This window comes from Saccopteryx leptura, chromosome 2, assembly GCF_036850995.1.
Source record: "Saccopteryx leptura isolate mSacLep1 chromosome 2, mSacLep1_pri_phased_curated, whole genome shotgun sequence".
Classification (NCBI taxonomy): Eukaryota; Metazoa; Chordata; class Mammalia; order Chiroptera; family Emballonuridae; genus Saccopteryx; species Saccopteryx leptura.
In genome coordinates, this window is record NC_089504.1 from 360,298,278 (window position 1) to 360,428,694 (window position 130,417).

The 130,417-nt window shown below is 50.6% G+C and overlaps 2 protein-coding genes across 2 annotated transcripts in view; both read right to left on the reverse strand.

Moving 5' to 3' along the window:
• Positions 1-1,383, reverse strand: part of GAS7 (growth arrest specific 7) — a 220,422-nt gene extending 219,039 nt beyond the window's left edge. The window contains exon 1 of the mRNA XM_066364871.1: positions 853-1,383. Coding sequence (XP_066220968.1) covers positions 853-1,035 — 183 coding nt within the window. The 5' untranslated portion in view covers positions 1,036-1,383. The remainder of the gene's footprint in view (positions 1-852) is intronic.
• A 61,419-nt stretch (positions 1,384-62,802) lies between these two features.
• On the reverse strand, positions 62,803-118,020 carry LOC136392597 (myosin-13). The gene is made up of 39 exons (XM_066364881.1): positions 117,817-118,020; positions 108,919-109,062; positions 108,376-108,532; positions 107,360-107,387; positions 107,157-107,268; positions 106,076-106,168; positions 101,765-101,828; positions 101,575-101,673; positions 101,352-101,455; positions 98,799-98,937; positions 95,658-95,776; positions 94,806-94,955; positions 94,510-94,680; positions 93,859-94,168; positions 91,546-91,619; positions 91,345-91,432; positions 90,292-90,409; positions 89,820-89,943; positions 88,383-88,519; positions 86,535-86,790; positions 84,802-85,044; positions 82,518-82,694; positions 80,131-80,276; positions 79,941-80,031; positions 77,627-78,016; positions 76,079-76,205; positions 75,304-75,422; positions 74,031-74,227; positions 73,481-73,664; positions 72,530-72,695; positions 71,830-71,954; positions 70,438-70,746; positions 70,154-70,357; positions 68,637-68,762; positions 68,164-68,334; positions 65,876-65,980; positions 65,682-65,777; positions 63,648-63,782; positions 62,803-62,862 (listed from the first exon to the last, which is right to left on the reverse strand). Exons 1-39 carry the CDS (start codon positions 118,018-118,020, stop codon positions 62,848-62,850), a joined length of 5,817 nt encoding a protein of 1,938 aa, XP_066220978.1. The 3' UTR covers positions 62,803-62,847.
• Positions 118,021-130,417: the final 12,397 nt, after the last annotated feature.

Consider the following 130,417-nt stretch of genomic DNA (forward strand, 5'->3'; position numbering starts at 1 on the left):
ACGGTTCTGTATACATACACCACTCCTTTAATGTTGACGACAGTGCTCGGGTCAGGCAGCCTTTGACTAAAGGAGGTGTCCTGTAGGTCACCCCCACCTTGGCTCCTCAGGCCTTTACAAACTTCGGATCCCACTGTGACCATGAGCTCAGCCATCAGAGGACAGAAAAGCCCCCCAACTGTCACCCAGACAATAAACAAACAGCCACTGGGCTCAACAGGTCCCCTGTAGCGCTGGGGCCAGGCCAGAACCCGGGAACGAGCCCCTTTCAGGTTCTGAGGGGAGGGGGTGCCGGCTGGGGGCTGAGGCACCCCCAGTCAAGCCTGCTGACCGGGTTCGGGCTGGTGGCCAGCCAGGCTCAGCTGACCAGCAAGTGGGCAGCCCCGAGGCGGTAAGGACGTGCACGGGTCGGCAGGCTCCGGGCTCCAGGGTGGAGACCCGGGGCTCCGGGGCCGACTCGGTGACACTTTCCGACCCGCGAGTCTCCATGCATCTCCCGCGGACCGCCGGACCAGCAGCCCTTCGCCGGCCCCTACCGCTGCCGGAGCGCTCCCGCCCGCTCCAGAACTTGTACAGGCAACAAGTTCTCGCTTCCTCAGGGCGCCACGGTGTGCCGGGAGGCCCGGCACGGGGGCGCTCCGGGGGCGATCCCGGCGCTGCACACGCCCCAAGGGGCGCCCGCTGCCTCCGCCGCCCCCAGGAGCGCGGCACCACGGGTCCCACGCGCAGCGGCTGCCCCCGGGGCGCCCGTCGGACAGGGCGGCTCCGGCATCCGCGGTGCGGGCAACAGGTCTGCGAGCGCGCCGAGCACCGGAGCCCGGGATCGCCCAGCCCCCGGCCCTCACCCCTTACCTCCAGCAACTGCACGTAGCTCGCTGGGAACCAACCGCGGAGCCCGTCCTCCTTCTCGCCTTCCCACCAGCCGCCGTCCGGGACCTGCAGCAGCGTGATCAGCTCGCCGGCGGCAAAGCGCAGCCCCTGGCCGTGCCGCTCCCCGGAGAAAGGGTACAGGGTCCGGCAGCGGGCGCCGGACATGGCCTTGGCGCCCGGGCTCACAGTGCAGCCTGCATCCCTGCCGAGCCCCGCGGGCTGGGCAGTGGCTCCGCGGGGTCCCAGGCGCCCGGAGCTCCGGGCTCCCGCGCTCTGGGCGCGCGCCGTCTCGGGGGTGCGCGGGGGTCCCCAGCCAGGCAGGGAAGGCGCGCTCGGCGCAGGGACGCGGAGACTCGCTGGTTTCAGAGTGCAAGCAGCGACGCCCCCGGGCCGGGCAGCTCGCAGATCCCAGCTCTAAGCGGGGGGGCGGGGCTCAGGGGGAGGAGACCGAGGCGCCGCGGGCTCGGGAGGCAACTTCCCGGGGACGCGCACCGCGGGCTGCCGCCGCCAGAGCCAGCCCAAGCCCGGGTCGCCTTGGCACGCGGAAATGCGCAGTTGCCTGGAGAGGTGGGATCCTGAGCATCACCCTCCGCAGGGCTTCGCGGCAAGGGAGTGGCTCGGCTACGTGGAGAGGGGTTGGCGGCTGGGTGGCCAAGCGGAGGCTTTCTCCGCCGCGAGGGGGGCGGGGCGCGGGCTGAACCAGAGCGGCCACGCCCGCTGAGGGCCGGGCGCTCGCCCGCCAAGGGGGCAGGTCACTGGGGTGGGGTCTCCCGGTTCACACCCCCGACACCGAAGGCCGCTGGAACAGGAACGCCCCTCTGTGCCTGTTTTGCACATGTGGTGGCGGTGGCGGTGGGCGCCCCCTCCGAGGTGCCCGTAGGAAAATGTGTTTGTGACTGTCACTGTAGTGGTAGAAACTGGGGTTGAACTTGACTCTCCGGAAACTGAACAATGGGTGCAAGACAGGTTTGAAGTGTGGTGTCTGAGCCGTGAAGCCAGCCGGGTGGCAGTGTGCTAGGAGGAGGCACCGCGGGGAGGCGACGGGATTGGAGTTGGTAGAATTAGAAACAGGCCCATGAGGATAAAGGAAAAAGGGAAAGGTGAGAGGACCAGCCCCCGGGGCACCTTGCAGTTTTGCAGGCAAAGGGGTTGTCCCAGGGTTCCAATTCTCCTGACATGCTGATGAGCCACACTCATTGACTCAGTCCAGAAACACTCGTGGGAGGCTGCCACGTTCCAGATACCAGAGATCATTTGGCCAAGTCCTGGCTCTCCAGGGACCAGTGGACCTGGGTGCTGGTCAAAGCTGATCTTAAACTGAGGGTATAGAAGTAAAAGAAAGATGGGTTTGTTAGCCTACTCCACAGAAAAACTTAAAGTCGATTTTCTCGATTGTAAATAGCTCGACCTTCTTTGTATACTGTTAACTGCCTACCCTTACATCCTGCTCGAAAACCTTCCATGGCTCCCTATTGCCCATTAAGTAGAGACTTCTCAGCCTGTGCATTGCAGGCCCTGAGCAATACCTTCTCGATGTTATCTCTCACTGTGTTTGCCTAGATGCACTTTATAAGTATCACTCAGCCTGGGCTGTGATAGCCTTCATCCTGCACATCTTGCTATGCTTTTTATCAGTGGTTCTCAATCCTGGCTATACATTAGAATCACCTGGGAAACTTTAAAATATGCCTATGCCCAGGCCTACCCTAGCTTGGAGAGTCACTGGGCAGCCATATTCTGTAGCTAAGCCATGTCACCTGAGCAGCCTCAGTCCGGCCTCTGATCATGGGCAAGTTGACAAATTCAGATTGTTTAGAATACTCTCCATCGATTGCAAATTCACCAGCTCTTGCTTGGCTAGAGACATCAGGAATGAATTCTTGACCGCAGCCACTACTGAGAGTCCCTTAATGCAGAGCAGCAAACTGTGTTACAGAAAACAGTCACTAAAAGACCTAAGCCCTGGCCGGTTGGCTCAGTGGTAGAGCGTCGGCCTGGCGTGCAAGGGGTCCCGGGTTCGATTCCCAGCCAGGGCACACAGGAGAAGCGCCCATCTGCTTCTCCACCCCTCTCCCTCTCCTTCCTCTCTGTCTCTCTCTTCCCCTCCCGCAGCGAGGCTCCATTGGAGCAAAGATGGCCCGGGCGCTGGGGATGGCTCCTTGGCCTCTGCCCCAGGCGCTAGAGTGGCTCTGGTCGCAACAGAGTGACCCCCGGAGGGGCAGAGCATCGCCCCCCAGTGGGCAGAGCGTCGCCCCTTGGTGGGCGTGCCGGGTGGATCCCGGTCAGGCGCATGCGGGAGTCTGTCTGACTGTCTCTCCCCGTTTCCAGCTTCGAAAAAATACAAAAAAAAAAAAAAAAAAAAAAAAAAAAACCCAAAAAAACCTAATCACGGGCTCAAAAGGGCTACACTTTCTTGTATCAGGGGACTAGGTGACTGCTAAGAGGCTGACTTCAGGTTTCAAATCTACTGATACGGCCCAGGCTCAAGTTAGAGAGCCGGTCCAAAGCTTTCTTTCCACCCAGAACCCTCCAAGATGCCTGGGATCCAGTTTGGACTCGAGAAATCTCAGCCTCTATGGTACCCCATGCATTTCAGCTCTACGTCACTCCCCCCCCCCCAACAGCTCTGCAGCACCCAAACTCATCATGGCTGTCAGTTTTTTCCAATTGTTGCATTTCATTCCTGTAATCGCATCGTATGAGCTGGTGTGGTTATTGTCCCCCTTTCCAGGTCACAGGTACGAAAACGGAGCTCTGAGGGTACGATTTGCTTTGCACACCATCATGTGGCTGGTCCACAGTAGAACCAGGCTTTGAACTCCGATCTGGCTAATTGTGTGCCAAGCGCTGCTTCCTCCAGCCCATCTTGCCCGTGCCAGGAAACTGTCTCCCTCGTAGCTCATCCACAAATAGTGTCTTAAGAAAGTTCATCCTGGTAGGAGTTAAATTGGACTAGCAGTCGGTAGAACTTCTGTGCCTGATCTCATCAACGGAGCAACCTCAGATAAATCTCCTGACACCTTTGGGGCGACTTCTCTGTCTGTGATTGGAGACCGAATCCAACAGTTGGACTATGAGCCTTGAGAACGTTCAATGTGTAGGCTTTGTACCCCTAGTGTCCGATCCTCACTTTGGCCACTTTCTAACCATGGGCCCTTGGGCAATTTACTTACCCTGTCTGAGCCCGTTTCCCTCGTCTTTAGAAGATAATAATAGTAATACTTACATCAGAGAGTTATTAAGAGGATTGAGTGAGTAAACTGTTTAAAGCAATGCCAGGCACATTCAGACTCAAATCTTAGCAATACTATTGTCTGTCTAGTCCAAAGGCCCTATTATTTATTATCTAAGGCTTCTTTTTGAGCGAAGGTTCCCAGTGTAACAATAGAAGTGGAAACTCTTACATCTTTGGAATGCCAGAAATGTTAAAGGAACACATTCAGGGTTTCTGTTTTCTCACAAGATCAAGGAAAGACGAGTGGCTCTCTTATCTACTTTCCCCTCTGCCTTCCTCCTCCCTGGTCTTCTGTTACTATCTGGAACTTTTATTTGAATGTTTAATGATTTAACATCTTTGATAACTTAGTCTTATTTTACTGATTAGACTCTTAATAACTCAGGGGAGGAATAGCATTTTTTTTTCCCCCTCTGATTTTCACCTATCCCTCTTCAAGATTGATGATAAATCTTGTAACAAGCAGGCATTCTGTTCTTCCTGAATTCATTTTGCATAGATTGTCAGGGCCCCTGTTCATATTCCAAATTTCCATATTGCCAGGCTACTGTCTAAACACATGTGTGAGAACACCAGATTAGACTGTAAACTCCTAAGCAGGCTCCAGCCTCTTCCTCTTAGCTTGCTCTCGACACTGTGCATTCGGTAACTATGTGCTGGCAGATGTTTCTGTTCCGGCCAAGACAGCCTTATGTGCTTTTCCATCACCAGCCTCTGGATGGCGCAGAAATATGAGGGTTTCAGTTTCTTAAAAAGTAGAACATAAACTTGCCAAATGACGCAGCAATTCCCTCCCAGGTATCTACCTAAGAGAAATGGAAACACATGGCTACACAGAAACGTATAGCGACTGTTCACAGCAACACGGTTTATAATAGCCAAAAAGTGGAAAGCGTCCAAAGACCCATCAGCTGGTGATTATAGACAAGATGTGGTATCCCCGCCCGTGCAATGGAAGATTCACTCAGCTGTAGAAAGGAAGGGGGTCCTGACACATGCTGGGGGGGGGGGATGAACTTCAAAGACGTGACATTCAGAGAGAGAAGCCAGGCACAAAAGCCTACATGGTATGTGATTGCATTTATATAATATATCCAGAAAAGGCGAATCTATAAGGAGACAGTAAATAAATTAGCAATCGCCCTGGGCTGGAGTTGGTAATAGAGCGTAAATAAATGGGCATAAGCTTTCTTTTTGGGGTGGTGACAATGTTCTAAAATTAGATTGTGGTAATGATTGCACAACTCAGGAAATCACTGAACTGTGCGCTTACAACAAGTACATTTTGGGTATGTAAATTATACTTCAATTAAGCGACTAACGCAAACCAAAAAAAAATAAACAAAAGAAATATGAAGACCTTATTCATTCAACAAGGGTGTTTCTCCCCAATGTGTATGCTCGTTCATTCTACAGCTACCTGAGGAGCTATTAAGCACATGCTATAAAGTGGACAGTGTGGCCCTGGCTGGGTAGCTCAGTTGGTTAGAGCATTGCCTCAATACACCAAGGTTTCAGGTTTGAGCCCCGGTCAGGGCACATACAAGAATCAACCACTGAATGCATAAATAAGTGGAACAACAAATCGATGTTTCTCTCTCTCTTTCTCTCAAATCAATTTTAAAAATTTAATGGAATAAATAACATAAAATGGGCAACATTCTGAGCCTGGAGATAGGTAAAAATGGCAGCACCTAAGTAGAATTTCCATAGAGCCGTAAGAAAAAGATGGATGACACCATAGGAAAAGGGCAAAAGACTTGAACAGGCATTTCACAAAAGATGATATCCAAATGGCCAATACATTTAAAAAGTAACTTCATTAATCAGCATGAAAGGCAATCACAGCCATAAGGAGTTTACAGTGTATGCCCACGAGGCGGTATTATTAATAGAAAATGCCCCCCACTGGTGAGGATGTGATGCACCCAGAGCTCTCCCAGGCCGCTGGTGGAGTCCTCTGAGAAATGTGACGGTCAGCATAGCTGAACGGAGCATCCTCCGTGACTCCTCAGTCCCCCCCAGAGCTACAGTGCCACCGAGCCGTGTGTGCCTGATCTCTGAAGGACATCGACCATGTTCACAGCGGCACTGTTCCTAACAGCCCCAAACTGAGAATGGCTCAGGTATCCATGGGAGAGGGGAGAAGTAACGAGATAACCGGGGACAGTGCCACACGTTGCGAATGAACAAACTCCTGCTGCCGATGGGTGAATCCCACATTTGTAACGTTGAGCCGAAGAAGCCAAACTCTCAAGAGCACGAATACTATATACAATAGCATGGCTCTGTTTCCATGGAACTCCTAGAAGTCAGGAGAGTGGTTCTTTGGGGAAAGGGTAGTGAGGGCCTTGCAGGGTGTCTGGGGTGCTGGTTGTAATCTACTTCTTGATCTCGGTGCTAGTGACACAGGACTGTGCTCCAGGCTCTATACTTGGTTGTACACTTACTTCTCTGTATGGATGTGATATTTTCATACAGAAAATAATAGTCTCTGAAGAACATATAATCTGGATTCTAGAGATATTCTCCAAGCTTTTTTTTTTTTTTTAATTGATTTTAGCCAGAGAAGAAGGGGGAGAGATAAGCAGACAGGAACATTGATCTGTTTGTGTATGTGCCCTGACCGGGGATCGAACTGGCAACCTCTGCGCTTCTGGCCCATGCTCTAACAAATGAAGCTATCTGGCCAGGGCTCTAAGCTCTTTTGACTGTGCACTTCTACCAGTAAAACTCCTAAGTATATGTATTTCTATTATTACATCAATTAAATACATGAACAGATAAAACAGTAGCTTATAATACATGAAATTAAATGGATTATGTTAAAACATAGATTATATACAAATAGAAATTTAAAATGTAGTGGATGTTTTTGCCCTTCTTGGGAATCAAGTGACCCTGAGAGTCAGCTTCAGAGAGACAGAGGGAAGGAACAGAACGTTAGTGGACTGGAAATAAGCATTCTGGAATCGTGACCTTGGAGAAGATAAACGGACCCCGCTGTCCCCCTGGAGTCTTGGAGAAAGCTGGCACTGGGGGTCTTGTAAGCAAGAAAAAGTACCCACTCCCTTCCCCATTCTCTCTGGAGTCTGAGCCAGAGGTCCAACTCAGTAGTTTCCGGCATTGAAGTGTGTATGAGAATCACCCGAGGAGCGTGTTGAAAACGATGCCTGCTCCTGGGCCTCACTCACCTCCAGAGGTTCTGGTAGAATGGGGCTGGGATGGGACCCGGGAAGCTGCGTTTTAAACAAACGCCCTGGGTTACTCTGCGGGGAGTGCTCAGACTGCACTTCGAGAAACACCGTGCTAGAGCAGATAGACCATCCTGAACACCAAGGTCGTCCTACGGTTCCGTAAACTCACCGTGTGATCAGGGACCGTCAGAGTTGACAAGGAAGTAGGGTTTGCATGAGCATCCCGTTAGGTCAGGCACATCGCCATTGGAGAAGATGCCGGGGTGGGGGGCGGGTAGAAGCAGAGTAGAGGCGCACAGAGCCCGTAAAGGATACAGGAGGAAACGAGGGTGGGGAATGGGACGGCCGGCATAGAAGAAGGAAAAGGCTGTGGGATAGAAGAGGGAAGAGCCGGGCGGGAGAGCAGAGAGGGTGGGAGGGAAGAGACAGGCGAGCCCATCTTTCCCCAGCTGATCCCTGGTCCTCCCGCGCACGCAGGCACGCAGGCGCTGTCCAGGCAGAGGGGCCCCGGGCCCAACCCTGCCTCCCTGGTGAAACCTAGAGGTCTCATTTGCCAAAAGAGCATGAAGGGAAGAAAAAGGGAGAGGGGAAGGGAAAAGACAAGGAAAGCCTCAGAGAAGTGAAATGAGTTGTGGGACCAAAAATAACATTTAGAAACCGTATTCTCCCTGGTCCCGCTGAGTGGGTGTCGAGTGGGTGTCGAACGGAGTGTTTGTCCCCTTCCCACTGGTTCCCAGCTGCGGCCGAGGAGTCTGGAAAGGGGATTGCCCGCTGGGAGTAAATCACAACAAAATATCCTCCGAGGAGCCAAGCAGAGACATGCGAAGCCACATTAAAGATAGAGAAATTCTCCAGGGCCAGCCCCCACCTCCAACTCGCCGGCCACTGTTAGCGTCTCTGAAGCCTGGACAAACGCACAGTGGGCGGGGCTCCCCGGCAGCTGAGGAAAGACCTGTCAGGGGTTTTGAGAACTGCGGCTCCTCCTGGGCTCTGCTGTTATTGAGGTTCACGTGCAAACACACACACACACACACACACACACACACACACACACACACACGGTTACTTTTTGATCAGTATCTCATCCTGCTTTTTTTGCCCCAAAGAGAAGCCACGTTCTAATTTCTTTCCCCAATTAATGTGGCTGAAGCTGGGGTTTTCATTTTGTTGGTGATGCTCCTCTTATCAAAGTACTTACTCAAATCCCTACGGACTCTATTTTTTTAGGGAAAGGAAGGGAGATAGTGAGGCAGACTCCCACATGCACCCCGACTGGGATCCACCTGGCAACCCCTGTGTAGGGCCGTATGGCCAGTGGTCACGGCCACCATCATAGCCACCTGGCCCATGCAAGTTCGCATTAGATTCGGACAGACAGTAATGAAACAATGGAGCCACGAAATGGTGGGCCATTAGCTTTAATCCTAGCTTGCACCCAGCGGGCAAGAAATATACACAGTGGGAAAGCACTTCCCTTTCCATTCAGGGCTCCCAAAGCCACTGACTTATCCAAGTTTCCTAGAATCAAAGGTTTCTACCTCACCAGCCTTATTCACCTCTGTTCCCATCTCCTTCTCTCTGCATGAACACTGCACGAACTGACTTCTCCTTCAGCACTCCACCATCTTGGCTGCTTCTCCTGGCCTCCTCCACGTGGCTTTTCTCTGCTCTCTCCTCTAATGCTAATCTTAGGAACTGAGAGAGAGCAAGCTCCTGGTCTGCCCCATTTTATAGTGTAGAAATCAAAACCTTTAATCCAATATACAAACAAGGAAGTCTCTGATACAAAGTCACTTAGGGTGGGAAAGGCTTTAGTGTTAAAACCAAGCCTTAGGGTATAACAATTCTGCCTGCTTACAGCCTATCCCCCATACCCAATGCAAACTATAAGCAAGCAAACCTATATATCATATTTATAAACTTATTTGACCAACAGGGGCCAGTGTTTGAATCAATCAAGCTACTTTTAGCAACTTAGGCTGACACTGGACCAACTGAGCTATGCTCGAACCAATCAAACCAATGGCTGTGAGAGGGGAAGAGGGAGAGAAAAGGGAGAAACAGATGGTTGCTTCTCCTGTGTGCCCTGAATGGGAATCGAACCCAGGAAGTCCATATACTGGGCAGATGCTCTATCCACTGAGCCACTGGCCAGGGCCCGTGGGGACTTTTTAGCTTTGGGAAAATGCTTGCATATGAACTGGCTGCTGGTTGTTGATTTTCTCCTGCAAAAAGGGGCAGGCCAAGGAAAACTATCAAGGATGGCACGTTCCTTGCTCAGAACAAACTCTCGTCACAAGTCTTCATTCTTTTAAAAGACTAAAAATAAATTTGAAATTAATCACAACAGAAAAGGAACAGTCTTTTCGATGATTATAATTAGCTCTCTGTTTATTAACGAAGACTCAAATTACAGGTTCGTTCGCGTCCTCAATTGTTGCTTACTAATCACACGCCTGGGACAAGTGGTTCCCCTCCGCCTCCTCATCCTCAGAACGGGGTCCGTGACACCTGTTCCACAAGACTGTGGACAGGATCACCGGCGGCCGTCTGGGGAGTGTTCTCGGTCAGGGGCCCAGCTCCATCCAACGCGCACAGGGCTGGGTTCAGACCGGAAAGGAGAGAACTCACTCTGGGTAGTTGAGAAGCCAAAGAGTGGAGTGTGGAAACGGCCAGGCGTGGTTTCCCAAGGAGGTGGAGGTGATGCTTATTTACTCTCTAGACTAATAAAAATTCCTTCCAGGGCCTCTGTAACAACTTCAGTGAGGAAATAAAACAGGTGAGGAAGTTGAACGTGGGCAGGTTTACATTCCTCCTGACGCACCCAATGGGATCGCTGTCCGACAGAGGAGGCTTCCCTTCCTGTCGTCAGAAGAAGGTCAGGGCCTGAGACGCACGGACTACTACTCCACAGGATCTGGGAGACGCCCAGACCGGGCAGAAGGTGCTTCATGAGAACCTTGTACCAAGTTGCTCGTGCCAGCAAGCTCTTCACGACAGGGGTCCTCTCCGCGTTTCCACTGTTGGCAATGACGCTACAGGCCTGTCCAGACACTTCAAGAATCCAGAAGTCAGCAAAAGAAAATGTGAACAAGCAGAGCAAAGAAAGTATACCAGCTTGCTCATTGCTGAAGCTGCCCAGCTTATAATGAAGGTTCATTATCCTCTTCTCGCTACTGTCTTAATGGGTTTTGTCAGAATAAATAAATAAAAGAAGCCACTTTAACACGGAGCGGGATCTGCCACCTCAGAGGCACTGCTTTGCACATTTCCTACCTCAAATTTGTGGAATGTTAAAACGGTAAAACAACCTTTGGACTGAGCCCAAAGAAACACTGTGCCCCCAAAGAACTGTTTGGGGAGATAACGAGAAAGCAGATGCTATGCCCACCGGAACTGGAAATTAAAGACATTTCTTAGAATTCGTGTCACTGTGGTACCTGCACCTCTATAAATGCCTTTCTTCTCTGGGTGTAGGCTGTTCCCTCCCTTTCTCACAAACACGTGTCGTCTTTGTCTCCTAATTAGAACATCATCTGGGCTTCTGCCTGAATAATAATAATAAAAAGGAAGAGCTCACTAGTCTTTGATCTCAAATAAACGCTTGCTGCCTCTCACTTTGAAAGGCCTTTCATTTTCCACAGTTTGAAATTCCCCATAATAGAAACATGGAGGTATAAGCACCTGAGCCTTCTCTGTCCACCGAACTCTTCAGAGAGTCCCTCGGAAGCCATAGAGCCTATTCATTCTCAGTGTTCAAAGGATTCTAGAGAAGCAGCTTTTCCAATCCAGTTTTTCGGTCCGTGGCATAGGGAACAAGGTACCTTGACAGCAGGAGGAAGTGGTTGATGACAGTTTGACACTGGGTTCTGGAGGAGGGTGGAGGGATCAGGGAGAATCACTAAAAAAGACTCAAGGAGATAAAAAAGTACCTTAGCCCAGAGCCATTTTGCACTCATCAAGAGCTCCTAAGATATGGGGAGTGAACGGTCATTAACATACGGAGCTGAGTAGGTAAAATTCAAACTCAGCTTAAACACCAGCTTCCTAGGGAGAGCTTCCGGTCCTCCTCTGTGCCCTGGGAACACAGCTGTCTGTCTTACTCAGGGGTCCCCAAACTACGGCCCGCGGGCCACATGCGGCCCCCTGAGGCCATTTATCCGGCCCCCGCTGCACTTCCAGAAGGGGCACCTCTTTCATTGGTGGTCAGTGAGAGGAGCACATTGACCATCTCATTAGCCAAGAGCAGGCCCATAGTTCCCATTGAAATACTGGTCAGTTTCTTGATTTAAATTTACTTGTTTTTTATTTTAAATATTGTATTTGTTCCCGTTTTGTTTTTTTACTTTAAAATAAGATATGTGCAGTGTGCATAGGGATTTGTTCATAGTTTTTTTTATAGTTCGGCCCTCCAACGGTCTGAGGGACAGTGAACTGGCCCCCTGTGTAAAAAGTTTGGGGACCCCTGGTCTTACTGATCTTCAGGGCCCATTGGAAAAGCCAGAGTGGGCAACGTGTTGAAAGGGGGCTTGGGAACTATAAAACATTCTCAAACGTGAAGTATTGTGAGCATGGCAATGACCCTGAGTCCTTCCATTTTAAAAGTCAAGGCACCGTGTAACAGTTTTTAGAATGATCTTTGCCCAGGATGTGTGGCTCAGTGGATGGAACATCCCCCCCACCCCACCCTGCACATGCTGAGTTCACGGGTTCAATCCCCCATCAGGGCACATACGAGAAACAACTAATGAGTGTACAATGACATGGAATAACTAGGTGGATCAATGAGTTGATGCTTTCCTCTCTCTCTTTCTCTCTCTCTCTCTCTCTCTCTCATTCCACCCTTCTTTCTTTCCCCTTCCTTCTCTCTATTTCTCACTCTCAAATCAACGGGGGGGAAATCTATAGAATGATCTTTGTCTTAGTTCCTTCTGGCTGCCGTAGCAGAATCCTGTAGACTGGGTGGCTCAGAAACAGAAGTGTATTTCTCACAGTTCTGAAGGCTAAGGTCCAACCAAGGTCAAGGTGCTAGCAGATTTGGTATCTGGTGAGGACCCGCTTCCTGGTTCGTAGATGGCTGCCTTCTCTCTCTGTTTTCACAATGACAGTGGGGACAAGGGAGCTCTGTGGAGTACCTTTATCAGGGCACTAATCCCAATTGTGAGGGCTGTACCCTCAGGACCTAATCACCTCCAAAAGGCGACACCTCCTAGTAGGGTCAGCATAGGGCATTAGCTTTCAGCATATGCATGTGCGAGGGACGCATTCAGTCTGCGCCATCTTCACCCACAGACGCTAAAGGACTTTAACTTATCGCGAGTGTTTGCAAGTAAAAGGAACAGTTTTGATTAGGGAGTCAATTCATTGATGTGGAACAACTCACTTCCTAACAAAAATTAAATGAGGCGGCTGTTTGCATTAGTCACTTGGGGGAAAAGGAACGGAGGGGGAAGAGGGAGGAGGTTACCCTCTCTGTATAAATCTTGACATCGTTTCATTAGCTCCAATGAGTTCATATTACTTCTGCAATCTAAGTCTTAAAAAATATGAATAAAGAAAATTAGACACTCATAAGAAACAAGCGAATAGTGACATAGGTTTTCGACCTGTGGCCCTTCACCAGGGTCGCTGAGGAATCTCGACGTTTCGCCCACGGTGAGTTCCATCTTCCAGCATTGCTCTTTCTGTAGCTGTTCCCAAAGGGACTGGACCTGCTGGCCTGCTAAGCAGGGTGTCAGGTGTCAAAGCTCCGGACAAAAGGCTGTGTCTGTTAACTTGTTGGGCAATGCAGGTCTCCGCGGGTCACAGGATGAGATCAAGCTGAACGCCAGGAAGATAACTCCAGCAAGTGCTATACTAACATGCATATCACATTCGGGTATCCCTGTGGGGCTACTTAGGACCTTGAACTCTGACTCCCCTCCCTTGTGCCTATCTCGGTGACAATTTTACAAAGTCTCTTGAAACAGTTGTCTCCTAATGAGCTGGTCTTAGATTGAATCATACAAAAAATAACAATGCCAGATCCTTTTTCACTTACACCAGGGGTCCCCAAACTATGGCCCGCGGGCCGCATGTGGCCCCCTGAGGCCATTTATCCGGCCCCCACCGCACTTCCAGAAGGGGCACCTCTTTCACTGGTGGTCAGTGAGAGGAGCATAGTTCCCATTGAAATACTGGTCAGTTTGTTGATTTAAATTTACTTGTTCTTTATTTTAAATATTGTATTTGTTCCTGTTTTGTTTTTTTTACTTTAAAATAAGATATGTGCAGTGTGCATAGGAATTTATTCATAGTTTTTTTTTTTATAGTCCGGTCCTCCAACAGTCTGAGGGACAGTGAACTGGCCCCCTGTGTAAAAAGTTTGGGGACCCCTGACTTACACAATAATAAAATTTAACTGCACAGTTTCAATGCAACAGCCCCCATCTGGACGGACTCCCGGGTAAAGGGAGGCATATGGAAGCTTCTATTTCATCCCCTTTCTTCCGCCTTCCTAATTGGCCATCCACTCTACAACACTGTGCCTTATGTGATGGTGGCTTTGGGATATGAAACGCCAGCAGCTCACCCAGCTCACTGGGAGCTTGTGACAAATTCAGACAGCGGGGAGGGGGCAGCTCAGGAGGCCTGGGGTGTGTGCGTCCTTCCGTTCCCGTTCCCCGGGCGGCTCACAGGCACAGCCCTGGCCGAGACCCATGACGCGCTTCCCGCCCTTTGCTAGACATGAGCATCACCTGGAGTTGTAAGAGCTCCCGATGGCCAGGCTGTACTGGACCCGTTCAATCAGAATGTCTGGGAGCGGCAGCCAGTCAGCAGCAGTTTTTAAAGACTTCCAAATAATGCCAACGTGCAGCCAAGTTTGGGAACCACTGACAGTTCAGTGGGAACGATGAAGTTTGCTGAGCTTGGTTTGCAGAGGCTGGCGTCGCCTGCCACTCAGCAGGGATCACCGCAGCGGGGAGTAAAAGTCGCATAGGGAGAGTCACGATCTGCCCGTGGGGCGGTTCCCAGCAGGCCCTGGGTCAGCCTGGCCCGGTTCCTGGTGCCAGGCTCGCTGGTCTTGCCCTTCAGTCTGCCTGCCTCTCGAGATGGGACACCCGCCCAGCCTTCTGCTTCCTGGGCCGCCTCGCCTTCGATGCCCACTCTGGGAGGGGCACACACTTGGGAACAGCTTCCCCTGCCTGGGAGTGCAGCCCAGGGAGTGCGTTGCCATGACAATCGCGGCCTACTGTACCCCGGCCTCCTCTGCCCCTGCAAGAAAAACCCTGTGGAAAATCAGAATTTCCAGGGCTTTTCAAACCGCCGGGGCTTCTCCGCAGGAAGGGGAGGTGGCAGACTTTCGGCCCCCTCCCCCTGTGCTTTGGAGAGACGGGCCAAAGGAGAGGACAGAGCCTCGAAACAAAGCCCGGGAACTTCCCGTCTGGCGGGATCCATAAATACATCTGCAGTCTCAGCGCCACGATCATCCATCGTCATTGTTGTCATGATGTTTGTCGAGAGGAAAATGACTGGGGACGTCTGAAGGAGAAAGAACTATTTCTTCATGGGGAGGAGGAAGGCAGAAATGGAGACAAAGGGGAGGATGTGTGGGGGACATCCCAGAGGGTGATCCTGGGAGGGGGGACCGCAACTGAGGAGAGCGGGGCTGAGGTTAAAGGGCCGCCTGGCGCGGGGGGTGGGCAGCCCGCTGGGGGGGCAGGGCACTCAGCCAAGAGGGAGAGAGGGCTCTGGGAAGAGGAGGCCGATGAAGAAGAGTCAACTCGTCACCCACTGTTCCGCAACAAACTGCTGCCAAACGCAGGGGCTTAAAGCAACAATAAGTATGGACGACCACCGTTTCCGTGGGTCGGAAATTCCAGCAGCTGAGCTGGGTGCCGCCGGCGTGGAGTCTCTCCTGAGGCGACAGTCAAGGAAGGCGTCAGCGGGGGCTGCATCATCTGAAGGCTCGACTGGGGCTGGAGGAGCCACTTCCAAGGTGGCGCACGCGCGTGGCTGGTGTGCTCGTGGCGGCTGTTGGCAGGAGGTCTCAGTTCCTCCACACGTGGAGCCTCTCCGAGGGCTGCTTGAGTGTCCTCGTGACGTGGCAGCTGGCTTCCCCCGGAGGGGGTGGTCTAAGAGCCCGCAGGACAGAGCGGCGGTATCTTCTCTGACAGAGCTTCAGAAGCTGCTCGTCGTGTTTCTCCGTCTTCCTGGTTGCAGCGCCAGCCCTATGCAGCAGGTCTGGGAGGGACCATACAAGCGTGTGAATAGCAGGAGTTGGAGGTCGTTGGAGCCCATCTTGGAAGCTGGCTGCAACAAGCAGGATGTTGCCAAGTGTGGTTGTGCGGGTTAACACCTGCACAGGAAACCCAGCAGACTGGGCAAGTGGAGGCTGCCCTAACCCAGGCTGAACTCTGAGAGGCTGGCCATGCCCCGGCCAAGGCAGGCAGACACGCCATTTTGTAATAAACCCATCTGGAAGAGGTATGTGCACTATTCCCACAAAGCTTCAGCTTGTGCCTCAGCCTCAGTTTATCAGGATACTTTTAATGATAAGTAATAGAAAATCCAACTTAAAAAAAGAAAGAATAGGCCCTGGCCAGTTGGCTCAGTGGTAGAGTGTCGGCCTGGTGTGCAGGAGTCCCGGGTTCGATTCCTGGCCAGGGCACACAGGAGAAGCGCCCATCTGCTTCTCTACCCCCCCCTCCTTCCTCTCTGTCTCTCTCTTCCTCTTCTGCAGCCAAGGTCCATTGGAGCAAAAGTTGGCCCAGGTGCTGAGGATGGCTCTGTGGCCTCTGCCTCAGGTGCTAGAATGGCTCTGGTTGCAACAGAGCAACACCCCAGATGGGCAGAGCATCACCCTCTGGTGGGCATGCCGGGTGGATCCCGGTCGGGCACATGCGGGAGTCTGTCTGACTGCCTCCCCATTTCCAGCTTCAGAAAAATAAAAAAGAAAAATAAAAAAAAGAAAAAGAAAAAGAAAGAAAGAATAATGCATTGATTCATATAACTCAAGGGTGCAGGGATGTGAAGCTTCAGGCATGGATGAATCCAGGGTTTCAAACAATGCACTGACCCCTCTCTCTACCTGAACTCTGCTTTCTTCTGATTTAATGTGACTCTGTGTCAACTGGTTTCTCTAAGGCTCTCTCATCACCGTGGCGCCAGTGACCGCAGGTGTACTGACTCAGGTTCAGCCCAGGCATGGAGACTCTTTCTTCCAGCATTTGCAATACAAATTCGGAGCCGGAATCTCTTTGACCCCTCCCTTAGACATTCACTGTGTCTGCAGAGACGGGAAGTGCGGGTCGCCGTGGTCTGCAATACACGGCCACTCCTAGAAACGAAGGGGGCGGCTCTGCTCCACCCAGCAATTTTGAAGAAGTTTTCCCAAAGGGAAGTCCCGCAGACTGGTGTCAGAAAAAGGAAGAACAATGCTGGGAAGGGACGAAATCACAGCAGCCTGGCACAGCCCCGACTGAACGTTTGGCAGACTTTAGAGCAGGGGTCCCCAAACTTTTTACACAGGGGGCCAGTTCACTGTCCCTCAGACTGTTGGAGGGCCGGACTATAAAAAAAAACTATGAACAAATCCCTATGCACACTGCACATATCTTATTTTAAAGTAAAAAAACAAAACGGGAACAAATACAATATTTAAAATAAAGAACAAGTAAATTTAAATCAACAAACTGACCAGTATTTCAATGGGAACTATGCTCCTCTCACTGACCACCAATGAAAGAGGTGCCCCTTCCGGAAGTGCAGCGGGGGCCAGATAAATGGCCTCAGGGGCCGCATGCTGCCCACGGGCTGTAGTTTGGGGACCCCTGCTTTAGAGGGAAGGGATTCCTTCCGGAGCCTGGGGGGATGCTGGCCATTGGAGGACGGGCCGGACCAGTGCAGGAGCGTGGAGGGCACGTGACTTAAGTGCGGTCAGAGGCCCTGGTTTTCTCCGGATTTGACAGGTGGAGCCTCTCAGATCATAGGCTTGTGATCCAAACTATACTCCTTTTGGAATTAAAAAATAGAATTTTTGTTATCAAATTACTTTTCTCAACAGGAGAGGCAATGTATAAACTAGAAGAGAGAATCTATTCTTTGATCAGTCTTTCTTCCCCCAACAATAGGGCTGTGTGCTATGGCGCCTTGTGAAGGAAAGAAAGGTAAAGAAGTGAGGAGATAGATGTGCAAATCACCTATATTTGGCTCCTTTTAGAATTTAACCATCAGTGCTCACTGCTGGCCAGTAGCGACTCCCAGGCTTGAGCAGGACTCGACCCCGACTCTCCTTTTGTTGCGGGAAACCTCTCAGGCTGCGCCCATTTCAACTGTTCCAACTTCAGGGATGAAAGTTCGCTGCTTTGCTCATTCTCCCTCTTGAAGACACAGAAGCTTATGGACAATCATCACAGTCTTCTCCAGCTGGGGGTCCGATCAGTTTTACCACCTCATTATCTGTCAGTATTATCAATTCTTGCACAGCAGTTCCTGCTTGACCCTCCGTCTTGCATCCCTTTGTTGTGAGGCAGGGAAAAGAGAGAGAGAAACACGGAGACCTACGATTCTGGATCAGGCTGGCAAAACAAGACTTCTGTTAGCCAGATCCTGCCACCTGATCCAGCTCCCTGCTTGTGCACTCTATGCCTCCTTCCTCCTTCTCCTTTTCTTTTCTTTTTTTTTAATGAGAGGAGGTTAGACAGACAGACAGACTCCTGCATGCTCCACAACCAGGATCCACCCTGTCGCCCCCATCTGAGGCTGATGTTCTGCCCATCTGGGGCCAATGCTCACAACCCAGTCATTTTTAGTGCCTGAGGAGGAACTGCTCCAGAGCCATTCTCAGTGCCTGGGGCCAATGCACTCAAACCAATAGAGCCATGGCTACAGGAGGGAAAGGGGGGGAGGGGAGGTGTGGAGAAGCAGATGTGCTCTGACTAGGAATTGAACCCAGGACATCCATATGCTGGGCTGATGCTCTACCACTGAGCAAACTGGCCAGGGTCTCCCTCCTTCCCTTCTAAGGGTCCTTATTTGTATGCTAGCAACTCTACCAGGATGACGGGAGATTCTGCTAAGTTCTGCATTTTAAAATCTAGCTCTGTGAAAATTTGCAGGAGAAATGGCTTCTATTTTTAAAAGGGGCTGATTCTTTCTTCTTTTCTGATCATTTTCGAGTGAAATTTGAACTTGACAGAGCAGTTTTGAAAGCCCAGCTGCACCATGGGTTCTTCCTCGGTGGAGCGGAGCTGGGTCAAGTGTTTCACAAAGTGACGGCACATCCACCGGCGGTCGGGTGGTTTGTTGGATAATCATAGAGACACAGGGATGCACATTTAAAATAAGTGGAATATTTTTATGGATATCCAACTTGTGTTTTCCTGACTATTAGAGCCAGCAAGCACAGATGAGAGCAGATCACTATGTTAGCTCAGAATCAATTTAAAGAGAAGTGTTGGTAAAGAATGACCTTATTGGTATGCAGAGGGGGCAGAAGCCAGGAAGGGACTCTTGGTCTCCTGTGGCTGCTGGAACAAGTCACTACAGGCGTGGTGGCTGACAAAAACGCACATTTATCCGCTTACACTCGTGATCAGAAGTTGGAAATCCATTTCCCTGGGCTGAAGTCGGGCTGGTGGGACCACGCCTCTTCCGAGGGCTGTGGCAGCATGTTGGTCCCCTGCCTGTTAGCTTCTCTAGTGACTGTCTGTATCCCCCAGCTTATGGCCAGGTCACTGCGATCTCTGCACACCTGGTCACATTGCGTCTTCCTCTTCCGTGTGGAGTAAAAATCTCCCTCTGCACCTCTTATAGGGATACACGTGCTGGCATTTAGGGACCACCAAAATAACTTCCCATCTCAAGATTCTTCATTGAATCACATCAGGGGAGACTTTTGTTTGTTTCGCCAAACAATGTAACATATTCACAAGGACCAGGGATTAGGATGTGCGTATCTTTGGAGATATCTTTTTTTAGTGAGGGAGGGGGCGGTATGATCCAGCTTTTCACAGTAGCCAAGGGAGTTGGGAAAGCACAGAGCAGGGGAAGAGTGCCCAGTGTTCACCTGCTGCTGTTGCCTGGATTTTGCTCTCAGTTCCCACCTCCCTCCCTCTCACTGAAGACACCAGGGGAGTGGGTTGTGCAGGGGGCGGGACGATTGTCTGCAGGCTTCTGCTGCTTTGAAGAAGAATACTTGTGGGAGTAACCCTAAATGCATTCATTCACTGTAACCTGAGATTCCTTTTATTATTATTATTGATTTTTTTTTTTTTTAGAGAGAGAGAGAGAGAGTGAGAAGGGAGACATTGATTTGTTGTTCCATTGATTTATGCATTCAATGGTTGATTCTTGTATGTGCCTTGACAGGGGATCGAACCCACAACCTTGACACATGAGGATGACTCTCCAATCAACTGAGCTACCCAGCCAGGGTGAGCTTCTTGAATACAGATTGATTCGCTGGTACCTAAGTCAGCAATAGACAGCCACCTTAGGAAACTGGATTTTAAATTGCCCCGGGGTTCCAATAAGCCGTGCTTTACTCCACATACACAGATTGCTACCTTGGGAGCTCATCGACAGGTTGCACCGTATTTATTTAAATGGTTTTTGAAATGTTCATCATTGAAATGTTAATAAACAAAGTAATTATTTCTGATTTTTAAACAGGTCCCTTTGACTCAAGGGGATGGATAGTGTTCATGATTTCGGGAGGAAGCATGGCATCTGTCAGTAGACTCATGTGCTTTCCTTATGAAGTTTCTGAAGACATTTTTCCTTATTGCATAATCAGTAAATTAGAAATGGGATTAATGCGTTTCAGGGAAAGGGCGCTGTAGCCACTGCTCGCTCCACCTGATTAGTGCATTCGCCGCCAGCGCTTTCTCCTGGGAGCCTTTTCTGGAAGGAGGGTTTATCATGGAGCTCACGGAACTCGGCGAGCTGAGTTATAAACCGTGCCAGTGAGGCAGGGGGAGAGAGGGCACTGTATCTCCATCCGCGTGGGCAGAGCAGGCCTGCGCCCCGCCCCCGTGCCCACCGCCCACGGCCGCGCATCTGCGCCTGCCTCTCTGCGGCGGGGCCGGTGGCACCAGCGCACGACGTCTCCTTCCGCCCAACAGCGGACAAGAGCAGACAGACCAACGGAGCCAGAAAGCCCTGGAAGAGAGGCATGCTGGCCTGCAGCTGCTGCGGAGAGGAAGCCAGAGGAGTATTTGTTTAGCTTTTTTTCCTTTTTTTCAGAGCAAAGTCCTTATAACCTTGGCAGGGAAGATTGTTCCAAGTGACCCCCCAAAGGCGTGGCCTGACAACCTATTTTTTGGACATTGGTCCTCTTAGGACTCACGGGGCTCAATAAGAAATGTCGGATGCACACTAACCGACCGCCATGCTTTTCACACTCAGCCCCGGCTTCCTGATTCAATTCCCCAGTAGGGTCCTTCCCCTCAATCGAGTCCTCTTCAATAAAAGATGCCTGTGTTGTGAGAGAAGGTAGGAGGGCTTCGTTCTCGCAGTGAGGTCTGGTATCAGACGCAGCACAGACCTGCCCAGGTGGACAGAGGGTGAAGTCACGGAGAGGCCGGGGTCATCGGTTTCCGAAAGACAAGGTTCCGATCAGAGACGCAGGGGAGGGACACCGTGCTGGTTTTATTTACAGGACCTTTCTCTACTGACCGATAGAAGCAATAAAGAAAGGTGGCAAAACATAAAACTAAAAAAATAAAAAATAAAGCTTAAACATGACTCTAAAGAGCCCTCTGGTCCTGCAGGTCTGATGCGTGTATGATCCGCTCATCCATTCCTTGTGGATGGAGCCGTGGGGTGGACAGGAAGTGGGCTCCGGCACTCTACACCCCTGGTTTGAGTCAAACCCCACCACTCACAGCTGTGTGGCCTTGGGTTTGTCCCTTCTTTGGGTCTCTCACCCTCGTCTACAGAAATGGAGATGACACCTCCCTCATGAGACAGAAAGACACTGGGGCAGGCTCCCAAGTCCAGCTGTTCTTGACAAGCGGCTCATCTCCAGATGTTGGTTCACGGGGCAGATAGTCAACCCTCCGCCCCAGTGTGTGTGTATCAAAGCTTTCAGCCATAATTCCAGCTTGAGCCTTCCCGTCCCTTCCTCCCACCTCTGGTCTCGTCTTGCCTCTCGGCTTTGCTTTTTTGCAGGTGGACAAATGCCCAGGCACACCTGAGTACCCAGGGTTGGCGAGGAAGGAATCAAACCAGAGGAGCCAGAAAAATTCCTCCACAGGAGAAATCCCGAGACGTCTGAAGCAACCTGGTCCCATGGCCCCAAGAACCTGAGACCACTTTGCTTGTCACGCCAGATGTGCCTCCCCTTCGCACCTGCAGCCATTTCTTTCCTCCCTAGGGGTGGAGAGTGACCCGGTGGGATCCGAGGGGAGGAAGCCATGAGCTCCCCCTCGTGGCCGCCACCGGCATGTCAACAGGGGCCTGGGGGGCTGTTGCGGTCCCAGTCTCTCCTCCACTCTTTCACCACCTTCTCAGGGCCTTGTCCTCGCCGGGCCTGTGTTCACAGCCTGGCCACACTGCTCCTTCCGTGAGGCTAGAAACCATAAATTAGAGATCCATGGCACTAATTTATTTGGGCAGTGTCATAGTAAAAAAAACATTTTTGACGTGTCGACACTTAAACGTCAGACTGGATGTCAAAATCCAGCTGTGTGATTTCTCTTGTAAAGTTAGAGACTCTGGCAACACTGGGCTTGGGCTCCTGCGTAGCAGCTGTCGGTCAAGGCAGTTTATGTAACAGGCGACAACCCCTGCCCGCGTGGGCTTCCGGTCTAGTGAGAGCAGGGAGAAACAGCAGCCTGGTCGGGTCCATTATGACGCCTGTGGAGGCAGGGAGATCGGACCACGCAGGGCGACAGGCAACTTAAAGGACGTGGGCTTCTACTCAGACTAAATAGGACACCCCTGGAGCTTTTTATTTCTTAAATTATTTATTGAATTTTAGAGAGAGAGAGAGGAAGGAGAGAGACAAAGTCAGAAAGAGAGAGAGAAAAACATTGATTTTGTTGTTCGTCTCATTCATACCATCATTGGTTGAGTCTTGCATGTGTTCTGACCGGGGCGCAAACCTGAACCTGCAACCTCTGCATGTGTGAGTGATGCTCCAGCCAACTTACCTACTTGGCCAGGGTAGGGCTTTTTCTTTCTTTTCCTTCCTTCCTTCCTTCCTTCCTTCCTTCCTTCCTTCCTTCCTTCCTTCCTTCCTTCCTTCCTTCCTTTCTTCCTTCTTCTCTTCCTCCCTTCCTTTCTTTTTTTTTTTTTTGTGTGTGTTTTTCTGAAGTTGGAAACGGGGAGGCAGTCAGACTCCCGCATGCGCCCGACCGGGATCCACCCGGCATGCCCACCAGGGGGCGATGCTCTGCCCATCCAGGGTGTCGCTCTGTTGCAACCAGAGCCATTCTAGCGCCTGAGGCAGAGGCCACAGAGCCATCCCCAGTGCCCAGGCCAACTTTGCTCCAATGGAGCCTTGGCTGCGGGAGGGGGAAGAGAGAGAGAGGAAGTAGAGGAGGAGGGGTGGAGAAGCAGATGGGCCCTTCTCCTGTGTGCCCTGGCCGGGAATCGAACCTGGGACTCCTGCATGCCAGGCCGACGCTCTACCACTGAGCCAACCAGCCAGGGCTTCCTTTCTTTTTTTGAGGACGCTAGGGTCACGGCCTTATTTACATTTGGCTAGATGGTCCCCGCTGCTGTGTAGGCTGACTGTAGGGCCTGAGGACAGAGCAGGGGGTCCCATTCAGAGGCCGATGTTATAATTCAGGTGGGAGGTGAGAGCACCCTGGACTAGGGTGGTGTTTAATTGAGGAGATTGGAAGTGGTTGGTACCGTAGAGAATTTAAGTCCCCCGACTGTGCACAGAAACATCTTACTTCCCCATACCTCGCAAGCTGTCACTGAGGCAGAAGGTCCCTGGTGGCAGCCCCATGTGAGGTAGCCTGGGCCGTTCTCCACCTGAACTGATGGATCTCCCTCAACTTCTCTGCAGAGGGCTAACCCCACCCCCATTCTCTGTGGGCAGCCCCCGTTTCTACCGTCTCAGGGGGCCACTCACCAGAACCCAAGAGAATACCAGCTCTGTGTCTCCGTGTGACTAACAGAACAGCTGACAGTCCTTCAGTCCTGCTGAGGACTCTGGGATTTTCCCTACGCCATTCTCTTTCCCTCTAAGACTTCTCCGCCCTCCTGGCTGGCTGTTTCACAGCTTAGACGTCGCTCTCTCCGGAGAGCTTCCCTGACCCAGAGTCTCGTGCTGGGCATGCTTCGCCCAATCAGGAGGAGGCTCCAGACGCACCTGCCACAGGCCTGGGCCTGGGGTACAAACTGCAGGCAGGCATCAGTCTCAGGGCCGGGCAGGCGTAGGGGTGGCTCGGAGACACCTCCTTAATTCTGCACGCTAGGTTCTCCCCTCCCCTCACCCCAGGGTGGACCTGGCTGTGGTTCAACATGTGGACACAGTGAGCGAGGGGCCCCCTCCCGGCCCCGTATGTCCCTGAATTCGTTGCCAGAATGTGCCGGTGAGAGGCGCTGGCGTGAGATTTGGAAGAGAAAATAGAAGCAGACATAGATAACTAATGTCACTGGACTCATCCCACAGTGGCGTTCCTCATTCCCAAGTGACTTCCAGAGCTGGCCCACGTGGGCTCTGCCCGGTGCTGGAGACGTTGGCGAGACCATCCCCTGTGGTCCCGCGTGTGGGCATTTCCCAAAGCGACGTTCCCTCAGTGCTTGTGTCACAACTTACCCCGGCGTTGTTCCTCTGACCGTTCAGTGACGCCGCCTCTACAGACGATGGGATCCACGCGGGCAGCGGTCTCGCCTCCTCTGCGTCCTGGGCCTGACGCAGTGCCTGGCGCTTGTGGGCTCACTGAGCAATTTGCAAAGTGAGTGAATAGCAACAGCCTGGATGAGTAGTTTGTCGCATGGAATTGCACGAAGCAGTTGGCAGCCATGGAGCACTTACAGTAACGGACGTCAGCTCAGCGGCAGACCTGCTGGGCAGGTGAAAAACAGTCACTGGGCGGATACGAAGGGCTAGGCACTGTGAAGGCACCGTCTCCAACGTGGTCTTCACCATCTCTCCCATCTCAGCAGCTCCTGTTACCATGTTAACCCTGACACTCCTTTCATCAAAGGTGGGTCTGTGTCCCCTTCTCGTGAACTTAGGCGGGATTCGTGTCTGCCCTGAACAATAGAGGACAGCAGAACGGGGACAACCGACCACATAGCCGCCTCTGTCTGCAAATCTTGCTTCTGAAGTTATCGGATATAAGCAGGGCCATTGCCCCGAGGCCGCCATGCTGTGAGGAAGGCCAAAGTCCCCGGCGTAGAGAGGCAGGCCCTGAGACTCTGGGCAGCGAGGGGCTCCTGGAAGCCAGCTCCCAGCTAGCTACTCCTGCCCGTCCGATTGCACCTGCATCAGACCACGGCCAGCACCGCCCAGCTGAGACCGTCCCGAATTCCTGACCCACAGAAAGGGTGAGAGATAATGAAATGACAGCTTTTATTTCGCGCCTCTGAATATTAGAGTGATTTGTTACATAGCAAAAGGTTACTAGAAAAGCTCTTGACTTCAAGGAACTTAAAAATCAAGTTGTGGCCCTGGCTGGTTGGCTCAGTGGTAGAGCGTCCAGGCCAGGACACACAGGAGAAGGGCTCCTCTGCTTCACCACCTCTCCCCCTCCCACTTCTCTCTCTTTCTCTCTTTTCTCCCCTTCCTGCAGCCATAGCTCAATTAGAACAAGTTGGCCCCAGGTGCTAAGGATAGCTCCATGGCCTCCAGGCACTAAAAAATGACTCTGGTTGCAACAGAGCAATAGCCCCTAGTGGGCTTGCTGGGTGGAACCTGGTTGGGGCTTATGCAGGAGTCTGTCTCTGCTTCCCCTTCTCTCACTAAAAAAATTTAAAAATAAATAAAAAATAAATAAAATAAAAGCAACTTGTAGGCCCTGGCCTGTTGGCTCAGTGATAGAGTTTCGTCCGGCGTGTGGAAGTCCCAGGTTCGATTCCCTGCCAGGGCACACAGGAGAAGTGCCCATCTTCTTCTCCACCCCTCCCCCTCTCCTTCCTCTCTGTCTCTCTCTTCCCCTCCCACAGCCAAGGCTCCATTGGAGCAAAGTTGGCTGGGCGCTGAGGATGGCTCCATGGCCTCTGTCTCAGGTGCTAGAATGGCTTCAGTTGCAACGGAGCAATGCCCCAGATGGGCATCGTCTCCTGGTGGGCATGCCAGGTGGATCCCGTTGGGCGCATGAGGGAGTCTGTCTCTCTGCCTCCCCGCTTCTAACTTCAGAAAAAAAAAAAGTCAACTTGTAAAGCCATGAATGAGTGAACTTACCAAGTTTATTAGACAGCACCCACAGTCTCTGGGTAACAAAGGTCCGACTGTCCCTCTCTTCTCCATTCCTATACTTGCCTCCATCCTCTGCCCATGAACTTGATTGGTCCTCCAAATTCTTGATTTCAACATCATATGTCTGCAATCCACCGCAGGGCTGACATTTTCCCAAACTCTCCACCTGCTAGAGGCCTAAATCCACAAGCTACCTGGTCCCCCCAGACCTCACTTTGAATATATTGCAGAGAGCAGAGTCAAGGATGTTTAGACCACAAATCCCTGGTCCCGGCTCCTGGTTCTCAGCAACCATTATTATCACATAAATTTTCCAACAAGAGACATATTCGCATAATTAGACCAAAGACATTACAGACCTTCAGACACACGCAGAGAGGGCAGGGCTGGGAGAAGGGTACTATTCATCAAACCCTCATCATAAATTCAAGGCGAAGGCTTGAAAAGATACAGAACGTGGCCACTTCCCAAATGCAGCAGCTGGACCTCTCCCTGAAATCCTGAAATCACTGCGGCTCAACCCAACATCTGGGAGAGAATAAAAAATCACCAAGATTTAAAAAGAGCAGACACTGCGCAACTGCCGAGTGAAGTGTGGATGGGGAACGTAAATTCTCCGAGAGCCTGAAGACAGAAATACACACGGGCACGTGGGTCCTGGACTGTGAGTTCCACCCAGCTGTCAGCACCCTTCTTTCTCATGATGGCTAATATTTAGTTAGCAAGTACACTTTCTAAGCAATGAACATAATTGTGTTCAGGTTGATGTGGAGCTGAATTAGGGTTACCAAATTTTTACTTATTCAACACTGTCCATGGACTAGCACATCCAAAGGATGGTGCCGGCGCTTAGAAACGGGGCTAGAGAACATTCGGAAGGACGTGGCGTTTAGATTTGGGAGACCTGGGTGTAAGTCCTGACTCTTCCGTTTAGTAGTGGTGTCAAGTTGGCATTGGTTAACCTTTTAAAACACGTGAAAAGAAAAAAAAAAAAAAACTGTACGTAGGAATAAAACCTGCCTCATGGAGTTTTTATGAGGATTAAGTCAGGTACCATAGCTTCCAAACTCCTGCCACGTTGCTTTCAACTTCTTCACCTGTGAAATTGGAACAGTGCTCTGTCTCAAGGTTGTCTGATGTCGAATGGATTCCTTTGCTGACGGTGTTATTTAAGATACTTTTAAGGCACATAAAATAATTTTGGTTGGAAGTCACAGAACGTGAGGTGCATAGCTGCTTTAAAATAAAAGGTACTAAAGTGTCCTAGTTAAAGAGAAAGCAAGTGGAAGGTCTAGGTCAGACCCATGGTATCAATATCGGTGGTACCAAGGCATCGCATCTAAGGCTCTGCACTTCATGGTGGCAAGATGGCTGCTTCAGCTCCAAGCACCACATCTTTATATCAAAACACCCAGAACATGAAAAGGGAGAAAGCTTTTGTCATATCCCTCTTGTCAAGGAAGAAACATTTCTTAGACACGTCCCACAAATGTCCTTTTATATATTCGTGGCCAGAACTGGCCCATGGCTGTCTCTTGCTGAGTGGGAGTCTGGAGAAATGAATTTTTAGCATTTCTGGAAGCTAACATGGGAAACAAGGAAGAAAGGAGAGAAGAGTGATTCGGGCCTGGAAACACAGTGGACCCGCTGTTGTGATGTATCTGAGGCTGTGCGCTGCCATAGGCCCCTCGGCCGTGACACTCACTGAGTGCCTACTGCATGGGAGCCCTCACTTTAAGTGTTTTACGGGTGATCACCTCATCCCATCTGCTCAACAACCCTAGGAGGAGGGACTACTGTGATCCTTGTTTTATCGATGTGGAAATTGCAGCACAGAGAAGTTAATAAACTTGTCCAAGGCTACGCAGCTAGTGAATGCTGGGACCAAGGTGTTTGGTCTGAGTCACAGCAGATTGAGGCTTCACCTGAGGACAAAACCAGGATGCTGAGCTCACCCCTGATATCTTGCAGCTTGTCCTGACTCTCCCCTCAAGTTCCAGTGGGTTGGAGTTGTCCTGCGGTTGTTCAAATATCTCCCTTTATTTTCCTGTCTTAGTGAAGAACAGGTTCGTGAAGCAGTACCACACAGTAACGAGAGCTTTTACATTGTCTAGAATTCAGATGTTCAAACTGGGGGGGTCGTTGGGGGAGGGGAGAGGCCTCAGGATCAGATTCAAACGACTGTGAGGTCAGCGACTCAGACTCATCCTAGGATTAACTTGTGTCCTTCACTTTACATGGGAGCTGAGAAATGATCTCAGCTGGGCTTTCGCTCTGCCCAGGAGAGCCCTGTGAACTGGGTTTACAGGCCACCAGCAGGAAGGACCTCAACGCAGACTAGGGGCCCCGGCGGAGAGAGTTTGCGCCTGTCCTGGGGAGCTGGGCTTTGCCACAGGCCGGAGGGGACTGGGTGCAGCACGTCGGTGCTCCCCTGAGGAAGAAGGTCATGGGCAAACCATAAAATGCATCTCTATCTCTGCGTGACCCCAGGCCAGGGAGCGGCACTGTGAGGAGAAGCAGCTCTTTCCTAAACCCACCTTCAGGGTCCCAGGGCCGTGGTCCAGGGCAGCCCTGAGCAGAGCTGACTGGGGCGGCACCTCGGGTGGGGGCAGGGCTGCTGGGACAGCCGGCGTCTCCTGGAGCCCGGGAGAGACAAAGGCGTCCCACCAGCTGTGGACACAGCCGTTCCTTTGACTTCCTTTGGGGTGCCAGCCTGCGTGGGCTCCACCCTGCCCTCTGCAGACTTACTGACAGATGGAGGGAAATGAGACCCGGTGTGCTAAGTTCTGTGACGGGGGAACGAAGCAGATAAATGCAAGTTCGTTTTACTAGTCTGTCTATTTTTAAAACAGATGCATTGAGGTATAATTTACATACCATTACATTCACCCATTTACACTGTACAGAGCCATGATTTTTAGTATTCTTACACAATGGAGTCACCGTCGCCACCATCTCAATTCAGAACATTTTTTTTATCAACACCTAAAGAAATCCCCTATCCAATTAGCAGCCACTCCCCTTCCCACTTCTTCCCAGCACCTGGCAACCGGTCATTTCAATTCTGTCTCTATAGACTCACCTATGCTGGACATTTCATATAAGTGGAAGCCTACAATATGTGGTCTTTCGTGACTGGCTCCTTCTTTTTTTTTTTTTATTATTCATTTTAGAGAGTAGGGAGAGAGACCGAGAGAGAGAGAAAGAGAGAGAGAGAGAGAGAAGGGGGGAGGAGCAGAAAGCACAAACTCCCATATATGCCTTAACCAGACAAATCCAGGATTTTGAAACGGTGACCTCAGCGTTCCAGGTCAACACTTTATCCACTGCGTCACCACAGATCAGGCGTGACTGGCTTCTTTCACTTAATCAGACGTGTTCTAAATCCATCCATGATGCATCATATATGAGTACTTTATTTTTTATTGTTGAAGAATATTCCTTTATGTGGATATATGTAGCATAGCTTGTCTATCCATTTACCTGCTGACGGGACCCTGGGTTTGCTTCTACCTTTTGGCTATTGTGAATAACGCTTCTGTGAACAGGGGTGTCCAAGTATCTGCTGGAGTCTCTGCTTCCAGTTCTATTAGACATACACCTAAGAGTGGAATTGCTGGATCGTATGGAAATTCTATGTTTAGCATTTTGAAGACCTGCCAAGCTGGTTCCCACAGCAGCTGCACCGTTTAACGTTTCCCACCAGCAACGCACACGGGTTCCAATTCTTCTGCATCCGTGTGAACACTTGTTATTTTTGAACCTAGCCGTCCTGGTGGGTGTGAAGTGGTATCTGACTCTGGTTTTGATTTGCATTTCCCTGATGGCTAGTGATGAGGAGCCCCTTTTCACGTGCTTATTGGCCATTTGTGTATCTTCTTTTGGGAAGTGTCTTTTCAAATCCTTTGCCCATTTTTAAATTGGGTTTTAAGAAATACTTTTAATTGAGTCATAATACTTCTTTATATGCTCTGGATATAAGTCATGTATGAGGAAAATGATTTGTAAATTTTCCCCCAACTGTGGGCTGACTTTTCACTTTCTTGAGAGTATTGTTTGAAGCACAAAAGTTTTTCATTTTGATTAAGTCTAATTTTTTTTTTCCTATTAGTTATGTTTTTGTGTGTGTTATCTACGAACCAGGATCCTGCTGTCTGTGTCAACATTCCCATGTGTGGCCTCCATCCTCAGGATTGTGTTGTGGTCACAAGGTTGTCGCTGGACACCAACCAACACCTCTGCATTCTGAGCAGGAATAGTAATAATATCATTAAAAAAATGGTAAAAAAAAAAAAAAAAAAGGGGGAGTCATTCCTCTTTAAGTAACTTTCTTTGAAACACTTGGGGTTACAACTCACTGGTATTTTCTATGATAGGGAGGCTGAGCACGTTAACATTCCGGTCAATCTAAGGGTCCTGCCAATAAATGAGGAACGTGGGCTTCAAGTAGCCAAAGCATCGGGCTGTGGTGGAGAGTGCGGCTGCCCACCCAGCGTTCATGCTTTAGGGTTATGGGTGGGATCGTGAGCCTAGTATTGCCACAGCTTCCAAGTGTTAGAGGCTTGAATTCTACATTTTAGACGTCCCCTCCAGATTTCTCCGCGTTGGCCGCCGATCAGTAAAATCATGTAACCTTGCCCGGGCCAAGCACAGTTTGTCTGTGGCCTATATCCCACCCCGGTGCTGCTCGTGGGCGACCTCGGCCTTCAGGTGAACATCAGAGCCCTTTAGACACCCGAAGGGCAAGGTGACGGTGTTACCGTCCCTCCTCCGAGGGGCGCAGAGCCTGCAGGCGGGGAGGGAAGTCACGAGAAAGATGGTTTTAGCTCAGCTTGAGGAAGAACTCCATCCGCAGAGCTGTGGAAAGCAGAAGGAGCCGCGTGGGGAGGGAGGAAGTTTCCTGTCACTGAAGGTGTCTCCGCAGATGCTGGGGAACTGTTTGGCAAGGACTTCTAAGGTCTCCCCAGCACCAGGAGTCTCTGAGACTGCAGGAGCAATGCCATGCTGACCGCTGCCGCTGGGACGGCTGGCCCAAGGGAGACTCTGTTGAAGGGAGACCCCGTAGGCAGGGAGAGGAAGGCGAGGGCTGTGCATGAGGATTGTTAGGGAGCTCGCTGCCCGCCAGCTGCCGGGTCCCTCTCCCCATCTCCCAGGGACAAAGCAGTGGGAACATGGGCTATGCCCTCGCCATCATGATGACCTCTGTTAAGTTAAGCTTGTAGGGACAGTAAAGATTTACTTCCTGACTATTCACAAGTATGATTTGATGTCTTTCTACTTATGGCTTAAGAGTGCACACCAGATATGGGACTTTTCTTAATGGAGGCTGATTTAGCTCATTCGAGTTATTTATCTGGCCTTTCAAGGTGGGCTTCATGGACATGGGCCCTGGCAGGTGCACAAGGACCTGCTCTCAGAGGGCTCCCTCACTTGGTTGAATGCTCTTTCGCCATCTTCTGAAAGTTCTTAATCATGTTTGAACACGGAGTCCCACGATTTTATTGAGTACTGGGCCCTGCAGATTATGTAAGTGGCTGGTTCCTAACCTGTATTACTGAGACTGTATTCAATGTCTAGTATGTGCCAGACATTGAGGACACAGAGCTGTACCCAACGAGCTGGTAGCCTGACCGGGGCAGGGAGGTGGGCGGGGCTGAGGGAGAAGCAACTCCTACTGCTAAGTAGCGCACTAAGTGTTTGCAAGGGGACAGCTCACTCAGACAGTGAGATTAGGGGACAGAGAAAGCTCTTCGGAGGAAACAAGGTCTGACCTCCAATTGTCTTTTGAGATTTATTCTCCCATTACAAAGAACTTTAGAAGACACATCGCTGCTTAAATAGTGGTTACACATCCCAGCAACCCCGCATGAAGCTGCGATCACGTGACTAAGTGGTGGCCAATAGAATGAGTGGGTCACTTCTGAGTCTGGGCTTCAGAACACCCCCACGTGCGTGTTCTCCTTCCATCAGCTGGGACCTGCATTTGGTGGCCACCCAGCTTCCATCATACAGGTGACCACAGGGACCTGGAGGCTGCAGAGCAGTGATGGGGAAGAGGCTGAGTTTCCAAATAACCGCTAGAGCAGAACTTCCCAGGCATCTGGACTGCTTATCTCAGAATTATTAGGTGAGCAAAAAATATAAAAAGCCCTGGCCGGTTGGCTTGGCCCTGGCCGGTTGGCTCAGCGGTACAGTGTTGGCCTGGCGTGCGGGGGACCCGGGTTCAATTCCCGGCCAGGGCACATAGGAGAAGCACCCATTTGCTTCTCCACCCCCCACTCCCACCCCTCCTTCCTCTCTGTCTCTCTCTTCCCCTCCCGCAGCCGAGGTTCCATTGGAGCAAGGATGGCCCGGGTGCTGGGGACGGCTCCTTGGCCTCTGCCTCAGGCGCTGGAGTGGCTCTGGTCGCGGTGGAGCGATGCCCCGGAGGGGCAGGGCATCGCCCCCGGTGGGCAGAGCGTCGCCCCTGGTGGGCATGCTGGGTGGATCCTGGTCGGGCACATGCGGGAGTCTGTCTGACTGTCTCTCCCCGTTTCCAGCTTCAGAAAAATACAAAAAAAAAAAAAAAAAAAAAGCTATAGTCTTTAAGCGGCTGCATTCTGGGATGCCCTTGGGAGCCTACTCTACCCATACAATGAGTAAAGAGAAGTCAGCCTGTGACGAAAGGGAGGAAAGACAGGCTCCAAAGCACCCAGAGGGAGAGAGGGTGATGCAGTCAGGGAACGGGAGGAGTTCAGGACGCCTGGAGCGGTGGCCATGGGAGGGAGAGGTGTCTCGGACAGCTCAGGCTGCTGCCACAAAGTACCTTAGACTGGTGGCTTATTCAACAGGCACCTGCCCCACGTTTCTGGAGGATGGGAAGTTCAACATCAGGGTTTCTGGTGAGGGCTCCCTCCCTGGGATGACCACATTGTCACTGTGTCCTCTCGTGGGAGAGAGAGAGGAAGTTCTGGCCTCTCTTCCACTTCTTCTAAGGACATTAATCCCATCACGGGGGCCCATGACTTCATTTAACCCTAATCACCTTCCAAAGGCCCCACTTCTGAAAGTAATCTCATTGGGAATTAGAGCTTCAACATATTCATGGGGGGGGGGGCACACAAATATTCAGTCCATAGCAGGTGAGAAGAAGGAAGGCCGGCCACATCGTGGGCCTTGCATGACAGGCAGGGAGCTTGGATGTCATCCTGTGGGCTCTGGGGAACCACGCTGGGCAGTGACATGATCAGATTAGCTTTCTTGGTTTGTCAGCTTGAGTTGCAACCTGCAAATTTTTGTTGTTGTTGTTATTGTACCTTTTTTTATTTTAATTTATTGTGTTTACATAGATTCTAGTGTCCCCCCCGAAGGCACCTCCCTCCCCCGTGTTCCCCACAACATCCCCCTTGCCCCCCACCCCACAACGCCCTCGCCCCTGCAACCTGCAATTTTTTTTTAAATTTATGAAGTATTTCCAAAGACTAGCCAGTAATACAATGAGCACTCACATACCCACGATCTAGCTCGATAGATACATGGCAAAGTCCTTGGTATTTATTCCTTTCTAGACTGCATTTTAGCTTAGTTTTTTTTAATTTTTATTATATTTAAGATATTATTTTTAATATCTTAATAGAATTTATTAGGGTGACACTGGCATGAAAATTATACAGGTTTCAGGTGCACAGTTCTACAACACATCTTCTGTACACCATATTGTGTGTTCATGCCCCCAAGTCAAGTCTCTGTCCATCACCATTATCCCCCCATAACCTCCTCCACCCCCCATAACCCCCACAATCACCACAATGTTGTTCACGTCCATGAGGGGTTTTTTTCTTAGCGAGCAACAGAAAGAGAGAGAGGGACAGACAGGGACAGACAAACAAAAAGGGGGAGGGATGAGAAGTATCAACTTATAGTTGTGGCACTTCAGTTGTTCATTGATTGCTTCCTCATATGTGACTTGACCAGGAAGTTCCAGACAAGCCAGTGACCCCTTGCTCAAGTCAGCGACCTTTGGGTTCAAGCCAGCGACCATGGGGTCGTGTCTATGATTCCACACTCAAGCTGGTGAGCCTGTGCTCAAGCTGGTGAGCCTGTGCTCAAACCAGCAACCTTGGGGTTTCAAACCTGGGTCCTCAGCACCCCAGGTCAATGCTCTATCTACTGCACCATCACCTAGTCAGGCTCATGTTTTTTTCTCTCTTTTTTGTCCCTTTTTTCTGAATCCCTCCAGCCCCCTTACTCAGTCCTCCAACCCCCTCCACCCCAGCTGTCAGCCTGCTCTCTATCTATGAGTCTGCCTTTATTTTGCCTGTGAGTTCATTTAGTTCATTAGATTGCATCTCTAAGTAAAGTCAGATGGGGGAGGTACCTTTTTTTAGGGTGATCAAGCAAAGGCCTCTCTGATAAGATGACATTTGCGATGAGGCCTGAAGGAAGGAAGACTAGAACCTTGGAAACATCGGATGCAAAGGGTGTGAAGCTATTTTTAAAGCCACTTGGATAGGGCAAGAATAGAAAGAAGACATGGATTATTGAACACCTAGTATATCCTAAGCACCGTACAAGGTAGGTACTGTGGTGTACACATATCGAAGAACAAGCAACATCAAAGAACACCTGTGCATTTCCAGAATGAGGGGACTGCTTCCTGAGACCAGATGTGGCACTCTTAGAGGGAGAGTGATTCTGGAGCGCAGACACGAGGTACATGGAATAAGTGCACGGAATACCCGCCATTGTTTACTTTGGTTCATGTGCAGATAAAATGGTGCAGTCAGAAGAAACCTGAGTTATGTCCCTGGAAGGTTTTCAGGTTCTGAGAAGGACCTTGAAAGATTTGAAGATGCAGGTGGTATTCCCTCTTCTCATCTGGCGAACGGCTGTGACATTGGAAGGGAAAGGAGAGGATACTGAGGGTAAAGAGCTGGTGATGTTGATGGTATTGAAGAGGATTTTCATTTCCTGGGCAAGAGCTCAAGATACTAGAATATGATGCTCCTGGCAAAGAACAGAGACCACCACCACGAGACCACCACCACGAGACCACCACCACGAGACCACCACAACAAGACCACCACAACGAGACCACCACAACGACAGGGAAGAATGCGTTTGCCAGGTGGTCTCCCACCGGTGTCAAAGGGCATCAGAAAGATTGGTATGGGATGCAGAGTGGACAGCTGTTGTTTTTGTCTGCTCAGTGCCATTCGCTGTCTGGTTTTAATAGTCTCTTTATCTTTGAAGGGAGGCCATTCATCTTTTGCTCATAGTCTATCTGACCAAAGAGCATTGATGTCATCCTTTGGCTTCAGAACATGTCTATCAAAATCGCAGTGACTGGTTCAGAAGTGGCCACATTAGCCAGTCTGGACCCAATGAGAATTGGGTCTAGGATTTTGTTCAAGTGGCTGGGAAAGAGGTCTGCTTTCTTTCTCCACTAGTGGCTGAGTGGTAGACGATAAGTTTCGAGCTGCTGAATGTCACCCTGCCTTAATGGGACTGAGAATGAAGTCAACGTAGCAGAAATCTGAGCTGAATGAGGAGAGAAAGATTTCTGAAAGCCTTAGAGCGCCTGGGCTTAGCATGTCTAAATGTTAACTTTACCTCTTGGACTGTTAGTCACGTGAACCAATGTCTTCCCTCCCCCCTCCCTCCATCTTGCCATCACCGTGGTTTAACGTAATTTCAGTTGACTTACCACCACTGATAGTTGAAGAGAAAATGAAAAAAAAAACAAAAAAACAAAAAAACCCAACACAAACTACCTTTGTGATCTAGAAAGGAAGAAGATAATAGAGACTGTGCCATTGCCCTTGGTTAAAAAATAAAGACAAATGGACAGAACCTTATTTATGGCCTTACAGATCTACCTCCTAGTGCAAAGGGTATAAGACTAGGTAAGGCAAGGTTTTCATGTTACCAAAAGAGGAAAACTATAATTTCATAAGTATCACTGCTCCCTGGAGGAGATTCATAGATGGAACGTGACCACAGGAAGATACATGTTGTTTAAAGACGCCAATCTGAAGAAAGGGAAGATCATGTGGCGCCCTTTGCTAAGGTCTGTTCATCAGCGGATCGTGGGAAGTTCTTGGGTCAGGAATAAGGAAGAGAATTCCAGAAATGAGACTGCACGCCAGAAGAGGTTTGCTTAATACATCTCAGAAAAGCAACAAAACTGGGTTTTTAAGGGGGATTCCACTTATGCGAGTGTTAACTGGAATTCTCCTTTCGCTAAAGTTTAGAACATCTGACAAACTATCAACTTACTTTGTTAACATTGCAAAGTAGCAATGAAAAAAAAAACCTGTTCCTTTATTTTTTAAAAATTATTTCCTTCCTCGAATAGAAAAGAAAGACAGTACTTTTGTGGAAAGCCGGATGAGACGGTGGTGCCAGGCGCAAGCGGACGTAGAATCTGTGCCTGGAGTCTCACTCATTTACTTCACAATTTTAATTGAGCACCCCCCCATCTACGTTCCAACAAGCGGTCTGCTGAATTTTTACAATTTCTTTTTTATTCCCTAAAAATCTGCCCTATTTACACTCAGCGGTGGAAAAACTGAAGTTAACACAACCTTGTAAATATAATGTGTCTGGCCACTTCCAGTTTAAAATAGTTTCACTTTGAGGAAATGCTTCATCTCATTCAGATATTGTTGTTTTCTATCCGTGTCTGGTTCAGACCCTGCCCCGGGTTTGGGAAACAGAAGATAACCTTGTCTGTTGGTTCTCCTCTCCTTCCTCCTCGCAGCTCCTTGTGCCTGCTCCACGGGCCCCCTTGTGGAAAGTGGACACAGAGGACCTCGCCTTTCTCTGCCAAGGTCTCTGTGTCCATCTGTAGCTGTGCACTTGGCTGGACTTACCTATGTGGATTTCCAGGTAGGATTCAGCTGTGATGCCAAGCTTGGTACGTTGGTGATGGCCCCGGGCAGGGTGTCTCTGTCCAAGGTCCTGGGCTGGTTGGAGCCTCCACGGCCGGAGGTCAAGCTTTCAGAGCCTCAGTCACTTCCATGTCAGCAGGACTCTTAGTCCACTGGGACGGCTCTCCTGGGTCAGCTTACCTTTCCCCAGAATGGTGGGACCTTCTTGGGTCTCCTAGGAAATCCCACAGGATGAGTCATCACCCCTCTGTGCCCAGGGGTGCCGCTCCATAATGGCTTTCATAGCACCTGCTGGGCCCTTCTGTGAAAAGTCAAACTGCCAATAAGTAACTCCAGAAAATAAGGGAGTACACACCTCATGTTCTATCTTATAGGCATTTCCTTGGAATCCCCCAGTTTGGGGGAAACAGATCAAGAGCTTCCATAAAGCATGGGAAAGGGGAAATGGTTAAAGATACAATTACTTTCTTTTTTTTTTTTTTTTTTTTTGGTATTTTTCCGAAGCTGGAAACGGGGAGAGACAGTCAGACAGACTCCCGCATGCGTCCGACCGGGATCCACCCGGCACACCCACCAGGGGGCGACGCTCTGCCCACCAGGGGGCGATGCTCTGCCCCTCCGGGGCGTCGCTCTGTTGCGACCAGAGCCACTCTAGCGCCTGGGGCAGAGGCCAAGGAGTCATCCCCAGCGCCCGGGCCATCTTTGCTCCAATGGAGCCTTGGCTGCGGGAGGGGAAGAGAGAGACAGAGAGGAAGGAGGGGGTGGGGGGGTGGAGAAGCAGATGGGCGCTTCTCCTGTGTGCCCTGGCCGGGAATCGAACCCGGGACTTCTGCACGCCAGGCCAACACTCTACCACTGAGCCAACCGGCCAGGGCTGAAGATACAATTACTTTCTAAGGAACTCTGTTCGCTCTCAAAGATGTCTTCTTGTTCCCTTTCGTCCCCGTGCCCTTTTTCCTTACCTCCTCCTGGTGCTAAAAGCCATAATCCAGTTTAGAAAAGCATGTAAGTTATCTGTGGCTGCAGATCAAATTACCCCAGACCTTCATAGCTTAAAACAAACTATTATTATCTCACGCCATTTCTGAGGGTCTGGAGTCAAGGTGTGACCTCACCGAGAGGTTCTGGCTCAAGGTCTCTCGTGTGTTTCCATTGGGATCTCAGCTGGGGCTCCATCATCTGCAGATCTGACCAGGGCTGGTGGAGCCACGTCCTGGACGGTGCACCCACACGCCCGTTGGCAAGAGGCTTTGCTGCATGGACCTCTTCATAGGGCTGCCCGCAACATGGCATCTGGCTTTCCCCAGCACAACGAGCCGGAAGAAGAAGAACGACAGAGATGGGCGTGTCTTTCATAACTTAATCTCAGAAGTGACGTACCCTCTCTTCCGGCACATTATGTGAGTCTCACACACCAGCTCTTATGAAATGTGGGAAGGGAGCTACGTAAGGGCAAGAGTAGCAGGGGGTTGATGGAAGCTGGTGGCCGCAATGAGGTTCATGGTTCATGCATTGTGAGGCTCAGGCCATGAATCAAGTTCTTTAACTTAGCATTTAGCCTCATTGCCTTCATCACGAGTGAATTTTTCCAGAAAGACCCAGCAAGTATCTTTGCTCCAATTAACCCTTGATACACCTACTCATAATATTACATTTTGTTTTTGTTACACAAGTAACATGTATATATTAGTTGTAGAATAGGAAAAAATATATAGACAAGCAAAACAAGGAGATAAAAATCATCTTTTAGTGTCATTCAAAAGTTAAGTGCTAACATTATGGGTTTACAGAATTTTCTTCTGTACGTATGATTACTTTTACATCTATTATGCGTCAGCAATTCTACTTCCAAGAATTCACTTAAGAAAATACTCAAGATCGTGAGTAAAGAGTTAGCTACAATGAATTTAATCCAACACACTATCCAATAATCTCGATGTTGTTTTACATTTGCTAGGATTTCCGACTTAGAAATCTTTTTTCATGATGGTTTCTGGTTCCAGGGTTTCAAATCCTCATCTTACATCCCATAAATTAATCTTTAAGCATTTGGATTAAAAAATAAAACTTGTTTCTGCTTTTTTTTGGCATTAAAACAAGAAAAGATAGTTATGGCCATTGTATCATTTATTTTCCTTCTTCATCTTGTTTCTTCGTCTTTTTCTTTGAATTTTGGAAGAATTTTTCAAATTGATCCCTGCTCCTAAATCTTCATTTTTTAAATTTTAAAAATGCTTTCCAATGTTTAATTAAATAATTAAAGCTTGTGAAATCGTATTCATAACACATAGGTAAGAAATCAAGCAAGATCAGTATCTTAGAAGCTGCCTCCTCCTCCCTGTTCACCACGATCCTGAAGTTTGTGGTTCCTTTTCCTTAAGTTTCTTGATGGTCCTACAGCAAGCCACGTAGTCTTATATAATGCATTTGTCTCGTTATGCAATTTTTCCCCTTATGTGAATGCAGTCAAGTTGTATATGGTCTCCTGTGAATTGCTTCCCATCCCTCCCTGACGTTATGTTTGTGAAATTCATTCAGATCGATGGGTGGGGCTGCAATGACTCTTCACTGTGCTGTAGTATTTCATTGTGTGAAGGCATCACATTGCATTCCGCCCTTGGACAGTGGGAAGTTTCTGGATTCTCATCCTCACAAGCAATGCACTGTGAACATTCTAGCAGCTGTCATCCAGTGCAGACACACAAAGATTTCTCTAGAGCAGGATCACACAGGGATCTTTGGAAATGACTTATGGGTGTCTCACACCCCCCAAAAGATTCTGATGCAATTGATGCAGGGACTGATGTGGGCACTTGGTCTTTAGAAAACAGGTCATTCTAATGGTTCAACAACGTTTGGGACCATTGTCCTAGAGTATGTAGATGTATGTGTGTCTTTAATTGTACTAGATATTGTTGAATTGTTTCCCTTGAAGAATGTGCAAGAGTTCCAGTTGTTTATTGCTTCAGAACGTCACCAGAATATGGTATTGTCTGATTCAATTCTTTTTGTAACGTATATTCTGTTGTTGTGAAGGGAGTTGTAAATTTCAATCTGCTTTTGCTTTTAGTTCCCATACCCTCTCCTTTATCACTCTGTAACGCCACCTTTATTTATCTCAGCTGTTGCTTTTCCTCCTGGGTCTGGTGTTTGTTTTTTATATGATTTTATATTTTAGAAAAGTCATGTCTTCTTGTACTTCATGATAGATGCAGAAATGTTTCCAGGCATCTTCCTAGGGGTCCCGCAACGGGCGCTTATCAGTGGTTTGCTCTCTTTCCAGGGCTTCTAATCATACATCTGTTTCCCCCCTTCTGCCTGTTTTCATAGACTTCATGCTGGTTTTGTTCTCTTAATTTGCTCTTGAACGAAATATGATCTGAGGCTTGTCAACAGGTAGAAGGCAAATTGCCTGTGGTCTCACAGGGTCAGGGTTCTATGTCCTTCCTTGTCTCCAGCTGAGTTGAGGCTTCATAAGCCTGGATCCTGGTCCACTTCCTCGACTAAAACCGGCTGGCACTTGGGATTCTGCTGCTCTGTGAGGTGGCATCTTGCTCCCATGACAGGCTTTGAGGAGGGGTCAGATTTAGCTGATTCAATACCAGGTCTGCCTGAATTAACGGCAGGGCAGGGGATATCACAGTATCTGTGGCCTTTTCTGAAACACAGAGATCATAGTGATGTCTGAGAATTAGTTGCACAGCTAGGGCTTAGCATAATGCCCGACAGATGGCTAACACTTAAGAAGTGGTAGCTGCCATCATGATTATTTTATTATGGGTCTATCATTCGTACGCTGTATGTTTGTGTGTGTATATTAGGGACATGTAGTAATATTACAGTTTGCCCCACTGAAATGGAAGCTATAAGGAAGGTAGGGATTTTTGTTAAACCCTCAGTCGGTAGAACAGCCCCTGACAGTTGGTGGACGTACGAGAACTTTTTGTTGGATGGATAAATTGTTGAGAATTTAGAGAAGCTGTGGTGGAAATTGCTCACCACGTGCCATTTTGAATCAGAAGCTGGCAGTGTTATTTACAATAGCAAACAATTCGAATCAACCTTCGTGCCAAATAGCAGGTGTTGGTTCCATTAGTTACAGTACATAGCTGAAATGCTGTATCCCTGTTGCAACTCATATTGCTACTTTTCCAAATTTTCCAATAAAAAATTAGTAATGTGCATTGTTGTGACTACGTATAAGTGTACTACGTGTATAAAAATGCAGAGGAATTACACGCTTGTTATTTTGGGGGCCGGAGGGGGATGAGAGTGGAGCTTTAACTGTATTTGAGACATCTTATTGCCTCAAAATAAGCAAAAGGTATGAGACTAACACCTGTTTTATCTTGGTAGTGGGTACACAGATGCAAAGAGAATATTAGCAATACTGACCCACTGACACACCCTGAGTATTGACCGGCCAGAACAGACACTACAGTGCTGGGGTCCCATCCCTCCGTGCCAGCCATCACCTTATTAGTTGCTAGATTGTGGGTGAGTCCTTGAGAAGGACCAGCTGAGAGGTCAGCTGCCCATGGAGCTGTAGGTGGATGTGTAGATGATGCCCTTTCAGGCTGCAGACATACCTAGCCCATTGCCACGGGCTCTTGAGAGCTTGAGACCCAGCTCTTGAGAGCTCGAGTCTCAGCAAGGTAGTCTGTCATTTGAATGAGAACATAGCAGGGACATTAGTCAGATTTGCAGGTGAAGCAAAACCAGAATGAATGAGTAATTCCATGCTTGACTGAATCTCAAAACTCAGTCTCTCATAAGTGACCCTCTAGAGTCAAGACTGAGTCTCTAACGTAATAAGCTGAAGAGGTGGAAAATACATGCTAAAGCCAATTAAATGAAATTAAGGAAGTATGACTGCAGTGTTTCATTTAGTTAAAAATCAATCACTGCTGTAGGGTGAGAGGCACCTGCCTAGGTAAGCTCTCACTCATTCCAGGTGTCTTAAACCATTTTGTAATCTGCCATTGAAAGAATAAGTTGGTTTCTGGAGGGTAATTTGTGATAGATAATTAAAAGCCTCACAAGGAAACATAACTTTTGACCTAGCAATGTGATGTCTAGGAATTATTAAGAAATCATCATATATATTAACTGAAATAAGTCAGACAGAGAAAGACAAATACTGTTTGATCTCACATATGTGTGGAATCTTAAAAAGCCAAACTCAGAGAAACAGAGAGCAGAGTAGTGCTCCCAGGGCTGGAAGGTGGGGAAAGTGGGGAGATATTATTTAAAGGGTACAAACCTCCAGTCATAAGAATAACAAGTTTGGGGAATCATAGTGATTAGCACTAGCAGCTAATAATAATACTGTATTACATACCTCAAAGTTGCTAAGAGAATAGGTCTTAAATGTCCCCACCATAAAAAAAGAAATGGTGTAACGTGACATGATGGAAGTGTTAGCTGATGTCATGATGGTAATCCTTTTGCGATACGTAAATTTACCACAGGCAGCCAACCAAACGGGAGACGATATTTACAAAAAACAGCTTTGATAAGGGGTTAATGTCCAAAACTATATAAAGAACTCACAAAGTTCAGCAACAAACAAGCAAACAATCTAATTAAAAAATGGGGAGAGGACCTGAACAGACACTTCTTCCAAGAAGACATACACATGCTCAATCTCACTAGCTATGCGGCAAATGCCAATCAAAACTACAATGAGATACCACCTCATTCCTGTTAGACTGGCTGTTCTCAACAAGATAGGTAACAACAGGTTTGGGGGAGGCTGTGGAGAAAAAGGAACCCTCATTCACGGCTGGTGGGAATGTAAACTGGTACAGCCATTATGGAAGACAGCATGGTGGTTCCTCAAAAAAAAGCAAAAAACAAAAAAGAAAAACAGAACTACCATATGACCCAGCAATCCCTCTACTAAGTATCTACCCCCTAAACTCAGAAACATTGGTATGTAAAGACACATGCACCCCAGGTTCATCGCAGCATTATTCACAGGGGACAGGACATGGGAACAACCAAAGTGTCCCTCGATGGAGGATTGGATAAAGAAGAGGTAGTATATATCATATATACAATGAAATACTACTCAGCTGTAAGAAATGATGACATATTGCCATTGGTGACAACATGGATGGACCCTGAGAACATTATAGCAAATGAAATAAGTATCAGAAAAAGCTAAGAACTCCATGGTTTCACACAGAGGTGGGATATAGAACTGAGACTCATAGACAGATAAAACTGAAGTGGTTACCGGGGGAGAGAGTTGGGGGAAAGGGAGTCAAGAGGGACAAATACACGGTGACAGAAAATGATTTGACTTTGGGTGATGGGTACACAACAGAATCAACAGTTCAAATGCTATAAAAACGTTTACCTAAAACCTATGTACTCTTATTGATCAATGTCACCCCATTAAATTTAATTTTCTAAATAAAATTATTAAAAAAATTAATTTAGTTGACAATACACTTAATATAATCCAATAATATTGCTGCTAAAAATGTGACCATTTATTTAATTAGGGAGGAGGTTGAGAGAAAAAATGAGCCCACTTTAACTTTCCTGCTCTTCCAGAGAACATATTTTAAGGATTCAGAGGGCCCATGAAGTTGATTGATTGAGAAATTACGTTTTACAAGCAGCTGTTGAGATATCACAGCTATTTATCCCATCACATAGATGACTAAAAGAAAGCATATTGCCATCAAATGTTTGAGTCCATCAGAAAACAGGTGTTCTAGGCAACAGGAAAGATGTAGAAGTCAGTTACACGAAAGAAGCAACGAGTTTGCTATACGGAAGCACTTTCTAACAACTAAGGATTGCTACTCATGCCATAATGAGTTAGGTCAGTTGGGGTTCTTTGGTGGCAAACAATGGACTCAGACTCCACTAACCATAAGCAAGAAAAGAATTACTGGAGGTTTTGAGGAATCTCAGAGATAAGGCTGCCATTGCAAAACTGCAAGAAGCAGATGTCTGGGATCCTAACTAGAAGGAACAACTCAACAGGATGCTGCTGTTGGAATAAATCACACCTCCTTCCTTTGAAAGGTTTCGGCACCGCGTCACCCAAGATTTTAAAGTTGGTGGCGTGAGAGTTGGATGAACCTGGCTTGGCCAAGGGGAGGCAGGACACACTTACTGACAGTCCTTCTAAGATCTCATACAATGGACAAGAGGTCACTGGAGAGAGAGCAAGAAAGAGAGAGAGAGAGAGGAGAGAGAGATTCTTTCATAAGAAGAAAGAATCAATTCTAGGGACGAAAACAACCAGTGCCAACACTGCATTCTACTGGGCCAACCCTTTGCTCCATCACTGAAAGACTTTTAGCAGAAGCAGAATGGCCAATGACTGATGACTATCTGCTTAGGCTGCTGTTGGGGGTGGGGAGAAGTAGATCCTGACATGGGATCGGGGTAGGGGCTGTGGACTAAATGAGTTCTGTGGTCCCTCAGTCACCCAGTCAGCCCAATATTCTATCTCCAAGTCCTACAAAGGGTGTTTTGCAGCAGCCAGGAGCAATTTTCATCCAAGAGCGCCAAGGATGTACGTCTTAAAGCTCCTCGGGGCCCTTCGCCATCCGATGTTTTCCTTACCCATCCATTAAGCAAACCTTTCATGAACCCCTCTATTTTGTTATACTCTGCCTCTTCTGGGTACTTAATTAGGTCCGTCAGTTTATGAAACCCAAAAGCCCATTACCATGTAAATGAGTACTTAGTCTGTTTCTTAGTCCCTAGAATTCTGCTGCTAAGCTAAGCATTCACAGATGTCCTCTCTCATCACGTTCTGGGGATTGGTGAACAAGTCTATGTTTGTCCCTTAAAACTCCTTTTGTTTTAAAAACAAAATAGTGGGCAATTTAAAAAACCATTGCTCTGCTGCTCACTCCGTCCACCCCAGGTTGGTCGTCCCGTAGAAGGACCTTCTACGGGAAGGAGGGGAGCCAATGACTATGAACTGGAGGGACTGCATGTTTCCTTCACGTGGGAGAGATTTCCTTCCTCCCGATCAGAGCATCGTGTAGTTAGAACACAACTTGGGTGGCCGGAAAGACACTGAGAGCAGGGAGCGGAAGAAGGAGAGGGACCAGGACGAAGCCCCATGGCATGGGAGGCATCGGGCTGGGCACTTGTGTCGTCAGGACTCCACGTTATAATCACAGAAAATTACTGGGGTAGATTAGAGGAGGAAAAAGAAATTGAGGCTATTAGGGAGTCTACAGAATTCTCAGAAAGAGGAGATATCCAGACGGAGCGAATAGGCAGCAAGAAAAATGAGGCTGGGCAGTCAGGGAGCAACAAAAAGCCTGACACGGGATCATTCACCCAGCTGGCTCTGCCGACCCCTCTGGCCGGGACCTTGGACACCAAGGCTGGCATGACGGACACTTGCTCCTTAGGGCCACCTCACTTCTCTTTCCTAGCTTCAGTGCCCCTAGCCACCCTCCTTGGAAGCCTAGGAGCGTGTGCGTCTGCCTGCCGAGTCTGAGTCACCAGCTCACCAGCGGGGTCCGAGCTCCACGGGAGGCCGGGGGAGGAGAACCAGGGTTTCCTACCTCACCGCCTACAGCAGGATGCTTCCTCTCGTTTCGGCAGTGAACAAGTACCAAAAACTTGACATTAGCACTTGACATATTTCCCTAATCTAATTCTCTTCACAACCCCGTGAGCAGGGACTCCCTCCACCTTATAGCAGGGTAAGTTAAGGTTCGGTAATTGGACTAAGGTCAAGCAGTGAGTAAGTGGACCCGGGTCTCCTTCCTGGTCTATTACAGCATGATGTCTCTGGTATGTCAGGCGCTAAATCGAGCCCTTGACACCGCAACCCTATGAGCTGGGCCTCGTTACACCCTTTTCACAAACGAGGTGATAGAGGTTCACTTAAGGTTCTTAGCTCATAAGTGATGGGAAGCAGGTGTGATATCCGAGCCTGTCCTCCAACGATACGCTGTACTGATTTGTATTTTTCTGAAGTGAGAAGAGGGGAAGCAGAGAGACAGAATCTCGCATACGCCCGACCAGGATCCACCCGGCACGCCCACCAGGGGGCGATGCTCTGCCCATCTGGGGCGTTGCTTCATTGCAATGGGAGCCATCCTCAGTGCCTGGGGCCAACTTTGCTGCAATGGAGCCTTGGCTGTGGGAGGGGAAGAGAGAGACAGAAAGGAGAGGGGGAGGGATGGAGAAGCAGATGGGCGCTTCTCCTGTGTGTCCTGGCCGGGAATCAAACCTGAGACTTCCACAGGCCAGGTTGATGCTCTACCGCTGAGTCAACCGGCCAGGGCCTGTACTGATTCCGGGGGAAAGGGGGAAGGAGTGTGGGTCCTTCTTCCTCATAGTTCCCGCCTTTGCAGGCAGGCAGGCCTTGGGCGGGCATGCCAAGTCACCAGCCAGCCACCCATCTCCAACAGCAAGACCCTGCCCGTGCTGTCACCTAAGAGGAACAGCTTGGAGCCTTCTCAGCTCCTGGTTTCTCACTCTCCATATGGTGAGTAGTGGCCAAGTTCTTCTTTGCATGCAAGATGGATCTTCGATTTCTCCTCCTCCTTCGTGCCCACAGCCACATCTCCGGGCCAATTTGATTACTTGATGCCAGTAAGCTTGCACGATCTTCTCACTGCCTGTCAGCAGCCTTCCCCTTGAGCCTGTCTGCACGCCTACAGCCCGGGGCTTCGTGGTAGCTGCCATGGCTGAACCTGCCAATATCCCTCCATCTTAGATGATCACTCTAAGCCAGCCACGGCAAACGCCCCTATCCTCTGACGGGGCCATGTGACCCAATGAGACGGAAAGGGTTATCAGCTGGGAAGATGCTTCCGGACTTGATCATGCCTGAATGTCTTCCTGGAACGGCTTATTTGCAACCATCCCAATAATAAAGCAATCCGTGTTTGCAGAATGGAGACCTGGAAAAAGCATGGGTCTTTTGGAGGATAATTATATGGTGCCTGCAGCCTGCCTACTCCTGAATTTCCAGTTAGGCATGATAATAAATGTCCTTATTATTTAATCCAGTTTTAATTGGGTTTCTCTTATTTGCAGTGCAAAGCATTGTCACTGATAGTCGTTTAGCTGAAATACAAATCTAATCATCTCCCTCCTCTGTGGTTTTGCGTTGCCTTTGGAATCGAGTCTGCATTCTTCACACAGGGTTTCACAAGATCTTTGAGCTGCATCAACCATCCTCCTTCCTCTTCCCCAAACTCACCCTGCACGTCTGTGCTGTTTCTTCCCTAGAAGGTTCTTCTCCGCTTTCTCCATCGACTGGACTTCTGTCCACCTTTCAGGATCAGCTCTAGTGACAACTCTTCTTTCACGTCATTCCTAAGCATCCGGGCAAGTGAAGGAGTTCCTTAAAGGTCTCTGAGCGCTTTGTGTCTGCGTTATGGTGGCTTCTGCAGCCTCATACACAATTACAGGCTCTCACATATCCGCTTCTTCGCTAAAATAAGAGCTCCTTAAAGGAGGCAGGGACTATCACTTCATAGCCCTGCGACCTTGCAGGGGACCTAATCACTCTGTAAGTATCAATACTAATGAAATATTTATTGAGCCTATTCTTGTTCATTCGGACTGTGGGCAACCTAGCATATGGCTATTCCTTTTATTTATGTTTATTAAAACTGAGGCAGTGTTATAATGAATAATAATGTCTTTAGGACTTTGCGGTTTAAGAAGCTCTTTAATACGCATCATCTCGGTTAATCCTCACAGTGTTCCTATAACCAATATTATCCCCACTTTGCAGACTGGGGATACAACGCCCACAATCAAAGGATGTTTGTTAAATGCCTACAATTTGCATAATAATGTTATATGAAAGGCTAGCTGGGAGGGAAGCTGCAAAGAAGTAAAAACCATAATTGCTCTCCTCACAAAGTTTACAATTTATTTGGGGAGATCAGGAATAAGGCAGACTATTTCACTCTCAAGAGACAAGAGCAAAGTGCTACAACAGTAAAGTGATGTTAAGGGTGGTCATTTATTACATAATAAAAGAGGGATACAAAACCTAAGTACCAGTGATAATTAAGGTGGATGATAGTGTTGTGGGTTTACCGCTGAGGTCCATGAAAGTTCTTCCCAAAGAGAGTTAAACCTGGAATATCAGGGTCTGTGAGATGTCACACAGTGGAGAAGGGAGAGAGGCGAAAGGTGAAGTCTTCGCTTCACTTTGAAAGTGCATCTCCCCTAGGCAAGGAGGGAGAGAGTGGAGCGGGAGCCCCAGGAGAGGAGTGAGTGTTGGAGAGGCTGATGGATGGAAGGAAAGGAGAGAGGGAGGGAGGGAGGGAGGGAGGAAGGAAGAGAGGGAGGGACGGAGGGAGGGAGAGAGGGAGGGACGGAGGGAGGGAGAGAGGGAGAGAGGGAGGGAGAGAGGGAGGGAGAGAAGGAGGAAGAGAGGGAGGAGGGTAGGGAGGGAGAAAGAGAGGGAGGGGGGAGGGACGGAGGGAGGGAGGGAGGGAGGGAGGGAGGGGGGAGGGACGGAGGGAGGGAGGGAGGGAGGGAGGGAGGGAAGGAGGAAGGAAGGAAGGAAGAAAGGAAGGAAGGGAGGGAGGAAAGGAGAGAGGGAGGGAGGGAGGAAAGGAGAGAGGGAGGGAGGAAGGGAGGGAGAGGGAGGAGGAAGGAAGGAAGGAAGAAAGGAAGAAAGGAAGGAAAGGGAGGGAGGAAAGGAGGGAGGGAGGAAGGGAGGAAGGAAAGAAGGAAAATGAAAAGGGGATAGACCTTCCCACATAGTGTTGCTGTTAAAATACCACCCGTGAGTCCAGCTGACGAAGAAAGAACTGTAGCAGGAAATTTCACAAAACTGACCATGCTGAGGTCAACCTTCCATGAAAGGAGGAACGGAAGAGGGGAGAGCAAAGCAGAAAGGAGCGATGGGGGTCTGAGGAGCTTGTGCCCAAGCTGCGGGGAGAGAGGAGAGTGTACATGAAAAGCCATACACCACTATCAGGGCAGCAAGAGCCGGTGGTAATGAGTGGGACTCTTACAGGTGCCTGAAATAGACTGGCAGTGATTGTACCGGTGAAGGCTTAGAGAGGCTTTGTTCTTCTGTTGGTTAAGGAATGTCATTGTGGTCTGTAGGAACGAAGGAAGTGCGTGCGTGTGTGTGTGTGTGTGTGTGTGTGTGTGTGTGTGTGAGAGAGAGAGAGAGAGAGAGAGAGAGAGAGAGAGAGAGAGAGAGAGTGAGAGAATGAGGGGTTGGGAGGCATTCTCTAATCCCGAATGCAGAATGACTGTCAAGTATCTATTCTGTTCCTGTCCCTGCCTGATGAAGCCAGGCCTGGGTAGGAAGGTAGAGATGTCATATGTGCCTGCACTACAGTGCATTACTTTCTAGGAGCCCACGTAACCCTGCTGGGTCAGCAGTGGGGCACCGGGTGCTTTGGGGGTCCCAGAGCCTACCAGGTGGGGGCATGGATGCGACAGGGAGGAGCAGGGACTGACTGTAGCCCTGATAATCTGTCCCAAAGGCCTGTGGGTCAGACAGAGAACTAGTGAACTGGGACCCCAGCTACCCTGAGGGGCCTCCAAACTCTGAGTGGTCCTACGTTCTGGCTCAGGTGAAGTCTGGGGGGTACAGAGACACCCGGTTGGGGTCTCCCACCTGTCTTGCCGATCCCTGCACTTAGAGGGGCCAGTGTAACGAGGTGCTGAAGGGTGCGGGCCCCACAGTCACCTTCACGGCCAATCCAGGCTCCCTCCCTTGGCACGGGGTGGCGTAGGGCGAGTTCTCACCTCTATTTCTGCACCTACAAAGCCGGCAGACACAGTAGTATCTTTCTCATGGGGTACTAGGGGAGGTGAAATGCTTCAAAGGCATGGAGAACATAGTAAACACTTAATGAGTATAAACAGCAGTTTCTGTATTATTATTATTACCCTTGGGGCTGTTTGGCAAAGAAAGAGCACACACTCTCTGGAATATAGCATGTCCCTTTGTTCCTCAGTTTCAAGGGCGACTGAAATTCTCTAGGACAGGATGCCATCTAAGGACAAACCTTAAAAGGAGGTCCCAGCCCTCTCAGCTGTCACTTCCTTCCTCCTCTGTCCTGGGTGGTAGTAGTTAGCCCCGCAGGGTGGTGGATCCCTGGGTTAATAGGTGGCAGGAGGTGTTCCTGGACATAAACACGTCCCATCTGTCACTCGTCTCCAGAACTCTGAGCGCTGAGTGACATTGGTTGGGTGACTGCACCCCCCCCCCCTTGCAAGGATGCACTTTACTCTAAGGAGACCCGGGCAGCATCCCCTTTCTCTGCTCCTGCCACTGCTTGGTCTCTCCCTGGTGCTGCAGAGGACCCGGGGGTGGGGGGTGAGGTGGCTGTGGGTGGGGATTGAATTGCATCACATTTAAAAACCATAGCTTGGCAGCTTTTGTGAGATGCCAGGGGTCTTGAGAAGGACACGGATGCTAAAGAGGAAAAAACAAAAGGAAATATTCTGGGAATTCCCAGTGTGTTCTTGGCACTGGCAGGAATCTCACTGCACTAGGAAGTTTCTGTACCCACACCCCCTCTACCCACCCGCCGCCTTGCGAACACTTTCTGAATGTTGCCGGCCGGAGCGTGGGGCTGGTTTTAGCCCGAAACAAGCCATGCTTCCCTTGGGACCCACCTCAGTAGATACTGTTTGTAGAACAGGGGAGCTCAAGCGGGGAGCTCAGCGTGTAGCTGGATCTCTCCGCTGTGTGTTGGAGCCAGAGCCCTTCGGGGAACGGGGACTCCACTGTGGGCTCTGGCCTTGGCCTTGTTCTCCTGGCTATTCCTTGGCTTTGCCTGCCATTCACTGGAGACGCTTAACAGGACAGCGATGGTAGCTCCCTCTTGACATGCTGAGAGGACTGAATGAGTGTATGTACACAAAACCGACCTAGAACCAGTGTCTAACACATGTAAGCACTTATTAAGTATTAGCTATTTTCTGTAGCACACTAGTTTTTAAAAGTAAACTGCCTCTTTAAAAAAATGAACAAACACATTCATCCTGGTGCCCATGAGTCTCTTTTGGAAGAATACATCTTTCTACCATGTTTCTTTTCTTCAAAAATGCCTTGATCTTTTGCATTTTCTTATAATATTTAGAATTAACTTGTTAACTTCTGCAGAGAAAAGAGAGAGAGAGAGAGAGAGAGTTGGGAAGGACAGAGTACTGAAAAAAATTAAAAGGTTGTAGAAGTTTTTAGCTTAGATTGTATTGAAATAATGAATCAATTTGGGAGGAATTGATACCTTTTACTATTGAGTCTTATGATCAATAAACATCATATATCATTGTCTTAGATATTTTTAAAAAGCTCTAATGATAGCCTGGCCAAATAGAGTGTCCGTCTGAAACACAGAGGTCCCAGGTTTGAAACCCCAAGGTCATCGGCTGGAGAGCAGGGTTGGCAGCTTGAACACAGGATCTCTGACATGATCCCAAGGTTGCTGGCTTGAGCAAGGGGTCACTGTCTTGGCTTGAGCCCCCCTATGCCCTTAAGGCATGTATGAGAAGCAATCAATGAACAACTAAAGTGAAGCAACTATGAGCTGATGCTTCTCATCTCCCTCCTCACCTCCCCTTCCTGTCTCTCTCTCTCTCTCTCTCTCAAAAATCTCCTTTATCTGTTTATGCAGAGTATTGATTTTCTAATGTTAAAGCAATTTTACAGTCTTGCAGTAAACCCAGCCTTGATCAAGATATCATATCTTTCTTATACTCTATATTGCTAGATTCAGTTTCCTAATAACATTTTTGGAATTTTTTTGATTTATGTTCTAGTTCCCGGTTAAGATTGACCTAGAATTTATTTTTGATATCCAAGTTACCCTGGCCTCATAAAATGAGCTGGGGAGAGGGGTATTGTAAAGCTAGTAGCCACGGCCACCATCTCAGCCACCTGGCCAGTGCAGGTTCGCATTAGATTCGGACAGTCGGTAATGAAACAACGGAGCCAAGAACTGGTGGGCCATTAGCTTTAATCCTAGCTTGCACCCGGTGGGCAAGTAAAAACACACACTGGGCTCCAAAACCCACTCATTCAGTGCTCACAAAGCTACTGACTTATCCGAGTTTCCTAGAATCAAAGGTTTCTAGCTCACCAGACTTATTCACCTCTGTTCCCCATCTCCTTCCTTCTCCCTGCACAAACTCTGCACAAACTGGTTTCTCCTTCAGCACTCCGCCATCTTGGCTGCTTCTCCTGGCCTCCTCCTCGTGGCCTTTCTCTGCTCTCCTACAGCATGGGCTCCTCCTAGAACATAATCACTCTTCTCCCGGAACAACGTGATCTCTCTTCCTTTTAAAACCTTTTGGCGCGAAAGCCCTTCCCCAACATACATTAATATAATCACACCCATCCCAAGCAATCACCTGGGCGATGGGCTTCCATGTGGGCAGCGCCATCTGTGAGCATAATATATTTTATCTGCCCAACAGGTACACTTTCTGTTTCTGTTTGTTTTTCTGGAGGAGTTTGGGTACGTGTGGAATCATTTCTTCCCGAAATGTGTCACTGCCACGAGCGTCTACAGCCAAGGACCACGGGGTCCTGACTTGAGCGTCGCACAAGCGTCTTCACCACGCGGTGTGTCCCCAGAGGCTCAGAGCAGGCCTCCTGGATTCACGAACCCTCGGGCACGTCCTCTCGGGGCTCTGAGCCTCACGGTGCTGGAAGCCGTGGGCACACCGTAGGCGACTTACGCCAGTCTTTCCCCAAGCTGAGTGGAAGATCATCTTTGCAAGCTGTGGGATACGTGATGGTTGTGGGAGGTGCCCTGTGAGGTGGCTTTCTCGGGGTGGGGAGGGGATGGAGGCTGATAGGACGACCCAGTGCAGCAGCTAAAGTGACTTTGGCGACCAAGCGACTCATCAGAGCGGTTAGCTAGAAGGAGAGCCAGCACGGAGTGTGGATGAGGAGCAGCTGTCCTGTCCCCTCCCCCAGGGGCTCCCTCCCCGCTTCCCTCCTCCCCGTTGGCTGGCAGAGACCTTTTCAGCATTTTCTACAGATGGGCAAACCTCACCCGTGTGTTTGGGCGGACAGGGTGTGGCAGTGCAGGGAGGCTGGTCAGGGCCCATTCCAGGAGAGGAAGTGAGGAATGGTTTCCTCTTCCCCTTTCCTGTACTGTGTGTGCCCTGGGGCTGCCCGCCTCACAGGGGTGGGGCCGGCTGAGGCTGTGCTTGGAGGAGAACGGAAGGAGGGGTCTCCCTTCCTCTCCAGCGCCCTGGCCACGGCCGGCCCTTCAGGGGTTCAAGTCCTGTGCCAGTGGGTTTCAGACGTTTTGTTCTCCAGATCCCTCTAGACTTTAATTTATTCATTTTAGGGGGGGGGGGAGGAGCAGGAAGTATCAACTCCCATATGTGCCTTGACCAGACAAGTGCAGGGTTTCGAACCGGCGACCTCAGTGTTCCAGGTTGACGCTTTATCCACTGCGCCACCCAGGTCAGGCAGATCCCTCTAGACTTTAATTTATTCATTTTAGGGGGGGGGGGGGAGGAGCAGGAAGTATCAACTCCCATATGTGCCTTGACCAGACAAGTGCAGGGTTTCGAACCGGCGACCTCAGTGTTCCAGGTCGACGCTTTATCCACTGCGCCACCCAGGTCAGGCAGATCCCTCTAGACTTTAAAAAGTCATTGAGGACCCCAGAGGACTTTTGTTGACTGCATTAGAAATAAACCTGAACAATTTCAAAATATTTAAGTTATTAAAATCAATAATTAATCTACTAACCTGTACATAATGTACTTTGAAAATAGCTATTTTCTAAAATAAAAAAGAATTAATGAGAGGAGTAGCATTATTTTACAATTTTGCAATCCCCTTTCATTTCTGGTTCAAAAGAGTTGATTTTCATGTCTGCTTCTGCAGTAAATCAAACACCCTGGAGGTGGGGCTCGGCGGTGTTCGCTTTAACAAGCCTTTCCTGGTGATTCTGAGACACACGAACGTTTGAGGACCTTGGATCTAGAACACAGCATCGCAAACTGTGGTGAAGCGTTTTCCCCTTCAAGCCAGGTGGACCCCCTGGGCATGACTAGTACCCACCTCTCACTGCATGCCGGACTCACGACACTCAGTTCTGCAACACTGAAGATGTGCCCTGTTAGCGGGATGTATGGGTCCACTGACCATGAACCTGGGTTCCCAGCGGTGTCAAACTGCTTCAAAAGCTTCCAAACACTTTTCATTTCTGGACTTATTTCATAGGAGACCGTTAACACACAGTTTCAGAGGCAGGCGCTGGTCCCTGGACCACAGAGGAAGTACAGTTGCTCCAGATCTTTTTTTTTTTTTTGTATTTTTCTGAAGCTGGAAACGGGGAGAGACAGTCAGACAGACTCCCGCACGCGCCCGACCGGGATCCACCCGGCACGCCCACCAGGGGCGACGCTCTGCCCACCAGGGGGCGATGCTCTGCCCCTTCGGGGCGTCGCTCTGCCGCTACCAGAGCCACTCTAGTGCCTGAGGCAGAGGCCAAGGAGCCATCCCCAGCGCCCGGGCCATCCTTGCTCCAATGGAGCCTTAGCTGCGGGAAAGGAAGAGAGAGACAGAGAGGAAGGAGAGGGGGAGGGGTGGAGAAGCAGATGAGCGCCTCTCCTGTGTGCCCTGGCCGGGAATCGAACACGGGACTTCTGCACGCCAGGCTGACGCTCTACCACTGAGCCAACCGGCCAGGGCCTGTTGCTCCAGATCTTTGCATCTCAAGTGTAATGTGCTCACAAGTCACCTGCAGGTCTTGTCCAGGTGCACGTGTGGATTCACAGTGTTGGGGAAGGACCTGAGACCCCACCCAGGACGCCCTGCCCCTGATGTGCGTGTAGAATAATAGCATGGAGGACAGACAGCACACTGTTTCCTTTCTCTTGAGTGTTTACCTAAGTACTTGGAGCCAGCAGTCGTATTCCTATTCCCAGGCTTCTTCTCAAAGCTAACTACGCCGCCCCCCCCCCCCGGGCTCTTTAGGCAGTGATGTTTCCACCCCCCGCCCCCCACCCCAGCCGGCCCTTGTGCTCACTGTCCACTCCCGGGGCCCAGCCCACAACTTCTCTCCTCTCCTCATCCCCTTCCGCTTCCCCTCTGCCGTGCTGAGCTCTTTCTTTCAGTATTTCCTGAGCTGGCTCCTACCCCCAGGGGATTTTCGGATCGCTCATGCTTCTGGGAAACTGTTTAGTTGAAGGAAGGAAGTCACCCCAGAGCGGGACAGTGCCCTGTGTGTCTGCCCAACCTGGACTCACGCCCTGGTGAGGCTCCTGACCTCTCCCATCGCCCCTCTCCAAACACTCCCGCCCTCCTATCCGGAGTCACCGCAGTTCAACCCCGGTAATCTGGGCTTTCCTATCTCTAACGTCCCTTAAAGCCCCCCCCCCCCGGGAGTTTCGGGGGCTGGGAGGGTGGCACAGGGCAGAGAGGAGTCCATCCTCGGACGGAAAGAAGGGTTTCTCTGAGCAGGCCAGGATGACGTAGCTTTGGTGACACAGCTGGCACTTTGGAGACACTCTTCATGAGGACCCCCACCCCCACCCCTAGCACCCCAAAGCCTCCTCTTCCGCTCCTCAGGACTGCCCAGCGCCCACCGCACTGCCCCGGAGCCAGCCTTCAGCCCAGGCTGTATTTCAGAAGGTCCTCGAGAGACGCATTTGCTGGGAAGCGGCGGACTCGAGCACTCTTATTACACCTCAACTTCGCAGCAAGGCGTCATCTATCAACTTAGTGAATGGCTGGCTCAGCCCCGAGGACATAAAACTCAGTGGTAGATAACTTTGAAAAATTATACAGAGCTTTACAGGGAAATGAACAGTCAGAGAGATTAGAACCTCCATTTCATTACCGGGCTCGTGGGCTCCTCTGGCACAGCCATACATTTTTGCGCGGCTGAGATCAGTCCGCGTGCGTGAGCTCGAGCTTCTTTCCTCGGACTTCTTCCTACCGCCAGCACCTGAACGCCGCATCTCGATGGAGGCGGACGTTGTCTGTGCTTTTGCCTCTAGACGTTTACACCACCCACCAAGTCTACCAGTCCTTCAAGGAACCTTTGACGGCACGGTGATCGCAAGCTCGGCCCCGTCACTTACGAGCTGTGTGACATTTGGCAAATTCTTAACCTCTCTGAGCCACACCTGTCACCTGAGAATAACACATAGACCTTACAGCAGAAGGCATTTTGTGAGAATTAAATGAGATGATCATGTAAAGTTCTTAAAACAGCCTCAAGCACGTAAGACGGACTCCATTGACATTGGCTGCTATTACTATAGGTATTAACATGAGGCATTCGGGCAAGCCTCTTATTACTAAGCAGTTTTGATTATTTAAAAATGATTTTATTATCAAAATTTTGTAATGAACATTGATTCTTTCCAGAATCCTCTAGGGACTTCCTTTTCTGTGCCAGAGGATTCAAAGACGGTAGAGACAGTGGCCCTGGGTGGGGTGGGAAGGGCCGCGGCAGCACAGAAAGCAGGAATGAATGGTTGCAATAATTGTAGGGCTTGGACAGAAAGCGGTGTGTGTTTGCAGAGGGGTGGGAGAGATCGAGGGGGCAGGGGAGAACCAGAGGCCACTCGGAGGAGCGCTGGGCATTGGAGATGCCCTTGGAACACCCCTGAGAGGGAGGCAGGGCTCAGAACAGACAGCTCCTGGTCTGTCACAGGCCGTCGGTCAGTTCCCTGGGCAGTGAGTGGGCGACGAGTCTGCTTGTTCCTCAGAAGCAGCAACCCCCACCCCCACCCCCGGGTCCAGACCCCAGCACTGTCCTGGGATGGCTGTCCCTGGGTGTTCTGTCTGGCCGCACCTAGAGCTCTTCTTCCTCTGAGCCACGGTCTCTCTCTGCTCCTGTCAGCAGCGGGGAAGCTCTGCGTGGAATTTGGGTCAGAGTTGGGGGAGGAAATTATGTTACATTATGAGAAGTGAAACACTTGAGAAGCCTTGAAGGACAAGGGGTGTCTGCTGGGTCTGAGTGCCCGCTGACTTAGCAACGAGGGAGGCAAACGATCCCACGCGTATCCTATATCTTAGATTCTTTTACTTACTGTGTTGTCTCTTTGGTAGGAAAGAAACAGGTGAGGAGAAGCACAGAGAAGAATCATTCCTAGGTTTTCCACTTTGGGCCACGGGGCTTACAGACATTATATGGACTGGTTCACTCTCTGACCTTGTGTGAAGGCATGGCTAGCCCCCAGCCTCGTTCCAGAGCGAGCAGCTGACTCAGCAAGCCCATACAACGTGCTGAGGAGCCCTGGCCGTGAGCGGTTGGCACTCCCACCCCCTATTACCCCTCCCCCTTCCCCGTTCTTCTGGGAAGAGGAACTTGACCTAGTGGGAGGAAGGGGAAATAGCCCCCCTAACTCTCAGTCTAGGGAGTTTGGGTAGAGCTGGCCCCCCATGACTCAGACCTGGTATGCTAAATGTCCTGCCACCTCCAGACCAGGGCCCTGACCCTCCGGGCGGCCGGAGCCAATGAAAACCAGTGTGGGAGCTTTTGCTGCAACTCCTGGGAAAAGAAACCCTTTGCTGAGGCTGCGTGCCTAAGACTTTAAAATACGGGATACCAGGCGTCTGCTCTATCATTCCAAAGGGGCGGAATGGAATTCCCGGGGATGAAGCTAATTTAGAGGTGGAAAGAAGGAGAGAAACAAATCATCTGAAAACCTGGGTCAAACCACAGATCCGTGGGTCCAGCCAGCCCTTTGAATTTTTATTGGGGTGAACCAATAAATCACCTTTGATGCCTTGAGCGTGGCGACTGACTTTCTGTTCCAGCTCAATGAGCTCCGAGGGCCAGGGACTAGCCGTGGAGTTGGGGACTTAGACGACACTTGCCTCCCCATCCTCTCTGCTTGCCTGCACTCTGCAGGACGTAAATCCTCACCGCCCGGAAAAGTCCCCTCAACTCGTTGAATGAACCACCCTCGTAAGACCGGTGGGAGGTTTAGGGGGTGGCTGGGCCCTGCATGCCCCCCAAACTGTGTGTACAGATTGCAGATTGGTTTTTATTTGGATTTCATTGGTTCCACTTACTGGAGTGCTGGTGAATGTTTAACAAGCAAACAAATAAAAAGCCCTGTTCAGGAGTGTTTGCCAATTTCTGTGGTGTGAATATTTCCGCCACGGCGGTTTCAGGTTGCCAACGTGACATCACAGAAGGCGGAGGGGGACGAGGCGCGAGCACCCCGTTAGGTGGCATTTCCAGCCCACAGATTTATCCGCTGTAAATAACCTTAAGAGCATAGCTCATCACAAAATGTCGTCGATAATTAGAAACTTCTGAGTTTTGAATTTTTATAACCTTTGTTTTTAATATAATTCATCTCGTTGTATGTTTGGATAATTTAGCTTGTAATAATGTCTGTACATGAAAAACCGGCTCATGAAAAACTTTAAAAAGTGATCATTGGCTCTTCTGAGCTGGAGCGAGCTCACCGCCAATGCCACGTAGGCCCCAGAGGAAAGGCCTGCTTCTTCGCAGGTTCAAGAACAAGAGCACGGACGCTGGTTTAAATAAAGTAAGGAAACTGGAAGTGATTCTAAAAGCTTGATTTGGGGGAAGGCTTGTGCCAGATGGAAATGTCCAATGAAACCGAATGCATCATTAACTGTCTGCATGGGACTCATGACCCGAAGATGTCCCCAGGCTGCCGTGGGGTAGGGAGCGTTCTCACTTTGCATGGCCAGCTGGTCCTGTCTCGTAGGAAGGACACGGAGAAGCAGAAACAGAGACACGAGGGCTCCAGCAGGAAGCAGACAGCACACCCTGATTGGCATGGTGGGAGGAGCGTTAGAGGAAGAGGCTCTGTCCACAGGTGTGGGCAGGTGTAGGAACCACAGAGATACTGCAGCAGTCCGGGCCCCGTACCTCAGGGCTCCGTTGCCTTCCCTCGGCCTGGAGGTGCACACAGAGGGGGAGGGAACCGGTCACTGGAGATGGGGAAGTGGGGACACCTGACAGGAAATGGGACCGTTGACTGCCCGGATGGACACAAGGAATACGCACTCTTGACCTCACTTCCCTCCCCTCTGCTGCCCCAGCTCCCCATTGGCTGAGTCCAACTAAGAAGCCGGAGGTCGAGGAAGTCCACTGGGTAAGTCCTGGGCCACTGGAAAAAGGTAAAAGGAGTCTGAAGGGTCAGACAACACAGGTCTTAATCTTGGGTGTCTCGCTGTGGCGTGGACACCCTGTTCTTAATTTATTTTATTTTATTCATTCTTTTTAGAGAGGAGAGAGAGAGAGAGGAGACAGAGACAGAGAGAGAGAAGGGGGCAGGAGCTGGAAGCATCAACTCCCATATGTGCCTTGGCCAGGCAAGCCCAGGGTTTTGAACCAGAGACCTCAGCATTTCCAGGTCGACGCTTTATCCACTGCGCCACCACAGGTCAGAGGACACCCTGTTCTTGGTCTTTGTCTTGGGTGTTCTAGACCTGCCACGTGTCACCTTCACCCCAGAGACACTCCGGTCTGGTCACCTGCTCCAGCCGGTGGGACACGTTTTTGGAGGTACACTGCCTTCCCTTCTAGCCTGCTGGAAGTGCTGGCACCGGGAGGATGAGGTCTGGGAGCAGGTCCTCGGCCATGGTTCCACCCTCCAGTGTCAGAACCATTGCCAGGGACTGCGCTCTCTCTCTCTGTCTGCCTGGCCAGGCCCAGCCCTCCTTCTCGAGATCCTGCAGGGTCCTCTTCTGTGGAAACTCTGTGGAGAGCCCTGGCCTGGGAGCCAGAAGCCCCGGGTGTCTCGTTCTGATCACATCCGGACGGGTTACCTGACCCTACCACTGATCTGCAAAGCCAGAAGTCTTGGCCAGGCGATCATGGTTTCCAGGGATCACTCTCGAGTAATTTCAGGACTTTGGGAGAGTCATCTCTAGGCCACCTGCGTAATGGAAAGCCTGTCTTTCCACAGCCAGGAGGGGGCAGCAAAGCTCTGTTTTTGCAGAGGCCTGCGGGTCAGACTCGGCTCTACTCCTCAAGGCCCCAGGGCTCCAAGTTCAGGCGTGCTGGCTGGCTCGGTAGGCTGCATGCTGAATGAGAATACCAACAGCAACATCAACATTCCTGTTCTGATCCCTATGGTTAGTAAAAAACTCACAACGCCACCTCCAGTTTGGGCGTGCTGTGTCCTTGGGGAGACCTGCAGAGGCATCTTTCAGCAACACCATTGTTGACGGGAGGGTGCGGCGTGTCAGCCCCGTGCTGAGGCTGAGAGACACCCTGGGCTGTACCCCCAGGTCTCCTGGCAGGTATGATGGGCCAGGACAGAAACCCAAGCCTGGGTCCTGTGCTCGCTCTGTCTCGCTGTTGACATGTCCCCTCTATTTCTCCTTTTATTCTAAAGGGAACAGGGGGACCCAACCGAACAGCCCAAGGGCTTGGATTGGGTTTCCGGGTGTCGGCAGGAGTCAGAAGTGCAATTCTGGGGAAGAACTGTCAGCACAGGACCCTCGTGTTCCTTCCCAGCTCTTCCTCCCGGTTCTCAGACAACTGGAAGGAATCTTTACTGTCGGGACATGTTGGTGTTTGGGTATGAAAGATTAATGCTCATTCATTCACCTCTCCATTCAGTAATCGGGATTCGGATGTAGAATAGGACATTGTCATATACTAGGAAAGATATAGGAATGTTCTTTCTCCCAGGGACGTGCGTCTGAAAGCACCCACTACCCACCCCCAGGGACGCGTGTGTCTGAGAGCACCCACTACCCACCCCCAGGGACGTGTGTCTGAGAGCACCCACTACCCACCCCCAGGGACGTGTGTCTGAGAGCACCCACTACCCACCCCCAGGGACGTGCGTCTGAGAGCACCCACTACCCACCCCCAGGGACGCGTGTGTCTGAGAGCACCCACTACCCACCCCCAGGGACGTGCGTCTGAGAGCACCCACTACCCACCCCCAGGGACGCGTGTGTCTGAGAGCACCCACTACCCACCCCCAGGGACGTGTGTCTGAGAGCACCCACTACCCACCCCCAGGGACGCGTGTGTCTGAGAGCACCCACTACCCACCCCCAGGAACACGTGTGTCTGAGAGCACCCACTACCCACCCCCAGGGACGTGTGTCTGAGAGCACCCACTACCCACCCCCAGGGACGCGTGTGTCTGAGAGCACCCACTACCCACCCCCAGGGACGTGTGTCTGAGAGCACCCACTACCCACCCCCAGGGACGTGTGTCTGAGAGCACCCACTACCCACCCCCAGGGACGTGTGTGTCTGAGAGCACCCACTACCCACCCCCAGGGACACGTGTGTGTCTGAGAGCACCCACTACCCACCCCCAGGGACACGTGTGTGTCTGAGAGCACCCACTACCCACCCCCAGGGACGCGTGTCTGAGAGCACCCACTACCCACCCCCAGGGACGCGTGTCTGAGAGCACCCACTACCCACCCCCAGGGATGTGTGTGTCTGAGAGCACCCACTACCCACCCCCAGGGACACGTGTCTGAGAGCACCCACTACCCACCCCCAGGGACGTGTGTGTCTGAGAGCACCCACTACCCACCCCCAGGGACGTGTGTGTCTGAGAGCACCCACTACCCACCCCCAGGGACACGTGTCTGAGAGCACCCACTACCCACCCCCAGGGACACGTGTCTGAGAGCACCCACTACCCACCCCCCAGGGACGTGCGTCTGAGAGCACCCACTACCCACCCCCAGGGACGTGCGTCTGAGAGCACCCACTACCCACCCCCAGGGACGTGTGTGTCTCAGAGCACCCACTACCCACCCCCAGGGACACGTGTCTCAGAGCACCCACTACCCACCCCCAGGGACACGTGTCTGAGAGCACCCACTACCCACCCCCAGGGACACGTGTCTGAGAGCACCCACTACCCACCCCCAGGGACGTGTGTGTCTGAGAGCACCCACTACCCACCCCCAGGGACACGTGTCTGAGAGCACCCACTACCCACCCCTAGGGACGTGTGTCTGAGAGCACCCACTACCCACCCCCAGGGACGTGTGTCTGAGAGCACCCACTACCCACCCCCAGGGATGTGTGTGTCTGAGAGCACCCACTACCCATCCCCAGGGACGCGTGTGTCTGAGAGCACCCACTACCCACCCCCAGGGACGTGTGTGTCTGAGAGCACCCACTACCCACCCCCAGGGACGTGTGTGTCTGAGAGCACCCACTACCCACCCCCAGGGACACGTGTCTGAGAGCACCCACTACCCACCCCCAGGGACACGTGTCTGATAGCACCCACTACCTACCCCCAGGGACACGTGTCTGAGAGCACCCACTACCCACCCCCAGGGACACGTGTCTCAGAGCACCCACTACCCACCCCCAGGGACGTGTGTGTCTGAGAGCACCCACTACCTACCCCCAGGGACGTGCGTCTGAGAGCACCCACTACCCACCCCCAGGGACGTGTGTCTGAGAGCACCCACTACCCACCCCCAGGGACGTGTGTCTGAGAGCACCCACTACCCACCCCCAGGGACGCGCGTCTGAGAGCACCCACTACCCCCCCCCCCAGGGACGTGTGTGTCTGAGAGCACCCACTACCCACCCCCAGGGACGTGTGTCTGAGAGCACCCACTACCCACCCCCAGGGACGTGTGTCTGAGAGCACCCACTACCCACCCCCAGGGACACGTGTCTCAGAGCACCCACTACCCACCCCCAGGGATGTGTGTCTGAGAGCACCCACTACCCACCCCCAGGGACGTGTGTCTGAGAGCACCCACTACCCACCCCCAGGGATGTGTGTCTGAGAGCACCCACTACCCACCCCCAGGGACACGTGTCTCAGAGCACCCAGTGCCCCCAGACGTCATGGGCGTGATGGGGGTCGGAGAGGAGAGCAGGCATGGTCCTTAGAGGGCGGGGTGGGAAGCAGACGTGCTTGGCGGAAAGAGCTCTACCTTGGAGTCTGGATCTTTGGGTCAGTCTGCACCCTGCCCTGGACAGCTATAGTCAGAGTCCTTAGTTGAGCTGGACCCAGATCCCCTAGCTGTAAATTTGGGGAGAAAACGGGGAACTGAGCCGAAAGAATCGTGACTCCCTAGGAAGGAGACATGCTCGAGTTATCAGAAAAGAGTCTCCACGTTTCCGTGCCATGGACACTGGTGACGTACCCGGCAGGGGCTGGCCTTCAACCCTCCCACTCGGAGCAGGGACACTCCCTGCCCACCCCTTACTTTCTTTATATGAACAAGAGATCAGGCAAGGATCTAAACACTAACTCCCCCCCCCCCCAGAAGAGGAATGAGCCGTGATAATGAACACAGGAGAACCGAGTGTCCGAGGCGTTAGGAGAATTTATTTCTCACAATGTCTTCCTTCCACTCTCCCAGAGGTGCCCATGGTAACGGGCGACAGGAGGGCCTCATTCTTCCATCTTCTGTGGAGAAAGAAAAATGCACCCAGGATGGGAGTCAAAGGAAAGCAAGGCCCAGTGTCATCTTCAAGTGGGGCAGCTGGGAAAGACGGAACTCCAGAAGAATATCCAGCAATGGTATTATAGCCACGAAGCCGCCAAGGCCCCGGAGAAGGGGTACAGCCCTGGAAGGAAGGGGCCTGTGGCGCAGTGGATCGAGCATCACACTGGGACGCGGAGGACCCAGGTTCTAAACCCTGAGGTCGCTGGCTTGAGCGTGGGCTCATCTGGTTTGAGCAAAGCTCACCAGCTTGAAGCCCAAGGTTGCTGGCTTGAGCCCAAGGTCGCTGGCTTGAGCAAGGGGTCACTTGTTCCTCTGTAGCCCCCCAGTCAAGGCACATATGAGAAAGCAATCAATGAACAACTAAGGGGCCGCAACAGAGAATTGATGCTTCTCATCTCTCTCCCTTCCTGTCTGTCTGTCCCTCTCTCTGACTCTCTGTCTATGTCCCCCCCCCAAAAAAAAAACAAGAAAAAAAGAAAAGAAAAAGAAAAAGAAGGGGCTTCCTGGGCAAGGCCTGCTACAGCTGGGAGGGGTGGGCAGGGTAAGACGTGTGGCTGCTGGCCCCACGGGGCTTCCTTCCTCTGATCCTGGAACCACGGGGTTCTGGGTGAAGTAGGGGTGTCTGTGAGTGAGTGACCAGCAGCAGGGAAGAGGCACCCACAGAGACCCTCCGAATTCTCCCCAGTACACCCATGGTCCTGGGGCTCAGGATCTCCGGGGGGGGGGGGGAGAAGGCGGTTCTCACCTGGCCCCCAACTTCGCGGCTTTTGGCCCGCAGCTTGTTGACCTGGGACTCAGCGATGTCGGCCCGCTCCTCCGCCTCCTCCAGCTCGTGCTGGACCCTCCGGCAGCGGGACAGCTGCGTGTTGGCCTGCTCCTCCTGACAGAAGACGGAGGGGGGGGGAGTTTGAGGGAGCCCCTTACTCCGGCTCCGAGGCCCCAGGCCCCTACAGGCCCCTGGGGAACTGGGGAACGAGGAGGACTAGGGTCTCGGATTCACTGGTGGCAGGGGAGAGAAAGCCGAGCTCTTCAGGGGTGAGGATGCAGCACGCAGCCCTGTTTCCCCACACCCCGCTTTAGGGCCGTCTCCCCCTCTGGAGCTCTTAGAAAGAGACCCGAGTCCAGAGTCGTCCCAAGGCGGCCGGGGGGGGGGGGGTCAGAGGCCATGGCCACAGTCCCCCTTGCCCTGTCCTTGCTCCCAGCATCATCTGCCTCTGGCCAATTCCTGCTCTTCCAGCATGGGTCAAGGGTCCCCGACAAAGGTAACCTTCCGGACACCCTCCGGCCAGCCAGCCCTGCGGCCGCTACACTAATGCAGTGGCACCAATCTGTGTCACCAGTTCAGATGCCTCCCTGCCATCAAGAGGGAGCCAACCCCAGGGCACATAGGAGAAGCGCCCATTTGCTTCTCCACCCCTCCGCCGCGCTTTCCTCTCTGTCTCTCTCTTCCCCTCCCGCAGCCAAGGCTCCATTGGAGCAAAGATGGCCCGGGTGCTGGGCATGGCTCTGTGGCCTCTGCCTCAGGCGCTAGAGTGGCTCTGGTCGCAATATGGCGACGCCCAGGATGGGCAGAGCATCGCCCCCTGGTGGGCAGAGCACCGCCCCTGGTGGGCGTGCCGCGTGGATCCCGGTCGGGCGCATGCGGGAGTCTGTCTGTCTGTCTCTCCCTGTTTCCAGCTTCAGAAAAATGGAAAAAAAAAAAAAAAAAGAGGGAGCCAGCCAGCCTGCTGGGCAGGAGGTGAAAAGGACAAGGAGAGAAGCCGGATGTTACGTCATTTAGGACGTGGGTCCCTCAGATTCGGTTCCTCCGAACGCTAGTCCTGTGGGACGCTCTGCTACATTGCAGAACGCCTGCTCCACTTGGAAGAGTCCATTACATACAGCTACAAAGTCTGAGCAATCTTAGAAGTGAAGCAGCCAGTCCAACTTTGTTCAACTCAGCATTTCCTCCTCTATTTTTCAAAATTTTTATTGACTTTATTGGAATGACACTGGTTAATAAAATCACACGGGTTTCTGGTCCACAATTGTATAATATATCATCTGTGTATTGCATAATGCGTTCCCCACCCTTAGCCAAGTCTCCCTCCATCACCATCCATCCCCCTTCCCCCTCGACCTCCCCTCCTTTCCCAGCGGCAATCTGTTTCCTATAAAAGAGAACACCCCTCCTCCCTCCCCCCTCCAGCCTCAGCTTCCTGCTAGTCACCCCCCCAGATCCAGTGTCCCCAGAAGATAGTTCGGAAACCCCGTGGTCAGCCCGTTCCATTCCTCCCCTGTTGGTTTTCCCTGTTTGACCAAGCAAGGGCAGATCGAAGAGTAGAGAGTGGAGTAGTGGGCATTAAGGAGGGCTGGAAGGATGAGAGGACGGACGAGGACTCCGGGGAGGGGGCGAAGGGACAAGGAAGTGGGGGAGTTGGATGACGTGAACCAGGAGTAGATGTCCAAAGCCAGGTCACAGTCGGGGTGGGCTGGTGGGGCAGGCCACAGTGGTCTGGGAGGTGGGGAGAAGAGAGGCCGTGGGTGGGCTAAGGTGCTCTGGGATGGGGGGGGGTGAAATAGTGTGAGGAGGGCTGGGTCACACGGGGTGAGGGCAGGCCACCGAGGAGGGGGCCGAGGGCCAGGATTGTGCATCACAGACCAGGGGAGGGAGGAGTACAGGGCTCCCTGCTTTTGCAGCCTCTGGGAAAGCTTAGACCTCGGGCTCCGTGGCCTACAGGAAACAGGAACACCCTCCCCCTTCCCCAGGGCGGGGCATGCCGAGACCTCCCCTACTTACAGCCTCCTCCGCCTGCCTCTTGTACGCCTTCACCTTGGCCTGCAGCTTGTCCACCAGGTCCTGGAGCCTGAGGACGTTCTTGCGGTCCTCCTCGGCCTGCAACAGAGCATCCATGCCGTCCGTGCCGGCGGCCCCAGACCCGCCGCCGCTCCCAGCAGCAGAGTGCTCGCTCGGGCCCTGGGACCTCGATCTACCTGGTAAGTCATCTCCTTGACTCTGCGCTCGTACTTGTGGGCCCCCTTCAGGGCTTCGGCCCCCCTCTTCTGCTCGGCGTCCAGCTCGTTCTCCAGCTCCCTCACCTGCGTGTGGCCGAGAGAGCACAGGGGTCAAGCCCTGTCCCCCAGGCTTCCCGGGGGCTCCTGTGTCTGTCACTCCAGGGCGGACTCAAGATCCTCCGATTCTTTGGCAAAAGCGTCTCCTCCGAGGACAACGCCGGAACCACATTTAATCCACAGGGCCACCCCTGGCGCAGGAGGCGGTTTTGTGCAAATGAGAACAAGACACCCTTTTCGGTCAGCGGTGGCCGCAGGGGCACACGGCTTGGCTGCCAGGTCCGGCTCTGCGAAGATGCTGCTTCCTCTGGGGCTGTGCAGCTCGGCGAGAACAGGGCTGCATGCACCCCAGCTCGCCCCGCGGGGTAACCTGCATGGCTGCTCGTGCTGGGCCTGCTTCCCGATTGAGGAAGACAGGCAGGGTCACGGAGAGAGCCAGTGCCACGAGCGGCCCAGGGCGTGCTCAGGGTCCAGGCCTGGCTGAGTGGTCCGGGGCCAAGCAGCTGCCCTCACTGGGAATGAGTTTTCGTGGAGATTGGGATTCCTGCCCAAGCTACCTCCAATGTGGGCTTACATCAGAAAAAGGTGTGGAAGTATTTTTTTTTTTAATGATAAAGTGCTACACCGTCGTTCGTTTTGTAGCTGTTTCCACCTTTCCTGAAGTCTTGATGGCAGAGGACAGCCATTAGGAACTCAGGTCACCAATGGTGTCCCCAGCTACATAATCCAGAGGGAGCCGAGAAGTGGGGGGTAGCGGCAGCCATTGGGAACCACTGGGGCCACCACAGACCAGTGGCAGCTCTGAGCTTGCAGAATGGCCAGGTCAACTCTGAAATCTACCGGTGGGACAGGTGCACTCTGGGCGCTGTTCCAAACTAGGTCCCTACCCCTCACCCCCGACTCCAGGAGTCCCGGGGAGCTGTCCTCTCTCCGGGGCTACAAACATTATTTCCCCGGGGTGCTTTCCAGGCCTCTGTCAGGTGTAGGAAACCAAGATAACCCGGCAGCTGGACGACTCGGAAGGTTCCTCGCCAGGTGAGGGGAGGCTGGCCGAGGGCTCCCTGCTGACCCAGGTCTCAAAGGCTCAGGGGGTGGCGAGAGATTCTGTCCCACCCTAGAGGGAGGGAGGTATCCATGCACGAGAAGGACGGGCCTAAGCTCATTTTAATAGAACAGGACAGGGAATAATTAAGCATTTAATGATTTTTTGGAAGCACTATCTTCCCTGGTGTTTACTTTTGTTACTTAGACCTTCTACCTTTTCACCAAAAATAATCCTTCCCCATCTAAAGCGTGCCAGTGCGGGTGCACGGCCTCGGGAGGCCGGCGTGAAGAGCGGCTGTGTTTGGGTCTTTCCTGCGGGAGACGTGGGTTCCTTCTCTTTGTCACCTCTTCCCCCTCCTCCTCTCTCCCTCCCACACTCTTTCCTTTCCTCTCCCCTGGGGACAACAGAGGCATTCTGACAACCTCCTCCGCACAGCCCTTCTTCAAAATGCTAACTGGTAGCGGAGCCCGTTCTAAAGACAAATCACATGCCCCACCGCAGTCCTACAGGGGAGAGTGAGGCAAAGGAGAGACGCAGGGAACAGTCGGCAAAGGGAGAGCACAAGGACGACCTATACTCCCCGTGGAGGAAAAGGCAGGGCTCTCCCCCGGGGGGCGCTGGCGTCCTGGTGCGCTGGCCGGGAGGGAGCGTGGGTCACCCCCAGCTAGGATGCGGTGAGGAACACACCAGAAGCGCAGGCAGCGTTCAGAGATTAGGAAGTCAGGGAAGGGAACCAGACCCAGAAGTGGGAGATGAAGGAGGGAGACTCCAGATTTTACAGAGGATGGGTGGGCCGCCGTTTATCAAAGCAGAGGTTGGTCCAAAATTCCAATTCCGCTCACACGTGTAATTTTATGATTGTAATGTACACTCCCCGTCTCACCCATTTATGTAGATCTGAAACTATATATAAAACCAGAATGTGAGCATGTAAAACTGGCATGACACTACAGTTATTGAGGCATAAGCATTCTAACGTGGGTTCGTGCCTGCTGGGGTGTAGGGACCAGTGGAAAAGTAACGGGTGGGAGATCTGGCCCCCAGGGAGTTTCGCGGTCTGTTGAGTGAGTGACCACTTTCCCAGCCTGGACATCCAGGCTGTGGTTCTGCCCGGGGCAGCTGGACGGGGTGCGCTCTGAGAGGGAGTCCTCTCCAGCCACCCTACCCGGTTCTCCAGTTTCTGGATCTGCTTCCTCCCGCCCTTCAGGGCCAGCTGCTCCGCCTCGTCCAGACGGTGCTGCAGGTCCTTCACCGTCTGCTCCAGGTTCTTCTTCATCCGCTCCAGGTGGGCGCTGGTGTCCTGCTCCTTCTTCAGCTCCTCGGCCATCATGGCCGCCTGGTCAAGTTCACAGGAGACGGCAGTGGGCCATGCGCCCACCGCACCCCTCCCGGAGCGTCGAGAGGTGCTGCTGGGCGGGCACTGCCCCCGCTGGCCTACGGCTCCCTCACTCAGCCACCACCCAGGGTGCACGGCACTCCTCCCCACCTTGTCCCCGCTCATCCCGGCTCTCCAGAGAGCCACCACGGACTGACTCAGGTCTTAAGAGGATGAAAGCTACTCGTCATGCCCAGGCTTAGAAGCCCCGTTTCTCATCTCCCAACAGCCTCTCTGAAGAGAACAAAGGAGACCGAGCTCACCTCCGTGATGGCCTTCTTGGCCTTCTCCTCCGCATTTCTGGATTCCTGGATGGAGTTCTCCACCTCTGCCTGGCACTGCGCTATGTCGGCTTCCAGTTTCCTCTTGAGATTGATCAGGCTTGTGTTCTAGAAGACAAAGTTAGATACCAGGAGGCTGGGTTACGTTTGGACACTTAAAACAATTGGCAAGGAGAGAGTTGGGTGGGCTGAGGAAAGAAACCACGATCATGTTCCATTTCTTGTTTGTTACATGGGGATGAACCTAGCAGAAAGTCCTGGAGACCCAGGGATTGCGTAGCAAACAACCGCATAAATGATCAAGAGAGACTTTCCAATATTCGAGGAAGAATAGCTCAAAAAAAAAAAAAAAAAAAAAAAGAAAAGAAAAGAAAAGAAAAGAAAAGAAAAAGGTGTTGTAATAAGGAAATGATTTGTAGGCATGACTATATAAAATTAAAAATAATTCTGATGGTCAAAATATACCACAAATGGAATTGCAAAAGTGGGGGCAAACTGGAACACATTTGCAATGGATATTACCGAGAAAAATTCTCTTCCTTAACATGTAAGACAAGTCAATAGAAAAAAAGGGCAAAAAGTACAAATCGGTAAGACACAACAGAAGAAATCCAAGTGGCAAAAATATATGATGAAATGTTCTGACTCATTAGTAATCAAAAAAAAATTTTTTTTAAAAAGAGATATTTTCAAAAATAAAATTGGTAAAATTTAAAATATAATACCTAGGGTCTTTGGGAATTTACAGGAAAGAGCGTTCATATAGTTTCCCAATGGCCAATAAAAACTGGGAGCACTTACTTAAAGATCACTTTATGACACATTACAATGTCCTTCCTGTCTGCACCATGAGGTTTTCCTTCTAGGAATTTATTTACTTCTGGGAATATTAGGAAAATAATAATAATGGATACATGTGAAAACTTAGTTAAAAAGGAGTTTGTCATATCAGTTTTTCTAACAGCAAAATTTTTTGGGGGAGGGAACAATCTAAAACTATTCAACCATTAAAAACTGGTTAAATAAAAATGCTCTAATACACAACTATCACAGATTACTTTCCTGCCATTAAAACTAGTCATTTGAAGACCATCTAAAGATGTAGAACTATGTTCATGACCCACTGTTAAATGAAGATAAGTTGCAAAAAGTTTGGTCCCATTTTTACAAAAAAAAAAACCCCCACATAATATTTACGTATATAGACAAGGGCTTAGAATGAAAGGTCTCAAAATGTTAACGATATGGTTGGTATTTTTCTTCTTGTTGTGTGCTTGTCGTCTCTACTTTTTAATAAGAAGGAATTTTTTAAAGCCTTCATAAACAACAAACGTAGTTATTTTGAAAGACAGCCCTCACTTGCCACCACGACTGCTTCAGCGCAGTGTCTCCTGGGAAGCCGTCTCCAGCGCCTTTACGCAATAGAGCATCCATCCTTGTTCTGACTTCCCCGCAACATGCGTGACCCCCCGCCCCCTGCGGAGGGAGCGCGGATGCACCTGTGCGTGCAGCAGCTGCACCCGGTCGCTGGCGTCCAGCAGCTCCTGCTCCGACAGCCTGCGGGTACGCTCTGTCTGCTCCAGGGCCACCTTCATCTCCTCCAGCTCCTCCAGCAGGAGGCCGTTCCTGCGCTCTGTGATGGCCAGCTGCTCCTTGAGGTCCTCATTGCTCCGCAGGGTGTCGTCCAGTTGCAGCTGGGAGTCCTGTCGGGGAAACCGGGAGTGAAGTCAGCGCCAGGGCCGGCGGAGGGCCCATCCAGGCCCGCCAGGGACCACGCGGTCACCTTGAGCTGGCCCTGGACTCCGCGTAGGTGTTTCTGGGTTTCTGCCAGCTGGCGGTTGGCGTGGCCCAGCTGAATCTCCAGCTCATTGAGGTCGCCTTCCATCTTCTTCTTGAGGCGCAGGGCGTCATTGCGGCTCCGGACCTCGGCGTCCAGCACGCTCTGCACGGCCTCTGCCGCGCGCTGGCCGTTCCTCTTCAGCTGCTCGATCTCTTCGTCCTTCTCCGTGACCTTGCGCTCAAGCTCGGACTTGACCTGGCTCAGCTCCAGTTGGACGCGCAAAATCTTGCTCTCTTCGTGCTCCAGCGAACCCTGACAGAAGCAAGGGGGTGATTACAAGTGCTTTCCTGGGTTCTTTCTCTCTCTCTCTCTCTTTCTTTCTTCCTTTCTTTTCTTTCTTTCTTCCTTTGTTTTCTTTCTTTCTTTCTAGCATGAGAGTGACAGACAAGAAGGGAATGAGATGAGAAGCATCAACTCATTGTTGTGTCACCTTTAGTTGTTCATTGACTGCTTATCATACATGCCTTAACTGGGGGCCTCCAGCTGAGCCAGTGACCCCTTGTTCAAGCCAGCGACCATGGTGTCATGTCTATGATCCCACGCTCACGCTGGTTGAGCCTACGCTCAATCCGGTGACCTTGGGGTCTCGAACCTGGGTCCTCTGTGTCCCAGCCCAATGCTCTATCCACTGCACCACCACCTGGTCAGGCTTCAGTGGGTCTTTTCATCCCCATCAGGATCAAGTGGGAATGATAATAATACCCCTTTTACAGGTGAATAGAACTACACCCAAAGAGGTCAAATGATTCGCTCCCAAATGTCCTTACTAGCAATGAAACTGGGACTAAAACTTTGTTATCGACAGGTCTTGAGGGGGACAGAGCGTCTTTTTGAATCAGTGAGCATTTTATTGAGTGTGTATATTTTAACAAGGCCTTAAGTCAGGAGCCAATCTAGTCTCTCAAATGACGGGGCAGTTGCTCTCGCATTAGTTATCCAGCGTGACGCAAATTTTCATAGACACATCTCCATCACCTGCCCCCTACTGGCCACAGCTGAACACGGCACAATTTCCATTGCACAGGATTCCCGGTACCCAAAGATGATCACGTGTGATCCTAAGACAAAACCAAGGGATTCGGAGAGAGCTTTCAAGACATTTGGTGAATAAGTTCTTGCTTTTCGAGAGGAAAAACTGAGGAAATCACAAGTAAATTTATTTTCAAAAGGGGAAGACGCTGAACTAGAAGACATGGGGAGAGGAAGCAGCAGAGCCTGCTGTTTCCCCTGGGCGCCATCGTTCTTCCGGGCGGGGTCTCCCACGGGGGAGCTGGTCCCCCCCCCCCCGGGGCCGCCCTCCTCCTGAGCTTCCCTGGTCACATCCTGGACACTTGCCTCTACCTCCTCCAGGGCAGCCTGGAGGTCTGACTTTTCTTGCTCCGCTTGCTTCTTGGTCTTCTCCACCTCCTGAAGGTTCTTGCCTGTCTCTGCCATCTGCTCGGTTAGGTCAGAGATCTCTTCTGCAAAAGGACAGGCTGGGTTTCGGCTGTGGCCACGGGCTCTGTGTGACAGTGTCAGGCAGCGGAGGGATTGACTGGCGGTTCATTGGCAACATTTAGACTGGAGGAGTCCGCGAGGCACAGGTGGGTTGCCTCACCAGCACTGTGCTTAGCGAGCAGTGACAAGACCATCGCATGCCCTGAAACTTCTCAAACTCAACACGACGGTCCAGAGGACCAGAGAAGACAATTGTAGGGAAAATGCTTAGAGAATCAGAGTCTTTCAGGACTTTTGGGTGTGGTCTAATTTTGTAGAAAAAATGTTTGAGGTCCTAAGACTTAGTGACATGCCCAAGGACACAAAGCCACATAGAGACGGAATTCGGGGAAATGATCTCTGACAGTCAACTTAGCAACCCTCCGTGCCCTCTGCTCTTGAGTCTGTGATGTTGCTACTACTGTGCCTTCCATTAGGAGGAGGGCTCAGGCCTCGGGGTTCCGAGTGGAGGTGAAGACGTGGCGGGGCAGTGGGCAGGAGGAGGTGTGGGCAGGAGAGAAGGGGGGTGTTCCACACCTGTGCTGGGGAGGCGGCTCACCTTGCAGATTCTTATTCTCCCGCCTCAGGGTCTCCAGCTGATCCACCACCTCCTCGTAGGCATTCTGCATCTTGAAGATTTCAGTGCTGAGTGACCGGGACTCTTTCTGAGCGGCTTCTAACTCTGCTTGGCTCTCATCCAGCTTTTGCTTCCACTCTGCAAGGACCTAGGAGATGAGCAAGGGACACATGGGAAGGAGAAAGGGCCAGGGGACCAAGGCTTTATCCTTCCATCCTTAGGACTAGAGAAACAGGGGCCACCATTCCAGGTCAGGGACCCCCACACTCTGATGTCCCTACAATGATCCATTGTACAGTATTCTTTTCTATTCTTTTAAATTATTAATTGAGAAGCAGGGAGGGCAGAGACAGACTCCCACATGCACCCTGACCAAGATCCACCCAGCAAGCCCATTAGGGAGTGATGCTCTGCCCAGCTGGGGCCAGTGCTCTGTTGCTCAGCAAACGAGCTATTTTAACACCTGAGGTGAGGCCATGGAGCCACCCTCAGCACCCGGAGCCAACTTGCTCAAACCATTCAAGCCATGGCTGTGGGAGGAGGAGAGAGAAAGAGAGAAGAGAGAAAGAGGGGGGGCAGGGAAATGGGTGGAGAAGCAGATAGTTGCTTCTCCTGTGTGCCCTGACCAGGAATCAAAGCCAGGACATCCACATGCCAGGTCAACACTCTACCACTGAGCCGACCAACCAGGGCTCACTGTATAGTACTCTTAAAGGTGTTTGCACCTCCAGGTAAACCAAAGTCGCTTTAACTAAAAGTACAGTTCCTTTGGAGGGACTGTCACAGAAAGAGAGACACTGCAGATCCCTGAACCTCCCCGACCTGGGATGTTATGCTCTGACCGACGGCTGCCAGACCGTGTGCCCTCTGGCACGGGCGGGCAGGGAGGGCTGCCACTCTCAGCAGTGCCACCGTCAGGTGTTAGGGAAAGACCTTGTCGAAGTTCCTCTGCTTCTTGTCCAGGGTGGCGCAGGCGGCGTTGGCGCGCTCCAGACCCAGCATCAGGTCCTCCACTTCCCCCTGGAGCCGCTGCTTGGTCTTCTCCAAGGACGCGCACTTGGAGCTCACGGCCTCCGTGTTCTCCTCGGCCTCCTGCAGCCTCTGGGCCAGCTTCTTCCTGAGAGAACCAGACTCTGTTTCCTGGGCAGGGGCGGGCTGCCTCAGAAGTGTCACGTCAGAAGAGAAACAAGAGGTCTCTACGGAGACTGGAACTTGAGAAGCCCAAGATCTAGCGTTTGATGCGTGGAGAGGATTTAAGTAATATCGGGAGAATCCTCCAGCGCTTAGTGGCAAAGCTTGGTCACCAAAGAGGCACTGAGGGAACTGGGTGGAGTGGGCGGTACCCCACGGGAGGACAGGAGCACCCTACGTGAAGGCTTAAGAAAAACCGCAGGTCTGGAAGGGAGGTGCTCCAGGACGAATTCTCCGTTCCCTGACAGGGGCCTTAGGGTCCCCTTCCCTGCTGCAACCCGGGGGCCCCTACTTGGCCTCCTCCAGCTCCTCCGTGCGCTGGATGGCGTCCGTCTCGTACTTGGTCCTCCACTGGGCAACCTCGCTGTTGGCCTTGGACAGCGCCCTCTGCAGCTCGGCCTTGGCTTCCTGCTCCTCCTCATACTGTTCCCGCAGCAGGTCACAGTCGTGGCGGGAGGACTGCAGGGCGTGGGCCAGCGCGTTCTTGGCCTGGGGAAGGACAGTGGTGACAAACTGCAAACATATTTGGCTGTTCTCCACGTGGAGGCGTTTGCATTTCAACCAGCACTTCCCGGGTAGAAGCATTCCCGTGCTGCCTTTGCCAACTTGGCTGGAATGCGATCACCTGCCTTACTTATGTAAGTTTAAAAAAGTTGGTTCCTTTATGATACGTAACTATACCTAAAAAGTACACTAGTACGCTCTAGTAAATGGAACACCATTAGTATTTGCCATAATCGGAAGGTAGCCAAAAGAATAAATGCAACAGATCCTGTCTGGGTAGCTCAGTTGGTCAGAGTGTCACCTCAATACACTGAGGTTACAGGTTCGATCCCTGGTCAGGGCACATACAAAATCAGCCAATGAGTGCATAGATAAGTGGGACAGCAACAACAAAAAATCAATCTCTCTCTCTTTCTCTCTTCCCTTTCCCCTCTCTCTCTCTCTCAAGTCAATCAATCAATACAAGTTAAAAATTAGAAAATAAGTGCAACAGAAATAAAGCAACGTCATCAAAAACGATGTCATTGTCTTCTAACTACAGAGACTTTCCCGTGTGGCTCGGTGCCTGAGGCTTAATAAGGTGCCCATATGTCTTAATAAGGAAGATAAGCAGGCGCGAAGGCGAGAGCACCACAGTGAGCCTGCCTTCTTACACACAGTGTGACAGGAAGAAAGACGCAGGCGTGTCAAGGGGCCGGGGGTGTGTGTCTGGGCAGTGCCACACAACGCACAGAGGCAGAGATGGTCACGCTGGGGCAGTGATGGACAGGGGGTGTCCCTGATGGGGAAGGGGGTTTATCAGACCACCCTGTGCGGGACAGAGGGACCCAGAGGCTGGAGCACACTGTAAGAGTTTTCCAGCTCCGAGGACAGAGAGCGGATGCCAAGGTCTCGGAACCTCAAAGACCCGGCTCCCATTACGGTACCGGTACCGGTACTGCAACGCAGAGAGGAGCAGCTTCCGCTCTTGTGAGGCAACACCGCCTCCAGGCAGCCTGCGGCCTCTCAGCTTCTAAGGTCTGGTCAGACACCTCGGCCACGACAGGAAGGGGTGTCCTTACCTTGGTTTCTTCTTCCAGTTGCCTCTTTACCTCCTCGAGCTGCTGGCTGAGGGCCTGCCTGCCTTTGGTCAGCTGAGAAACCAGAGCCTCCTTCTCTTCCACCTGGTGGCTCAGCTCCCCTAACAAACGCAGGCAAGCGGTGCTGTGTCTGCAGAGCGGCCCCTCCCGCACGCCCCCCCCCGCCCCCCCCTCCCGCACCCCCCCCTCCCGCACCCCCCCCCGCCCGCAGCCCCCCGCACCCCGGACTGCGGCCCCACCCTCCCCCCTCCCCCGCCCCCGCCCCCGGACTGCGGCCCCTCCCTCCCCCCTCCCCCGCCCCCGGACTGCGGCCCCTCCCTCCCCCACCCCCGCCCCCGCCCCCGGACTGCGGCCCCTCCCTCCCACCTCCCCCACCCCCGCCCCCGGACTGCGGCCCCCCCCTCCCCCCTCCCCCCCTCCCCCCTCCCCCACCCCGCCCCCGGACTGCGGCCCCTCCCTCCCCCCTCCCCCGCCCCCGGACTGCGGCCCCTCCCTCCCCCCCTCCCCCACCCCCGCCCCCGGACTGCGGCCCCTCCCTCCCACCTCCCCCACCCCCGCCCCCGGACTGCGGCCCCCCCCTCCCCCCCTCCCCCCTCCCCCCCTCCCCCGCCCCCCGGACTGCGGCCCCTCCCTCCCCCCTCCCTCCCCCCTCCCCCACCCCCGCCCCCGGACTGCGGCCCCTCCCTCCCCCCTCCCCCCCTCCTCCCCTCCCTCCCCCGCCCCCGCCCCCGGACTGCGGCCCCTGGCCGGTTCTCACCATTCTGGGTCTGCAGTCTCGCCTTCTGCATGTTCAGATCATGGATCAACTGCGTCTGCTGGTCATCCTTGGCTTTGATTTCATTAAACTGGTCTTCCACAGTCCGGCACATTCTTTCCATGTTACTCTTTGGAAGGGAGGAGGGATGGAGGAGGGAGTACATAGGGATGAACTTCTTAAGGGAAAGGGGAAAAAAACCAAGACAGGCAGAAACGTTGCAGCGGCGAAAACAATCAGCAGCATGAACAGGCGGTGCGAACCCGGAGGCTCAGTGAGGACAAGAGGCACCCTGGAGACCACAGTGGCTCTCTGACCACCGCCGCCGTTCTCTGGCCGTATCTGCATTCCTCTCCTCCGCAGACACCCTGTCCTTCCTTCCGGGCAACCCTCTTCAGGGGGTCCGCAGCCCCACATCGCCTCTTCCAGCCCGGCCGGCTGGCCAGCGGCCCCAAGGGCAGCTCTGAGCTCCCTGCACAAAAGCAGCGCTTGACTCTAGGAGCGCCAAGTTACTCCCCAAGGAAACCGTGCTTTGTGGCCGTACACAGAGGCCAGTTCACCGGGAAGCCGGTGCGGTTTAGGCTTCGTGCCTCATCTGCACGGCCCCCAGCAGCAGGGAGCTGTCCATGCCAGGCAGGAGGGAAAGCCAATCACAAGCAAGCGTCTCCGGGTAGGCGTTTCTGACCAATGGCTTAAAGGGAAAGCCAATCACAAGCAAGCGTCTCCGGTAGGCGTTTCTGACCAATGGCTTAAAGGGAAAGCCAATCACAAGCAAGCGTCTCCGGGTAGGCGTTTCTGACCAATGGCTTAAAGGGAAAGCCAATCACAAGCAAGCGTCTCCGGGTAGGCGTTTCTGACCAATGGCTTAAAAGGAAAGCCAATCACAAGCAAGCGTCTCCGGTAGGCGTTTCTGACCAATGGCTTAAAGGGAAAGCCAATCACAAGCAAGCGTCTCCGGTAGGCGTTTCTGACCAATGGCTTAAAGAGATCTGAGAAAAGACTCGGACCTTAGTCTCCAAGGTGCAGGGGATTAGTGACTTATTTTTCTCATTCTAAACAAATATTGACGGTCATGCTTAATTCTGTACTCCTCATCTATGTATATTTTCTTCAAAAGCCCCGCCCCTCCCGAGTTTTATGCACTCCGAGTGCCGTGAAACCTGGGTCCACCATGGGTGGGTCACCTGCGTAACCGCACATTGGCCCTGCTTGGCAGAGACGGATATCGTGGGCCAAAAAGGTGGCGTGTGGATAACCACATCTACCAAGGCCCTTTGGTGCGATCCACCCACGGGGTTGACTCTAGAAAATGCCAGAAGGATTGGAGACTTTGAAAAATTCTGGAAGGATGATGAGACCTTGAGTATAGCAGGCTTTTGGATCCAGCTTGACTGACTTGAATTAATCTGGAGAATTGGGATTGGGAGCAGGCAGAGTGGGGGGAGGGGTTTGGATTAGAACATGCAGTGAGTTTGGGGCATCGAACGATCCATGCCGACTCAGCAGGGGAAGATGGTGGCCTCCCATCCGCCAAGAGCAGGGGGTCGGTACCTTGGACTTGGAGACGGTCTCCACGTTGCTGGCCAGGTCGTCGATCTCCATCTTCAGCTCGCTCTTCTCCTTCTCCAGCTTCTGCTTGACCCTCTGCAGGTTGTCGATCTGCTCCCCGAGCTCGGCCACGCTGTCCGCGTGCTTCTTCCGGAGGGCGGCCGCCGTGGCCTCGTGCTGCAGGGTGGCCTCCTCCAGGTCCCGGCGCATTTTCTGGAACTCGGCCTCCCGCTTCTTGTTCATCTCGATCTGGGCAGAGGTTGCCCCGCCGGCTTCCTCCAGCCGCTCGCTGATCTCCTCCAGCTCCCGGGACAGGTCGGAGCGCTGCTTCTCGGCTTTGGCCCGGGAGGCGCGCTCCGCCTCGATCTCCTCCTCCAGCTCCTCCGTGCGGGCCTGAAAGGGTCTCTGTGTCAGTGTGTTGCGGGGGCAGCAGCCCACGTGGGGAGGGTCGGAAGGGGAGGAGAGAGGGTGGGCACCAATAGACTAAAGAATACATGAGAAGATTGAATGAATGAAACAGTTTGGCAACAATCCACATGTCCATCAGCAGGGAGAGGGTCGGGTCCACTGTGGTGGAGCCGGGGGCTCTCGAGGAGTCCACCGAGCAGCTAGCCCGTATCTGCCGTGGACAGCTCTGCCGGACAAATCGCGACAAGAAGGGAACAGGTCGCAGAACGACAGTCTCAGTATGGCAACATTTTAATGTAGATTCTATGTGCATGTTTTATATATCAATATATATTTATCTATAACTACATGTATTTTAATGTTTATTTCTTTATATTTTATATGTGTGTGTGTGTGTATATATATATAAATATATATCAATATATACCAAATAAAAGGAAAACCCTCCCAGTTTCTGTAGGATATTGTGGCAGCATATGTGCATGCGCAGATGATGACTTAACACCCTGTATACAGCAGAACAGCCCACGGCCATGCCAGTCGAGATGTGGACGGTACAGAGGAAAGTTCAGTGTGTTCTATGGCTCGCTAAATTAGAATCTGTGACCAAAGTGCAAAGTGAATATCGGCGCGTTTATAACAAAGCGCCACCACATAGGAATAACATTACTCGGTAGGATAAGCAGTTGAAAGAAACCGGCAGTTTGGTGGAGAAACACCGTTCTGGTAGGCCATCAGTCAGTGACGAGTCTGTAGAGGCTATACGGGATAGCTACCTAAGGAGCCCTAAAAAATCTGTGCGTGAGCCTGACCAGGTGGTGGTGCAGTGGATAGAGTGTCGAACTGGGATGCGGAAGACCCAGGTTCGAGACCCTGAGGTCGCCAGCTTGAGCCCAGCTCATCTGGTTTGAGCAAAAAGTTCACCAGCTTGAGCCCAAGGTTGCTGGCTCGAGCAACAGGTTACTCGGTCTGCTGAAGGCCCGTGGTCAAGGCACATATTAGAAAGCAATCAATGAACAACTAAGGTGCCACAAAGAAAAACTGATGACTGATGCTTCTCATCTCTCTGCGTTCCTGTCTGTCTGTCCCTATCTATCCCTCTCTCTGTCTCTAAATAAATAAATAAATAAATAAATAAAATCTTTAAAAAAAAAATCTGTGCGTGAGCCCACATCTAACTGCACTGAATAGGTATGAAACTGGGAGAGTTTTCCTTTTATTTGGTGCAGATTTCACATTTTTATCATCTTTTGTTGCTTTCCTGTGACTGGTCAAAAGTGCACCATGACTTTACGAACACACTGTATGTGTGTGTGTGTGTGTGTGTGTGTGTATAAACATATACGTGTGTAAAATTAGGGGACATTTCAAAATGAATATGAAGCGATAAAATGTCCCCTAATTTTTGTGAGCAGTATATAATATCTTATATATTGTGGGAAGAGGGGGTCTTACATGTACGTGATTTCATTGCCAAACATACAGAAGGACGCACATCCAACTGAAGGTGGCCTTGACTTCTTAGGGGTGGTGACCAAAGCACCCTTATCAATAATATTCAGCCTTATTGGTAATCTGTTCATGGTTTCCAAGGAAATCTATCTATGTGTTACTTAGAAAACTAAGATATTAATTTTAAAAAATAAAGGGAAGGACAAGACATTCTCTTCAGCTCCAGGGCAAGAAGAAGAGAAGCAGCTAAAACAACAAAGGGGAAGCCAGGCCGGGTAGCTCAGTTGATCTGAGAGTTGTCCTCATACTCCAAGATTGCAGGCACGTACAAGAATCAACCAATGAATGCATAAATAAGTAGAACAACAAAGTGATGTTTCTCCCCCCCTCTCCTTCTCTAAACAGTAATAAATGTTAAAGAGGCGGAGCAAGGCACAGGGCTTTCCCCTCAGCCCACCTGCAGCTCTTTAATCTTCTTCTGTAACTGCAGACTGTGAACTTGTTCGTCGTCAATTTTGGTTTGTAACTGACTGATTTCGAACTCCTTCCTGCAGACAGAGAGAGATGTGTTGAAAGGGACATGACATACAAGCCTCTCAAAAGAGGACATGGGCTCTCGGGCTCAGACTCGGGAACGAAACAGCCACTTTTTCAGCTTCTCCTCCAGCTGCTGCCGGTCGTTCTCCAGGTCCATCACGGACTCCTGGGACAGCTTCAGGTCCCCTTCCAGCTTCCGCTTCGCCCGCTCCAGGTCGGCCCGCAGTTTCTTCTCCTGCTCCAGGCAGCCCTCCAGCTGGCGAGACATGGTGGGGGGAGGGGAAGGGAGGGGGTTGAGATCCTGCGAGGAGAGCGAGCTGGCCCCTTCGACCGGTGCCACCGCACACGTGCTTGTGACTGCCCCCAGGCTCCCTGAGGGGGGGGCACGACCCTGGTCCAGGAGGGAGCGGGTTTCCTCCTGCCTCCTGCCTCCTGCCTCCTCCCTCCTGCCTCCTGCCTCCTCCCTCCTCCCTCCTCCCTCCTCCCTGCCCCCTTCTCGGCAAAGGCAGCCCCGGAGTGCTGGCACCACCTTCAGGGACTCCGGGTTGCCCCTTTCAGCCGATTCCCACATGCCTGGTCCCGGGCCAGGCTCCCCGCAGAAACAGTTGCCCAGAGGGTCATGCTCTGGCGCGGACTGGGACAAACAGGACTTCCAGGGACGGGCACAGCCACAGCGGTGCCCAGGAAGGTCTACACTGCACACCGTCTCTCCGTGTCCCACTTACACCGAGCAGCTGTGGGGAGCCTTAGGCAAAGAAGGGGAGGGGCGGGGGGCAGGAGTACACCTTCTCTGTCCTTAGGGAAATTAAGGACATCTGGCAAAGTTCTAGCCACAATGGGGAACAAAAGCTGAAGACTTTGAACCTAGTTCTTATCTTAGGAACAAAATGGAGCATGAGGGAGAGAACTGATCGTTTTCATGGTCATGGACTGAACTCATGTTTGGCAATGTTAGTACAAGACTGAAGCTTTTGGAACCCAAGAGACCTAGAAATGGGGGCCAGTGATGACAATGATGATGGTGAGGGTGATGGTGAGGGTGACGATGATGATGATGATGGTGAGGGTGATGGTGATGATGATGATGATGATGATGATGATGAGGGTGATGGTGAGGGTGATGATGGTGATGGTGATGGTGAGGGTGATGATGGTGATGATGATGATGTGATGATGTGATGATGATGGTGATGATGGTGATGGTGATAATGGTGGTGATGATGATGTGATGATGATGATGATGGTGGTGATGATGGTGATGATGATGATGGTGAGGGTGATGGTGAGGGTGATGATGATGATGATGGTGAGGGTGATTATGGTGATGATGATGTGATGATGGTGATGGTGATGATGATGATGATGATGGTGATGGTGTGGATGATGGTGATGATGGTAATGATGATGATGATGGTGATGATGATGATGGTGAGGGGGATGATAATGGTGAGGGTGATGGAGAGGGTGATGATGATGATGATGATGATGAGGGTGATGGTGATTATGATGGTGATGATGATGATGGTGAGGGTGATGGTGATGATGATGATGATGATGGTGAGGGTGATGGTGAGGGTGATGATGATGATGAGGGTGATGGTGAGGGTGATGATGATGATGATGAGGGTGATGGTGATGATGGTGATGGTGATGGTGAGGGTGATGATGGTGATGTGATGATGGTGATGGTGATGATGATGATGATGGTGAGGGTGATGGTGATGATGATGATGATGATGGTGAGGGTGATGGTGATAATGGTGATGATAATGTGATGATGATGATGATGATGAGGGTGATGGTGATGGTGATAATGGTGATGGTGATGATGATGATGATGATGGTGATGTGATGATGATGATGGTGATGATGATGATGATGATGAGGGTGATGGTGAGGGTGATGATGGTGATGGTGAGGGTGATGATGGTGATGTGATGATGTGATGATGATGATGGTGATGATGATGATGTGATGATGATGATGGTGAGGGTGATGGTGAGGGTGATGATGATGGTGAGGGTGATGATGGTGATGATGATGGTGATGGTGATGATAATGGTGAGGGTGATGGAGAGGGTGATGATGATGATGATGATGGTGAGGGTGATGGTGATTATGATGGTGATGATGATGATGGTGAGGGTGATGGTGATGATGATGATGATGATGGTGAGGGTGATGGTGATGATGGTGATGAGGGTGATGGTATCAGCAGCTAATGGTTTACCAACACTCTGTATCTACGTGCTGAGCTTTCCACGGAAACACTCGAGGTCAAGCTAGTGGTACCATTTCACAAGGAGGACACCGAGGCTCCGCAGTGTAAATGGCTTGCTTAGCATCCCAGCTGCGTCTGGAGAGGGCTGAGCCCACAGGCCAGTGATTCTGATTCCAGGGTCTGAACGCTCACCCACCGCCTCCCGTTCGGACCCTGTCTTTACCCAGCCCCCCTGCAAGCAACGCTGGCGAGAGCCTCCCCGTGAAGCACCCTCACATCATCTGCTTGCTGCTCCAGCTTGACGTTTGTTTTGATGAGGCCATTGACTTTGTCTTCCTCGACTTGGAGATCGTCCAGGGTTTGCTGATGGGCGTCCTGCAGAAGTCTCTTCTCCTTGCTCAGTTTGGAAATGTTTTCTTCGAGGCCTGTCATTTCTTCCGAAAGGTTCTTCACCTAAGGAAATAGCAACACTAACTGAGTGTTCAAACAATGAAACCAGGAGCTTCCAGCAAAGGCTATTGATTCTTTTATTGAAGGACGTTTGTCAGATGTTGTCCTTTTATGGAAGGACACTGTTGAATGTAAATAGGCTACCTCTGAAAGGTAACACATGAACCTGCTGTAATCAGAGCACATGCCCGGGGCTGGTGTATTATTAGGCTGGCTTACTGGGGTTTAGAATGAGGCAGGAAGGGGAAGGAGAAGCCTGAGGTGCCCTCAGGAAAATTCACGATAGGGGTCCTGTGCTGTCAGGACACAGGACAAGGGCAAAAACATGGAGCTTCGAAGCATGAAATTGAACTTTCCCCCTGTGCAACTTTCAGATCAGAGGCCGCTAACTCCTGACCCCAAGGCCGAATCTGGCACCAACCTCTTTCTTTATTCTTCATAATGGTTTACAACTTTTGAATAAGTTATCAACATTGACAAAGTTGAGGTTTCACCCAAAATCTGGATATCTGGCTTCTTACAGAAAGGAGGAAACCCTGGCAATGCCAAGTTCCCATCCCCACCTGGGGATGCAGCAGCTGGCTGGAGCTCTCCAGTTTGCCACAGTCTCTACCCTTCCCTATTGTCTCTTTCCACTTCTCCCAATTGTCCACCCAACACTGACTGAGTCATCTCACACCTGGACAGTCTCATCCTCTGTTCTACCTAATTGGCAACCATTGATGAAGGGAATCGTGTGTTGTGCTCTTCATTTATTTTTGGAAAATAATTACTATTTTGTGCGCATGAAACTTTAGTCTACTTATGGTATCATGGCCGTGTCTTTCGTTGTCCGACCTTTCCTCCACTCCGCACTTGTCCTTTTACAGCCTTCCTGTTGCCCCCTGTGCACAAGCCTGCTGCCCCGAGAGCTGTGCAGCACCCCCCCGTGTGTGTCCTCCATACCTCACCCCTCCTTCCCCTGCTGGACCCTGATACAGCCTCCATCTCTCCCTCACCACAGGCAGTGCTGCCACGAGCAGCCCCGTCCGCACCCCTGGGTGGACTGGGTGGAAAACGCCCCGGGCCACACACCGAGGAGCAGAAGCACGGGGTTGAAGGATACTTGGGTTCCTACTTTGACCAAGTCTTTCCTTTGATGGAGATGGCTTTCCTGAAGGCTGCCTCAGTCTAGACGCTGCCAAGTAACACAGGAGGGTCCTTGCGTCCCCACCACCTCCCTGCCAGTCCTTGCCATCTCCCTCATTCTCTGCCTGGCCCCTGTGGGCACTCTTGTTCGCCCTTCCCGTGTCAAGAACAGAGATGACTGGCACTGAAGGTCTCCAGCTCTGTGGAGGAGGTGCTGCGGCTGGAAGTCTGTGGTCGGACCGGCCGGGCAGTAGGAGGCTGGACAAAGCCCGCAGAGCCGAGAACAAGGCGGAGGACGGAACGCGCGGGGACCGAACGCCTCGCCCACTCGCGCCTGCCCCTCCCTTCCAGGGACTGTGGGGCACAGGGGGGCCCTGCCCGCCTGTCTCCTCCTGACAGGGACTGTGGGGCACAGGGGGGCCCTGCCCGCCTGCCCCTCCCTTCCAGGGACTGTGGGGCACAGGGGGGCCCTGCCCGCCTGTCTCCTCCTGACAGGGACTGTGGGGCACAGGGGGCCCTGCCCGCCTGCCCCTCCCTTCCAGGGACTGTGGGGCACAGGGGGGCCCTGCCCGCCTGTCTCCTCCCTTCCAGGGACTGTGGGGCACAGGGGGGCCCTGCCCGCCTGTCCCCTCCCTTCCAGGGACTGTGGGGCACAGGGGGGCCCTGCCCGCCTGTCTCCTCCCTTCCAGGGACTGTGGGGCACAGGGGGGCCCTGCCCGCCTGTCTCCTCCCTTCCAGGGACTGTGGGGCACAGGGGGGCCCTGCCCGCCTGTCCCCTCCTGACAGGGACTGTGGGGCACAGGGGGGCCCTGCCCGCCTGTCTCCTCCTGACAGGGACTGTGGGGCACAGGGGGGCCCTGCCCGCCTGTCTCCTCCTGACAGGGACTGTGGGGCACAGGGGGCCCTGCCCGCCTGTCTCCTCCTGACAGGGAGGGAGTCGGGCTCATACAGGAACGCGAGGGGCCCCCGGGGGTCTGCCCACCTTGTTCTCCGTGGCGTGCTTCTCCTTCTCGACTTTGGTCAGGGTCAGCTCCAGGTCGTCAATGTCCCTTTTGAGAGAAGAGCACTTATCCTCCAGGTTCCTCTTCTTCGCCACCAGCTCGGCGTTGAGCTCCTCCTCCTCCTCCAGCCGCTCAGTCAGCTCCTTGACTTTCGCCTCCAGCTGGATCTTGCATTTGATGAGCCCCTCACACCGCTCCTCCGCGTCCAGCAGGTTTTCTGTTTCCTGAAACGAGCGAGAGCCTCGTGTCTGGATCAGCCTGCAGGCAAACCCCAGAAGGGAAGGACCGTACCGTCCAAAAGCCCGTTAACTGGACCCGAGGCATGGGGCACACTCACACACACGCGCACACACACGTGCACATACAGACACGCACACAGATTATCCACATCCTTTTTTTTTTTTTTTAAACCACTAAGGGCATCATCCACATAATAAAAATTCACTTAAACAATTTCAAGCGAAGGCATTCGTGAAGGCAATAAAGCCTCTGGAAATCGGCCAGTTCTGGGCGCCCGCATGAACATCTCACCGTCTCACGCTTCGTATCGCCACCAGCTAGAAAGTGACTCATCTCCCCTATGTTATCACAAGCTAACTGATAGTTTCAGGACGTCACTGCCTTGTAACTCTCAACAGAACAGGGCTGCCTACATCCCCTCCGCCAGGCTCCCTCCAGCTGCAGAACAGGAAATCCGAAGGAGGCAGGAAGACGTGATCAAATAAGGACTGAATGCCTGCCCCAGAACACTCCGTAATGCGTCTGCAGGGCCGGGCAAGATGAGTTCTCACACTTCCCTGGGCTATAGCTTCTCACGCACGAGAATATCGTACAGACTGAACCCACCTTCAAGGTCATACATGAACAGGGACTGGCAAGAGCGGGTGTCTGTGTGTACTGAACACATGCTAGGCACTTTACATGTATGGGCTCATTCAGTCTTCCAGCCGCCCCTATGGGGGGGTACCGTTACTGTGCCCATTCTACAGATAAGACACTGAGGCACAAAGAGGATGAGTGTTCTTCTTGCCCAAGAACTCACATGGCGACCGAAGGAAGGACCTTTGATCTAAATCTGGCGGTCTGGTTCTAAAACTGGCGCTCTTGCCCGCTGCGCTAGAGAATGCACTCCTGATAACCGCCTTGTACTGACGGGGAACGTGAAAAAGGGAGGGGGGAGAAATCGCTTTTCGCATAAGGCACAAACAAGGCCCAGGTATCTGGGAGTTTAAAAAGGCGCAAATGATAGACGCCTTAATTCTGTGAAATGATACATTTACACGGTCAGAGTGTAATAGATATATGGCCTTGTTTCCGCTTTTTCCTTGAAAATGCGTTTCTTTAAAGCATTTTTTGGGCTGTGGCCATATTCTCAAAAAGCATGTATAGAAAATTACTTTTTTACTTTGAATGATTTAATTTTAGAGTTTTGTTTGTATGTATAAACATTTAAAATACCTGGCACGTTCCTGATAGCTTTTGTGAAGATGGCACATGCCCACAGCAGAACAGGTCTAACGCCACCACGAAAGACGGGGAGAGGTCAGGCGAGCAGAAACGCACGAAGGTGCTTTCCAGCCTACTCCGCTTCTGCCAGCGGGGTGCTGCAATACTGCGTAAGACCACTGGGTGGCACCAGCGCCCCTCGAATAGACACCTGATGGGGGCCTCAAAGCTGCTCCTCCTTTTCCATTCTGAACCAGGAGGTACGTACCGATTGGACCTGCAACTGGAGGTCATTCTTTTCCTGCAGTAAGGACACCATCTTCTCCTCCAGCTCCTTCCGGCGAGCCTCAGACCTGGCCAGTTCCTCTTTGGCCCTCTCAAAGTCCTCCTTCATGGTGGCCATCTCCTTCTCTGCCTCCGCGCTCTTGAGCAGGGGCTTGATCTTGAAGAACAGGTTCATCCAGGGCCAGTGCTTGACGTTCATGAACGAACGGATGTTGTACTGGATGCAGAAGAGGGCCTCCCTGTGCATCAGTGAGGACTGGGATTAACCAACCGCCAGCAAGGTCCCGTCTCCGCCCCCATGGTTCCCTGTGGATGGAGCCCAGGACCTGCACCGTTCCCGGCTGAGGTGGGAAGAAGGTGGAACCAAGCCGTCAGATGCTGGGGACATCAGAGTCGGTTCTGCTGATGGGGCGAAGGGAGCAGTACATGCAAAAGTTGGGAGGCGAGAGGGGGCACGGGCTGTTTGTGGGCCTCCTGTTCGCTGGCTCCCGCCTCCCACCCTCCAGAAAGTACCCGGCCTATGCAGGTCAGCGCCTTCCGATGACCAACGCAGCGAGCATCTTTCTGTCCTTATTCTTTCGTCTCTCTCTTCCACATTTGAATTGTTCACTCTCACCTCTCTGAAACTCCCCTCTGCCTTTGATTTCGTGATGAAACAGCTTTCCTGTTTCCTAGTATTTTGCCGTTATAAGATCCCTCCTTACGCTTAAGTGTGGGTGTGCACCCAGGACTCATCTCCCAGACTCCTGCCCTCGTCCAATGGATCTGTTTTTCCCTTTTTGACCAGAGCCGACATCCCGGGGACACCTGCAATGTCCCCTCCCCGTCATCCCCCACAGCTTCCTGTCACGTGGCTCAGAAACACGTAGCTGAGAAGCGGACTTCTTTCCTTTCAGCTGTACGGGTCTGTGGGGCACTTTCCCTTTCTGCACTGGGTTCCGTTGGCCTCCCCGCGCCGGCTGTCCGCGAGACGTTTCTGACTAACACGTTTCGGTAGGCCATATGGCAGCGCTAATGTTAGAGCGACACAGGGTCTCGGGGTGTCTGGGAGAACCGGCTTCCACCCAAACTCCCCTCTCCCCGAAATTCCCACACACACCCAGCCATCTGCGCTGCTAGTCCTGCTGCTGAAATGGGGAGGTGATAAGACTCCTACCTGCCTTCAATCCGTCCTCTCTTCTCTTACCCACCATTTCCTAGTTTAGGTCCTTGTCATCTATTATTTGGGCTTCTGTCACAGTCTGGCCGTGGTCTCCCCTGTCCCCTCAGTTCTGCTGCCCTGTAGCTAGCTGCCAGAGTGACCTCCCTGGGCTGCCAACCGGAACCTCTCACCTGTCTCCTCACACAGCTTCTATTGCTCCCCACCGACCGGAGGACCCAGTATGGGCTCATGAACCAGGACACCTTCATCCTTGTGACACACCCTGCTTCAAACACCGTGACCTGCTTGTCGGTCGCCCTGCCCAGCCGCACTCTCTCAGGCCATGCAGAGCTGACTTCGGAAACTTCTCTCATCGGATTGGTCCCTTCATGCCAACCCCAGTCCCCAACCCAACGTCCTGGATATAACTCTGACATTGTACTGATCTCACAGGCATCAGAATCAGCCGTGCCCATGTCCCCCTCCCACTCATTGTGAGCTCCTGGTCGGGCAGCGTTTCTTTCTGTATCCCGGTGCCAGGCTGAGACCCTGGCACGGAGCTCCTGCTCAGTGAGTGTTGGAGAAGCGGATGGACGTGGTCCACTGACATCCCGAGACTAAGCGCAGGGGACAGTACTCGGCCTGCAAGTGGGGAGGGCGGGGCAAGGCGGAGGTGAGACCCTGCGTCACCTCCTCTCCGTCATCTTCTTGAACTCCACCCGCATCAGGTGTCCCCGGCACAGGGCCTGTGTGCGCGTCATCAGGGTCACCAGCTTCTCGTCTCTCATCTCCTCCAGGAGTCCCAGGAGCCCAGCTTTGAAAAACACCTGCATGCGAGGAGAGACGGCCCTGCCCGTTCTCGGCAGGCCCCCAGCCCCCCGCCCGCAGGACAGCCTGCTTCTGTCTCACCCCGACCCCCGACTTCCCAGCCCTGGGTAGGGACCGGCGGCTGCCTGGCTCCCAGGACTCAGTTCTCAGCGGCTCTTGTCTCCCCAGGGCCCCGTCCTGTGTCACATTCCAAAGCATATTGCGGGCCCCACCAACCCACGTGGGTGGATTCTGACAGAGCTCACGCACGGGAAGCAAAGATGAGTCCAGAAAGTGACCTTGGAGCTCAGCTGTGCCCAGATTAAGAGAGTCAGAGTTCTACCTCCCCGTCGGAGAAGGCTGGCCCCGCCTCAGGCCCAGGCGCGCTGCCCGCATAGACAGAGCCTCTTCGCCTCCCGTGATGTACCAGGGAAGCAGGGCGCCCTTGGGGACGGCAGGCTCCTCCCCGGCAGGTGGGTGTTTCCAGCCCCAGCCTGCCCCTTCCCCGGACGGGCGTGCTGGAGTCAGGCCGGGATCGGAAGCCGGTCTCTGCCACCCCATGGCCATTTGACCGCGAGCCTACATTTCCTCAGCCTCCCAACAACCTCTCCAGGTCAGCACCGCCACCATCAGCGTCGGGTGATGAGAGGGTCAGTGAGACGCATGGAGGACGCACCCCAGGCTCGATGCCGTCCCGTATTGGCAGCCCGCTTTTATGGGTTACAACTATCCTCCTCCCTGTCCCTGAAATCTGTGTCCCCCTCTCCCCTGGGCTCCTGCACCTCCTTCAGGGTGTCCTCACTCCGCTCCTCCCAGGACACCAGGACTTCCGCCGCCTCTTTCTGTGGCTGGTGGGGCTCTGGCTTCCAGTGAAGCCTCTAGACCAGTGGTTCTCAACCTTCCTGATGCCGTGACCCGGCAATACAGTTCCTCATGTTGCGGTGACCCCAGACCAAAAAATAACTTTGGTGGCTACTTCATAACTGTAATTTTGCTACAGTTATGATTCGGAATGTAAATACCTGATAGGCATTATGTATTTTCCGATGGCTTTAGGCGACCCCGCCGGGGTTGCGACCCACAGGTTGAGAACCGCTGCTCTAGACTCTCCAGAACCAGCGCGAGGACAGCGCTCTGCGAGGACAGCGCTCTGCGCGCACCCAGCCAGGGCTCCCTCCAGCCGGGCTGCTAGACTAGGGGTAGTCAGGTCGCCCAGACGGGGAGACCCCTCTCCTCCGCGCAGCTGACAAGCAGCGAGGGCTGTGGTCGCCCAGGCGGGCAGGAAGCTGGTGCGACCGTCCCCGCTCCACCTGCTCTCACCTTGGTGTGGCCGAACCGGAACTGCTCCCGGTCCACGTCAATGGAGCTCAGAAGCTTCTCAGACGCGTTTTTACTGTCGATGAACTGCCCTTCGGGAATGGCGCTGGCGTTGAGGATGCGGTATCTGAGGAGGGAGGGCGTGGCCGCCAGTGTGAGTGGTCTCAGGGGAAGAAGGCCCCGCACCCCGAGGGGGCTGCACCCCGCACCCCACTGCTCAGGCTGGGGGGCCTCAGAGCCCTTGGAGAGCAGCGAGGCCACGCCCTCCGCTTTCCCAGGGATCCGGCTGGGACGGGAGGGAGGAGGGGGTGTCGCTTGTTCTTGGGATGGGAGTGGGAAGCTGAAGGAAGACAGACTCCCAGAGAGGCTGGGCCTTAGGCCTTGTGACCCCACCACACCTCAAGTCCCAGGGGTACCTTAGGGCAATGCAAAAGCTGTCCTCAAAAAAGAGAGAGGCCAAGACTCGTCTACCAACCTCTGCTTGAAGTCCGCATAGAGGATCCGGCTGGGGAAGCCCTTCCTGCAGATGCGGATGCCCTCCAGCACCCCGTTGCAGCGCAGCTGGTGCATGACCAGGTGGTGGTCCATCACGCCTGCGGAGAGAGTGCCCGCAGGCAGGCTGGCGGCTTCCTCATAGTTTCCTTCGGTGGTCTGAGCACCGTGAGACACCCTGACACACCCAGACTTGAGGAGAAAGGGTTGGTGCCAGCGCTAGGGTGGAGAGTGAGCTGCCTGTAGCCATGGCTCTGGTGACAGTTCTTCTCTTTGTGACAAACACCCTGAAGCACAGCTAGGCTATAAAAATATTTGTGCATCCAAGATTGGGTGGTGGTTAGAGGTCTCCTGGACCGCCCGGTGTTCCCTATACACGTGGTCTCATTCTCCGTTTTCTCATCTGTGAGATCATTACACTTACCTTGCAGAAAACTGTTGTAAGCGGTAGAGATAATATTTATTAAGTGGCTGACATAGAGTGTAGGCTTAGAAAACAGTTGCTATTGATGCTGTTTTTGTATGGCATATCTAAGATAATTATTTACCGGCTCAAGTGGTTCTTCACTTTGAGGGAAAGGGACCCACCAAGACCTTTAAGAACACTGTGAAAGTTGTGGGTTTAACATGTCTGTGTATGTATATACAATACTTCGAATATGATTTCATTGTCAGAGTGCCATAAAGCTACACAAGATGCCCAGTTGATTTTGAATTTCAGATAAGCAGTAAATAATTTTTTTAGTGTAAGTATATCCCAAATATTGCATGGGTCATACTTATACGAAGACATTCTTTTTTTACTGTTTATCTGAATTCAAATTGAGCGAGGAGTCTGGTATTTCTGTTTGCTAACTATGACAGCTCTATTTTGTAGACTGCCTAGAGAAGTGACAATGACTAGAAATCGTTCCTCAGGGAAGCACACACATGCATGCGGACACACACAGACCTGCACACATGCCCACACGTGCTCGCACACCCACAGAGTTCTGCTTGCGTTTCAGGGAGTCCTGTTCAATGGACTCACGCTCACCTGGAGTCTTGGTCTCATTGGGGATCAGACATCGTACAAAGTGGGGGTGAGTGCTCCTTAAGTTAGTCATCAATTTGTTTAAATTTTCCTGTAACGCAAACCAGAACACGCACATTACATTACATCAGTGAATGTTATTTCCCTGGGTAAATAATAATAATAATAATAATAACCAGGCATGGAAGCTGCCAACACACAGACCCGAAACACAGCGGACACGGTCTGGAAGGAGGAGCCCTTCTTCTTCGTGCCTTTCTTGCTTGCCCCGGAGTCACCTGGCGACAGACACGGAGAAGTGTCAGGTGCAGCGCTGCGGACGCCGCCTCTGCCCAGCCCTGCGCGGTTTGCTTTTCTTTTGACCTAAGAGACTTGAGGGTTGATATTTGTGTGTTTGCTTCTTTAATGTGCCTCCAAACGACTTGGATTTAGGGCTGCACATCTTCAGCGCTGTGGGGAAGGGACAGGGTGGGATGCAGGTGGCATTTAACTGAGATTATAACATGGATTCTCGGTGTCCAAGAGGAACCTTCTCCTTTAGGAATCAGACATGAGCTTCAACCAGGTGTTCGGCCAGAGTGAGACGTCCCTCTTGAGGATGGAAGTCTCTTTCATGAGGTAACCTTCTTTGATGCTTGAGTCCCTGCTTACCTCAATGAGGAAGTAACGAGAGTATGATAACTGAAGATTCCCAAGAATATTTTACAGGTAGTTTTATTGTTTTTTTCCTTTTTTCTTTTCTAAAACCAAAAAGGAAACTTAATTTGGAGCCAGTGATATTGGGTCTACTTTTTCTGAATGGCCCCGTTTCAAAGTTAGCCTCTGATAAGCTAATCACGGTGCAGTCCTGGGGGAAAGGTCATGCTGTGAAGCTTCCCCCGTGTGCCTCCCCCTCCGCTCTCCTGTCCCAGGGCCCAGCATGAGTTCTGTGGGGGCAGAAGGAAGAGAGGCAGGATAGTCACCTCCCCAGATCACACGCACTCAGGACCTTAGATTCAGAGGCACGGTGTTATCTCTAAGTGAGGTTATGCAATGCAGTTACAGGGAACCCTGTTTAGCCTAAAATAAGATGGCGTTAATTGTTCAAGTTTAAACTTGTGCCCATTTTTCATATTCTACCGCTCAATGTACATTAGAGATTAACATTTAAAAATGGCCTAATTATAGAATGACTGATTATATTGCATCTATTTTGAAACAAAAAACATACATTTGTCAAATTTAGGTATTTAAGGCAACCCATGGCTTTTAAACCCTCTTTTGCCCATTATTTGAAAAAAAAAAAAATATATATATATATATATATATATACATGTATATGAATAGCTTTAAAAAGTGGCACTGGCTTACACAGCCACTTTGGAAACAGTCTAGAAGTTTCTCAAGCAAATCAAACATAGAGTTACCATATGACTCAGTGATTCCACTCCTAGGGAGACACCCGGGAGAGCTGATGATGTATTTCCACAGAGAAACTTGTATACAGCTAGTCATGGGCGCATTACACACAACAGCCAAGGAGTGGAGACAACCCGAATGTCCGTCAGTTCATGAGTCGATGGGATATTATTCATTAATTTAAAAAGGAGTGAAGTACTTACACGCAAGACAATGTGAACAAACCTTGAACACATTAGGCTACATGAGAGAAGCTGGACACAAAAGACCTTATAGAATATGGCAGGGGTCCCCAAACTTTTCACACAGGGGGCCAGTTCATTGTCCCTCAGACCATTGGAGGGCCGGACTATAAAAAAAAACTATGAACAAATCCCTATGCACACTGCACATATCTTATTTTAAAGTAAAAAAACAAAACAGGAACAAATACAATATTTAAAATAAAGAACAAGTAAATATAAATCAACAAACTGGCCAGTATTTCAACGGGAACTATGCTCCTCTCACTGACCACCAATGAAAGAGGTGCCCCTTCTGGAAGTGCGGTGGGAGCAAGATAAATGGCCTCAGGGGGCCGCATGTGGCCCGTGGTCGTAGTTTGGGGACCCCTGGTATATGGTTTCATTTATATAAAATGTCCAGAATAGACAAATCCATAGAGACAGAAAGGGGATTAGTTGTTAAGGTGGGGGGGGGGGGGTAAGGAGAGGGAGTGGGACGTGATCGCTAATGGGTTACAAAGGTGATAGACATGTCCTTGACTTCCATCATGGTGATGGTTTTACAACCCTGTCAATATGTAAAAAAACCACTAAATTTTTTAAAGGATGAATTTTATAGTATATGAATTGTATCTCAATAAAAAAAACCCAACTATTGTGGAAGAATGTGGTATTGGCCATCATGTCCACGGAGTGGTTTTGTTTAGCTCCTTAGAACTCAGTCCCTTAAAGAAGAGGAAGAATCAGAGAATGAAAAATGGAGATTGGACACAAAGAAAGCAAGCTCAAGCTGAAGCTATGTGAGACTACTGATTCTTTATAAGCTGCATGGTTACGAATAATTGAGCAGAGATTTCCACAGGTTAAGAAAAAAATATATAAAAAAGAATTTTACCTGCTTCTGCACCAGCATAGTTGGAGAAGAGGAAGGACAGCAGCTTCAGTGAGGACTTCTGGTACAGCCCGACCACCGTCTCGTTCAGGGGGTCCTTGTTCTTGTCAAGCCAGCCGGCAATGTTGTAGTCCACGGTGCCCGCATAGTGCACCAGGGAGAAGTGGGCCTCCGCCTTGCCCTTGATGACCTTGGGCTTCTGGAAGTTGTTGGACTTGCCCAGGTGCTGGTCATACAGCTTGTTCTTGAAGGAGGTGTCGGTGGCCTTGGGGAACATGCACTCCTCCTCCAGGATGGAGAAGATGCCCATCGGCTACAAGAAACATAATAGGCTATCCCTCAGTGCTTAATCCTAGTACATCCCAGTGACTCCACTGTCTGCAGGAGCCGAAGGCAACTTCTAGTAATGGTCCCAATAAAAGAAGAGCTTCCCGGCAGGGGTCGTCAAACTTTTTATAAAATCCGCCCACTTTTGCATTGCTGGTAGACCTGGTCCCTACCGCCCACTAGTGGGCGGTCCAGCTTTCATGATGGGCCAATCGCGGCGCTGTTTGGTTGCACGGTAGGGACCAGGTTGACCAGCACTGCAAAAGTGGGCGGTTTTTATAAAAAGTTTGACGACCCCTGCCTGGGGAGTAGCACATATTTCTCTACCTTCTCGATGAGCTCGATGCAGGCGGCCAGGTCCATCCCGAAGTCGATGAACTCCCAGTCGATGCCTTCCTTCTTGTACTCCTCCTGCTCCAGCACGAACATGTGGTGGTTGAAGAACTGCTGCAGCTTCTCGTTGGTGAAGTTGATGCACAGCTGCTCCAGGCTGTTGTACTGGGTGTTTCAAACAAGAGCAGTTTGGGTGAGCTGGGGGATTTCAGTGTGGATTCAGCAAAGCAGACACTATGCAGAAGGGCTTCTTTTGTTTTTGAGGCCAGACATTTACCCAAACAACTCACATCAAAGATCTCAAAGCCCGCGATGTCCAAGACCCCGATGAAGTACTGCCTGGGCTGCTTGGTGTCCAGCTGCTGGTTGATGCGGGTGACCATCCACAGGAACATCTTCTCGTAGACGCCTTTGGCCAGCGCGCCCACGGAGTTGATCACCTTGAGGAAGGATCACCTACTCAACCCTCAAGTTAGTGTTTTGTTTTTATGGCTATATTAAGTTGAAACACATGAAGTTGATGTCTTAAAGAAATCAAGCAGTTGGAAATTGACAATTTCATATAGTTTAACCTAATATTAAATATTACTCGAGGCTTATGTCCAACTTGTCACATTTCCCCTTTTATGAGAACCACATCATGTTATAGATGTCACTTTAGCCCCCAGCTACACTTAATTGAGTCAGGGGTGAATATTTGACCCAAGTTGGGCCAAAAAGAATGTCTCTCCTGGGAATTTGGAATTGGAATCAAAAGACACTGGTGTTAGTCTCAGGGTGAGACTGAAACCATGGAGACAGGAAGTTGGGAGCCATGGGGTGGCCGTGGGCAGGAAATGTGGGGAAAACCTGTCTGCCCAGTGAGGACACAACAGAAACAAAGAGCAATGACATTTCAAGGGGTCCCAGAAAAACAGCTAGAGAGAGGGCTCTTCAAGTCTTGGCTCCAGGCTCTGTGACAACCAGAGGGCGCCCTTGACTTGTTCCCCTAATTTACACCGAAGCCTAAGAATGAATTCCCTCTTGCTGTGGAAGAGGCCAGTTTACTATGCATTTCTGATACCTGCAGCCAGAACAACTTGAAGATCATGGTTAAAATAGCAAAACACTCGAGTCAGCTGGATTCAGCGCAGCTCCATTACCTGCTGGACATTCTGCCCTTTGGTGACGTACTCGTTCCCGACCTTCACCCGTGGACAGCACAGGCCTTTCAGCATTTCTGCAGAGTTCAGGCCCATCAGGTAGCCGGCTTTGTCGGCCACTGAAGGAAGAGGGGAGATGGTGTCACGCAGAAGCAGCAGCTGCTAAAGTGTCCAGTGAGCCCCTGCATCCTCCCACAAGTGACCTCTACAGTCCTTTTTTTTCTCACAAGGACAGAGAGAGAGTCAAAGAGAGGGATAGACAGGGACAGACAGACAGGAATGGAGAGAGATGAGAAGCATCAATCATCAGTTTTTCGTTGTTCATTGATTGCTTTCTCATATGTGTCTTGACCACGGGTCTTCAGCAGACCGAGTAACCCCTTGCTCGAGCCAGCAACCTTGGGTCCAAGCTGGTGAGCTTTGCTCAAACCAGATGAGCCCGTGCTCAAGCTGGCAACCTCAAGGTCTCGAACCTGGTTCCTCTGTATCCCAGTCCGACGCTCTATCCACTGCGCCACCACCTGGTCAGGCACTACTGTCCTTCTTGATGTTTATATGTTCTCCTATGTGTACCAGGCCAGTACTGGTCCAAAGAGGCTTCAGTTCCATAGTCTAAGGCTCCAGGTTGAAAAAATTTTTTTCATTTTGCCTCTAGATACAATCTTTATGGGTCGATCATGATTGACTGATATATATTTAAATTTTATTTAAAAGTACAGTTATAGTGTTATTGGCGTCTGATATTACAAGAAACGGTCAAGCACCTTTCTAATGTGTGCAAGACGCTGTACTAATAGCAGAGAGAGAAGTGTGAAACTCTGATCCAGTCTTTACGTGTTCGGAGATGTTCAGAACTAGTTGACTACTGGCCATTCATAGTCCCTTGGGAATTCAGTTAACTTTGGGATGAACCTGGCTCCTGGCATTCTGGTCATCGAGAAGGTAGAGCAATGCTGTCCCCAGGGACAGCTCCTCCTTGGTTGAGATCATCACCTCATTGCTGGTTAGGGAGCCAAGTTAATACAAATCCAAGGCAACAGTTGTTAAGTACTTAATAAGAGGCCAAGTGCACGCTGCATTCCTTGCTCAGCCTGTCCTTTGTTCCTGCTGGGTCCATTCTGGTGGATGGTATCGTTAGCCTTCTGGTCACTTAACCTTGAAAGCTTGCGGTGACTACATCCTCCCTTCTCACTTCCGACAGGCGGTATTCGGACAGACACCAAATCCAGCTCGCTTCACCTTCAACATACCCGCATGTCCGTTGTTCCCGAGAGTTGTAGAATAGTATGGTGACAGAGCCTGGGCTCTATCTAGAGTCAGTCTGCCTGGGTTCAAATTTTGTTTGTGCTTCCTGATGCCTCAGTTTTGTCATCTGTAAACTGGGGGAGTGTGACGGTGCCCGATCGGTTGGGTTGTTGTGAAGCAGGCCTGTGCATAGTGAGCACTACCTGGTGAACGGGAACTGGACTGGTAGGCATTAATCAGAGGAGCTAAGGTCCCTCTCACAACCCTCCACCCTTCCCCTTGGCCAGGCTCTTTCTGATCTCGAACACTGAGCACGTGGCTGCCAGGGTTGGAAGAGAGCTGGGACCCCACCATGATTGATATGGTCTGCTCTTGCTAAGGAGTCTGACACATTTTTTTTTCAAGGTTCCATACTGTGGGTGAGATTGAATGCCTACAGATTAATTCCAGGTGGTCACACATATGACCTCTGCTATGTGGAGCAGCCATGGCTCTGGGTGCTTAGCATATGCATTCCAAAGTATATCCTGGCACCCAGCGCCTTCTCGAATTGATGCCACAATGCTCTCTTTTATTCCTATGTCTTACACATCCACTACATGTGTCCTCTTCTGTAGCTGTGGTGGACCACTCTCTACTCCTCAGTCCTCAGCACACTCCTTCCTGGGCCACCTTGTTCACGATGTCCCTTCTGACTAGACTGCCTTCTCACCCTCACTGTTCAGAACCCTTCCAAGTCCATGTCAGTGCCCCCGTTCCCCCAGGAAGCCTCCCTGACTACCCTGGTCAGCAGTGCTTCATGCTCTGACACTCCGAGCCTCTCTCCTGTTACCTAGCAGCACATGCACTGTGGTGATAGGCAAGGTTCGAAGATGGTGCCGGAGATGTATGCCCCCTAGTGTGCATTACACATATAACCCCTTCTGTTTGCCTGTGGGTGAAACCTGTGAATGTGATAGGATATTATTCCTGTGATGAGGTCACTAATCAGCTGACTTAGGTTTGGGATTTTCTTGAGCAAACCTAATCTAATCAGGTGGGCCTTTATGGGCAGTGATAAAGTCATATATCTATATATCTATCTATATATCTATATCATCTATCTATCTATCTATTTATCTATCTATCTATCTATCTATCTGGTCTGCTCCAGGTATGTACACACACACACACACACACACACACACACACACATTCTTGGACTTTAATTCAAAGCTATTGTTTCCTTCTATCATCCAGGGTCCACTACCCACTGCGTCTCACAGAACGCAGCACCAGAGACACGAGGCCGCAGGGGCGGGGCATCTGGTGGGCGTGTTCTGCTGCCGTCAGCCCCGCCCACTGCCCTCCAGCTCTACATCCAGGTCTCCCGGCCATGAGGCCGAGGGGAAGGGTGAGATCATCCCTATGGAAGTCAGGGGCAGGAAGATCTGCACACCAGTCTCTTGTTCAGGGCCAAGTTCAACAGCTGTCAGAGCAGAAGAGAAAGTGAGGGGAGCCTGGAACCTAGCTGCCCCCTTACCCAAGGCTTTGTTTTAGGGGCGGGTGACTAGGAAAGTATTCTGAGTATTTAGTAATGATATGCACAGAGACAAGTGAAGTTCACTGAACCTTAAAATGACACATCGGCTGTGACGGTGACAGATGGCAGGGTGGAGAGAGAGCATTTATGGGAACGATGCTTTTTGTTGTTCAAGAATTCGCCACTAGAGGGCTCTTTGACCGAGTGCACCAACCTCCCCAGTGTGCAGACCATGAGCTCTGGACAACTGAAATTCAGTTGGTATCATTTTGGACGAGCCGCTCTTGGGATGAACGCCAAGTTTATCTCCCACGTGAACACAGGCGGAGAGTCACATCCCAGGCCCGCCCCGCCCCGCCCCAGGGTGCCCTCACCTTCGGTGCCGTCGGGCTCGGCCTGCTCCTCTCGCTGCTTCTGCTTGAACTTCATGTTCCCGTAGTGCATCACGGCGCCCGTCAGCTTGTAGATCCCCACTTTCTCCTCAGAGCTGAAGCCCAGGATGTCGATGGCGTTCTGGGAATGAGAGAAAAGGACAGCCGTCACCGAAGGACTCGGGGATCCGAACGCCCCTCCTCCCTGGCGAAGCTCTCACACTTTCTGTATAGCACATGACAGAGGATTCGCCCAGATGAGTGGATGACAGCCGGGGTGTCGGAAGTCTGAGGTTCACAATATTTCTTTAACGTTACATGTTTGCGTGGGCGGGTGGAGAGAACTGGAAGGAAATGTGAATAACTTTCCTTTTGTTTGACGAAGACTGGTTCCTAATTCTTTCTTACTGTACTTAGATTTGGGGGATTATTTTCTAGATGAGGCCATTGGGAAGTACGGGGAGAAGGAAGCCTTATAGATAGGTGTCTAAGAAATAGTGTCCAACGGCTTGAGACCTGGGCATTGTAATCCAGGAAGTGCAGTATGTTCAGAATAAAGACGGTATAGCAGCATAGCACACTAGAACTGGAAGGGCAAATGAGCAAAGAGAACATCACCCTTTTCCAAACGAGAAAGAACTAACTTTCGCAAAGCCCCTGAGAGTATTCGGCGTGGCGTTAGGGACCACACACCTGCCATCTGCTTAAGCCCCTGGGAGAACCTTACAGGTGTACAGGTTTTTCTCAATTTCCAGGTGAAGAATAGAAGTTGTCAGAAGGAGAAGTCATCTGCCCCAAGGCACACAGGCGGGATGGGGTAAGACCAGGCCTGGAGATGGCATTGGGGCACCTCAAAGTTTACAGCAGCTGCTGACGTGGTTTGATCACCACTGGGCCCATCTTCTACTACAAGGATTTAAACTAGAAAATCCTTTCTGGGTTAGACATGTTGTTTATATACAGCAGGTTTGCAGGCTGAGCCTAATCAATGGCCACTGTTGGAGCTGAAACATGTCTGGACACGTCTGGTGAGCGGGTGGGACAGACCCAGGAGGTCAGGGTCAGCAGGATGGCATTGGGAAATGAGATACTCTTGGCAGGGCACCCCCTTTTGGTGGAGAAAGAGCTCACATCAGGAGGTGACTAAGGGGAGCAGAGATTCTGAGGCCACGATGACCCCCACCACCACCACCACCACGGGGAATCCATATCCCACCCCTGCAGATGCATATCTGTGTCCTAGGGAGGGGTCCCTGTAGGTTAAAAGAGAAAGAACTTGCACGAAATTAAAAGGAACCAAGTGAAAACATCACTACCCGGGGGGACTGCTGGCTCAGGAGAAGACCCCCACCGCTCCGGGGAAGGCCCCTGGGAGGGGAAACCATCGCAGCCCCTGGGAGCAGAGAGTCTCCAAGGAGGACCTGAAACCCTCTGTGACTTTTAGACTTATGTGGGAGCCCCTTTCTCAGGGGTGGCAGGCCTTGCGTCTGTCACTCACCTGCGCTTCCCCGTACCATCAGTTGGTAAAGGCTGGGGAAACCCAGGGGGAGTTTGTCATGGATAGACTGAAGTGAACTGAAGTTTGTTTGATCATGACCATTTTCTACTTGCTTTAAAGGAATTAGCATCACCTGGAAATGTCACACAACGAAGGGCCAGAAGCTGGGCTCTAGCCAGTGCCCCTAGGATGTTGGACAAGACCGCCACCCTTTCCGCAGGTCTGAGCGCTGCCGGGCGGGCAGGGCCAGCCGGGGCGGAGATGACTCGCTCAGAGATGGTGTGCTCTATATAGTTAGAAATGCAAATTCTGTCAGTGAGCAGCCGTGGGCACAAACACTTTCTCTGTCCTGTACAAACTGTGTCTTCAAGCAAATTATGCATTTCCCCCCTAAGATTTCGTTTCCACCTTTGTAAAATGAGGGTCGTAGGGGTCCCTACCCCAGAAGGGTTTCTGAGGCTGAAAGGAGACCATGCCATCAAAGGCTCGTACCTCTGTTCCTAGAGCACGCAGGTGCTGGATGAACTGAGTTATTGTTATGACAGTTACCCTGTAGGGACCCCGCCAGGCTCAAGGCTGGACTCCTGACAGGCCTGCCGAGGAGGTGGGTGCCTGACGCGAACTCACGGATGTGGCAGCAAAGAGGAAGGAACTCGCTGCTCCGACTGCGGTGCTTGTCTGTTTGTTTGTTTGTTTCCTGGTTTATACTTTCCTGCATTCTCTAAATTGTCTTCAAGAACCAGGTGGATGGTTTTGTAAGCCGAAAACTCCCAAGCAACCCTTTAAACACCTGGCACATGCAAATTTACTCTAAAATGCTCCAGAAGGGAACCGAAGACCCGTTTTGGAGAACTTCCTGCGCTCCCACTGCGGCGTCCCCCGCGGAGGGGCGGCGTGGGGCGGGGCGCCGTCCTCCTCGTTCTTTCTCTGAGCTCTTGGGTATCACCGCTCAGGAGCCCTGGACCCCGGCTGGCTGTCTCACTGGATCTCTGGGGTGCCTCCTCGTTTGCAAACACAATCATCCTCCGCTTGAATAAAGAAGTGAACACCGTGCTTACATCTGTCGCCAACAGTTCTTCACTGTCATCGATGCTGGCCACGGTCACCTCGCCTTGGCTCACGTAGGGGAAGTCAAAGGGATTGGTCGAGATCAGAAGCAGGTCTGCGAGACACAAAGACCCCCTTTAGCGTCTCACGCACAACTTCCTCTGGTGTTTTTTGTGTGTTTTCTTTTTCAACACGACTGGTTTGAAAGATGAGAACAGTTTTCTAAGAACTTACCGATTAGTTCTGGCTTCTTGTTCGACATGATTTGATAAAAAATGTGATAGCTTCTCTCACTGGATAGCTGAAACGTCACTCTGGATTTCTCTAAGAGATCTAAGGTGACAAACAATGATGCAATTTCAGGTTCCCGAGACATGTCCTCGTGGCCAAATACCAAGGGACCCACTAGAGTGTTTGGACTCACAGGTCTCAATGTCCGCCGATGCCAGTTTTCCTGTGGCTCCAAAATGAATCCGGATGAACTTGCCCTGTCCAACAGCAGGTGACAGACACCACGTGGTCATTGTATTTATGTGCTACTGCGGGTGGGCGTGCAGAGCCGGGGAAGAAGCAATGGCAGAAGCAGGAGGACCCCCTTTCACTCTGCTTGCCTGGCACCCACAGTCCCCAAGCTGGGGCAGCCAGGACTCTGGGAGCTCCGTCACAGGCTGGCCCTGCATCTGCAGCTCAGGGGGTCCGGAGGACCCCCTCTCCAGCCCTCTGCTGGGGACCACCTCACTGCAGCCCATTTCCCTGGTTGGTCCTCTCTCATGTACCTGGATTCTCAAACTCTTTATTTTCACTTGTTATTAAATTTACTGGGGTGACATTCGTTAATAAGATGATATAGGTTTCAAGTAAATAATCCTATAAATACATCATCTTTATGGTGTTGTGTGTTCACCGCTCAAAGTCAAGTCTCTGTCACCATTCAGTCCCCTTCAACCTCTTCTAACAGCTCCCACCCCCATTCCCTTCGGTAATTATCATGCTGTTGTCTGTCTAGGAGTGTGTGTGTGTGTGTGTGTGTGTGTGTGTGTGTGTGTGTGTGTGTGTGTGTTTGCTTAGATATCAGTCTGTTCTCTGTCTCTATGAGTCTGTTTCTATTTTGTCTGTTTTGTTATTAGATTCCACATATCAGTGAAATTACTTGATATTTGTCTCTCTCTAACTGCCCTATCTTACTTAGCACAGTAACCTCCAGTTCCATCATGCTGTTCACACAAGGTAATATTTCCTTCTTTTTTATGGCTGTGTCATTCTCCATTCTACCACAGCTTTTTTTTTATCCACTCATCTACTGATAGACACTTGCACTGCTTCCAGATGTTGGCTGTTGTAAATAATGCTGCAATGACCATAAGCGTGCATATATTCCTTAAATTAATGTTTTGGGTTTCTTCAGATATGTTTCCAGAAGTGGAACCCCTAGGTCATTAGGCAGTTCTGTTGTTCCTTTTTGTGAAGTAACTCCATACTGTTTTCCACAGTGGCTGCACCAGTCTGCATTCCCACCAACAGTGCACGAGAGTTCCCTTTTCTTCAACCAAAATTTATATATGGAACCACAAAAGACCCTGAATAGCCTCAGGAATCTTGAGAAAGAAGAAGAAAATTGAAGGAATCACACTACCTGATATCAAACTATACTACAAGGCCATAGTAATCAAAACAACATGGTACTGACATAAAAACAGATATGTAGGTCAATGGAATACAATAGAGACCCTAGAAATCAACCCACACCTATCTGGCCAATTACTGGTTTCTTTCTGTTGATTTATTGATGATAGCCCTTCTGACAGGTGTGAGGTGATATCTCATGGTGATTTTAATTTGCATGTCTCTGATGATCTTTTGATATCTGTTGACCATCAATATGTCCTCTTTGGAGATGTATCATTAAAGTCCTTTGCCCATTTTTTAAATTGAATCATTTGTTTTATTGATGTTAGATTGTATAAGTTCTTTATACATTCTGGATATTAACCCCTTACCAAATGTATCATTGGCAAATATGTTCTCCCATTCACTGGGTTGTCTTTTCATTTTGTTGGTAGTTTGCTATGCAATAACATGTTAGTTTGATGTAGTCTCATTTCTTTCTTTCTTTATTTTTTTTTTGTTTCCCTTGCTTGAGGAGATGTATCAGAAAAAATGCTGCTGTGACAAATGTCTGAGATTTTATTGCCTATGTTTCACTTCTGGGATTTTAAGACTAACATTTAAGTTTTTAATCCACTTAGAGTTTATTCTTGTGAATGGTATAATAAGGTACTCTAGTTTCTTTTCTTTTTTTTTTTTTTTTTGCATATGTCTATCCTATTTTCCCAACACTACTTATGGAATAGGCTGTCTTTACCCCATTGAATGTTTTACCTCCTTTGTCAAATGTTAATTGGCCATATAGGCATTGGTTGATTTCTGGGGTATCCATTGTATTCCATTGATCTACATGTCTGTTTTTATGCCAGTATCATGCTGTTTTGATTACTATGGCCTTGTAGTTATAGTTTGATATCAGGTAGTGTGATTCTTCCAACTTTCTTCTTCTTCCTCAAGATTGCTGAGGCTATTCAGGGTCTTTTGTGGTTCCATATACATTTTGGGATATTTGTTCTAGTTCTGTAAAATACATCATTAGTATCTCAATAGAAATTGCATTGAATCTGTAGATTTCTTTGGGTAGTGTGGGCATTTTTTTTTTACAGTGACAGAGAGAGAGACAGAGAGAGGAATAGATAGGGACAGACAGACATGAACGGAGAGAGATGAGAAGCATCAGTCATCAGTTTTTCGTTGTGACACCTTAGTTGTTCATTGATTGCTTTCTCATATGTGCCTTGACCGTGGGACTACAGCAGACCCAGTAACCCCTTGCTCAAGCCAGTGACCTTGGGTCCAAGCTGGTGAGCTTTGCTCAAACCAGATGAGCCCGCTCTCAAGCTGGCGACCTTGGGGTTTTGAACCTGGGTCCTCCGCATCCCAGTCCGACACTCTATCCACTGCTCCACCGCCTGGTCAGGCAGTGTGGGCATTTTAATGATGTTAATTCTTCCCATTCATGAACACAGTCTGTGCTTCTATTTATTTGTATCTTCTCCAACTTTTTCCTTTGGGGTTTTATAATTTTCTGAGTCTTCTGCATCCTTGGTTAAATTTTCAAACTCTTGCTAACATTTCCGACAGCCTGGTTGCACCATCTGTCTGACTTCTTTTTTGCCTCTGGCTGCTAATTCTGAGATTTCTTGCCTCAGTTTCCTTACTCCTTACTGTAGGCAAATTTATCGACCGGGCTCAGGCCGGGCTCTCTGGCTCCCAAGAGACTCACTCAGAGTCTGAGTTCTCCCCTTTTTGAGGAGCAAGAGGTAAATTTTTTTTTGCATGTGTGTGTGTATGCATGTACTTGCTTCTTTTCTTACTTGCTTGAGTGGTCTCTCTCCCACCGTGAGCAAATTTGAGGGCAAAAGTGTTTCCTTCCCTGTTTCCCAGCATCTGGCGTGGAGTTGGTACTCAAGAATATTCTCAATATTTTCTGAATGATGCTTAAGACGAGTTAGTGAGAGGTCAGTGGAGGTGGGTGTGAATGAACAGTGTTGGATTTTCAGCGTTTTTATCTGCTTAAGGGAAGGTGATGGCACTTCATGTCTGCACAGGTTTGTTTGAAGGGTGAGAGGTGAACAGAATAACCAGACCACCGTGGCTTCTGGGACAAGGCCACGAGGCCAGGCCTGTGGACAAGATAAACGGGAGTGAGAGCAGGGAGTGCCTGAAAGCATTGTCTCCACTTGAAGCTGGCACCAGATCAGCAGAACAACTAACTTGGTCCGAGTACGTGTAACCTGTCTGTGCTGGGTTACATGTGTCCACGGGCCCAGGAAGTTTAAGTGTGCACTGGGGAGACAGACGTGTACACAGGCGATGCACAGAGGACCATGGGAAAGAAAAGTGAGGCTTGGAGCCACAGTCTGAAATTCATTCACCTACTTTCTCATCAAATAGGATTCTATCTTGTAGAGGTAGCAAGAACATGCGAGCTTGAGATCGTCCTGCTATTGACGTGTGTGAAGTTTGATGTACTTTTGCAACTATAGGCGCAAGTAAAGGCTTCACCTTAACATTCCTGCTCCACTAGCCCATGAAATTAAGTAGAGGGCTGCCTGTCCGTCTCCCCCTACCTCGTGGAAATAAATACCTCTTTGGTTGAGCTCATCTTAAGTGAACTGTTGATGGTATTGAAGAACATACCCTTCAATATCTTCATTATCACCCCCTTCCTATTTTTGAGCTCATTTGTTTTTAAGAGGTTTTTCCTAACCCCAGTGTCTCCTGACTTGGTAGAGTTTAATCTGCTAACTTAATTCATACTGAGGTTTCTGTGGCTACAAAGCCCATGGATATTGCTCAGTAGATTTCTGTATTTCATCATGTTTTCACTGAGAAACACTACTGGTTAGCGTAAAAGAATTGCTCTCCACATGTGGGATTTGAGTCACTGTGACTTCAGAGATGATATTGACTAGTTAGTGAAGAATCATCAAATCTTCCCTCTGCCTGGAACAAGCCAACACTGGCTTCAATGTATATGAGAATATCCCAGTTGGGTACATTGATCTGAATCACTTGGGGATAGAATAAGGTCAGGGACATTCTAGTTTATGTGACTATTTTCATATCCAGCATTGGAAGAAAGGGCCTGGTTTGGGCAATAGTTGGAAATTGGACTGGGTCTTACAAATCTCGAGGAGTTGTCATTCCTCACGGTCTTGGCGTTGCCAAAGGCCTCCAGCAGGGGGTTGGCGCTGATGATCTGATCCTCCAGGGTCCCCTAACAATGAACAACGAGAAGAAAAGAGAGGAGGTAGAAGGTCTTCTGAAATAGCCCGTTAGTGACTCAAAAATGTAGATGCTCTGGGCAGGGTCCAGGGAGAGAGACTGACCAGTCTGTTTGAAGTTACCCACAGTTCCGTCCCACCCAAGGAATCTCCAAAGGCCCCCCTCCCGACCGCTAGAGAAGGTCTCTTTTGCACAGCATCGAAGTGACTTCTCCCACACCAGGTTTCAAGCTCCATCTTGATTTCTCCAGCTGATTTCTCTCTGATAACATTTCACTACAGACCATGCATTCTTAGAAAACACACCTCCGTGACTACATGCATCACGACCCGTCTAATACAGACGTCTCGCTTCAGGCGTCTAAACAGAACGTGAGCCATGAAAGTGACCCAAGAGATCACATGATAGAAACAGTGATTCTCAATTCTCAAAAATAATTTTTTAAGGGGCAAAATGCATTTCAGGCGGATAATTCTTCAGAAATTTACTTATAAAAAATAGGATAATTCCCCTTAACCCTCCATCCCCCATGATTGCGTATCGTCTGGTTCCAGAGGTTTGGAAACTGCCATCCAGCCCAGTGATTCTCAAAGTCTGCTCCCTGGACCAAGAGCGTGAACAGTGGGAATACGGTAGAAATGCAGAATAGCAGGACTGTAAATGTGAGATAGAAATATCAGTCTGAAACCCCGGGCCTGGGTCTCAGCCATGGGTGGTCAGCAAGCCCTCCTGCAATTCTGAGGTGTGCTCTGGGTTGGAGAACCACTGGCCCAAACCACTCCTTCTCCAGAAGAGGGTATTGAGTTGCTCCAGGTCACTCGGCTGTTACCGAAGGAGCTTTTGCAAGAGCCCGAGTCCACAAGGTGGAGCCCAACAAGCACTGCTGGGGCAAGCCTGGACCATGCAGCTCTGCCGAGCACAAAGCCCTGCATACGCCTGCCGTCCACTCAGCAAGCCTCCGGGCGTAGGAAGCCGCTCACCTGCATTTTGCCTGGCTGCTGCTCTTTCTTCTTGTCTCCAGTAACTGCAATTGTTGCAAAGTACTGGATGACACGCTTGGTGTTCACAGTCTTCCCGGCACCGGATTCTCCGCTGTTGATTTAAAAGTAAGTGCGAGAAAGGGGAGTGGAAGGGGCGGCTCGGGGGGTCCACGCCATCATGGTGCCAGCGCCAGGTTACTCACGTGATGAGAATAGACTGGTTGTCTCGGTCTGGAAATGCAGAAGGAAGCAAAGTCCGGTAAGTGAACCATAAACACAGGGAAGGTAAAAACGGGGCAACGTTGCGGGTAGTTAGAGTCTGGCTTTGCCATGAGCTAGAGGTGTGATGATTTAGGTCTGATCTCCCTTGAGACAATTCGTGCGGGTTTCCCAAGATGGCCAGCAAACCACCGGAGGCTGCAGACAGTCTTGAAACAGCTTCTCCCTCTCGGTTCTCAAAATGAACCGATGTCTTCTTGCTGTGCAAACTCCCCAGACTGTAGTGCTCTGTTCAGCGGCCCCGGGAGACTATTACAAGTGGTGATATTGATATTCTTTTTAAAACTGATATAACTTTAGTCCATTTGAAGGAAGAAAGATACTAGGTATGCAGAAATGGCCAGGATTGTGAATGTGAGCTAGGAACGACTGAAGTTTGGACAACATGATAATAGATGACTTTGAAGTGCTGTCCGATCCTAGACACGTGTTTCTACTTATATCTGCACTGAGCCAGGTCAAGTAAGAGCTGAGCAGACGGAAGAATATTGGGCCTGGTGGTGTGGTAGTATTACTGCATCTTTAATTTCTCGAGTCATTCTGGAAATTTAGTGAAGAGAAAGACCAGCCTGAGTTTGTGGAGGAGGACAGGTGAAGGGACATTGCTGTGCCTCTTTGCCCAACTTTGCCTTCCTCCTAAGTGGCTGCTGGCACAGTCTCTCTTTCAGGTGTGCCCACGTTGGAGGGCTCTTTGGAAGTGGGAGCAGGGAGCCTCCTTCTGTCCCTCCTTCCACCAGATAAAGCTGGGCTCCATGTGGCTTCAGCCTATACACCACGACTGGTCATGGAAGGTGCCTCTCTCCTAGCTTTCCATCATGAAGTCACCTGAATCTGCTAAGGTCACCGAGCATTGCACCATTCAGGTGACTGAGGCCTGGGAAGGGCTCACATCATGAACTATGAATTGTTTGTAAAACTATAGATGGGATAAATGGCTCACCCGTCAGCATGAACTGATAGGCGTTGTCGGAGATGGAGAAGATGTGGGGCGGGGCCTCCTGGCGCTTTTTGCCTCGGTAGGCGGATACCACCTCGGGGTTGTACACCGGCAGCCACTTGTAGGGGTTGACGGTGACACAGAACAGGCCCGAGTAGGTCTGTGGGAAATGACAAAGTTGCTCAGTCAGTAGTCACCTCATGAACTTGTGCTGGGATTACGGAGTGAGGGAACTAAGCACTGTATCAAGGGACCCAAGCCTGAGGTTCTCGTGAGGCTTAATAGTTTCATTTATTTTGCTGCCTCCCTCCCTCCAAAACCCACTGCTGCACAAAACGCCTCAGTTTGCCAGCGAATTCGGTATTGAGTAGATGGCTTTCCACGTGCATATTTTCAAGCACATCAGAATTTACAACCCGAACCGAATGATTGGTCTTGAGATAGCATTGCCTTAGCAAAGTCTGAGAATGAAGTCTGCGATTTGTTTTCGCTAACTCGGTACAGTACATGGAATATTGGAAAAGTAACATCGAAGGGGGCACTCACGTAGATCATCCAGGCTGCGTAACGCTCTTTGAGGTTGTACAGCACGGCGGGCTCGTGCAGGTGGGTCATCATGGCCATGTCCTCGATCTTGTCGAACTTGGGAGGGTTCATGGGAAACACCTGGTCACTGTTCAGAGTGAGCGTCTGGGCATTGGGAGGAAGAGCACCCGGTGAGAGTGGCACAGATGAGGCACACCCCACTCTGTCGGTGTGGAGGGAGCGGGGAGAGATCACGGAGCGGTCACTCCACTAACGTGGATGGCTTTATGCTTCACTTCCTGCCCAGCGGTGCCCCGTAAATAACTGTCCTTGGCTAACCTAACACTGGTCAACCTGCATAACCAGTTCGGGCCTGAGGCCCCCAGCCAGCATGCCACTCTGTGTGGCAGGAGCGGGTTACAGGTGGGCAGAGCGATAGAGTGTTTCAGCCCTCGGGCTGCAGGTGGGACTTAGACTGGCCAAGGTCTGGGCAGAGGGCCTCTGTTTTACTCCATTTGCTGTGAGTGCTGGGATGGGGACAAAGCTTGGAAGGTTGGAAAGAGCTACTCCAATAGAGTCCGTGCAACTTCCCTTCCGTACCTCTGCTCACAGGGGTTCCTTTGTCTGCAATGTTTTGTTTTGTTTTTTTAATGATGCCTAGAAAAATCACAAAGTTCAACTCAAGCACCATCTCTTCCATGACGTGCCCCCCCCCCCCGTCTTTGCAAGGCTTTCCTAATATCTTACACCTCTGCTGCATTAGAGAAAGACATGCTTCCCCCCCCCCTTTGCAAGGCTTTCCTAATATCTTACACCTCTGCTGCATTAGAGAAAGACATGCTTCCTCCCCCGCCCCGTCTTTGCAAGGCTTTCCTAGTATCTTACACCTCTGCTGCATTAGAGAAAGACATGCTTCCTCCCCCGCCCCGTCTTTGCAAGGCTTTCCTAGTATCTTACACCTCTGCTGCATTAGAGAAAGACATGCTTCCTCCCCCGCCCCGTCTTTGCAAGGCTTTCCTAGTATCTTACACCTCTGCTGCATTAGAGAAAGACATGCTTCCTCCCCCGCCCCGTCTTTGCAAGGCTTTCCTAGTATCTTACACCTCTGCTCCATTAGAGAAAGACATGCTTCCCCCCCCCCCTTTGCAAGGCTTTCCTAGTATCTTACACCTCTGCTGCATTAGAGAAAGACATGCTTCCTCCCCCGCCCCGTCTTTGCAAGGCTTTCCTAGTATCTTACACCTCTGCTGCATTAGAGAAAGACATGCTTCCCCCCCCCGCCCCGTCTTTGCAAGGCTTTCCTAGTATCTTACACCTCTGCTGCATTAGAGAAAGACATGCTTCCTCCCCCGCCCCGTCTTTGCAAGGCTTTCCTAGTATCTTACACCTCTGCTGCATTAGAGAAAGACATGCTTCCTCCCCCGCCCCGTCTTTGCAAGGCTTTCCTAGTATCTTACACCTCTGCTGCATTAGAGAAAGACATGCTTCCTCCCCCGCCCCGTCTTTGCAAGGCTTTCCTAGTATCTTACACCTCTGCTGCATTAGAGAAAGACATGCTTCCCCCCCCGCCCCGTCTTTGCAAGGCTTTCCTAGTATCTTACACCTCTGCTCCATTAGAGAAAGACATGCTTCCCCCCCCCCCTTTGCAAGGCTTTCCTAGTATCTTACACCTCTGCTGCATTAGAGAAAGACATGCTTCCTCCCCCGCCCCGTCTTTGCAAGGCTTTCCTAATATCTTACACCTCTGCTCCACTAGAGAAAGACATGCTTCCTCCCCCGCCCCGTCTTTGCAAGGCTTTCCTAATATCTTACACCTCTGCTGCATTAGAGAAAGACATGCTTCCTCCCCCGCCCCGTCTTTGCAAGGCTTTCCTAGTATCTTACACCTCTGCTGCATTAGAGAAAGACATGCTTCCTCCCCCGCCCCGTCTTTGCAAGGCTTTCCTAGTATCTTACACCTCTGCTGCATTAGAGAAAGACATGCTTCCTCCCCCGCCCCGTCTTTGCAAGGCTTTCCTAGTATCTTACACCTCTGCTGCATTAGAGAAAGACATGCTTCCCCCCCCGCCCCGTCTTTGCAAGGCTTTCCTAGTATCTTACACCTCTGCTGCATTAGAGAAAGACATGCTTCCTCCCCCGCCCCGTCTTTGCAAGGCTTTCCTAATATCTTACACCTCTGCTGCATTAGAGAAAGACATGCTTCCTCCCCCGCCCCGTCTTTGCAAGGCTTTCCTAGTATCTTACACCTCTGCTGCATTAGAGAAAGACATGCTTCCTCCCCCGCCCCGTCTTTGCAAGGCTTTCCTAGTATCTTACACCTCTGCTGCATTAGAGAAAGACATGCTTCCTCCCCCGCCCCGTCTTTGCAAGGCTTTCCTAGTATCTTACACCTCTGCTGCATTAGAGAAAGACATGCTTCCCCCCCCGCCCCGTCTTTGCAAGGCTTTCCTAGTATCTTACACCTCTGCTGCATTAGAGAAAGACATGCTTCCTCCCCCGCCCCGTCTTTGCAAGGCTTTCCTAGTATCTTACACCTCTGCTCCATTAGAGAAAGACATGCTTCCTCCCCCGCCCCGTCTTTGCAAGGCTTTCCTAGTATCTTACACCTCTGCTGCATTAGAGAAAGACATGCTTCCTCCCCCGCCCCGTCTTTGCAAGGCTTTCCTAGTATCTTACACCTCTGCTGCATTAGAGAAAGACATGCTTCCCCCCCCCGCCCCGTCTTTGCAAGGCTTTCCTAGTATCTTACACCTCTGCTGCATTAGAGAAAGACATGCTTCCTCCCCCGCCCCGTCTTTGCAAGGCTTTCCTAGTATCTTACACCTCTGCTGCATTAGAGAAAGACATGCTTCCTCCCCCGCCCCGTCTTTGCAAGGCTTTCCTAGTATCTTACACCTCTGCTGCATTAGAGAAAGACATGCTTCCTCCCCCGCCCCGTCTTTGCAAGGCTTTCCTAGTATCTTACACCTCTGCTGCATTAGAGAAAGACATGCTTCCTCCCCCGCCCCGTCTTTGCAAGGCTTTCCTAGTATCTTACACCTCTGCTGCATTAGAGAAAGACATGCTTCCTCCCCCGCCCCGTCTTTGCAAGGCTTTCCTAGTATCTTACACCTCTGCTGCATTAGAGAAAGACATGCTTCCCCCCCCGCCCCGTCTTTGCAAGGCTTTCCTAGTATCTTACACCTCTGCTGCATTAGAGAAAGACATGCTTCCTCCCCCGCCCCGTCTTTGCAAGGCTTTCCTAGTATCTTACACCTCTGCTGCATTAGAGAAAGACATGCTTCCTCCCCCGCCCCGTCTTTGCAAGGCTTTCCTAGTATCTTACACCTCTGCTGCATTAGAGAAAGACATGCTTCCTCCCCCGCCCCGTCTTTGCAAGGCTTTCCTAGTATCTTACACCTCTGCTGCATTAGAGAAAGACATGCTTCCTCCCCCGCCCCGTCTTTGCAAGGCTTTCCTAGTATCTTACACCTCTACTCCACTAGAGAAAGACATGCTTCCTCCCCCGCCCCGTCTTTGCAAGGCTTTCCTACTATCTTACACCTCTGCTGCATTAGAGAAAGACATGCTTCCTCCCCCGCCCCGTCTTTGCAAGGCTTTCCTAGTATCTTACACCTCTGCTGCATTAGAGAAAGACATGCTTCCTCCCCCGCCCCGTCTTTGCAAGGCTTTCCTACTATCTTACACCTCTGCTGCATTAGAGAAAGACATGCTTCCTCCCCCGCCTTTGCAAGGCTTTCCTAGTATCTTACACCTCTGCTGCATTAGAGAAAGACATGCTTCCTCCCCCGCCCCGTCTTTGCAAGGCTTTCCTAGTATCTTACACCTCTGCTGCATTAGAGAAAGACATGCTTCCCCCCCCCGCCCCGTCTTTGCAAGGCTTTCCTACTATCTTACACCTCTGCTGCATTAGAGAAAGACATGCTTCCTCCCCCGCCCCGTCTTTGCAAGGCTTTCCTAATATCTTACACCTCTGCTGCATTAGAGAAAGACATGCTTCCTCCCCCGCCCCGTCTTTGCAAGGCTTTCCTAGTATCTTACACCTCTGCTGCATTAGAGAAAGACATGCTTCCCCCCCCCCCCTTTGCAAGGCTTTCCTAGTATCTTACACCTCTGCTGCATTAGAGAAAGCCATGCTTCCTCCCCCGCCCCGTCTTTGCAAGGCTTTCCTAGTATCTTACACCTCTGCTCCATTAGAGAAAGACATGCTTCCCCCCCCCTTTGCAAGGCTTTCCTAGTATCTTACACCTCTGCTGCATTAGAGAAAGCCATGCTTCCTCCCCCGCCCCGTCTTTGCAAGGCTTTCCTAGTATCTTACACCTCTGCTCCATTAGAGAAAGACATGCTTCCTCCCCCGCCCCGTCTTTGCAAGGCTTTCCTACTATCTTACACCTCTGCTGCATTAGAGAAAGACATGCTTCCTCCCCCGCCCCGTCTTTGCAAGGCTTTCCTAGTATCTTACACCTCTGCTCCATTAGAGAAAGACATGCTTCCTCCCCCGCCCCGTCTTTGCAAGGCTTTCCTAGTATCTTACACCTCTGCTGCATTAGAGAAAGACATGCTTCTTCCCCCGCCCCGTCTTTGCAAGGCTTTCCTAGTATCTTACACCTCTGCTGCATTAGAGAAAGACATGCTTCCTCCCCCGCCCCGTCTTTGCAAGGCTTTCCTAGTATCTTACACCTCTGCTCCACTAGAGAAAGACATGCTTCCCCCCCCGCCCCGTCTTTGCAAGGCTTTCCTAGTATCTTACACCTCTGCTGCATTAGAGAAAGACATGCTTCCTCCCCCGCCCCGTCTTTGCAAGGCTTTCCTAGTATCTTACACCTCTGCTCCACTAGAGAAAGACATGCTTCCCCCCCCGCCCCGTCTTTGCAAGGCTTTCCTAGTATCTTACACCTCTGCTCCATTAGAGAAAGACATGCTTCCCCCCCCCCCTTTGCAAGGCTTTCCTAGTATCTTACACCTCTGCTGCATTAGAGAAAGACATGCTTCCTCCCCCGCCCCGTCTTTGCAAGGCTTTCCTAGTATCTTACACCTCTGCTGCATTAGAGAAAGACATGCTTCTTCCCCCGCCCCGTCTTTGCAAGGCTTTCCTAGTATCTTACACCTCTGCTGCATTAGAGAAAGACATGCTTCCTCCCCCGCCCCGTCTTTGCAAGGCTTTCCTAGTATCTTACACCTCTGCTGCATTAGAGAAAGACATGCTTCCCTCCCCGCCCCGTCTTTGCAAGGCTTTCCTAGTATCTTACACCTCTGCTGCATTAGAGAAAGACATGCTTCCTCCCCCGCCCCGTCTTTGCAAGGCTTTCCTAGTATCTTACACCTCTGCTGCATTAGAGAAAGACATGCTTCCTCCCCCGCCCCGTCTTTGCAAGGCTTTCCTAGTATCTTACACCTCTGCTGCATTAGAGAAAGACATGCTTCCCCCCCCGCCCCGTCTTTGCAAGGCTTTCCTAGTATCTTACACCTCTGCTGCATTAGAGAAAGACATGCTTCCCCCCCCGCCCCGTCTTTGCAAGGCTTTCCTAGTATCTTACACCTCTGCTGCATTAGAGAAAGACATGCTTCCTCCCCCGCCCCGTCTTTGCAAGGCTTTCCTAGTATCTTACACCTCTGCTGCATTAGAGAAAGACATGCTTCCTCCCCCGCCCCGTCTTTGCAAGGCTTTCCTAGTATCTTACACCTCTGCTGCATTAGAGAAAGACATGCTTCCTCCCCCGCCCCGTCTTTGCAAGGCTTTCCTAGTATCTTACACCTCTGCTGCATTAGAGAAAGACATGCTTCCTCCCCCGCCCCGTCTTTGCAAGGCTTTCCTAGTATCTTACACCTCTGCTCCATTAGAGAAAGACATGCTTCCTCCCCGCCCCGTCTTTGCAAGGCTTTCCTAGTATCTTACACCTCTGCTGCATTAGAGAAAGACATGCTTCCCCCCCCGCCCCGTCTTTGCAAGGCTTTCCTAGTATCTTACACCTCTGCTCCATTAGAGAAAGACATGCTTCCTCCCCCGCCCCGTCTTTGCAAGGCTTTCCTAGTATCTTACACCTCTGCTGCATTAGAGAAAGACATGCTTCCTCCCCCGCCCCGTCTTTGCAAGGCTTTCCTAGTATCTTACACCTCTGCTGCATTAGAGAAAGACATGCTTCCCCCCCCGCCCCGTCTTTGCAAGGCTTTCCTAGTATCTTACACCTCTGCTGCATTAGAGAAAGACATGCTTCCTCCCCCGCCCCGTCTTTGCAAGGCTTTCCTAGTATCTTACACCTCTGCTGCATTAGAGAAAGACATGCTTCCTCCCCCGCCCCGTCTTTGCAAGGCTTTCCTAATATCTTACACCTCTGCTCCACTAGAGAAAGACATGCTTCCTCCCCTGCCCCGTCTTTGCAAGGCTTTCCTAATATCTTACACCTCTGCTGCATTAGAGAAAGACATGCTTCCTCCCCCGCCCCGTCTTTGCAAGGCTTTCCTAGTATCTTACACCTCTGCTCCATTAGAGAAAGACATGCTTCCTCCCCCGCCCCGTCTTTGCAAGGCTTTCCTAGTATCTTACACCTCTGCTCCATTAGAGAAAGCCATGCTTCCTCCCCCGCCCCGTCTTTGCAAGGCTTTCCTAGTATCTTACACCTCTGCTGCATTAGAGAAAGACATGCTTCCTCCCCCGCCCCGTCTTTGCAAGGCTTTCCTAATATCTTACACCTCTGCTGCATTAGAGAAAGCCTTTGAACCTGCCTCAGGCAGAGTCCATAGCTGAACAGGATTCGGAGACTTACTTAACCGTCTCCTCTGTGTTTTCCCACCTTTCTCCTCCACTCCATACCACCGCTCTGGCTCTGCACTTGACTACAAAGGAGAGGTGAAAAAAAGGCCTCTAAAGAGAACGAGCCTGTAAGGCAGGGGTCCCCAAACTTTTTACACAGGGGCCAGTTCACTGTCTCTCAGACCGTTGGAGGGCCGGACTATAAAAAAAACTATGAACAAATCCCTATGCACACTGCACATATCTTATTTAAAGTAAAAAAAAAAAAAAGGGAACAAATACAATATTTAAAATAAAGAACAAGTAAATTTAAATCAACAAACTGACCAGTATTTCAATGGGAACTATGGGCCTGCTTTTGACTAATGAGATGGTCAATGTGCTCCTCTCACTGACCACCAATGAAAGAGGCGCCCCTTCCAAAAGTCCGGCGGGAGGCCGGATAAATGGCCTCAGGGGGCCTAATGTGGCCCTCGGGGGTGTAGTTTGGGGACCCCTGCTGTAAGGCTTCCTGGCTTTTGTTTTCCGAAAGCCGAAGTCATTAGAAAGACCCTGAGGCTTTTACTGAGAAGATGAAAGAAAGGGCATTCATTGGTACAAATCCAATCTCTTAAGGCATGAAGACTTCCACCCCGTTGCCCCCACTAGAGAGACAGCGAAGGTCGCCGAGGGGAGAGGACGTGTGTGCATCCCGAAGCTTCAGGCTCCGGGGCTGACGTCTTAGCAGACCCTTCAGGGGGGCGGCGAGACCCCCAGTGTGGTTCTGTGTAAGGTTCTGAAAACACAGCACAACCCTGAGGGAGACCCCAAGGATGACGGAAGAAAACTTATTTTTTAAATCTATACTATCCCAGGGAAGAGAGGCTGACATCAGAGATCAAGTTCAATGACTTAAAAAAGAAAACCCTGTTTCGGAAGCCCGAGTTTGTGATCTGAGACTCGTCAGGGCAATGCGTTTATGGACCTCGTCTGCCCTACATGATGAGCTTTAGAGGACAGTGCTGAGGGCTGCTTATGTCTGGGACGGGCCAGGCACTGCGACCTAGACGTGGTGGGTGTGCAGAAAACGAGGAATGGGGCAGTGCGCTATAATTCTCTGCATCAAACTAAACATTGTCCCCAGAGCTTCCTCAGTAGATTGCTCTGCAGCCCGGAGAGTTCTATTTGGTCAGTAAGTCGCTCTGGAGCCTGGAGAGTTCTATTTGGTCAGTAAGTCGCTCTGGAGCCCGGAGAGTTCTATCTGGTCAGTAAGTCGCTCTGGAGCCCGGAGAGTTCTATTTGGTCAGTGAGTCGCTCTGGAGCCTGGAGAGTTCTATCTGGTCAGTAAGTCGCTCTGAAGCCCGGAGAGTTCTATCTGGTCAGTAAGTCGCTCTGAAGCCCGGAGAGTTGTATCTGGTCAGTAAGTCGCTCTGCAGCCCGGAGAGTTCTATCTGGTCAGTAAGTCGCTCTGGAGCCCGGAGAGTTCTATCTGGTCAGTAAGTCGCTCTGCAGCCTGGAGAGTTGTATCTGGTCAGTAAGTCGCTCTGGAGCCCGGAGAGTTCTATCTGGTCAGTGAGTCGCTCTGCAGCCCGGAGAGTTCTATTTGGTCAGTGAGTCGCTCTGCAGCCCGGAGAGTTCTATCTGGTCAGTGAGTCGCTCTGGAGCCGGGAGAGTTCTATTTGGTCAGTGAGTCGCTCTGGAGCCTGGAGAGTTCTATTTGGTCAGTGAGTCGCTCTGCAGCCCGGAGAGTTCTATTTGGTCAGTGAGTCGCTCTGCAGCCCGGAGAGTTCTATTTGGTCAGTGAGTCGCTCTGGAGCCTGGAGAGTTCTATTTGGTCAGTGAGTCGCTCTGCAGCCCGGAGAGTTCTATTTGGTCAGTAAGTCGCTCTGCAGCCCAGAGAGTTCTATTTGGTCATCCCACCCAAGAGCAAACAATAGGAATCTTTTTCTTAAATAGTTCAAGCTCTTCCACCCTCACTTTCCTCTTTCCCCAAAATGAACATCACAAAAACAATCAAAGGCCAAGTCCTTAGGGAAGAAAAGGAGACGGAAAAGCGTGCGCCATGGCAGCGTTCGCCGCAGAACGGGTGGGCGTCAGATTCCTCGGCACCAGCATGCAATGCCGGGTAGCCCACCCCAAAGGAAAACGGCGGAGCCTCCTTACCACGGACCCCTGAAATCAGTACTCACCCGGTCATCGAGGGTCTTGACTGTGACTTTGTCATCTTCCCTGCTCTGAATCGTACCTTTCACATATAATTCCTTATCATCCACCACGAAGCAGGCTTTCTTCGAATCGAATGGCCGATTCTGAGCTTCGATTCTCTCCTTCTCCGGCTTCCGCAGGTAGGGAGCCGCTTCCCCGAAAATGGCCATTTCCGCGTCGGAGCTCATGATGGCAGGGCCTGGGGAGACCGGAGGTGGACGGCTGAGTCTGGAGTCTCGGGCACAGGGAACCTGAGGGGCCCCACCCGGTTATTTCCACCCAGACAGGGAGCCGGACCCATGAGGTCCGGAGACGAACCCATTTCCCAGGGAATCTAGAACCAGGCCCGTGGGCGTCCAGTGGGCGAGTGGGAATGAGCTCAAGGGGACATTATACTCTAAAAAAAAAAAGTCTGAGGAGTTGGTTTCATTTACGAGTGTTGGTTGTAGAAATCTTCGTTCACCCCAGGCCTGGAAGTCAGAGCAAAGTCAAGGTGAGGCCCCGTTCAGGCGGCCTTCCTTGATCCTCCGTCATGTTGGAGCCCCGTAATCTCGGCACCATCCAAAATCTTTTAAGACACCCCATCTTAAAGGTGTCTGAAAGGAATGTTGATAATTCCTAGTAGGAATTCCGGACAGCTCGGTGAAAAGTAGTGAGCTGCACAGAAGGTGTGGCCGCACGTGTTTAGCTAATCTCAGGGAGCAAGGTGACGAGGCAGCATGGCCTGCAGCACTGGTTCCCAGAGTTACCTGGAGGGTCTTTGAAACACAGGTCACAGGGCCCCAAGCCCAGAGTCTCTGATTCATCTGCCTGGGCCTGACCAGGTGCCCTCCCTGTGAGTTCCTAGGCCGTGCGCTCGCTGCTGGCCCCGGGGGCCACACTCTAGAACTGCTGGCTTAGAGCCTTCCTCCTGCAGGGTGTGGGCCTGACCCTGCTGAGACAGCATCAGCCAGAAGCCTGTCAGAAATTCAGAATCTCAGACCCACCCGAGGACAGAACCAGAATCTGCATTTTCTATGCGGGAGGATTTCTGTGCCCGAGCAGAGCTGAGATACGCTGGGCCTGGGGCAGGGTCTCCAAACCTGAGCTGTGTGGAGCCGGGTCGGGGCGTGACAAACCGCGCTCAGCGGGATCACGCGTGCCCTGGACCTCGCTGCCCGGTGTGCGTGTGGCGTGTAAGTGTCTCCCCTACCCACCCACTCACCCTCGCTGTCACGCTCTCCCCAAACCACCCCCCACTGGCCCTTCTCTTTGCATATTTTCCCCGCTGAGAAGCCAGAAACATCTGGCTTCAAGTCAGTGAATGTGGTCAAACCACTTAACCTCTCCCGACCCTTGTCTGTTTCCACCTAAAATGAAGAAGAAAGCCTGGAGTTAAATTTTACACACGTGCACGCATGTGTGCATGTGCGCTCACACACACACACGCATGCACACACACACACACACACACACACACACACACACACCCATACGTCTCTTAAGAAAAGTCAGTTTTTGAATAAGGCCTTCTGTGTTCCCTGTGAAAAGTGGGGCAGTTGAACACTTTCCAGCTCTCTCTTGGAAGTCGCCCCCCACCCTCCACTAAACGGCCTTTCCCTGGTGACTGCTGCCGCGGGACCCTCCCTGCAGTTTCTCAGGCTTCTGTTCCTCCAGAAAGAGAAGCCCCCGATTCTCTCTGGGCTTTATTCAGGTCTGTGTCTGAGTTTCACTTTGGCCAGTGGCTCTGCGGAACCACCTGGGACTCGCGGTTCTCACAGTAAGAGACTAGAACTCGGTACATCACCCACAAAGAGGTCCCCAGGCCTGCAGCCCCCCAGGCTGGTTTAGATGTTCTCGGTTTCGACCTGCGGGACGGGGAGGAATTAGTCTACGCTGCTTTCCCTCTCTCTGAAGGGGGTCTCTTGCGCTGTGGTTTAAGTGGATTTCACTGCAGCAGCCATTCTCAAACTTTGTGTCCTCAGAATCCCTTCCCACTCTTAATGATGAGAACACAACAAGCTTTGGTTTAAGTCAGTCATATCTACTGCTATTTACTATATGAGAAATTAAAATGGAGTAAATGTTAACCTATGTATTCATGCATTTAACATTACTGTATCATTGATTACGTCTTAACATAAATAACATGTTTATGAAAATGACTATTTTCCAAAACTAAAAAAAAAAAAAAAAATTAGCGAGAAGCATAGCATTATTTTCCACTTTTTTCAACTTTCTTGAACATCCACTGTATAAAAGATAGCTAGATCTTCATGTCTGCCTCTGTAGTGACTTGTTGAGATTTTGAGTATTTAACAAGTATCTAGCGGATGCTGGTGGTCCCCATGTTCAGAGCAAGCATAGAAGGTAACTTACAAATAACAAACCTAAGGAAAAAAGGAACCAACGTAAATGAAGATACCAAGTGAAGTAACAGTGCTGGTGTTGAGAGGGCATTGCCCACGTTGTGAGGATGGGATCAGAATGAACTGGGGGGGAGACTGCGGTGGCTCCTGGTCAAACTATGTTTCTAGGCAGCCTAGACAAACACAAGTCTCCGTCTGGGTTTCACCTCGCTACCAGTGTTGAGGTGCAGACGTTTCTCCTTTCCTGCATTTCTCTAACAGCGACTCAGAATCCTGCAGCTTTTGTTTCACTACTTATATGATGAGAGAGTTCTCTCAGCACTCTTCTTGCAAAGGTGTTGTCCAGCCTACTCGACACCTTCAGGGATGAATTCTTTTCCATTCTGAGCAGGTTTCACAGGCCAAATGCTCTCCTTGCTGTACACTAAAGCCTGGCGTTCTGTGGCTTCGGGGTGACCGGTCCTCGTTCCAGCTCTCGGTGACCACAGGAAGAGCTCAGGCCTTCTTCCCGTGAAGACACCGCTGCACCCGTTTGATGACTGCTCCGTGCGGTCCATCATTTTATCTGCTCCGTGCTAAACAGGCCCAGCTCCATCTTCGTCTGCTTCTTCCGTGAGGTGCTTCTGAATCTATACTATCACGGTGACCCCGCTGCCGTTAATCTGTCAAAGTGTGGCATCCAAACCACGTCTCGTCTTCCTGCAGCATGTGCCCTCACCTCCCTTGACCTGGGGGCAGTGCCCGAGGTGGTGACTGCCTTTTGGCAGCCTGGTCCCTCCTGCTGACTCACCGCGCGCTGGTGAGCAAAGCCCCTCAATCCCCGGCACGTGTGCCGTCGCTAAGCTGGATCTTCTCACTGTCCGTGTGCCTCTGCATTCTGGTGACAGACTTCACCTTGTTACGTCTGATCCAGCCGTGACTCATGGTGCCCCTGTACCCCCTCCCCCCAGAAAGTCCCTAAACAAGCCTCTTCTCTGTTCTGAGACCTTGACCTGCTTCTCACCCTACATAGCGACGTCCCTTTGCCACCAACTCTGCCGCTGTCCTTAGGGATCGTCTGATTGAGAAGGCCACCCCAGTCCTCCTAATCTCCATCACTACCTTCTGTGTGCCTCCCCTCCGCCCCGACCCCTTAGCTGTCAGTGTACCTGACCCAGCTCTTGACTCTCATCCTCTCCTGGGAGTCTCTCAGCTACTGTATCTTTCCTGTAGAGGCGTGGTTATGACTCAGTGATCATTTCTTTTCTTGGTCCTCATTTACCTAGAATTGCCTTTAATCCACACAGGTTTTTTTTTCAGGAGGAGGGGGACTGGGAGGGAAGGCTTTTGTTGCCACACTGAGAACGGGTTTGAATTGGTTTCTCTGTATTCTCTCAGCATTGCTTGTGAGGAGAGGCCCAGCTGGGTGGATTCAGGGGTGCAGGCTCTGCTCGGAGAACAGAAAAATTCGTGTGTGTGCGAAGCCTGAATCTCGACCTTACAAACATCACGCTCAGGCCGACGAACTAGATCGACCTGGCAGTTGATCTAGTCTGCCCTGTGCGTCTGTCCTGTGTGTCATACTCATTAACGCCATGAGCAAAGTTGGGGGCTCATCCTTGTTTTGATAAAACCTGCATATTTTATAACCTGCCCTTAAGGATACTTAAGTAATTGATTTTCACTTCATCAGTTTCAGCTTCTTATGAGTGCAGCAGGAGTGACAATGTGTTCAACAGTGCTTGCTAATGTCAATTATTGCATTCCCAATCAAGTTGACAGTGACTCTTACCTTTTGACTTCCCAAAGTGGTGGTCTGTGTTCTTCAGGAATGAAGTGTCTTCCTGGAGGTTATTTCAGAATCAAATCAAAGCAAAGACAAAGAACAAGTGAACTACAAAGAGTTTACGTAAATATAGAAACTGTGTTTTTCTCCCCTAAATTTAGCACTTTTAAGTAGATACACAGTAGATGGTATAGGATGGAATTAACTTTGCCATTTCTCCTTTTGTTTAATTATCATTCTTTAAAGAATTGATCAATTACAACATTTGGATTAATGCTTTTTTTTTTTAAGTATCTCCTTTGTGTGCAAAGTAGCATGTCTGCTTCTTAAGGGGTTACAAGGTAGAGAAAAGAGTCTCCACTCTACAGAAAAACTTAGTAAGGGTTCAGAAAAATGCTCAAATAAATCTTTAAACAAGAAAGAGTAAGACAATTCTGTACGAGTCTAAACGAAGTGCTGTGGGGACTTCGACTGCTTCCGGCCAGAGAGGAAGGGGCAGTGGGGGTTGGGAAAAGAAGAAAGAAGAAAAGGGACCGATCTAGATTACAACCTGAGTGCTCAGAGGCAAAAGTTGAATTCCTCTGACAATCGGAGTCAAGTTGTGAGTTGTAGGCAGAACTTCTCTAAGAAGTCTAGGAAAAGCACTCTCTTAAATGTTCTAAATTCTCCTGGAGAAGACAGGAGCAGGCAGGACAGCTGAAAGCTCACCTAGGACTAAGGACTCTGAGGTCCAGGAGCTCTCGTGGAGCCATGGAGTCTGAACACTTTTCAACCACAAATTCTAATTTAAACAAACTTCCCATTTACTGTGCTTTGCTTTTACGGAACCAGGGGAACATTCTACCACATGCCACGTAGGCAGGAGGACACACTTAAACATTTGGTTTACTATCAATATTATCATTGTTTCCTTCCCTCTCTTTCTTTTATGAGGCTCTAATAACTCTCTAGCTATGCCAAAGAGTCTCACAAATTTCTCAGGAAAAATGAAATGGTTACATATAACGGTCTGAATCCTTAATTCAAAAGGAATAAGACTTGGAGACACAACCTCCGTTTTCTAACAAATGCACCAAAAAAGTCTCCAGGATTCCTCTTAGCCCGTAAATCCTGATGGAAAACACTCCGGTGGAGATGATGACCTGACATGAAAGTGTCACAAGTCTCCCAAAGCTGAAGTCCTTCTGAGGGCTGCTACCACGGTGTCAGACGTGACCCAGCCTAAAGTCCACACAGCATGCCGTGCAAGGGCAGTCTGGAAGCCAGTCAATAACAACCAGACGGTGATAGATAGGACAGGGAAAATGCTTGGGGGACTGTCTCCCTGCCATCCTCTCCCAGAAAACGTGACATGAGAAAAACACTTAAATAGCCATACAACTTTCAAATAATAGGTTAAGACAATTACAGACGAGACATCACACAGTAGTATGTCTATTTGCTGATGGCCTGGTGTAACGCCGACCTAAACAATTAGAGGAAGGAATGGGCATCATACTCAGCAGTAGTCTCTAGGCTAACATTTTCTGTATCATAATTATTTATATGCTTGTCTTTTTACTCCTTACAAAAAAAACCCCCATCTTCATGAAAGGCAAAGATCTTTCTTGCTGTACTGCTTCCCATATTGCCCTTAACACAGGGGCCTTCCACTTAGAAGCCCTTCTAGTAAAGGCTACGATGTTGCCTTTCCTTCTTGACTGGTCACTTGATCCGGTTGAATAACAACTACACCAGGGGTCCCCAAACTTTTTACACAGGGGGCCAGTTCACTGTCTCTCAGACCGTTGGAGGGCCGGACTATAAAAAAAAACTATGAACAAATCCCTATGCACACTGCACATATCTTATTTTAAAGTAAAAAAACAAAACGGGAACAAATACAATATTTAAAATAAAGAACAAGTAAATTTAAATCAACAAACTGACCAATATTTCAATGGGAACTATGCTCCTCTCACCGACCACCAATGAAAGAGGTGCCCCTTCCAGAAGTGCCGCGGGGGCTGGATAAATGGCCTCAGGGGGCCGCATGTGGCCCGCGGGCCGTAGTTTGGGGACCCCTGAACTACACGGAACAACAAAGCAGGCACTGGGAGCACTTACCTGGAGATGTTCGATCGGAGCAGTTTTAAGAGCAAACCCCCCCCCCCCAAAGCTCTCTTTATACTCCCAAATCTGCCAGTTCAGCACTCTCTCCTGGCTATATTTGGGGGGGGATCACCCTTGACTCGTTAGATGTAAATGTGTCGTTGCCCTGATCTCTCACTCTTGTTAAGTTACTTGGATAAATGACCAGCGGAGGCTGCATAATGCCAAGTCAGCTGCGTAGGGATTTTGACGTTGGACACAGATCTTTGAGACTTAGAGAGTCCTAGGGGCTGAGTGGAACTGGGGCAGAGTGTGCTAAGAAGGTCAGTAAAGGACAGAACCACAGGGTGGATTGTCAAGCAATGGCAGATCAATAGCACGGGCAGTGATGACATCTTATTGACCCAGAGTTGCTAAGGGGTATGGGATGGTGTGTGCCTCTTCTGAGAAATTTCTGGAAAATTAACACATTATTGTTATTGATTGGTTGATTGTTAAAAAACCCATTGATGAAGGAAAGCTTTTTAAAAATGCATTGCATGTTATCTTGTTTTATTTAATCTGGTGCCTTGAATAGAATTCAACTTTATCTTGATCACTCAGGAGTCTGGGAGGTGACATAATGAAGTTGTCAGGGATACCAGTTCTTTTTACTGGGTTTTGTCTCTCATTGACTGCTCCTAGATTGCTATGAATTTTTGTGTCTGTTAGTTACGTTTTATATCTGCACTTTCACGGCCAGCCTCTCAGGTGTGATGATTCTTTCTATGGTTGGTATGTCTGCCTCTAGTAGTCTGATTTATTTTTCTAATCTTCTGTAGACTGAGACACAGACTACAAAATTAAGATCAGGCTAAAGAAAGATCAACAAGTTCCAAGTGAAGTTCTAGAAGGTTTTAATGAAAATTGTTATCTTTGCGGCAATTCTTATGGATGCCTGGGGGAATTATTATTATTTTTTTTGCTAAAACCTAAGTGATGTTTGAGTATGTGGGAACAATCATACATGTAAAAGAGCCATTTATAGCAATACAGCCCGACATGTTTATATCGTATAAGTTCAATATCTGCTGAATGCACACTCCCCACCCAGTCCTCCAAAGCCTAGTCTCCTGTCAGTGGGGCGTTTTCAAAGGCCAGTTTGCGTGAGTTTAAATGAAATGTGGGCAGAGGAGGAATAGGTGAGAATAGGACTTCCATGTAATGCTTTCCAAAATACATTTCACAGAAAGCTGATTCTTAGAGAAACGGTGAAATAAATGGTCCTGCAGCTGAATGAGTTTAGGAAAGTGGCAAACTCTACTCCTTGCTATTAGAGTTTCACCATAAATTATAGCCTAGGAAGGGATTGGAGAGAATCCCTTTCTTTCAGTAAAGAAATATGGAGAACCATCTTATTTCCAACACCAGGAAACAAGAGGAGAGTCTGTTTCTTAGCACCATTTGTCCCAGAAGAAAGCAACAGAAAAGGTATCTGACACAAACATGACTGCTTTTATTCAACAGACTTGTGGACGTAACAGACACTTGGTCAATGTTTGGTGAATAAATGAATCAAGATGGATTCATGGGAAATCTGGGTTGAAAGAGAGCGGAAGAGATAAGGCAGAATGGAATCAGACTGAGTCTCACTTAATAGTAATTCTTTTTTTTTTTTTTTTTTTTTCATTTTTCTGAAGCTGGAAACAGGGAGAGACAGTCAGACAGACTCCCGCATGCGCCCGACCGGGATCCACCCGGCACGCCCACCATGGGGCGGCGCTCTGCCCACCAGGGGGCGATGCTCTGCCCATCCTGGGCGTCGCCATATTGCGACCAGAGCCACTCTAGCGCCTGGGGCAGAGGCCGAGGAGCCATCCCCAGCGCCCGGGCCATCTTTGCTCCAATGGAGCCTCGGCTGCGGGAGGGGAAGAGAGAGACAGAGAGGAAAGCGCGGCGGAGGGGTGGAGAAGCAAATGGGCGCTTCTCCTGTGTGCCCTGGCCGGGAATCGAACCCGGGTCCTCCGCACGCTAGGCCGACGCTCTACCGCTGAGCCAACCGGCCAGGGCTACTTAATAGTAATGCTTAACATTTATCAAGAACTCAGGCTTTGTTCATGTCGGTTTAGTGGAGTTTCATAACAGTTCTGTGAGTTAGGTGTGAATATCATTCCCATTATATGGCTGAGGACATTGGGTCGCTGAGAGTTTACATAACTCCCAAGGCCATACTTGTAGTAAATGGCAGAAGGGACAATCCTCTCCGGTTCTAGATCCTGTGCCTATAACCTTTCCCTTCTACAAGCACATCCCTTCTGAGTGCCTTCACGGTACAGGGCTCTGTGCTGAAAGCGGGGAATGGGGATATGAAATAAGGTCACGGCCCCAAAGGAGCTGATAATGGAATTGTGCAGGGGGTACACAGACTGGAAAAGGGTAGATCACTTTTCCAAGGTTAAGAGCCAAGGTGAGTGGGAAGCCCAGTAGATTGTATGCATGTACATGGTATTTGAGACCCCATAAAGTATGCTGTATATGTAAAATATTATCAGAATGGTTATGAATGACAATTTTATTGCTTTGAAGGACAGAAGCCATCTTTCTCGTTCACCTAGCATTTTTTTGTATAGTTTATTATGTTATTATAAGCCTGAGGGGGTTATAGTATTTATATTATTATTGTTCTTATTGTCCATTTGGGGAAACCAAGGGCTAAGGAAGTTACGTGATTGGCCAGGGGCCCCACAGCTGATAGGCAACGAGCCAGAATTGAAATCCAGGCTTTCTGATTCCATCCAAAGCCTGGCTTTTACCTGTATCCTACACTCTGTCTTAGAGAAGGCAGACTTTACATGGGCGGGAGGGACAAGAAGGAGGAGCTGAGGAAGCAGGACTTGGAAACAAGACGTTCCAGGGTGTCAGGAAAGGCGGACCGGGCAAGCCTGGCGTGAAGCGCTGGAAGGTTGGGGGGCAGTGCAGAGGTGAGGGCTGGAGAAGCGGGCCACACTTGTTTGTGCAGAGCATGCACTGCCAGTGAGGGGCTCGGGACATTTGTCTAAAATCACTGGGGAATCTTCTGAGGTGTTTGAGCACAATAGTAAAATACATACACACACACACACACATGTAAATATACATACACATGGTAAAATAAATATATATATAATAAATATATATATAAAATAAATATATAAAAATATACATACACATGGTAAAATAAATATATATATATATGATATAAAATTCCAAGATGATTACACAGGCCCTGATGACCATAGTTAGATGGTTTGAATGAACCCCCAGATGCGCCTATGAATTTAGATCTGTATTCAAAGGCCCCATAGCAGCAGACTCCTGGCTTTTCCACTGGTGTGCCCGGGTGACTCTAAGTCCGCCCTGCAGACTCAAAGGGAAGTGTGGTGTGCGCTCGGTCCTCTGCATCTTCCCGTTTAGGCCCAGTAAGAAAAGAGAACTTTTAAATCCAAGAAGGTGAAAATACCTCTGTGAGCGGTAGCCTTATTTTCTGAGGCCCCATCTCACATTATATCAATATATAAAAATCCACTCAATGTATATTAACATCTACTTGCGTTGAATATAACAAATAATAATTATGGTGTAAGACAAAGAGAGCCCTGATTCAGTAGGTTAGAATGAGACTCAAAAAGAGAGAGAAAGGGAATGCGCAGAGAGTGGGGTCCACGGAGCTAGATGACTGACCGCTGGGTTGGAGGCGGAGCAGGAGTCAGAGACTCCGCCTTCAGCCAGGTCTCAGTTCAGCCTGGGAGTCTCGGACAGGTAACCAGGCAGGAGGAAATCCCGAAGGGGGAAGGATGAGTTTAGAGTTTAGACATATCGAGGTTGAGAGGATGGTGATGTCCAGCTAGCAGGAGAGATAAGGATCTGCAATTTAAAGCAGAGGTCAAGGCTGGAGCTGTAGGGGTGTGTGTGTGTGTGTGTGTGTGTGTGTGTGTGTGTGAGTGTGTGTTTGTGTGTGTGTGTGAGACTGTATGAAGGCAACACTTGAACCTAGGGAGGCTGAGTTCTCAGAGGAAGGCTGCACGTTTAAGAAGTGGGAGGAGTAAATGAAGATACAAAGAATGAAGAAAGAAAAAGTTCATTCTTTTGGCAGGGAAATATTTGCGTGGGATCTCGTGGGAGCCAGCAGAGCCAAACGGGTCCAATTTTATGTCTCCGCACACTAACTGTGGCAAGTCACGTCATCTGTCTCGGCAACTGTGTTCTCCCTTCAGCTGAAAAATCAGGAAAATAACTCTGTTTCTGTCCAAGTCATGAGGATGGTGTGGAGATCAGAGGAGATAATATCTTCACCATCTAGATGTCGCTGTCTGCATGCAGCGGTGTCTAGCCCGTACCAAACAGTATGTTAGAATCGATATCAACCTTGATGAAGACTTCTGAAAATAACCCATCAACGCCAAAATATAAGTGATCTATGTGGACTTCACTGAAGATTTTGTCGGGGAAGATGTAGAAGAGGAAAATATTACATACCCTAGTGTAAAGTACGCAGTTTCTATCAGAAACATCAGTTCTACAGAATCTATTTTTCTTCACACTGATGTTGGTAGTTCATTTCCATTCCTTCCCTGAGTTGTTTTTCGTACTCCTACTGGTACTCAGTTGTTCCTCTATTATGGGAGTCATTTAGCTGTGCCATAGACCTGCGTTCCTGTTCATCTGGTTATGCAGCAAAATAAAAGTGTTCAAGTAAAGAAGACCACTTGCATCCTTATCCTTAGTAAGTTTGGTAACTGCCTATTTTTTCTTCCGTATGTCCTTTTGGGAACCCTATCTTTACCCCAGCACGATGCCCCAGAGTCTATAGCTCATTCCAACTCAAACCGGAGAGGGGTTCTATGAATGAAAGTTTTCTCCATTAGTGTTACAAAATCATTCTGTCCACTCTAAAGGGAAGGGAGCTTTCTTATTCATGTCAAGAGATGGCAAGGGAGGTGATATTTGCAAGAGAGATGACATAATGAAGAACACTACGCAGAAGAAGAAGAAGAAGGAGAGGAGGAGTAGGAGGAGTAGGAGGAGGAGAAGGCGGCCACGAACAGGGTACTGATTCACAGGGAGGTCATCCTGACATAAATGTCAGCAGTATGGTGGGGGTGGAAGCTTTGAAGGTAAGGGGTTAGGACTGAGTAGGTGTTAAAGAGGAAATAAACATTTTCCTGACTCTCCTAGGAACAGATGTCTCCACTGATGACTGTATATGATGCATTCCGTGGACATGTAGATACAGACCATGTAGAAAATAGAAGACACTGGCAGGGACAAAGAGAGGACTAGGAAACAAGTGTGAGCAAGGTCATTCCTCAGAGGGCTACGTGAGAAGAAAGGGCAATTAGCTGTGCCGATGGCAAGATCACACCTGACTCTTTACAACTCTCTAAGAGCTTATGTAACAGATGAAATTTCAGAAAGTAGCAGGAAGTTCCCCGCCAGCAACAGAAATTTCGGGTGAAAGTCACAGGACTGGTACATTAGTGAATGACACTAGTTCATCTATGAAATCTATGAACTGAATGAAAGATTTAAGATTTCAGTGAGACTCTTAGACTTTAGAACTAAAGTGGGGTCTTGAATACTGTCTAATCTAATGCTGGCCACACAGAATCAGATATTGAGGCTGTAAAACGCAACCTAATTTATGCCCACGGTAGAGACAGACCCCTTCCCCTTCTAGTTTCAAACCCAAGGCCAGTCATTCAGAGCACTTTCAAATGCAATACATAACCTTCTTCGCTGCTGGCATTTGTCCACTGAAAGTTTACAAGGCAGAGTTGATAGGGGGCTATCAAGAGAATTATTTAAATTGATTCTCTTTAAACCTCAATGAAGAGATAGCCTGATATTTTTACTGATGGGAGAACCAATGCTTGGGAAGGTTAAGTGACTAGTCATACAGTTAGTGTGTAGCATAATAGGAATCAAACAAACATCTCTGACTCCAAGTCCGGTTTGTCTTTTCACTTGAAGACAGCTGCTTCGGGCTTTGCAAGATCCTGTAAGACACTAATGCTCTCAGAATTACACACGCTTCTCCAAATGACACACAAACCAGGCATCCTTCTCCAAAGCAACGTGGAGGGGTTGGATGGCTGGGGAACATTGTGTTCGGAGAAGAAATCCCAGCCAAGTCCGCTCAGTAAACTGGATACTTCCCTGCCCGACTTCATAACCTTGACTGATTCCTGTGAGACTTACGGCCTCTGTAATTTGTTTTTTTCCTGTCTATTAGCCCTGTATTGTTTACTTTGGTTGCTTAAAACCTCATTAAAACTAAGAAAAGCATGAGTAATCACTTTCATTTACTATTACTGGGGTCTTAAATGATATATCCTAAATATATACAGGGTGAGACAAAAGTAG

Excerpts from the sequence above, each read along its gene's own strand:
- LOC136392597 (XM_066364881.1), bottom strand. The coding sequence starts at position 118,020 with ATGAGCTCCGACGCGGAAATGGCCATTTTCGGGGAAGCGGCTCCCTAC. Across the intron at positions 90,410-91,344 it reads CAATGAGACCAAGACTCCAG|GCGTGATGGACCACCACCTG; the intron begins GTGAGCGTGAGT and ends CTCTCTCCGCAG. Across the intron at positions 82,695-84,801 it reads AGCACGCCACGGAGAACAAG|GTGAAGAACCTTTCGGAAGA; the intron begins GTGGGCAGACCC and ends CTATTTCCTTAG.